The sequence below is a fragment of the Cervus elaphus genome, chromosome 29, assembly GCF_910594005.1.
Source record: "Cervus elaphus chromosome 29, mCerEla1.1, whole genome shotgun sequence".
Classification (NCBI taxonomy): Eukaryota; Metazoa; Chordata; class Mammalia; order Artiodactyla; family Cervidae; genus Cervus; species Cervus elaphus.
The window spans coordinates 8,397,027-8,539,563 of record NC_057843.1 but is presented as its reverse complement, the minus strand read 5'-3'; the positions used below and the strand labels follow the sequence as shown (position 1 = coordinate 8,539,563).

Sequence of the window (142,537 nt, the reverse complement as noted above, 5' to 3'; positions counted from 1 at the left end):
GAACCTACAACATCAACGCCATGAGCTTCACCCCCGCGGAGTTGGCCCAGGAGGTGCTCAAGCATGTGCCAGAATTCCAGGTCACCTACAGCGTGGACCCTGTCCGACAGGCCATAGGTTGGTACACTGCTGTGTCCCCCCAGAGCCAAAGCTGAGCTTCAGTCCACCCCACGAGTCCGTGAGGACGGAAACCGTGGAGGAGAAGGAGAGCCAAGTGCCTTCCCCAGGGGCCTGACACCTTCTGCAGAAGGAGCTGCTGTTGCACCAGGGCTGGCAGACGGCACAGTTTTGGGAAATGATGTCCAAATAAACAACTTGTCGGCATTTCGCCATTTGCCAGTTTAAACATCAAACAGACAGACATAGTGTGAGAGCAGCCCTGGGTTCTCAAAGGCTGTGACTGTGCCCCTGCGTGAGCGCCATCTGAGCGTGGCCGTCCCACCTTACAAGTCTGCAGGGGACTCTCCTAGTGGGTGACCACTCACAGTGCCTGGCAGTAGATACAGGCTTCTAGTCTAAGAAGGTGACTAGACTATAGTGCCCGCAATAGCTGCTCTGCTCTGCTCAAGGGAGATTTCAGAGAACGTTTCTTTCGTGGAATGTTGACCTTTAAAGTGTTCTAGACCTTTTTGCAAACCTAGAGCCTGAATAACTTAAGCTCCTTTTCCATGTCTTATCTTAGCGGATAGTTGGCCAATGAACTTTGATGATAGCAACGCTCGGAAGGACTGGGGATGGAAGCACGATATTGACCTCCCAGAGCTGGTGACGACAATGTTGAACTTCCACGGTTCTGAGAACAGAGTTGCCCAGGCTAACTGAAGGGGCCTGAGGAAGAGCTCGTGAGTCCTGGGTGGCTGTCCAGGGAAAGCCATAACAACCCTGAGGTTCCGGACCCCAAGGAATCTAGATGATGTGGGGCTGAAGGACTAATTGGATTGAATTTTCGCAGTTCATATTGAACTGCCACATGGAGAACTGACTTGGCTTTAAGCGTCTTCTCAGTGCTGTAGGTTTGGTGGTAGCCATTCTGAATCTTTGCTATTTGCCTAAACTTGTCCAAATCACAGAATGAAGACTTAAGTCACAATCATTTCTATTTCCTTAATTAAGATGAAGTGACCACTTCCAGGAAGATATGTGACATTTGTATTAAATTAAACTTAATTAAATATTACTCCTAAGACTCCATCATTCCCTTGACTAAGACCAAAGATTTCTTTTTAAAGACCATCAAAGATAATCTCCCAATTTAAAGAATTGTTTACTATCCCATCAGAGCCTAAAAAATGTCTGTGTATTAATCCCATGTTCACGAGATTTTAACCTGTCAAAAATGATCACTTCCAATTTATTTTTCTCTAAGAAGATACACTACTGGTAGGAAACTAAGAATATCAGAGATGATCTAACTGGTCAAGGGGAGCATCTCTTACTTTGATCGCCTTCCTGCTGGTGAGCTGGGGGTGGTGACAGGGACTTCGATCCCTTACCTGCCACGTCAGAATCTCCTGGAGCTTGTCGAAATGTACAGGTTTGGGGGCTCCATGCCTTCAGGTGGACTCAATTGATGGAGGTGGGAATCTCAAGAACTATGGGTCAGTCTCTTCCAGCACTGGGCCCCCAAATTGGGACCAATTCCAAGCATGATTTCCTAAAGAGGACTTCCTTGCAACAGCCTTTCTGTGCACTCTTAGATGAGCTTTCAGAAGAGCTCCACTAATCCTCTGAAGGGCTTCTCAGGGGGCTCAGTGGGAACCAGTCTACCTGCAGTGCAGGAAACGTGGGTTCAATCCCTGGGTCAATCCCTGGAAAATCCCCTGGAGAAGGAAATGGCAACCCACTCCAGTATTCTTCCTGGGAAATTCTGTCCTGGGAAATCCCATGGGCAGAGGAGCCTGGCAGGCTACAGTACATCAGGTTGTAAGAGCTGGACGTGACTTAGTGACTAAGCAACAAACACTTAAATGCAAATGGAAGATGGAAAAGGAAGGAGGCCTGTGTTCCATCATCACTCTACAGGGGCATTCACTTGCTGTTCAAAGATACTCACTTGCCCATTGTGGGGAGGGGGGGTCTATGCTCTGCCCCCTCCACGGTTCCCTAGAGCACTGAAGCCTGCCAATAGTTCTAGGTCTGCCAGCATTCATAATCCAAGGCCCTAAAGGAGACCAATCGCCTAGCAAATAGGCAGTGACACTTTAAATGTTTCCCTTCTTTCCTTGATGACACTTTTGTACTTGAACATGAGCCTGTCTGGTACACTGGAAATCCACAAGTCTTCCAAGTAAGTACAAAATGTGAAAATCTGATTTTAGAGGGGTGTTTGATTTTTAGAGGGGTGTTTGATTTGGTGTTTGATTTGCTTTGCACCTGGAGGAGAAACGCATTCTGGCCGTCGCTTTGCCTGAGGCTGTGGATCTTGACCAAGTCCCTTCCTGTCTTAAGTCTCCACTTCCTCACCTGTGAGAAATGGCGTGAGCCTGGCTGCAGCTTCCTGACTTCCAAGGCTGTGGTTTCAATCAGGGGACTAGAAACAAGACCATAGTTAAACATTTCCTGAAAAAGTAGCATTGGGTATGTTTGAAAGCAGGTCTGTAAACATGTAATTTATGGGGCATAAGAAAACCAACTGGGGGATAAGAGGAGGAGGGGTAAATTGGGAGGTTGGATTGACATATACAGACTACTATATATAAGTAGGAGCTAATAAGGACCTAATACAGCCAGGGAACCCCGCTCAATACTCTGTAATGGCCTATACGGGAAAAGAACCTGAAAAAGAGTGAGTACGTATATATGTATAACGGATTCACTTTGTTGTATACCTGAAATTAACAAACATTGTACATCATCCATACTCAACTGTATATATATATATATATATCTACTCAACTCAACTATAATCAACTATACTCACTGTAAATCAACACTGTAAAAAACACTGTGCTTTTATTATTTATAATAAAAATTATAAAAAACAGAACTGCCACAGCCCCACAGCTGCTCAGGGACCACCCATCCTCACAGGCTGCCTCCCGTCCCCACCCACACTTTGCTTCTCTTGTGTAGTTTTGACTCATCAGAGGTGAGCCTGGTAGTGTTTCCTCACTTCACTGGTGAGACCTTAAGGCTCTACTGAAAGATGAATCAATATTTCTGGTCCTTCTTCTCCTTTAAATAAACCATTATCCAAATACCTTAATGAAAAATTACTTTGCTTAAAATTATTCAGCACATTCATATTAAAGCAAAATTATCTGGTTGTCTTGCTGAGGAATACGTAAAGCTGAATTGCACGTTTCCAGTCAGTGAAAGAGGTAGAATATATATTGCAACAGTTTGACAATTTCTAGTTTCCTCCTTAAGTCACTGAGTTTGGAGGTAGGGGAAATTTTTGCTAAATATCTTCCATATGCTTTGATACTAATTTTGCAATGTTTGGAAATAAACTCTGGAAATGAACTGCTGTGCTGATGTATTTATTCAGTCTTGAAACAGATGGGATTCTGTTTGAAAGAGAGAAATGATTTTTAAGAATCTTTCTGTTTTAGTAAAAGATTTTAAAAAATGTCCCTGTTCATACTGAATTTTGTATAATTGTATGCAAACTGTTTTCAACACTTCTGTTTAAAGATGGTTTACAACTCCCTGGGAAGATTCCTTTGCGCTGAAAAATAATAATAAGAATACTCATTTTAGTGAGTGTTTCTGTTTTGCTATTTAATATCATTTTTCACAACAAATATCAGGGAACCCAGATTGACTTCATAATTAAAAACATGTATCACTTATACCTCTCTTATCCCCAGTTGAAATTTTAAAACACCAGTTTTAACATTTCTCCCCCTTTTCACTTAAAAGTTGGGTGCATATTTACTATCTTTTTTTTTTCCTGATCCAAGGTACACTTTCAGAAGTTCCTGGGTTACTGTTGTTTAGTTGCTAAGTTGTGACTCTTTTGCAACACCATGGACTGTAGCCCACCAGGCTCCTCCATCCGGTCCATGGGATTTCCCAGACAAGAATACTGGAGTGGGTTGCCATTTCCTCTTCCAGGGGAACTTCCTGACCCAGGGATGGAAACTGTGTATCCTGCACTGCAGGCAGATTTCTTTTTTACCACTGAGCCACCAAGGAAGGCCTTTCCTAGACTAATACAACCATGGAATTCTCATATGCACAAATAAAGTGAAAAGTGAAGCTTGCTCAGTCGTGTCGAAGTCTTTGCGACCCCCTAGACTATACAGTCCGTGGAATTCTCCAGGCCAGAATACTGGAGTGGGTAACCTTTCCCTGCTCCAGGGGATCTCCCAAACCAGGGATCGAACCCAAGTCTCCCACACTGCAGGTGGATTCTTTACCAGCTGAGCCACAAGGGTACTGGGGTTAATAGTCAGCCACCTGTTGCTCTGGCTAAGCCATAAGAAAATCACCATGGGAAAAGAATAAAAGCAAAATATAGCAATACAGCATAACCCAAATAAAAGCACATCAGGTTGATCTGTTGAGGTTGTCATGCCCTGCTAAGCTAAGGAAAAACATAGTGTGGACCTTGGAACGCTGGGTCAGTGCAAGTTCATAACACTGCTTGGTCACACACTAAGATGTTTTCCCAAGGTGTATGTGGGTCTATGACCTCCAGCTAGGTGATAGCCCTTGTACAAGAAAATAACAAAGATAGTTTAAAGTAATCAATAACCAGAGATCAAATTGCCAATATCTGTTGGATCATTGAGAAAGCAAGAGAGTTCCGGAAAAACATCTACTTCTGCTTTGTTGACTATGCCAAAGCCTTTGACTGTGTGGATCACAGCAAACTGTGGAAAATTCTTCAAGAGATAGGAATTCCTGACCACCTGACCTGCCTCCTAAGAAATCTGTATGCAGGTCAAGAAGCAACAGTTAGAACATGGAACAACAGACTGGTTCCAAATTGGGAAAGGAGTAGGTCAAGGCTGTATATTGTCACCCTGCTTATTTAACTTATATGCAGAGTACATCATGAGAAATGCTGGGCTGGATGAAGCATAAACTGGAATCAAGATTGCTGGGAGAAATATCAATAACCTCAGATATGCAAATGACACCACCCTTATGGCAGAAAGCAAAGAAGAACCAAAGAGCCTCTTGGTGAAAGTGAAAGAGGAAGGTGAAGATGTTGGCTTAAAACTCAACATTCAGAAAACTAAGATCATGGCATCTGGTCCCATCACTTCATTGCAAATAGATGGGGAAACAGTGGAAACAGTGACAGACTTTATTTTAGGGGGCTCCAAAGTGACTGCAGATGGTGACTGCATCCATGAAATTAGAAGACTCTTGCTCCTTGGAAGAAAAGTTATGATCAGCCTAGACAGCATATTAAAAAGCAGAGACATTACTTTGCCAGCAAAGGTCCATCTATACAAAGCTATGGTTTTTCCAGTGGTCATGTATGGACGTGAGAGTTGGACTATAAAGAAAGCTGAGTGCTGACGAATTGCTGCTTTTGAACTGTGGTGTTGGAGAAGACTCTTGAGAGTCCCTTGGACTGCAAGGAGATCCAACCAGTCCATCCTAAAGGAAATCAGTACTGGGTGTTCATTGGAAGCACTGATATTGAAGCTGAAACTCCAATACTTTGGCCACCTGATGCGAAAAACTGACTCATTGGAAAAGACCCTGATGCTGGGAGGGATTGGGGGCAGGAGGAGAAGGGGACGACAGAGGATGAGATGGTTGGATGGCATCACTGACTCAATGGACATGAGCTCGAGTAAACTCCAGGAGTTGGTGATGGACAGGGAGGCCTGGAGTGCTGCGATTCAAGGGGTCGCAAAGAGTCAGACACGACTGAGCGACTGAACTGAACTGAACTGAATCAATAAAATGGGAGATGTGATCAGGGACACAGGAGGCTGACTTCATCGTAGCGCAACAGATACTCTGCTTGCCAAGACAGAAATAAAAGTGATGTGGCTCCGAGGAACAGGGTTCTTGATCCAAGAGGTCTTGAGTCCCCTGGTCCTATCTTTAAAACTTTAATTCTGTCTCTAGTTTGTTTTTTTTTCCCCCAAACTGTGCGTCAACCACTTTTGATCCCTACCTGCTGTGCTGACTACAGCACAAGGGAAGCCCAAGAATACTGGAGTGGGTGGCCTGTCCCTTCTCCAGGGGATCTTCCTGACCCAGGAATCGAACTGGGGTCTCTTGCATTGCAGGTGGATTCTTTACCAACTGAGCTCTCAGGGAAGCCCCGCACAGATAAAAGCATTTGCTAAAAATCATGGGCTTTGGGACTTCTCTGGTGGTCCAGTGGCTAAGACTCCACATTTCCAAGGCAGGGGGTGTCCCGTTTCCATCCCTGCTCAGGGAACTAGATCCCCGATGCCTCAACTAAAGATCCCGTGTGCTGCAACTAAAACCTGGCGCAGCTAGGTTAATTAGTTAATTAAAGGGGAAAAAAGCAGTGCCTATGGCAGAGCAGGTGCCCTGTTATTAGTTCTCATGAAGTCTGGATGCTCACCTGCCTCCCCATGAAGCCAGGAGAACTCTGAGGGAAAGACCCCAGAATGGCATTTCACTTTCTCCTTTCCTGGAACCTGACACGGGCAGGATGAGAAGGACGCATTCAGAGCCCCGGAAGCTCACCCCTGCCTGAGGCCAGATGTGGCAGAGACCCGGAAACGGGATGTATTTCCTCCTGCTTTGGTGGCCGGTTGCTGGGCTCTCAGCCAAGCAGCCGTTTGGAAACCTGCCGAGCCGGTTACTGCTCACTGAGCCTTTTCACCTGTGTGCGCCTTGTTGCTCGGTTGTGTCCGACTCTTTGCGTCCCCATGGACCATAACCTACCAGGCTCCTCTGTCCCTGGGGATTCTCCAGGCAAGAACCCTGGAGTGGGTTGCCATGCCCTTCTCCAGGGGATCTTCCCAACCCAGGGACTGAACCCAGGTCTCCAGCATTGCAGGTGGATTCTTTACCATCTGAGCCACCAGGGAAGCCCGTGAACACTGGAGTGGGTAGCCTATCCCTTCTCCAGGAGATCTTCCTGACCCAGGAATTGAACCGGGGTCTCCTGCATTGCAGGCATATTCTTTACCAGCTGAGCTACAAGGAAAGCTCTGGCCTTCTGCTGATACTCTGTCCAACTCCACTGCCTGGAAACACCTGACTTACCCTTAATGCTGCAGGAATCAAGGCACCGGGATCCCTTAGAAGAGGGAAACAAACCCCCTCCCACGCCCTGTAGCAGCTGGCATAGTGCAGAGTCTGAGCTGTGGCCGCGGCCGAGGAACCCGGTGTGAAGGGGACTGTGGGTGTTAGGAGAACCTGGCCGCCAGTCTGAGGGGTCTGGGCTGGGGAGAGCCTGCAGCAGGAGGCAGGGCCGGTGGTGAAGGGCTGGGATTGGGGCACATCGGAAAGAGACGGGAGCATCCAGGAAAAGGAGAGGGGACCCAGGCGAAGTCCTCCAGGTCTGTCCCCAGAATCTGGGACCTGTACAACGGCTCACTTGGAGCCATCCAGGACGGGGAGGCCTTTAGGCAATAATCTGATGAAACACCTAAGGAGGATCAGCCAGATGGGGGAGACCCAGGAGGCGGGGTGTGGGGGGCTGCAGAGCTGTCAGGCCCTGCCTGGGGGCACCACGCCCCAGATGCTGCCTGAACCCCCTCAGTCAGGGTTTGAGTGTGAGTGTGAGTGACTAAAGGGAAAGTGTTAGTCACTCAGTCGTGTCTGACTTTGCAACCCCATGGACTGCAGCCCGCCAGGCTCCTCTGTCCATGGGATTCTTCAGGCAAGAATACTGGAGTGGGCTGCCATGCCCTCCTCCAGGGGGTCTTCCTGACCCAGGGATTGATTAAATAGGGATCAAAAAGAAAACTCTCAGCTACACATTAAATGCTACATTTTTCAGAGTAGAAGGTGCTGGCTTTCATCAGATTCCCAAAGAGTGCCTCTCCAACACAAAGGGTAAAGAACCACGATGTGAGGGATTCTCATGTATACATTTGGAGGAAAATGCAGACAACTCATGTCTGGGGGCACATCTGGGGGACTAGGCTGGCTATCTTGCCCGCACCAGGTACCCCGGGTACCAGGCCAGAGCCGGACAATCGTCCGCAGCCCCAGCTGTGGTCGGCCAGAACAAAGGACGGTAGGTCGTGTGCCCGTGCCTGGCGCAGTTCCCAGGCCCCACTTAGCTTATCAGCCGCTCTGCCCTTGCCTTGAGGCTCAGACCTCGTGAGCTGATAGCATCCTCCCCTCCTGCCAGAGTCAACATTGCCTATGAAGCTGGTGGCGCTCCCAGAGCGGGGGCTGGATGCTGTCTTGTTGCTGAGGTGCCAGGTGTGTTTGGCTTCATCTCAACAGGCCCCTTTGCCTTCTCTCCTCATCTCCCTGCTCCCGAGGTCCTGTAGTGCTTATGTGGGTCAACGGATCCAAGGATGACAATTCTTCCCTATCTAGGGTCCCCTGGGGGGGTCTGTTGTCAAGTAAGACCCACCGTTTTCAGATCTCGGCCCCTTGGACGTTTTGTCTCACTGGTGGGAACCCTGGTAGAGCCTGCACTTGCAGACACCAGAGCCGTGTGCAGGGGTACAGCATCAGTTCCCTGGGGCAGGCAGCTCTGAACCTGTGCTTAGCGAATGTCCCCAGCGTGTGATGGGACAGGCTGCACAGGTGGAGAGGAGACAGTCATCGGTCGAGTGTATGCGGGCGCAGGAACTCCACGTGCTGTCAAAGCAGCAAGGCCTCCATCTCCGGGCCAGCACCGTGTCATGCAATAGAGATTGGCAAGGATGCCACGCCAGCATTCCTGCTGTGTAACCCCGGAAGAAAGAAGCAAGTTCTGCACGTGGTTAAGACTCAGAAGGCATCTGTCGAGAAGTATGGACTGTGCCTTGGGGAAATCGCGTCAGGCTGGCTGGGCCAGTTATTACAGGAGCAGTTTATGGCAAAAATCGTAGCTAAGGAACTCAGAAACATGAAAGGCCCCGACTTCTCATTCTGTGTGCAATTAATTTCACAAGCGGGAAGGAGGGAAGCTATGCTGGTTGTTGTTGGGAAACGAGAACAAATAACCAGGTCGGAAAGCGTGGCAGCAGAACTGGGGGTGGATGCGGCAGATGCAACCCAGCAACCTCGGGTCAGACGGCACAGAGAGTGGGGGCTGCCAGCTCCTCCCTCTGATCAGGGAGCGGCCTGAACCCCGATCTAGTCTGCAAGTATGCCTGTGAACAAAAACCCCCCGGGCGGGGCATCAGCAGGAAGTGTGGGAAGGGCGCATCCTGAAAATCTCCACCCAGGGCCTTTCACTGGGCGCTGGTTCATAGACGGCCGTCTTCTCACTGTGTCCTCATGTGGCAGAGGCAAGGGGCCCCTCGCGGGGGAGTCTTTTTTACAAGGACACTAATTCCCCTCTATGACGGCTCATCCTCTTAACCTAATCACCTCCCTGAGGCCCCACCTCCTCATCCCATCACAATCTGGGTTAGGATTCAACATGAATTTTGGGGAGACACATTCTGTGCATCCAGTTTAGCTGATGCACCCTTAAACCAGGGAAACCCCAGTGACTCCCTGGGTTACATGTATGCTTGATTCTGCCTGTTCTCCTGTCTTGCTATTCAAAGTGAGGTCTACCGACTGCAGCACCATCCATGGGAGCTTGTTAGAAATGCAGACTCTGAGGTCACAGACCTGTGAGTCAGGATTAACAGGAACCCAGGCAACTCACAGGCATGTGAACACTTTGGAGAAATGCTGGTAAGCATGATCCCAGAAAAGGTGTGGCCAAGGGAGACACACCGTTGTGGTTGCAAATCCTGACTCCACCCTCCCACCCATGTGACCCACTGCAAGTTACTCACCTCCTCTGAGCCTCAGTTTCCTCACCTGCAGAATGTGGACAATCACAGCAACCAGTTTGTAGGACTGGAAGATGAATTGCATAGGCTGGTGTATGAGAAGGTCCTGGTGTGTAGTGGGTGACTGATGGATAAGAATTCTTTTTCTGGAGCTTTCCTCCTGGCAGATTCTTCAGGAATGGAGCTGAGAAAGCAGTGTGTTCCCTCAAATGGATAAATTACTCCCAGAAGAATTGATGCTTTTGAACTGAGGTGTTGGAGAAGACTCTTGAGAGTCCCTTGGACTGCAAGGAGATTAAACAAGTCAGTCCTAAAGGAAATCAACCCTGAATTGCAAGGACTGATGCTGAAGCTGAAGCTCCAATACCTTGGCCACCTGATGCGAAGAGCCTACTCATTGGAAAAGACCCTGATACTGGGAAAGATTGAGGGCAGGCGGAGAAGGGGATGACAGAGGATGAGATGGTTGGATGGCATCACCAACTCAATAGACATGAGTTTGCACAAACTCACGGAAATAGTGAAGGACAGGGAAGCCTAGCGTGCTGCAGTCCATGGGGTCACAAAGATTTGGACATGACTGAGCGACTGAACACCACCACTGGTGCAAGACATTGCCTTGGATCATTTATAGAACCTCACACCTGGGACTGTGCCCAGGGCGCACCCTTGCGCACTGGGATGAGGCTGACTAGCATTGCGCTCCCTGCCATGGGGAAGGAGATCCGTCCCCGCCCCCTGCCCGTGACCAGGCGGCCAGCAGTGGTCCAGCACCTCAGAAACCCCGTGGGTGATCAGATCTGTCCAGGCACAGCCTGACACCCACGACAGCTCAGAGAAAGGACACGGGGAGAGAGGAGCAGAGGGGCAGGATCACATCAGCCCTTTTAGGAGCTTGGCTGGAAAGGGAGCGAGACCTGTGATAGTTGAGAATCCAAAGGATTTTTAAGAAAGATGGGAACTGAAATGTTATGTGGGTAGGGGTAACTAAACTAGCATTTATTCAGCACCTGATATTGTTTCTATAGCTTTACTTTTTTAAAAAAGCTTTTTCGGGGCGGGGGGAACTGTATGGTAGAACATATCTATAGGAAAGTGCATACAATTCAAAGTACAGTTCAAGAAATAATTATAAAGCAAAGTCCTGTGTGGCCTCCAACCAGCTCAAGAGGCAGAACCATGCTGGCACCCGAAGCCAGTGTGGACCATGGCCTCCCAGCAGGAGACCACACATGTCCATGGTACTTTCTTAGTGTCCTTGTTTTAGGCAGGAGGTTTAGGAGGTTAACTACCTTCCCCAGGGTCACACAGATCGTAAGCAGTAGAGCCAGAATTCAAACCCATGCGTGTCCGACAGCAGAATGGGACTAAGGAGCAGGGCTCCTGCATGGGAATGGGGCAGGATGGGGGCCCAGGCCAAGGTGAGGTGGGCAGGGTGAGGCATGGACCCAGAGCCAGAACTCCCTGAGCAGGGGAGGGTAGAGGAGAGGTGAAGGGGGAGCCTGCCCCACAGGTGTCTGTCCTCAGGCCCCCCGACATGGTCACCCCTCAGTAAGCCTGAGGGCGGAGCATCCTTGAGTCTTCCTGAAACACAGAGAGCTTGGCAAGCAGGTCTGGCCCATCCAGATCACCAAGGAAAGAGCATCCATGGGGGTGACAGAGAGCCCAGAGGAAGGATGGACCTTCCCCCCAGAGGGAAGGGTCCCAGGGGCTTCAGGGCCCCCTGCTCTCAAGGGAGCTGGGCTGTTTCCAGAGGAAAATGCTCTCCTGGTTGGTCTGAGGTTCATGCTGGGTTTCAGGTGAGATAAGACAGATAACAAGGCACTGATCAATGGCAGGTCAAGGTAAACTCCACTAGAAAGAGTTAGCATTCATAGGCGGCCGCATGGCCATTATGCAACCTTCAAATCTGATTTTTGCTTTTCCATAAGCACCTGGGAATTTCTGAGACTTGTTTATATAAAATTAGAACCTCTTATAAGACATGTGATAAATGTCACACCCACCTTTGCCTGCCATCTGCCCAGTTCCCACCCAAGCCCTTCAAGGTAAAGTTTACTTTTAGTTTCTTACGCATCTTTTCAGAGCTTTGAAAATGCATATCCATGCAAATAAAATACTGGAGTCTTATCCCCTCCTCCCTCCACTTAACATGAGTAACCAATTATATACTGGTTTGCACCTTGCTCTTTGCCCCTAATTAAGAAAAGGTTTTGGCAAAATACACATAACATGAAATTTGCCATCTTGACTATTTTTATGTGTCCAGTTCATTGGCATCAGGTACATTCACAAAGTTGTGCAACTGTCAGCACCATTCACTTCCCAGCTTTTTTATCTTGCAAAACTGAAACTAAACTATAACCCCATTCCCCTCTCCTCCCGCCCCTGGCAACCCCCATTCTACTTTCTGTCTGCATGCATTTGACTACTCCAGGTACCTCGTAGAAGTGGAATCACACAATATTCGTCCCTTTGTGACTGGCTTGTTTTGCTTAGTATACTGTCTTCAAGGTTCATCCATATTGTAACATGTGCTAGAATTTCTATCCTTTTAAAAGGCTGAATAATATTCCATTGTATGAGAGACCACATTTTGATTATCTGTTCCTCCATCAATGGACACCTGGCTCACTTCACATGGTAGTTCTTATAAATAATGCTGAGTATACAAACATCTGTTTGAGTCCCTGCTTTAAATTCTTTTAGTTAAACACCCAGAAGTGCAATAGCTGGATCATCTGGCAGTTCTACTTTCAAATTTTTGAGGAACCTCCATACTGTCTTCCATAGCAGTTTTAACTGCTGTTACACTCCCAGAAGCAATGCATGAGTTCCAATTTTTTCCACATCCTCTCCAACACTTATCACTTCCTGTTTTTAATAATAGTTATCCTCATAAGTATGAAGTGGTGGTTCACTGCAGTTTTATGATTTGCATTTTTCTAATATTCAGTGATGTTGAGCATCTTTCCATGTGCTTATTGACCATTTGTATATCTTCTTGCAGAGAAGTTTAAGCCCTATGCTGATTTTTAAAAAGGGTTGTTGTGGGTTTTGTTATTGAGTTTCAGGAGCTCTTTTAATATTCTGGATATTAATCTCTTATCAGATATATAAATTGCAAATATTTTCTCCCATTCTCCTAGGCTCTTTCACCTGTTGATCATGTCCTTGGACTCACAAAAGTCTTTACTTTTGATGAACTTTATATTTTTTTGTTTGGTCATCTGTGCTTTTGGTGTTGTAGCCAAGAAATCATTGCCAAGTGGAAAGTCATGAACTTTAAAAAAAATTAAAATTAATACAAAAAAGAAATGTGGAAAAATGATCAAAACCTGACCCAGATGGATATTGCATGACTTAACCTTCTTCACCTCGTGTGCTTTTGGTGTTGTAGCCAAGAAATCATTGCCAAGTGGAAAGTCATGAACTTTTAAAAAAATTAAAATTAATACAAAAAAGAAATGTGGAAAAATGATCAAAACCTGACCCAGATGGATATTGCATGACTTAACCTTCTTCACCTCGTTGTGATCTCAGCCTTGTTCAGTCCTGTCTTCACTGAGAATGTTGCTATTTTCTTCATATGGAGCTTGGGGGCATTGATTTTGACCTTTAAAAATATTGTGTTAAAAATACCAATTGTCTTGATTACTGAGGTTCCTGATGCCCCTAACATTTTGTGCCCGAGCTGAGTGCCTCCCTCCCCTCACCCTGACACAGCCCTGCTCCGGACACAGCAGCTAGCCAGGCTCTCTAGTCATCTTCACGTGGGGCCAGCTCTCCTCCAAGGCTGGACACCCACCTCCTCAGAGAAGCCCTCTGCTCTGCCAGCAGCCAATGGACAAGCGTTCACCGCGCTAACTCATCCTGATCTCCATCAGGGGCGTTTTGGTCAGCGTTCAACAGCTGGCCCTTGGCAAAGCAGGGATGGGCAGGGTGAGCAGTTTTCCATGACATAGTTTCCCCCCCAGACGAAAGTTCAAGCCACAAACAAAAGATGTTGCTGAAATCAGAGCTGGGAAGAGCTGGCAAAGGGCAGATCCAAGCCATGGGAGGTATTGCAGGGAACACCCACGGCCAGGGGGAGAGGGGGCAGAGCCTCCCCACAGGATGTTATCACTGGGCTTTGAAATTGCAACACATCAGCCAAAGGTTAACTGGGATAGCAAAGGAGATATAATGCAGGAAATCGGTTCCCCAGGGGGTGGAGAGGTTCAGAATCACCCAGGGACAATGTAAGTCCAGGAGCAGAGGGAAGGCCCTCCATGCTGGGCTGAGAGAGAGGAGGAGAGATGGTAGGTACCAGAGTCAGGGGCTTGTGTGGCAGTGCTGGAACTGCAGACGAGATGGAGATGCTGCTGGACATGCTGCCAGAGGGAGGGATGAGAGAAACACCCTGGTTTCTCTTCTCCTCCTGAATTTCCATCCCCACCAGCACCTCCCATTGGGCTGAACACGGCTGACCGCGGAGAAGGGGGTTTGCAGGCTGCAGGCTGCCCCTTAGTACGCAGCACCTGGAAAGGGTGAGGAGCAGGTCCGAGGGCATCCAGGCCCAGAGGGGCACATCCAGGTGCTGGGGGCCTAGTGCTGGCCCATCCTCATAGTGCCCATTGCAAGGGTCAAGGGTACAGGTGGTCTGGCTCTGCGATTCTGAGTATTGAGTGGTGATTAGATTATCTACAGCGGGGGTGGGGGGGGTGGGGGGGTGGGGAAGGGGGGGAAGGGGGGGTGGGGGGGGTGGGGGGGGTGGGGTGGGGAAGGGGAGGGGTGAGGGGCTTAAACAGCTGAGGACTTTATATTTAAATGTGAAACTTAGATGATTCCTCTAGAGCAGGAAACTGAAATGGGAGTGATTAAATATTTGGGAAAAAAAATTTTAAATTAGAGACTTGACTTAAGTATCAATAAATAATATTCTAACAGATAAATTACAGACTTGATTCAAGTAAATAATATTCTAACATACCTCAAAACTTTGTTTTGTTTTATAAGAAAGAAGTATTTCAGTTATTAAAGCTGAAAAATTATTTTGATGAATGATAGAGTTGTTACACTTATAAACCTAAATATATAAAGTAAGAAAGAGAAGCAGAAGATAATGAGAAAAGATGAAATAACGAAAAATATAAAAGTGAAAGTCACTCAGTCTGACTCTTTGCAACCCCATGATTGAATTCTCCAGGCCAGAATACTGGAGTGGGTAGCTGTTCCCTTCTCCAGGGGATCTTCCCAACCCAGGGATCAAACCCAGATCTCACTTATTGCAAGTGGATTATTTACCAGCTGAGCCACCAGGAAAGCCCAAGAATATTGGCATGGGTAGCCTATCCCTTCTTCAGCAGATCTTTCTGACCCAGGAGTTGAACCTGGGTCTCCTACATTGCAGGCAGATTCTATACCAGCTGAGCCACTAAGTCCAGTGAAGATATAGGTCACATATAAATATGTATAAAGAAAAAAATAAAGAATATTTAAAGTAATGAAACATCAATTGTTAGAGAAAATTATTCATTTTTAAATAAACTATATATAAATGCACATTTGATGACAAAGGTAAACACTGTCATGGAAGTTCCTTCCACGTGGCTGATTGATATTCACGAAATTTCATGGGCTGCAGGTGAACATAAGTTGATAAAATAAAACCAATTCTTTAATAGGACCTTTCAATAAACATTTTTATGACTTAGTTGGTAACAGAAATATTGAATAAGAAATTCTTTAGTGAAATTCCTTAGTTCAGTGGAAGATTCAGCACACAAAATGAAACCATTGATACTAAGATGTTTACTTAGGACTAAAGTCACCTACCAAATATTAACTGAATGGGGAGCATGGTTGAGAGTTTGATATGATTCTGTAAGTCAAATTATGGTTCAGACAATTAGTTTCACCTAGCAGGTGACAGCTTGCCAGCCAAAAAAAAAGTGGCAAAAACTTTAAAAGATCAGTTACTTGAAATAGCTAAAATGATTTATTGATTTATTTTCTCAGTCATTTTATATTCCTTGATATGTCATTGTAGCAGCTCAATTAGTTTGTTTTGATATTAGATAGACTACATTTTCCTGATTTGATTTGCATTTGATTTACATGACCATTCTTGCTGCTAACTAATATTTTCAGATCACATGGGGAACTCATTTATAGAGGAGAGGCTGCAGCTGAATTTCAATTGGTAAGTTGGGAGGGGGCTTCAGCCCCTAAATATGAGCATAAACCTTGCCCATAAATATGAACAGGAACATGTGAAAGAGCCTGTGTGATGTGTGGGCTCAGTCATGTCCGACTCTTTGCGACCCCATGGACTGTAGCCCACCAGCCTCCTCTGTCCATGGAATTCTCCAGGTAGGAATACTGGAGCGAGTGCCATTTCTTTCTCCAGGGAATCATCCCAACCTAGGGATCGAACCCGCATCTCCTGCATCGGCAGGCAGATTCTTTACCACTAAGCCATCTGGGAAGCTAAAAGAGTTGATACAGGGGCTCATTTGGATAGCCAAATGTGGGCAGGGAAGGCTTACTCACTGTCATTCATTCAACAAATGAATATGCCAAAACTTTAAAAAGGATTGAGATGCACAAAACCAACGGGTCCTTCATGAGAATGCTTCTCATCACAGAAAAGAAAAATAACAGTCTTTGCTTTCTTTCCCCTGCCCTCAAAAGGCAGGACATGTGTAAATAAAAGGTATGTATCACAGAAGTGCCCCAACCTAACCTCCTTCCCAGAGAAATCTTTATAATTGGAGGTGTTTGCGATGATTTATAAAAGAGTTGTTTTAAAATTTGTGAAAAAAGGCAAAAAGGACCTGTGTTTGCTTGACTTATCAGATTTTATAATTATGTTAAAAAGCATGTCAAAACTCTAACATTACCAGTTCTCAAGCAGGCTAGGGCTGTCAGGCTGGAGGCTGACAGCCCTGTTAAAAACGGCGCTGTGTGTTCTGGATCCCGCAAGCCAGCTCTGGTTTAAATTACTCTTTCCTACTCTGGGCATCAGCGCCCTTGTACTTGTCAGGTCCTTCCTCCATTTGACTTTGGGAAATGCCATTATACTTCTTGGAAAACAAGACAGTCCAGACATGGTGCCTAACTGGTGTCCATTCTGTGAGTCGCTAGGAGCCGACGGGATGTCGGTAGGAAGTAACAGCTGGTGTGAGGACCACACACAGGAGAAAACAGTCCTGAGCTGAACAGGGTTTAACACTGGCTTTTAAGTTCCTGGAAGGCCAGGACTGTGTCTTAATCCTTTCTGAATGCCACGTTCCTAACAATGCCTCCCCACCGCAGAGTATTTGTTGAAATACTCATAAATAAAGCATTGTTAAACACAACAGCCGGTGTTATAGTCATTCTATCGTTCGAAAAGCACATGTGGACTGGTCTGATCAAGAACATGAATGTTACAGCCTAGTTCTACTTAGATCTGTTACTGTTGTTATTGATACGTTATTACTCACAGTGATTTCAATTAATTAACACAGTAGCTGAGTTACATTTCCTGGGGCACAAGAGGTGAGCGAATTCAGAAAACAAAATTCCTTGGCACTTGAACTTGAATCCCAGGTCTATCATCGTCTATGTGGTCCTAAAAAAAAAAGTCACTGATTTCTGAGCCTCAGTCAGAAATATCCAGTGTGGATATGAAAGGCTCTCTGCAATGATTGTAACGGTGTGTAGGCACAGCCAGCACTCAATTCAGAGAAATAACCAACTGAACCTACTGGGGGCAACATACGAGTGTCCTCCACATCACCAACATTTGGTGTTACTAGTCTTTTTCAGTATTTCTCATGGGTGTGAAGTGGTGTGCATGTGTGCTAAGCCGTTTCAGTCATGTCCGACTCTTTGCGACCCTATGGTTTGTAGCCAACCCCGCTCCTCTATCCGTGGGATTCTCCAGGCAAGAATACTGGAGTGGGTTGCCATTCCCTCCTCCAGGGGATCTTCCCAACACAGGGATTGAACCCACATCTCTTACGTCTCTTGCGTTGGCAGGAGGGTTCTTTACCACTAGCGCCACCTGGGAAGCCTGGGAAGTGGTGCACCACTGTGGTTTTCGTTTTCATTTCCCTGATGACAGGTGGTGTTGAGCATCTTTTCACATGCTTACTGGCCATTTGTTTTCCTGTGAAGGGTGTGTTTGAAAGTTTTTGCACATTAAAAAAAATTAAGTTGTCTTTTTATTACTGAGTTGTAAGAGCCTTTTTTTTTTTTTTAATTTTCTGGCTACAAGTTCTTTGTCAGACATATATATTGAGAATATTTTCTCCCAGTTCTTGGTTTATTTTTCCATAAGCAATCTCTTCTCAAAGATCATAAATTTTACATTTTGATAAAGTCCAATTTGTTAAAATCTTTTGGTTTGGGTTTTTATTGCGTTTTTATATAAAAAGATCTTTGCTTATCCCAAGGTCATACAGATTTCTAAAATTGACACAAAACATGAATCTCTGTTGAGATGGCATGAATAAAACCAAAGAACCATATAAACCTTCAGCTTCTAATCACCTTGCTTTCCTAAAATTGGCATATTGCCTGGCACATAGTAAATACTAAAAAGTATTGGTAGAATTTAATTTAATTGTGACAGTGTATTCCAACTAGAGATTTCAGTTTTTGAGTGGTGGAAATAGCATTTGAACTTTTGAGTTTTCCACCAAATATGGAAAGTGATGACAATCACAAATGCAAATATCAAAGTGTAAATTCTTGACGATGCTACAGTCTTTGGAAAACAAACCATGTATTAGTAGATTCCTCTGTTTCTCCAGCAGGGGGCGTTTTAGGATTTCCTTAACTCAGTAAGTGTTAGTTGCTCAGTCCTGATTGACTCTTTGCAACTCCATGGACTGTAGCCCACCAGGCTCCTCTGTCCATGGGATTCTCCAGGCAAGAATACTGGAGCGGGTTGCCATTCCCTTCTCCAGGGGATCTTCCCGACCCAGAGATCGAACCTGAATCTCCCACATTGCAGGCGGATTCTTCACCATCTGAACCACCAAACTCCATGTTAAAAATCTGAAAAAATTATTTACAGTACTGGGGGAAGAACTTCTCAGATTTGTTTTCTCAGACCTCCTTCTCTGTGTGGTTCCAGAGGCAAGGTTCTGCAGGGAAGAGAGGGTGTTGGGAAGAGCCAAGATGAGGAGTTATGAGGCCTTGGTGCATTCCCAGTTCTGCATCACCCAGACGGCGACAGTGGTCAGCCACTCCAGCTCTTGGACATGCTTCTTTGTTTGCAGGAAAGGAGAAAAAAAAGTTGTACTCAGATTGCTAAAGCCACCTGACTCTGACAGCATATGGTGTGCCCGCCCTGCAGCTCGGGGTTGATATGAATCGCTCTTCTGACATGTTATATGATTGAATTCTAGCCCCATCTCATCAGGGCATGTCTCTCTCCTCTCCCTTCTTCCTTAAGACTCATCACTCCCCAAGGCTGCCTCTTGCTCTCTGCTTTGTCCCTTGAAGCGATGCTGTCACGGCTCCTGTGTCCCACCCCTGGGATGCATGTCTCACTGCACATCTGTGAGCCTATGAAGGAGCCACACACTCGGCCTTAGAGGTCCTCTTGAAGCTGTAGAGGCGTCAAGGTCATTTTCTTCAGGAGGCCTTGTGTGGGTGCAGTTTGCCCACCCCTCCCAGGCAGCCAACAGCTCAGAGACTCCTGGCTCTCCTCCCCCAGGTGGGTGGTCAGCGAGTCCCTCTGATCCACTTTTCTGAAAGGGACCACTCAGGGAGACTCTGTGTCTCCTCTGCTAGAAATAGAAGCAGCTGGAAACTTTTAACAGAAACCTGCTTTCAGCACATCCCTTTTCACCTCCTGGGCACCATGCTACATCTTTAGGATCAAGTCTTTCCTTAGAGAGAGGTATAGACAGCTGAGCTTACAGGCCACTATGGTTGGGAGTGGGGGATATAGGAAACGACATTTTGTGTGTGGACAGTGTCGAAATTAAGACGTAGAACACCGAGTTGGTATCTGCCGAGAACCACAGAATTGATAGGGGTGGGAAACTCACACATCTTCTGTTCAGGTGGGGGGTGTTGTGTGAGTAAAAACCCAGTGCTGCGGCAGGCAGAGAGGCAGGCAGAAGGCCTGTTGAGAATCACCCACTCAGGTACTGCCAGAAGCCCAAAAGTTGCCCACTGGAATCCAGAGCAGCTCTGGGAATCACGTCTTAAAACAGCCACTTCCCTGACTCTTCCAGTGGTTCTGTAAGCCTGGATGCCCTGGGTCAGGTCCTCCCCGGCTTGGGATGCTGGGACAATTTCACTTCCCACCCACTCCGACAGGAGAGAGAGCGCCCTTGTTCTGCCTCAGTCTTGTTCCACCAGATGGAGCACCCTGACCAGGTGAGGCTTGAGGGGCAGTGGCTGGTCCCAGGTCCCCCTTGGGAGGGAGTTTCCCTGAGGGCGGCAGAGTCACTTGGGTCCTCTCTCAGACTTCAGTTGTCCCCATGTCGGGAGGAAGGGGCTGGAAGAAGCATGACTGAGGGGCTCCCCGTCTGTAAAAAGGTCTAGGAAATAAACAGCCTCCAGTCCTGCAGAGCTGAACCACGCCTTGCCAGATCACTTCGGGGAATTTCCACCCACTATCGGCGCCCGTCGCTGCCGGGTGGGAAGCGTCCCCGATAGACTTATCTCCTTGCCGTGAGTGTGGGTGACTACTGTCCAGAGAGCTCCAATGTTTGAGGTTTCTCTTCCTGAATCAACTTCCCTCGGAGACCGCCTCGCTGTCTCCACCAATGTTTGCTCTGAGCCTGTGAACAGAGTATTTAAAAATAGCCTCGTCTGAAACCTTCCATGTGTCTGAGCGGTTCCGATCAGACTCCCATCAGATAGGTCCCTGGCTGTATTTGGCCTGTGTGTCCCGGCGGGGCCACCACTGCTCCCCCAGCCCTTGTTCCCCAGCCCTCACAATCTCAGACTCGGGGCTTTGACAGGGAGCGTTAGAAAGTGGGAGATGCTCTGCTGTTGCAGAGAAGCCAAGGGGAATGCTGTCGACTGAGCACAGAGGCCCCTTTCTAAATAAGGCAGGTGAAGTCTGCACGGCGGGCTCTTGGTCTTGACCGACATCACCGATGCATGCAGCACACACTTAGCCAGAGCCAGCAGGCAGCAAATGTAGCCTCGGGCTGGGTCTCTGAAAGACAAGCCTGCACGGTCCCCGAACTGTCACTTCCACTGTCCCCACACCTGTGCAGCCTTTCTCCACCAGCCCTGTCCCTCAGGGAGTCCCAGAAGGCACCCAGACCCCCCACTGTGGACCCAGAGCTCTGACACTCCAGTCCTGAATCTCCATGTCCCCTCTTCCCTCCTCACTCAGCTGGGACTCCTTGATTCAACACTGGTTGCTCTTTTGCAAAACACTTAAACTTCTGCTTCCCCATCCTCCCATGTACCTGCCTGGCACACCCCCTCGCCGCTCTCTGCCTGCTCTGTGGCATCTAACCATTGCTGGAGGAAAAAAAAACACACACACAACCTCATTCACAGGATCTGCATCACACGGAAAGACCACAGCCTCAAATGGGGAGCCGACACCACCGGATGGTTCCACTACTCTTCCTAACAAATGAACACGCCCACTTGATGAGATAATTATTTCAAAACTTTCTCCCCAGACATTCAACATTCCACCAACTCCAAGTCACTCTATTTTACAAGGACAATAGGAAGGATCCAATGGGACTCTCCTCCTCTTCCCACCAGAGATTCCTTAAGCCACTCATCTTCAATCTTCCCTCTCATGACAATGAAAGGAGTGTCTTTGCTTCCCTCCCAGCCCGCCCCCTCCCCCCACTTACACGCTGACACTCCCTTCCTCTCCTCCTGAAGAACTTCATCGTTACAATTACTTTCCTCTCTCCTGCACCATCCATTTCTTCTTTCCTAACAGATTATTCCCATTGTCAGCACCATTATTATATTATATATTATGCCAGCACCTTTATTATACATTTTTACTATGATACACTGTTAATGCACAATTAACACTCTATTATGCATTTATTTTGTTATACACTGTTTCAAGGAAACCAAAAATTGTTTCCCTGACTTCATGACTTTGTCCAGCTCCTATTTCTCAGCTCCCTTTATAGCAAACCCACTTAGAAGAATCCATTTCTTCACTTTCCGTTTTCTCCTCAACCCACACAACTGGACTTCTGTGCTACTCCTGATCTGAAAGGACAATTGTTGTTGTAATAAAGGACAAATGGGCTCTGTTTTGCTTGAAACCACTGTTTATCTCTCTGCGTAACTTTCCTGTAATTTCTCCACAGCGGTTGATATTGACGACACTCTTTGACACATTTTCCTCTTTAAGGCTCCCATGCCTCCTTCACCTGTTTTCCCCTGTACTTTACCAGCTGGTCTTTCTAAGTCTCCTTGGACTGTTCCTTCTCTATCAGACCCCTGGATGCTGGCGTCCCTAGGGTGTTGTACTTTTGTCAACACTTTCTTCCTAGAGGAGTTTATCTGGGTGTGGTGCTTTTTAACATCACCCAAACACCCAAATCCAGGTTCCCCAACTTATGCACCCAACATTGGTCTTTTCCTGAAGACTCCTGACTTGAGCTCCCCTCAAATTTTCTCATCTCAGTAAACAGCAACCCCCATCCAGCTGCTGACCAGAGAGCCATCCTTAGTCTCCAGCTACCGGTGGGCCCTGCTGGGTTTACCTCCGAAGTATCTGAAGGGTGTCCCGTGGTAGGTCCCGAAGTAAACCAAGACATGCCTCCCCTGCCTGCTTTGTTCCTCTGAAGGTTTCTCTAAGTGTCTGGGGACCACCTGTGCTGGTCTCACGGGGGTGTTTGTTAGAAGAGATTCCTAGGCCCTGAACCAGAGCTGCACACCAGGAATCTTGAACAGAACCCAGGAATTTCCTGGGACTATGCGTTTGCATCGGCTGCTCCAGGCGATGCTTTATGCGGGTTTCCTTTTCAGGACCGCTGCTTGAGATGTTGAACGAGTTTGACACAAATTCTCCACATGGGATAGTAATGCGAGGCAACGTACTTGGATGATGGAATTGTGATTTGAAATATACATCCCGTGGGTCCACTGTCCAGCTGTGCTCTGAGTTTGACCCAAGTATGCTGAACCCAGTCACCTTTGAAGTCTTTAATGCAGGAGAGGGGCTTCCCAGGGGGCGCTAGTGGTAAAGAACCCGCCTGCCAATGCCAGAGATGCAAGAGACTTGGGTTCAAGCCCTGGGTCGGGAAGACTTCCTGGAGGAGGAAATGGCCCTCCACTCCAGGATTCTTACCTGGAGAATCTCAAAGGAGCCTAAAGGGCTTCAGTCCACGGGGTCGCAAAGAGTCAGACAGGACTGAAGCGATTTAACACAATGTAGGAGAGAGTGGGTGTGCTTTGGGTCCGGCTTTGGTCAAATTCAGGAATAATGGCTGGGTATATTAACTTCACATCTTGAGCTGGGAAGCTCCTGATGGCATCACTACCAAGCAGCCCTCGGTGAGGGAAGGCATCATGAAGGAAGGACAGTGAATCCTGTAGCTCCTCTTCTCTCCCCCATCCTCCCCACTCCCTCTTGATCTCCCTCTTTGCTTCTCTTTCTTACAATTCAGTGCTTGGCCCTGTGTGCGCTGTAACGGGAACAAGGTAAAAGGAAGCACATTTCTCCTCTTTATAAAGATGTCCTTTTGAAATATTTTAATTTCACTTTTGCTAACAGCAATATAGAAACAATCATAAAAAATAAAATTATAAATTGTCCATCGATTACATAATAGCACTTGGTATTGCTACAGGGAGGAGGCCTGGGGCAGGGGCAGGTCATCTCAAGCCTGCCTGGGCTCCCCAGGCCTCTGGGATCACTGCTGAGCCCACGAAGGTGTCAGACATTGCCCCGCGTGGCAGTGTTAATGCAGACTTCGAGTTTTACACCCAGGGGTTCTTGGGGGTGTCAGAGAGATGGGCAGATAATGAGTAAAACTGCAACAGTGTTGTATACACACAGTAGGGCTGGAAGGCTGCTCTGAGGTGAGGAAGGTTAGGCTGCGACTGACTCGGACATCTCTTGACCACACGAGGCAGGGACTTCACAGAGCTGAACTGACCTGGTTAGTTATTTGCATTCACCTTGGAAATAAGGCTGCTAACAGATGCTGCACAACAAGTAAGAAAACACACCTGTCTTTCCCCTGCGCTTCTCTTCCTGATCCCCTCCTCCTTTATCCCAAAGTAAGATTCTCTTGGGATGAACTAAACACAATAGCTCAGACAACTAACCTATTCCAAAAGGTGTGTGCCTTGATCTCAAAGAAAGGAATCATCAGGTTAACTGAGCAACTGAACTGCCCAGTTGCCTCATCCATGGACTTGATGACATTCAGCTAGATCGCTCAGCTTTGGTTGATTCCAGCTTTTTCAGTTACTGTAATGACTGGTTTCTAGAAAGAAAAATAACCAGTTTGGCACTTTTCTTCCTGAATACGGAATAGGCTTGCCCATGTGGGTTGGGTGTGTACATGTTCACGTCTCTGTAGAGTGGGTGTGAGTGTGTGCAGGCCAGCCTGATACTCCATGACCTCAAGGGTTCTTCTGGAGGAAGCCTGGCAGGCGTGCCTCTGTAGGGCTTGGCAGCATCTGTACAGAACCCCCGAGGAAAGGCATCGCTGGGGTGAGGACAGGCGTGGGGCAGCCTGGCCTTCCACCCAGGCCTTCTCCATGGACCTCAGAGTCCACTGAGTTCTGCCACTGCTCAGAGTCAGCTTGAAACAGACCTTGGCTAGGTGGTTGTAGCATCTTTGAGGGAAGCATAAACCCTCTGGCTCTTAGAAATCACAAGGAAACACCAAATCATCCTCTAACCAGGGACCAATCATTTACAAACTCCTACTCCCAGCCCACAAGAGGAAACCAACCTTGCCCCAGCATGGGTCATGGTGTGTGTGTGTGTGCAAGTATGCATGGGCTTTGATAAAACTCTACAGGAAGACGAAGCATGAAAGACAGAGCAACAGGACCCCTCACTTCGATGACGGAATGCTGACGGCAAGCAGAATTTTAACTTGGGAGGTGACAGAGTTGAGTGAGGCGGAGAGTAGAGAGGTTGGCAGTTCGTGGTTTGGCAAAGCCTTAGTACCATCTTTGGAATTCAAGTTCATTGATACATGATTGGTGTAGGCATTATTAATAATGATTATAATTAACACATCCATATTCTACAGCCACTGAGGAGCCTGGAGGGGGCTCCTCCACTAGCCTCTTTTATTCCTCTGTGAACCAGAGGGCTTGGCTAGAAGGATCAAAGACTTTGGGTCAAACACCCAGAACCCCCAGGCACAGGGCGCTCCACTAGGTTAACTTCCTAAACTGTGGAGGTCTCATCCTCACCTTGCTGACCCCCCCACCCGTCCTTAGACAGAACCTTTTAAAACCAAACCCTGAACCTCTGTCAAACTTGACCTACCACTGGTTCGCCATTTGGGCAAAAATCAAGCAGTTATAAACAAGCTGGCCATAGGTTAGTAACAGTCTGATTTAGTTAAAGTTAGGTGTTTAAATCAGGCACAGAAGCTCAGAGGCAGCTCAGGGAGAGCTTCTGCGGAGGGCACGAAGGTGCGGAGGTGACAATGTCAGAAGCCACCAGGAGGCCTCTGCTGGTCCCCCTGGGGAAGCCCACCCCTAGGCCCTACCAAGGCCAGCTTGTGGGGTGGCAGCAAAGGGGTTCTTTGGAGGTTGGGACTGGTGTGTGTAGCCAGAGCGGGCAACAGTCTTGCCTGTTCTACCCCGGCTACACTGGCAGGACCCCACATACCGGAAACAGTTTACCTGGCATCTGTGGGGCCAAGGTCCAAGACCTTGCCCAGGGCACTGGCAGCAGGTGGGGCTTGCTTTCCCAAGTGCCACCTGTTATTCTTTTTGATTTTCCTTTGCTGGTGGGTCCCTGTTGAGGTTGCTGAGTCAACCACTTAGGGTGAAGTGAGCCTCAGAGCACAATAGGCATGGCTGACGTATCTAATGCCTCCCTTCTGGGGTTCGGTGTCCTTGGGGAAGCCTTCTGCAAGAATCACAGCTTTGCCCCCACCCCCCACTTTGGGTTCCCAGGTCATAGCACCAGTGATTCCGGGAAACAGGAATCTGCGTTACCAAGTGGGGGGATGAGATGTGTGCGTGGGGTACCCAGGTCTCACTGAACATCGGATGGAGCAGCCCTTCTGCAGGACCCTGGGTATTAAACCAGGGTCAGGCATGGGGACACTGGGCTCCACAGCTGGGCTCCGAGAGCACTTGTCCTGGGGACACCCTGCCTCCAGAGAGACCCCCTGGGGTAGCTGGGCCTCAGCTCCCTTCCTACACCCCCGGCTCACCTCCCAAACCCTCGTTCTGGCTCCACCGCCCCGTCTTGGGCTTCTCAGCACAGAGAAAACCTGCGGGAGTTGATGTTCATCTTGGTGACCCCGATGAGCTTGAGTGGTGCAGAAAGACTGAAGGAGGCGGCGAGGGGAGCGTCGCAGAAGAGGTCGGACAGCTCGTCCCGCTCCTCGAGTTCGTAGGTGGCGTCGTTGAGCATCCGCCGGTGGAGGTCGCAGGTCTGCTCGATCTTCAGCTTTTGGATGTCGCTGCGCAGGCGCATGAGCTGCCGCGCCAGCTGCTGGTCCTGAAGCCGCATCTCCATCTGCAAGGAAGGGGGCAGGGGAGGCGTCAGCGCCACGCTGGAGGCGCTGGGGCGGGGCACAGACCCCGGTTAGCAGACCGGCTTGCATCATCATTTGCGGCCCACCTAGGGAGAGTAGCCAGGATTCCCTGGTGGTTCAGACGGTAAAGCATCTGCCCGCAATGCGGGAGACCCGGGTTCGATCCCTGGGTTGGGAAGGTCCCCTGGAGGAGGGCATGGCAACCCACTCCAGTATTCTTGCCTGGAGAAGCCCCATGGACAGAGAAGCCTGGCAGGCTTCAGCCCATGGGATCCCAAAGAGTCGGACACGACTGAAACGACTAAGCAGAGCACAGAGTGGGTATCCCGTTCTCAGGGCAGGGAGGTGAAAAATCAGAGAGTGAGGTGACAAACAAGGACACGCTTGCCACACAGCCCTTTGCAGTAAGCTAGATACTGAATCCAAATCCTTCTGGAAGGCGTGTGTGTCAGTCCTGGCTTGGAAGCATTTCCAGCTGTCTCATTGTTTACGAATGGAGTAAGAGTATAAAGAAATGCATGGGAATGATAAATATCAAGTTTAGGAGCATGGTTACCTCTGGGCAGGAAGGAGAGGCTGCGATTAGGGAAGGTATTTGGGGCTTCAACTCTATTGATGCTGTTTTATATTATATGCTGGGTGGTGGTATGCTGTCACCTTATTCTTTAAACATTTCAGAGTATTTGCAACACTTCTTATTTCAAAAGAGCCAAGCATAAATACATGCTAATATTTATTGGATGTTTTACTGTGAGCCAGGCACTGTTCTAAGCTTTCTGAGTAGGTATTAGTCAGCCCAGGCCGCCATACAAAATACCATAAACTGAGTGGCTTAAAACAACAGATATTTATTTCTCACGATTCTGCAGGCTGGGAAGTCCAAGTTCAAGGACTTGGTGTGCTGATTCAGTTCCCAGTGAGGACACTCTTCCTGGCTGACAGGTTCTTCCACCTTCTCACTGTGTCCGCACGTGATGCAGAGAGAGTGCTCTGGTCTCTTTTCCTCTATAAGGACAATAATCCCACCAAAAGGTTCTACTCCCATGACCGCAACGTCTGATCATCTCCAAAGGCCCTGCCTCCCAACACTGTCACATTGGGGTCTAGAGTTTCAACATATGAATTGGGGAGGGGGGGACACAAACTGGGTATGTTGATATGCAGCACTTAATCTTCACCCCAACTCTGGAAGTAATATCACCATCCTACTCACAATTTCTGCGCTTCTCAGATGTTGTTAGTGGTAGAGAACCCGCCTGCCAGTGTAGGAGAAATAAGAGACCCGGGTTCGATCCCAAGGTCGAGAAGATCACCTGGGGGACGGCATGGCAACCCACTCCAGTATTCGTGCTGGAGAATCCCATGGACAGAACAGCCTGGCGGGCTACAGTCATAGGGTCGCAAAGAGATGGACATGCCTGAAGTGACTTAACAAGCATGCATGCACTCACAATTTATAGATGAAGAGGCTGAGGCTCAGCAAAGTCAGTCCTCATGACAAGTCACAAAGCTCACCGAACTGGGATGAGGCGCTCAGAAGTTAGACTCCAGAGCCCAAACCTCTGACCTCTAAGTTCTACCTCTTCAGGTAGAGCTGGAGTGTGGGGCATGGGACCCGTTTTGCGCTCATGACCTAGGAGAAGGTTCTTGATATATTTAGTGTTTGTTTTTTTTTTTCTACTGAGGAAGAAATGGGATAATAACTCCTCACCTGGTCACACATTTACAGTTTCCAAAATTCACTTCCTGGTTAACTTTGTTGGAACCACAGCCAGCCCCAAGGTAGCAGTGTGGCAGTCTGGTTGAGTCCAGAAGAGTTTTAATGAGCTATTCAGTTTCACAGCTTTGCTCCCGGGGTCTCCTCGGCTCCTAGTGCAGTGTTTTCCATTAATGACACTTGGTCACTGAGGTCACCAGCTGCTCTTACTTGGCACGAGATCTGACTCCTTCTCACTGTTTGCTCTGCTCTACTTGCAAGAGGTTAATGTTTACGTACTGCTGTTTCTTCACACTCAGCTGTGTTGTTCAGCCAGTGCTTGGAGCCAAACTGATTTAGAAAGACCAACTGTGGGAGTCCAGAGGGACTTTCCTGCTGGTTATGCAAATCAATGCCAACATTCTCACTTTTCCCTCTTCAGGCTTAGAATCAAGTGCCTTGCAGAAAAATTAGTGACTCCACCAATAAGCATTTCATTGTTCTATTTTCTCTCTTTCATTGTTTGATGTACTTCTACAGATCTCTTTAATCCAGATTTTATAGATGAGAAAAACCAAGATAGGAAGTCTTGCATGGGGATCAGCAAAGTATTGAATGACCATCACCACCAAAGTATTTAATGGCAAGTTCATAGCATCCAGTTGATCCATTTACTTCACAATGCTTGGGCATCACAACCCAGATGCATCGTCAATCAGAATACTCTAGTAGAGCCAAATTAATGATGGCAGGCTTGCCAGAGGGTGACTGGCCATTCATTCACTTATTTGGAAGCTGGGCAAGGTGTTGCCTAAGCCCTTCTGAAGGAGATAGGGGTCCAATTTGTCTGAAAGATAGTGCCAGCTCACGTCACTGCTTTATTTAACATGGTCTTCTAGGAGTTTGGCTTGAACCACTTCTTTTTGGGGTTTCCTGTAATTTGAAGATTGATCTCTTTGAAAGCTAGGAAGCCTGTGGCTCAGACGTGAACCCAGAAACTGGCCTCAGGAATTGGATCCTCAATCTGAAAATATCCCTTTTTTTTTTTTTCTGGAAATTTTTTTTCCCTTTATTTTTTATTAGTTGGAGGCTAATTACTTTACAATATTGTAGTGGTTTTTGCCATACATTGACATGAATCAGCCATGGGTTTACATGTGTTCCCCATCCTGAACCCCCCTCCCACTTCCCTCCCCATCCCATCCCTCTGGGTCATCCCAGTGTACCAGCCCCGAGCACTTGTCTCATGCATCCAACCTGGACTGGCGATCTCTTTCACACTTGATAATATACATGTTTCAATGCTATTCTCTCAGATCATCCCACCCTCACCTTCTGAAAATATCCTTAAAGTTGGAGAATTCCAGTTTTGACCAGGTGTCTGCAAGTCTCTGTGAGATGTGGTGGGTGGAGATGCCTGATGGGAGAAAGGGGCTATTTTTCTATGGCAAATAGATCTGGCCAAGAGTCTGAGAACAATTTAGGGTTGAAAAACCAGCTGAAGGAGGGGTGATAGTAAGGCACCTGTCCAGTTTCCTTGGACAAGGCCACCTTGGTGGAGTCACCTGCCACCCACTGAGCTTGGAAGTGTTCACCTCCGCCTAGAGGGAAGGAAACGGCTTCTGGTGGGGATGGTGACCTGGTCACTCCCCGCGTGGGAGTCTCAACACTGGAAGGGGCTGGGAATTCTGTTTCCTCCACTGCCTTGGTCCTGAGGGCACATCATCATGTGAGCAGCCCATCCTAGGACTTGTTTGCAAGACATATTTTGTTATGACTCCTGAATATAAATCCACTATTTCACCTGATGCTCAAAGAAATAGTGTTTGTCCCAGGGCTCCAAGGAAAAGCAGCAGTGCTGGCCTCATTCCCACCTACTCTGCAGATCACACAGTTTTCCAAGGGGGACTCCACATCTTAAATCCTAAACTGAGTCCTTAATGAAGAGGTAACTTCACTGCAATCAAACCAAATCCATATAGAAACAAGTATTATGAGCCCCCAAAGAAACCTGAGTAAAATGTGCAGAGCTAAGAGGCTCTTTCCACCCTCCCCCTGCCCCCACTCCCCGCCACTAGGATTTTTTCAATTGTGTTAAAATACACAGAGCATAAAACCTTACCGTCTAAACCATTGTGAAGTGTGCAGTTCAGTGGTATTAAATACTTTTACATTGCTGTGTGACCATCACCACCATCTTCAGAATTCTTTCCATCTTGCAAACTTGGAGCTCCATCTCCATTAATTAATAACTCCCTATTTCCCCTCCCTTAGCCCCTGGCAACTACCATTCTGTGAATTTGACTATCTGGTTACCTCGAGTAAGTGGAATCAGTACATTATTTACTGTTTTGTCATATTTCATTCATTCAAGATTCATCCACATTGTAGCATGAGTCAGATTTCCTTTCTAAAGCTGACTTACATCCCATTGAGTGTATAGATCACATGTGCCTTATCCGCTCATCCGTGGATGAGTGGGTGTCTGGGCTGCTTCCAGTTCTTGGCTCTTGTGAATAATGCTGCTATGAACACAGGTGCACAAGGATCTGAGTCCCTGCTTTCACTTCTTTTGGGTGTAAACTAAGAAGTGGCATTGCTGGGTCATGTAGTCATTCTATGTTTAAGTTTTTGAGGAACTGCCATACTGTTCTCTGCACCATTTAACTGCAGTTCTTGTTTTTATTCCTGCCAGTCCAGAGGCAGGAGTAGTCAGTTCCTCTTTTAACTCTCCAGGAAATCACTAAAGACCCATGAGACTCGGACAAAGAGAACTCACAGCAAATCACTTACACACGCAGATTCTTCTGTTTGCTGAGTTTCCTTGGCCGGCACCCTCCTTGATTCTCCCTTTCTATTCCTGCCACCCTGGAGCCTTACTCATCACACACCCTCATCTCATCAAAGAAAACTGGGGAAATCTTCCTCCTCCTCTTGCAGTTGTTGTTATTTAGTTGCTAAGTTGTATCTGAGTCTTTTGTGACCCCTATGGATTGTAGCCCGCCAGGCTCCTCTGTCCCTTGGATTGTCCAGGCAAGAATACTGGAGTGGGTTGCCATTTCCTTCTTCAGGGGATCTTCCTGACCCAGGGATCAAACTTGAATGTCCTGCATTGGCAAGTGGATTCTTTACACCTGAGCCACCTGGGAAGCCCTTCCTCTGGCAAAGCAGCTTAATTACCACCTTTAGTTACATCTTCCCTCCCTTGGAGTTTCACCTTTCACCTTAAGAAACAACCAATCTCTCCAAATAAGATCGTCTATACTATTTTTCTAAATTCCACAAAACATATGGATACCAAGGAGGAAGGGGGGCCAGGATGAACTGGGAGACTGGGATCGACATATATATACTATTGATACTATGTATAAAATAGATAATAAGGGCCTACTACTGTATATCACAGGGAACTCTACTCAACACTCTATAATGACCTACATAGGAAAAGAATTTTAAAAAGAGTGGATATATGTAAATGTATAACTGGTTCACTTTGCTGTATATCTGAAACCAACACAACATTGTAAAACAACTCTACTCCAACAAAAATTAATTTTATAAATCACCTTTCAATCAGTTTGACTTAAGATAGATAGCCAGTGGTAGTTTCTGTTGGCTGAGACCGAGTTCTGTGACTGGTACAATAAGGTTTTTTTCCTACCCCCGAAAGAAAGAAACAGGCTCTCCTAAGAGCCATTCTTATCTGACTCAGAGAATCAAACGTGTGTTGCCTGCAGCACACCTCTTGCAACAGGGCCTGGGTCACCGGCCACCCAGCACCCCCCTCCCCACTTTGGTGCGTGCACTTCCTCACCCCGTGGGAACACAGCCTTTCACGATGCCCTAATTATAGGATTGCTGGAGCTACAGGCCACGCCTCTGAGAATCCTGTAAGTGTCTTTATCCCGCAGAGGCCACAGGCCACCCTGGGAGGGGGGACTACAAATCACATGTCCCACAGCTGAGCCTTTGCCAGGGCAAGCATTAAGCCCACATGGATGGTGGAGTCACTGGGACCAGGTTTTAGGGCCAGCATCTCTTGTCTTTTTAATAAAGGCTCAAAACTGGAAGGCCCTGCCCAATCTCCATATTCTGTACCTAGAAGGACCTAGATGGTGGAATTCTTGCCTTTATTTGACCGGCATTGCTCAGCTTATATGGCATATTACTTCTGATCTACTTGCTTCCTACAGTTCTTGGAAGGGGCATTATTCAGGCAGACAGGAAAAAAAAATCCCAAGGTGACCAAGGACATTTTGTTCAATCCCTGTTTCTAAGGCTGGTGTCTAAGCTATTCTAGCCTCAACTCAGCTTAGTCATGTCCGACTCTGTAACCTCATGGACTGTAGCCCACCAGGCTCCTCTGCCCATGGGATTCGTCAGGCAAGAATACTGGAGTGGGGTGCCATTTCCTCCTCCAGGGGATCTTCCCAACCCAGGAATCGAACCCAAGTTTCCTGCATCTCCTGCACTGGCAGGCAGATTCTTTACCACTGAGCCACCTGGGAAGCCCAGCCTAACAGCTACAATTAATCTTTGATTGATGCTGAAGAGAGGCTGGGTATAAAGTCCGAGCCATTCTCTCAGAAACATGCTCCCTTCTCTATGGGACTTAATGCTGGAAACTTGGGAACAGTTTTTGTAACCTGTCTCATGATTTAACTAAAGGTCCAGTTACTGTTTTAATCAGTGTTGTTCAGACACACACTTAGAAGCCTGGATAAAACATGACGCATTATTTGATCTTGGCCTCTTAGAAAGAGCCAGAATCACGCTGTGAGGAAAGAAAGCAAGGCTTGTCATTGAAGTGTGCTGCTGGCCGGCAATCTCAGATGCCGGGAAAAATTAAAAAAATTTTTTTCAGACACCTCAGAAACCAAACTGTGTTTGTGAATTGATTTCCAGGAGATGCTGTCAACTCGGGGAGAGGGTGGAACGTGTTTCTCAGCCTCCACTTACTCTGCAGCCCCCCGCCTTGGGACTGGGGCAGGCACTGGCTGGAAGCAGGGTCTCCTGATGTCGCTGGCCGGGGGTGGGGGTGGGGGCAGGTCCCATGGCTCCCACCCTCTGTCTGGAGGGGTTCCTCCGGGGTGCTCTCCTGCACCCCCTGGAGCCATCGTCTGCTGGGAGGGGAAGTCGGAGCAGAGCCCCGGAGCTGGACAGAGAGGAGGAGCTGCTTCAGGCCCCACCAGGGACTCTCCATCACCAGCGGTGAGTCATACTCTACATACTCTATGATAAGGCCTTTGATTTTCAAATTCGGAAGGTCCCAGGCCAAATTACCACCTACACAGGGGAGGCTAACCTTTGAGAAGAATGTGGTGATACATTCTGCAGGCCTCCAGGTCTGTACCCGGAGCCTCTGGGTTCTAGTCTGCTTTGATCTGGATCTTTGTGTCCACCTCTCCCCCAGATTCATATGTTGAAGCCCTAATGCCCAACATGTTGGTATTAGGAGGTGGGCCTTTGGGAGGTGGTGAGGTCAAGAGGGGTATGGACCCCTCATGAAGGCTTTTGTTGTTTAGTCACTCAGTCGTGTCCAACTCTTTGCAACCCCATGGATTATAGCCCACCAGGCTCCTCGGTCCAAGAGATTTCCCAGGGAAGAATAGTGGCTCGGGTTGCCATTTCCTTCTCCAGGGGATCTTCCCGACCCAGGGATCAAACTCACGTCTTTCATTGGCAGGTGGATTCTTTACCACTGAGCCTTCAGGGAAGCCCCATGATGGGTTTACTGTTCTTATCAAAGAGACCCTAGAGAGTCCCCTGGCCCCTTCCATCATGTGAGGACATGGGGAGAGGTCTTTAACTCAGAAAAGGACCCTCTCCTGACCATGCTGGGACCCTGATCCCAGACTTCTAGCCTCTGGAACTGTGATAACTGAATATCTGTGGCTTACCAATTCCACTCGCAGTGGCCAGAATAGACATAGACAGTCCCTGTCCAGCCCGTAAGGAGATGAGGGGCTCTGGCAGCTGATGTGACCCCCTCTGTGGAAAGGGGATGCTCGTCCCCTTCCTCCACCTCATAAGAGTGCACCCTGTGCACAACGGAGCCCTGGAAACCGTACGCCCAAGAAAGGAATTCTGTGCCCGAAGATAAGAGGGCAGAGAGGGGCACTGCGGCCAGGGGCAGGCGGGCATGCCCACACTCGCCTCTCACCTGCACCAGCCGCCTCTCTGCACTTAGCCCTTCAGTCAACAGGCCAGTGGTCAGGTTTCTCCCCTTCTGCAAACCCTTCAAAGGTACAACCAGCCCTCCTGGCTCCCTTGCTCTCCCCATTCTCGGCCCCTGGCCCTTTGAAGCAGCCATGCTGGGCCTGTGTCCCCTCTTTCAGAACCAACCCTTCCCACGCCAACATCCTCAGGCCCAGCTCAGCCCCTGTCCCCCAACCATGAAGGCTGAGAGAGACTCCCACGCTGGACTCCTCCTACCACAGCGCCTACGCACCGCACTGGCTATCTCCCCAGGCTCAATCACTCAGTCGTGTCCCACACTTTGGGATCCCCTGGACTGTAGCCACCAGGGTCCTCTGTCCATGGGATTCTCCAGGCAAGAATACGGGAGTAGGTAGTCATGCCCTCTTCCAGGGGATCTTCCCGACCCAGGGATCGAACCCTTGTCTCCTGCATTGCAGGCGGATTCTTTACTGCTGAGCCACCAGGGAAACACCTTTATCAATTCTTTAGTAACAACTAAAGGGCAGTATCTGGCCAGATTAACAGGACAGTCTTCCTCCTGCAGGAACAACAGGCAGAAAGCCCAGCTACATGGAGGAGCCTTGAGTAAAGGCACACTAGAGCTGGAATCCCTTGTGCATCAGACCTCATCTCAGCCAGCACCCAGCCTGGCTGGCTCTGAGCAACTAATTATTCTCATCATGCTCTGGGCATGGCTCGCCCCATCCCTGCTTTAGGGTTGTTACAAGACATTGCTAATAACAGGGGTCCCATTCTGAGATCAGCAGCATTTTACATGCAGGCTTTCCAACAACTCCTGGCCCCCCTGACTTGAACATCTGATGTGAGCACCGGTACCCAGTACACAGGAAAGAGATCTGGGTCCAGAGCCTGGAGATGCGGGTCTTGGCTTCGTCTCCCCCTTGCGTAAGATCTTGGAGAAGTTACTTAAACTCTCTGACCCTCAGGCTCATCATTGTTCTGAGCCTCAGTCTTCTCATAAAATGGGAAGAGCAAACACCTCCAATTCTTCTCACTTAGATACTGCATGTAAAAGACCATAAGATGCTTCCCAGGTGGGCAGGGTGAATGTGGGTATCACCTTCATGCCTTTCACCTCCATCCCCATCAGAAGATACTCAGTGAGCCTGAATTGTCATTTGGCCATTATCATTCAGTGGCAATGGATAACACTGGCCTCAGAGGGCAGTGTGGACACCCTAGTCACATGCTTGTCAAGCAGGCAGCACAGGCAAGAGAAGGTTAACGTGGAGAAGCTGGACTTGAGCTGTGGCCACAGAGGGGCCAGCTGGGTCCACGGCTGCAGGACTCCTGCCACAGCGGGCCTTACAGTTACTAAAACCTGCCAGGTTTCTTCTTTTCCTGACAACCATAAACACCTTTTTGATGGCAGGCTGTCTGTGGGGATCAAACAACCGCGTGAGGCTAAGAGAAAAATATCTGTTGATGCTCAGCGGTTCTTGCCACAAGACAAGCACTTAGGTAGCTGGAAATTTTTTTTTTTTTTTTTTTTTTTGGTTTTAGTTTTGGCTCTGCAGAGGCCAAGGAGACGATTTCTCCCTTTTCTTTATCCTTCAAGCTGGCAAGGGAAATGTTTTAGGATTGAAGGCAGAAGGGAGCATCTCTTTTTCTGGCCACTCTGGCAGCAGGAGCAGTCCAGATCAAGCTGAATCACAGAGGGTCAGTTCACCTGGCTCTGAGTCTCTCTTCCCAGAAAGCGAACCTGGGGAGTCAGGGGGCCGAAGCTGCCAAGTACAGAGCTGGCAGCCCTGCCTGCCATGGCTGGGTGGTGACACCTCTCCTGGACACTCGGGGAACCAAAGGTCAGGTCTTGCTGGCTGGAGAAATAGTGCCAGCAGGGTTTTTAAGTATCCCCACCTTCCTCCCACCCACAGTGAGTGACTCTGAAGGAAAACTCACTACTTGCAAGTCCCTGGGGGTGTCAGAAGTGCCTGAACTTTCCCTGCAGTCCAAGCTGAGAGGGAGGGCAGACCCTGACGGCGCTGCTAGGATCCTCTCTGGCTTTTGGAAATAAACCAACATTCAAGCAGTCACTCTACCTTTGAACTGGCCTCCTAGGAAGCAGGAGTGGACCATCCATCCTTACAGACCTGACTTCACCTGCCTCTAGGAGGGTCAGCAATGGACAACAAGCACCTCACTCATTCTCTGGGTCAGGAAGTACCCCTGGAGGAGGATAGGACAACCCACTCCAGTATTATTGCCCGGGAAATCCCATGGACAGAGGAGCCTGGCAAGCTATAGTCCACGGGGTCCCAAAGAGCTGGACATGACTCACTCACTGCATCAACTGTCCCAGGATAAGATAGAGACCTGTTCAGGGCACAAACCCACAACTGAGCCCAAACTCCCAAGCAACTGAGTTTGGCATCGTGTAGGGCAAACAGGCACATGGCTGACTGAATTGCAGATTTTTAATTGGTTTCCTTGGCCAGATCAAGAGAAAAGACATATTTGCAAGTGAGCCTGACAAATTGCCAGAGAGAGTCCTCCCAGGTAGAGAGAAAACTTGACTCTGGGCTTAAAATAAAACAAAGGTTATTGAAACCAATTTTGAAATGACTATTTTTTTAAAATCGATAATTTTTAATGACACCTTCAACAAGTTAACAGATGACAAATTAGGAAAACAATGACATAAAGTCTGATGTTTGACTGAGACTTAAAACTAGAGAATGGGCATACTGACCAAACATTCGACTCTGTTTTCAAGCCAATCAAAGGATTTTATAGGTTGCCTTTGTTAGTGTTTAATCTTAGAAGCAGGCAGAAGTGCATGTTTCAGTTGGCCTGCCCGCCCATCTGCATTTGGGCTGCTCTGGCCTCAGACTCACAGTCTTCTGAACAAACTCAGCTCGTAGAGCACTCAGTGTGGGTGGGATGTTGTAACTTTATCTCTGGAAACCCAAGCCCATAGTGTAGATGCGGCAGGGACAGGGCTTAGGGCACAAACTTGGGGATCCTGGGACTTCCCTCTGAGGTCCCGTCTTGGTTTTCTGACCCCAGTCTTGCCTGCTTTTCAGTCCTAGATTCTCAAAGTGTGGTCCATGGACCAGCAGGATAGCACTATCTTGGAGCTTGTTGGAAATTCGGAATCATGGATTCCATTCCTATAGGATCAGAATCTTCATTTTAACAAGATCAGAATCCTCCCATTAGAGTTGGAGAGTCTCTGCTTTGAGAGTTTCCCTACCTGCCACCCGAAGAGGCCTGCCCAATGACAGGGCCCTGTGGGGAGGACCCCCCTCACCCACGGTCTCTCTCCCCAAAGCTCTGCTCTCACTGGTAAAGGCTGAGTTCACCACTTACTAGTCACATCACTCTGGGCAGGTCGTCTGACTCCTACGAGCCTCAGTTTACTCATCTGTATAATGGAGACAATAATAGCAATTGCACTGGTCTGTTCTAGGATTCAAAGAGACCGCAGCGTAAGGGCTGGACCAGTTTTGTTTCTCCCCCTGCCCCACCCTACACATTCTGTTGAGTACCTGCCGACATCTCTATGAATTGACATTTTTAGGAGTCACAGAACAAAATCAACTGCCTTTGGGAGACACCACCTAGTACAGTGGTTAAGAAGAGCCAAGCGATGCAGCTTGGCACGCCCACCCCCTTCTCCTGTGCTGAGTGCCACCACTGATGAGAGTCTGCCATGACCGTGGGCAGAAAAAGGGTTGAGCTGCTGGCCGCAGCTCCCAACACATGCCCAGTGCTCACACTTACCCCACCTGGATGCCCTCTCATCCAGTGTGTCAGTCGCTCAGTCATGTCAGACTCTTTGCAACCCCACGGACTGTAGTCCACCAGCCTCCTCTGTCCGTGGAATTCTCCAGGCAAGAATACTGGAGTGGGTTGCCATTCCCTTCTCCAGGGGATCTTTTCGACCCAGAGATCGAATCCAGGTCTCCTGAAATGCATGCAGGTGGATTTTTACATTCTGAGCCACCAGGGAAGCCTTGGTTTCTTGCCAATTTCCTACTCAGTCTCTGAGGCTCAGCCCAAAGCCTTCACCCCCGCCAGGCCTGATCAGCCATGTCACCCCAGGCATCTCCCGATTCACCCCTCAATGTGCACAGAGCACTGCTAGGCTGAGCCCAAACCACACAGCCCCACTGCCCAGCACAGCGCCGCGCGGAGAGTGGCTGCCGAATAAAGGATCACACGGGCGGATGGCAGGATGACAGGGTTTCAGACAGGAAGAGGCACAGTCACTGTCCAGGAAGGAGCGAGTGAGACTCTTCTGCCAGACCCGACTTCACCTGGCTCTAGGAGGCTCAGCAATTGACAACAAGCACCTCACTCATTCCTGGAACCGCTCAGCTCTGGGACCACTCAGTGTGGAATGCTCTGGCTTTGGGGTGGCATCAGGAAGGCTGCGGACACCTTCAGAACATGGGCTCAGGCTCTCCATAAGTACCTGTGGTTGGGGGCTGATGGACCACATGGACCTACATAATAATGAGGCACCCCCTTGTCTGAATAGGAAGATGTGAAATTGGCAGGGGAAGAGACAGAGAAAGGCTTCTTTTCTGGGGCTTCCTGAAGGGACAGCCACTTACTTACCAGTTCCTTCCTGAGCCAAGCTATAGCTTCGTCGATGCTCTCAAAGCCCTCCAGCTTGCCAGTGGGCGGGGGCCCGGCGTCCTGGTTAGCCCTCCCACTAGATGGGGGACGCGGCCTGAGTGCTCTGGTTCGCAGCAGCGAGGGTTCCTCCTCCGCCGAGCCCCGCTGCTCGGCCGCCGGCCTTGGGAAGGGCCACGTCTGCTCCTCCAGCCTGGCCTGCCACTCCAGGTAGGAAGGCCTGCGGGTCTCCAGCCTCAGTTTTTCCGTGAGGGCTTTCAGGCTCCGGAGGTGGTCATCTGGAGGTGGGGTCGTTCCTGCCGGCCCTTCTTCCCCACCGGCCCCTTCTCCTACTTGGATCTGGGGCACAGACATTCTAGAACCTGCCCGGACAGCCAGACATGAGAGGTGGTGGAGGGTGCCGAGGGATTCTTGGTGGGCAGCAAGGTCGGGTCCTGCTCTGGAGGGGTCTCATCCAGTGGGGGCCAAGGCTCCCGAGGGCATCGCTAGGAAGGGCGCGGCTCCTGGAGTCCAGAGGGGGCGGAGGGGACCTACACAGCGTCCTCTGGAGCAGCTGCCGACGTTCAGGGCTTAAGAGGCTTCCTGGAGCGCTGTGGGCGCCATGCTTTGCAAGAGCAGGAACAGACAAGCATTAGCAGGAATCTTTGGGGGCAGCTTTGCCAAGAAGATCTATCAGTGCTGGAGGGGCAGGCAGATCAGACTCCAGTGGGGATGCAGGACGGACCCTGTCCCCTTCGCAGGAAGGGCAGGCGGCGGGAAGCTGCTGGCTGGTGTGGGACCTACAGGAAGGATTGGAATGACGTCAGTGCTGACCCCTCCCTTGGACGCAGCCTCAGGAGGGGACGCGGAGGCTCAGAGAGGCACAGTGCCTGAAGTCGATGCAGGAAAGAATGGACTTTGTACAGTGTCTTACCATTTAGGAAATGGTTCCACCCCTATTATCTCATTTAATCCTCCGTGTAAGTCTATAATTACTTATTTTTGTCTCCATGTTATGCATGAGGAGTCAGAGTCTCCAGAGGTTACAGGGCTCACCCAAGAGCTCCCAGTGATTAGTAAGGACGCCAGGCTCAGGTCTCTTTGAGCTAAGGCTGCCAGCCGGAGGGAAAGGCCAGAGACCCCTGACTCTGCCCCACCCTGCCCACTACAGCCCCTTCCTACGCTCTGGTTCCTCAGGGCGAGTCCTACCGCACACCCTCAGCTTCTTTCTCCAAGGACAACACCTTACCTCACCTCGTCAGAGCAGAAAGCAAAGAAACCTGCAGAGAGAAAGCAGGCTGCACTTGGGTGGATTGTTAAACAGAGCGAGGCCATGACTCACCTCCTGCAAAGATGGTTCTCACGTTCACCTAATAGGCCCACACAGCAGCAGCTCCAGGGCTGGGGCTGCAGTTCTCCGATCCGGCTTGGCCTTCCCACCCCCACGGAGGAGGTGAGAGCCAGGCCCTTGCCCCATCACAGGGAAGCAGGGAAGTAACTGAGGCACAAGCAGGCCCTGGGCTCCCAGCCTCCACGTCCCACAGGGTCTGGGCAGGTGGAGGTGGGCCATCAGAGTGGGAGAGCTTTCACTTCAGCAGAGAAGAGGAGTCCTTGGTTTTCAGGGTGAGTTTTGAAAATCTGTGGGAGGGCATGCAGTTGGGCCAAAGACTGCATGTAACTGGTATGTAACAACGTCCAAGATAAAGCTTACGTGGGGGAGAAAAAAAACAATAAGACATCTTCAGCCTGGAGAGGACACTTGGTATGGAAAAGGTAGGGAATGAAGAGATTTGTATTGACCTGGATGTGGCTAAGGAGGAAAGCTGAAACTAAGAGCTGTGATTGTGTGTCTAGGGTGATGGGAACCAGGCATGGGGCGATGGTGTGAGGGCTGGGCCGCTAGGGAGGCTGTGGGCTCATCTCGCGCCTGGGCTTGGAGTTACTCAAGAGCAGAGCCTGCTGTCTCTCTGGACGGTTCCTGCAACCCTTTCCTGAGATGGCATCTGACCAGAGGGATGTACTGCCCCTGGCTCCAGGAATGAAAAGAAATCTTCCCCCTACTGATGGCAGAGAAACCTAGTTCTCACCTCCAGTCACACAGCTGAGAATCCTCTGAGGAACCTCCACAACATGAGTCCCAGGCCTGTCCCAGGGGTCCTGGTTCAGTTCGTCTATAACCAGACTCAGGCATCAACTCAAAGCTCCCCACGTGATCTGAGAGGACCAGGGTTGAGAACCACTAGGTCTTGAGACAGAAGCACAAGACTTGGAATCAGATTGCTCAGCTGTAGGTGCTTCCAGGCTTGCTGAGCCTCAGTTTCCGCATCTGTAAAACAGAGGGTGATAATACCAACCCCCTAGGTTTGGGACACTGGCTTGTGTGGACTTTCTGTAGGTGTAGCACAGCCTGCAAATGTGGGGTATTCTCATGGGGGCCTTCCATGCAGCATCACTGTTATCCAGGCTCCTCAAGAATCTCTCCAAATCTAAAGACCCATTAGCCTCTGTCTGGGGCCCCACCCAGGCACCATCTGCCTCTTTCCTGAGGTGTCAGAGTCTGGCTGGAGTGTGCCCAGGGTGGTTTTACCCTACAGGGCATCCTCCACTGACAGAGGAGCGCTGGCAATTTCCATCGAAGCCTTTTAAGGAGACAAGCCCTGAGATCTGTGAGCAGAAGAAGCTACTGGGACGTCTGTCTGCCTCCCTTTCTGCTGGCTGCACCCTCCCTGCAGAGGGAGGACCTGTTAGGAGGCGTGCTCCTTCTGGGGGAAGCAGCTCTGACCGCTGCTGTGTAGCTGCCTCCTGGGGTCAGGGAACTGATTTTAATCAGCGGTTTCTGCATCAGTTCCAAGAAGACCTGCGAAGGCGGTGTCAGGACGACTTGGCAGTATGGGCAGGAGCGTCTGTGGGAGTCAGCCCGTGCTGATCCCCGATCGGCTGAGCGTGAGCACAGAAGGCGCCCCGTGTGTCTGTCCTCTCCCTCAAGCCCCGTGGCTGCCCTGAGGAGCAGGTGAAAAAGTGAAAGTGAAAGTCGCTCAGTCGAGTCCAACTCTTTGCAACCCCTGGGACTATACAGTCCATGGAATTTTCCAGGCCAGATACAGGAGTGGGTTGCCGTTCCGTTCTCCAGGGGACCTTCCCAACTCAGGGATTGAACCCGGGTCTCCTGCACTGCAGGCGGATTCTGTACCAGCTGAGCCACAGGGCAAGTGAGGAGCAGGTGGTGTCCCCCTATTTCAAGAATGGGAAGATGGAGCTCAGGAAGGTTGAGGGACTTGGGTCAGCCTCCTCTTACTCCAGGGGGCATAGGCCTTGGCATCAGTCCCCCAGGGGCCCAGTTCTGTAATCTTAGGCATGTGGCTTCAGACCACTCCGCGCTTCTGTGTCTTCTCCTGACAAATGGGGAGAATCAGGACTCCCTATGTAATTTGCTGGGCTTGGTGCAAAATGTAATCAGGGCACCTTGTTACAACCTAGTAAGATTGTGGGACTTCCCTGATGGTCCAGTGGTTAAGAATCCAGCTTGCAATGCAGAGAATACGGGTTCAGTCCCTGGTAAGGGCATGAAGATCCCACCTGCCGCCGAGCAGCTAAACCGGAGCCCCTACTACTGAGCCCCGAGAGCCACGACTAGAGTCCACACGCTACAATGGAAGATCCCATACGCTGCAACTAAGACCTGAGGGGCAGCAAAAGAAAAAAAAAAAGTACTAGATTTTCAAGACAGGGACAGCAGAGCATGAACCCAAGGACAGGGCCCTGTGGGGCTGCCCAGGTCTCTTGCTCGTGAAGCTGGCCCCAAGGGTAATACTATCAACTTTGTAGGTCATTATGAAAACTAGGCAAGGTGACAAATATCAAGCCCTTAACAGTGCCGGTCTACAGTAAGCCCAAGACAAAGTGACATTCGCTGGGGACTTGGCAAAGTCAGAGATCCCAGGAGTGAAGCCAGAGAATGCCGCCAGAACTAGGACCTGGGACATCCAGAAAAACAAGGCTGGACCGTAATCCCACCAGGCCTGGGCATGCCCCGCCAGGCCGCCACTGAGCTGCGAAAGAACCTGAAGTTCCTGAAGCAGAAGATCAGCCCTGGGGGCGCGTGAGCTCCTTAGTAGTGACGTGTCAGCACCTGGGACCCACACCACACACAGGGACTGCTGTTCAAACACGCTCCTGGCTCACTCTGGGCCCACGGTGGCTGCTACAAAGGATGCCCTGCCAGCCATGAGCTAATGCCCTGGCTGCTGGGGGAGTCATGTGGGTGCAGCCCAGTCATGCGGCCAACATCTCATCCCAAGATGACCTAATCTATCCTCCTGGACGACTTCCAAACCCGCTTCCTAGACGGGCTCTGAGAACAGGAAGGATGCTGAAGACCCATTCTCTCTCATCTCTCTCTCTCTCATGGGACACTTGCTCTCTCTTTTTTTAATACTTATTTTTATTTATTTGGCTGTGCCGGGTTTTACTTGCAACATGTGGGATCTAGTTCCCTGACCAGGGATTGAACCCAGGGCCCCTACATTGGGAGCATGGAGTCCTACCGCTGGACCACCAGAGAAGTATCCCACTCCCTCCCTATTGCCCTGTGTTTTTCTAAGAAAGTCTCAGTCACTCTCTCCCAGTCTGGATCCCCAGGCTCCAGTCTGCTCCTTCTGGTCTGGGGCTCTCCACGAGAAGGGACTCATTTCTTCTCCAACACTGAATCCCGGGCCCTCCCATGCCGTTGTGACTCTGCACAAGCTAGTTCCCTCAGCCCGGAACGCCCTTTGCTCCCTTCCACAGCTCATTTCTCGGGAATTTTCCCCCCTCAAGTTTTCCTCAACTTGCCCACACTGCACATGCCCCCGCAATGCCACGAGACCACATCGGGGAAACAATTATGTCATCACAGCAACATTAGGTCACATCTCCTTGGAGCAGCTCTCGCCAGGTGTTGTTCTAAGAGCTTCACGTGCACGAACATGTTCAGTCCTCACAATACCCTCATGAGGCATGTATTATCACCATCTCCATGACCCAGATGAGGAGACCAAAGCCCTGAGAGGTAGAGTAGCCAGCCCTGGGTCACAGAACCAGCTGAAAAGCTGGGAACTGAACCCCTGTGGTCTGGCTCCAGGTTGGCTCAAAACTGGGCTCAGTGGCCCTCTTAGACCACAGCACTTCTACCAGGAACTTTCTCCATGGTCTCCTCCACTGGCCTCTGAGCCTCTTGAGGGCTGACTCTTGGAAATGAGGGGGACAAACAGTTCATTTGGGGGGCCAAAGCATATAACTGAGGCCTGAGCAGTGTCATAAAATAAGATGAAGACAAGAGGACACTCTCCCCCACATTTCTATGTGTCCCTTAGATGGGGTGCCGCCACCTCAAGTTGAGGCTGGATGACTGCTGTCCACTCAAAGAAGCTTTTACTGAGTCCATCTGGAGGGACTTCCCTGGTGGTCCGTTGGCTGGAACTTTGCCCTCCCGACACAGGGGGCCCAGGTTCGATCCCTGGTCAAGGAACTAGATCCCACATGCTGCAACTAAGAGGCAGGGCAGCCAAATAAATAAATATCTAGGGGAAAAAAAAAGACTCCAGCTGCATCCATAGTTGATTGTTTCCTAATTTACAGTCTACTATGGGTAATGCTTGATGCGGATGCAATAAGAATTTTGCACATGGGTAAATTTACACTTCTGTTGCACCTTCTAGTAGAAGTGTTCTTGTGCCTCAACTGATATGCTCTGGTTTTCCCTGGGGTGATACCTGCAGCACCAGCTCTTTTGCACACGCATGTGAGGCTGGCTCTGGCCTCCAGCAGCAGAGCACTGGGTAACATACAGGAACCGGAGTGGAGAGGAACAGCCCCTTAAGGCATCCCATCCCGGCCAGGTCTGCCTTGCTGAGGAAAGTCAGATCCTGTGAGGGCCTCAGCCGCAGTGTAGCCAGTTCTTCAGTGTGGAAATGCGCCTGCAGAAGACAGACCCAGCTGCGGAGCCCTCTCCCGGGGCCGCACCTCCGGCTCTGTGTCCACTGCTGTGCCGGCCGCTGCCTCTGCTCATCTGCCTTCTACCTCTGTGGCTCTCAGACTCCTGAGTCAGGCTGGACCCATCAGTCCCTAAAGGAGAGCCTCCCTGTGGCTGTGTTTTGCGTGTGATGAGGCCTAAAATACCTACCAGAGGGACTCAGGCCCAGGGCTGACGGGCCACCTAAGCAGGACAGGAGCCGCAGCGCCCATTCTGGCTTTAGCCAGACCAGGCCTGCCGGCCACCTCCCAGCAGGGCAACACCGTCCCACCTTCCACCCACAGGTCTACCCTGAGAGCAGGTCAGAGGCTGCCGGGGCTGAAGACAGAGGGACCTCTGCTTCCTGCTGCAGATCTGTCCTCTGGGAGGGGGGATCCCTCTCCAGCAGGAGCTGTGAGACTTGGGTCTCGGCCCCTGTTTTGGAAATGAAGTAGTTGCAGTGTCTGTCTCACAGCCTCCCGCAGGGCTGAAAGGACAGAGTCGGGGAGAAAGCTCTGTGGTCCGCACTTCACAGTATGAACTTCCAAAGTGGCTGAGGCCACGACTCACACCTGAATCTTTTTCTTTCATCTTCTAAAGCAGCGAATGCCTCTTTGTTCCAGGTGAGTGACAGGTCAGTAGCTGTGGGACACGGAGGGGGAGTTGTGATGAGGCTGGCTTTATCAGTATGGGGTTTCATCATAAAACCCTGATGCTTATCTTAAATGGAGAGCCCAGGGCTGGGCCTCAGGACTGACCTCCGGTGGCTGATGGAGGCTGGAAAACCCCATCTGTGCTCTGTAGACTCGTGGGAGCCCTAACAACCGGGGCTGAGCGGCTGGGGGACACAGCCCTATGCCCCTTGGAGCGACCCACAGTCTCCAGGGCACTTCCAGGAGCTGCCAGAGAGCGCGTTTTCTCACCTCCTCCAAGGTTGCCATGGTGACCGAAGCAGGCGGGGCCACTGCTGGTTTGGCCCTGCACGGATCATCTTTCCCAGCTCATCTGTATTCCTGGTCTTGGTCAAAGCTGGTGTGGGGAGCACCTGAGGTGGGGAAGACATGGTGCAGAGACAGGACCCTGGGTACCAACTGTGGGTGCATGGTGGGGGCGAACTGCGTTGGATATCGTGTGTGAGAGTGTCTGTGTGTTTGTGTGCATGCGGATGTGTGTGTGTGGTGGGGTGGGCTTTATTGCATGTGTGCTCTGGACGTGCACAGTGGGGAATGCTGGTGAGGACAGTGGGGTGGTACTTGGGTTCTTCGCCTCCACCCACGATGTACCTCAGGGGCCACAAGCTGCCACCAGGAGAACCCTCCACTCACCACTTCCAGAAAGCCACCCTTTGGCTGCCTAGATCACTCCTGCCCCAAACCACTGTGAGACTCCAGCCACTTCCTCTTAAGACTCCGAGACTGTGCCCCCCACCCTCATGCCTTGCTCTGTCTGCTGACTTCTCCCTGATCTCACACCACCACTCAGATGCCACCTCCACAGATGCCGGCTCTGACCAGCCCACTGGGATGTCCCTGCTTCCTTTTGCTTTGTAGCTCTTCCCATTCACATAACTAGGATATTACACATTGATCACAAGTGTCACCGATGGGAATGTAGGCCTGAGCGTAGGGACTTCGTCTTGTTCACTACTGTGATCCTAGCGGTCAGAACAGTGCCTAGCACATAGTAGGTGCTCAGTAAACTTGATGAACAAGTGAAGGAGTGATAGGATGAATGAAAGAAGGAAGACTTTCTGGACAGTTGGTTTTATCCTTTTGTCCATCACTGGTCCTTGCGGAACACCCTTCTCCTCACTGGGTCTAGAGCTCTGCTTTGAAGCTCATCTGAGGGCTGGTCTCCTCTCCAAAGTCCTCTAGGAAACCCCACCTTCCAAGCCATCCTCTGAATGTTCCCAGCACTGTCACTCACACTGCACCCATGGCCTGTGTGACCTTGAACGGTGAGAGTGTCCAGGCTCCCTGGCCACCATCTAGCTCCTTGATGGGAAGAACCTTCCTTTCTCTTTTGTGTTCCGAGTTCTGCAAACAGCGGATGCTCATTAAATGCTGAGGATGGCGGTGCTGTGAACCAGTGAACAAATTCACACCTCCAGATGGTTTCCTGCCCAGTAGAAGACCCCCTGCAAGCTCAAGGTCAGAATGTTTCTAGTGAGTCTGAGTGGGGAGGGCAGGGGTGGTTTAGGAAGCTGGTCTCAACTCGATGTTTTAGCCTTTCCATGTAGCCTCCTGTTTGAATTTGACAAGTCCCTGAGCCTAGTTCAGACACCACCTCATTCTACTCTATAGTCCTCTATCCCAATGGACAGGGTGGAAGGATGCTGGGGGATGCTACATTCCTCACTCCTCACTGCCTGCTCCAGGGGTCCCAGAACTGCTGCTGGGGGAGGGGAATGGGTCCCCCATTTTGGTCAGGCCCAGCCTGGGTGGGAAAGAGGCGTCCCTGACCTGGGAGTCAGCTCCAAGGACCCCATCTCCACCCCTACCAACTCGAGCGACTGTGGTGACTCACTTCCCCTTAGGGTTTCGCTTCTCCCCTCTGAAATGCACGGTTTGGGGGCAATGGCCTTGACCCTTATTCCTTGCCAATAAGCACAGAATCTAGACCACAGCACCCCATGAGGTCGTCACCTTGTCACCAAGTCGCACTCACAGCGGGTTGGGACAGAGGAACCCACTCACCCGCGCTCTCAGGCGTTTCTCCCAGTGAAGTTTGGTTTGCAAGTCCTGTGCTAATGGCTGCACCTCAGGCTATCACTCAGAGCTCCCTTGTCCACACCTGAAATCACAGGAGCCATCACAAACACTGGGAAATCACACTGCAGTTTACAAATGTTTCCCCATACTCACTCGAAAACCTGGGGTGGAAAGACCTTCCTGAGAGTATAATAGCAAAGCCACAAACCAGAGATGTTGCAAGACTTGCCTGGGGTCACACAGCTCCGTTCGGGGAGCTGGCTGGGCTTGGGTCCACATCTTCTGGCTCCAAGTGGAGCTTCCAATGTCTAAAATATGGAGAAAGCTTGCTCTGTCTCGCTGGGACGTTGTGAGCAGGCAAGGATCTATAAAAATACTTGTCAGGACTTCTGTGCTTTCAAAGAGCTCGGGCCACACTGAATAATTGATGGGCCTGCTCCCCGCTGCAAAGAGAGGCCACGCAGGCCTCCCGCTGAGGCTGGGAATGGAGAGACCTTTCCTATCGTTTTCCCCAGTGAAAGAGGTGGCCGAGGAAACCTCCGAAAAAGACTTGTGTGTCCCCATGAGTGGGGGAGAGGTCCTGGCTCCCGGGAGCCACAGATGTAATTTACTGCCGGGCTGAAAGGAGAGGAGGGGCTGCTGGGCCATCCAGCATCCCCGCCACGGTGTCCCTTCCAAGGCTGCGAGGCCCTGGGAAAGGGCTGCTCGACTCTGACAGGCGGTAGAAAGGTGCCTGAGAATCTGAGGGTCCCTCGGGGGGAGCTGGGGGGATTAGCCATGGGAAACACAGAGTCCGAGGCAGAGGTTCTCCTCCGTGAGAACCCTGACGAGGCAGAGATGCGCAGGAGGGGTGAGGCAACCCGTCGTTGCCCGGCCGACCGCTGCATGTGACCGTGGGGCTCTTCTGGCCAAAGGCCATGGCAGCGGGGATTAGGGGGCAGAAAGCAGACACAAAGTGGCCTTTAAAGCAATTTGCAGAGATCAAAGCCGAAGGCTGTCTGAGCAGACACTCTGACTCTAAGAACAGGGAACGTTTCACAGCTGAGGATGCAGGAACTGTGCCTCCTCTCCCGTGGGGTGTGTCCACCCCACCCAAGGGTCCCCGAATTGGCATTTGTCTCGGCTCCCAGACAAGTCAGAGGTAGGACTATCTGAGTCCACAGGGTTACGAGCTTCAACTTCAAATAAGCAGAAGCAACCAGCTCACGCTCAAATGGGAAACTATTGGGATGACTGGTTTTCTGTTTCACTCTGCATCCAAAGTTCCAAAGCCTAATGGTTTGACAAGGACTTCCTAAGGAGTTTCACTAGCTTCTGCATAGTCTGGGTGCGCTGACTTCTCAGGGGGGTGAAGGGCCCTCAGAGTTTCCCTGTGTTTGGGCAAGGCCTGTACTAAGGATGTGTGGGAGCTCTATCTGCAGCTCCCCCAAAGCACAGCCCTGCACCCTCTCTGGGGCCCTGGGCAGAACAGAAAGTAGGATGTGTGACTTTGCTCCCCTTTGGTGTCAGCGTGAGCTGAGCACAGCCAGATGCTGAGCTGCCTGAATTCGCACTTCACAAAGGGCAGGAATCAGGAGTTGGAGAAAGAAATGGAGAAAGAGATGGAACAGGTTAGGGATGAGGCAGGGCTGGGTGTTGGTGGATGTGGGTTGATAGCCAAGCCCTGACACTAGTTCTCTGACCTTGGGATCATAATGGAATCAACTGCAAAGCCTTGGAAGGATCTGATGAGTATATGTGAATTCTTAATTATGCCTCTAGTAGGACAGTCCCCTCCCGCCCATGACAGTGCTTGGCTGGACTCTCCTTGGCTGCCAAACCACTGACGTTAGCTCACACGTCTGTGTGCCCCAGAATTTGCAGAATATCACTCTAGTGTCAGCCCAGAACTGTGGGTTGCACATGTGCCCTGTTCTCTTTGGCAACTCTGGTCAGACTCCGCACGCCTCGAGAACAGAGCTATTGTCTTATGCTTCCTTGGTGAGATGTCAATGATTGATCTTAAAAAACTTCACAGACATGAGATGTTCCGTGTGGTATTGCGGGGCCAGCTGCAACCAGCTGCATTCAACAAGGGACATCCCAACCCCAGCTGGGAGCCTAGTGTAGGGTTCCCCACTCGAGAAGGGACTCTGGCAAATGCTTGAGTGTCTTTCTTACTGCTCAGCACCAGACATTTAATAATTAACACAGCAAACATTAGAAATGCATTCTCGTTGGTGAAAACAGAGGTATTCAAGATATGCTGGCCAAATGAATTTTGACTCATGAAAGGGCAGGGAGAAAGAATCTGGCAAGACCTCGAGGGAGGTATGATCAGGCCTTCTAGAGAGATAGATGACTGTGAGTTGAACCAAGCTCACAGAACAGGCCGTCTGACCTCTGCTGGACCCATTTGCAAATAAACAAGTGTTCGAAAAATGTCTAGCTGGGAGGCAGAATTCCGTCTGAGGCTTATTTTCATTCATCCTGATACTGAGGTTTGCGCTCACCTCATAGTTTTCAGTGGCTGCCATCAAACAAGTAAACAAACAACAACACAGCAGAACCTGAGCGTCTGGGCCAAACCCGTGGGTCAGTAAAGCGATGTCTCTGAGTCGACACACAGGTAAATGCTCACGGGATGGGGGAGACAGCGCGGCTTTAACTTGATGATGGACAAGGATGACGAGTGCCTGAAGTGGCCTGCCCGGTCAAACATCCCGATCTAGAACCTTCCTGTGTACTCCTCACCATGTACCACCCGGCTGGCCCTTAACGGCCCAGCTCACACTCAGGCCTGGCTGGCTTCCTGGAATGAGGAAAGGCTGTTCAGCCTTCAGTGAGCCTGAGCTGTGGCTGCAGTGGAGGTCCCTGTCTGGGCCCATTATGTCCCTGGAAACCAGCTCTGAGTTGGGCCTTCCAGGTCCCAGGGGACAAGCCTGACGACAAAGCCTCTGGGAATACATAAGCAGCTCCCACATCTGAATCAGGATACCTGAGGGGCTCTCTAGCCGTCCTGGAGAGATGGCCTGGAAGAAGTGGGGCTCAGTCTGTGCCTGGGAGGAGATGAACCCCACCCCTCCCCGGGGCTGTGTGAAGGCTGCTGCCCAGGGGCCAGGAGTGAGGCGGCCCATGATGGTGGGGGGTTCACTGTCCCCCTACCCTCCTGGACGGTGTGCCCACAGGGAGAATAGCTCCTATGCTCCGCATTTCCTTCCTTAAGGAGCTTTTCATGGGCGAGTGTTGTTGTGGGTTGGGGGGGGCATGGCTGTTGGGCGGCATCGGGAGGACGAAAGATTGGTATGGGGCAGAGCACACTGCTACCTTCTCTTGACAGTTTCTCTGTCTTCCTTTCTCTTGCCTCTCCAGAGAGAAGTATGGAGGGGTAGAGGAGGGGGGCGCAGGGGAGGGGGCAGCGATGGGCTTTCCTGAACCAGGGCAGCTGTCCTAACCATGCAGAAGCTGACATTTGCAGTCTTCCTAACTCACGTTGGCAACTTGAACCCCTGGGGCAGCTTAAACTCTACAGGCTGATGACAAAGTTCCTTCTAACCACCTTGCCCACCTCCAGATCCTTCCGGGTCCACTTGCCCACTGCCCTCTGTTTGGTCCATGCACACCCCCTTGGGCTCTGCTTCAGAATTTGCCTTCCCTTTCTTTCTTCTCGCCCCGGGTCCAAATCCCAGAGTGCATGTTAAGAGTCATCCTGATTAATCCTAGAAGATTTCCATTTCGTGAGTGAGAACTCCCTTCCCGCCTAGTCAGGAAACTGAGATCAAACTGCTCCAATCATCATCCATCCTCCACCTTTGCAAACAGCTCTATGTCCCAGGCAAACAAAGAGCGACTGTTGGGGGAGGCATAGCTCCCAGAAGGTTCTGGGAATTCCAGACACTCCTGTGGGGCCAAGGGAGTTTTCCACGAGCAAAATTTACCTAGAGAGTGCCACCTGCATGCGTGAGGAGACTGACAAGCAGTTTCTTCCTCACTGGGCTGGGGCTCGGTGGATCTCTCTCAGCAATACTTAGGCACTGCCTGAATTTACTTCCCTGCCACAGTCCCTCTTGGGAAGAGGTCAAGCTGGTAGATATGGAGGTGGGACTGTTAATTTAGTGGAATCCCATGCATGTAATTAGGAGGACAAGACAGGAGCAAGAACATGAGAAGTTGGGGGTCTTCGACTGGGCAAAGAGGAAAAGGGGGTGAGGGAGGGCCCTTTTCTCTCTTGGCTTCAGGGGAGTGGGATTGAAGCCACCCAGGTGGAATGCAGAGCCTGGCTTCTCTCCTGGCTCCACAGGGCCCTTGAGATGGCCAGGGACATTCCCAGGACACAGGAGAAGCCCCGCCAGGCAGCCTGCTTTTCATCTGGTTTCTTCCCTCTCTGCTCAGATGTTCAAAGCCTTCCTTTGAGACCACTGTCTTAGGAGTCAGGCATGTGGGGCTGAATCTCTCTGCTCTTTCACCAGTCCCACGAGCTGCACCAAGTTACTGAGTCTCTTGGAGACCTGTTGGTAAAATGGGGGCATAATGTCTCCTTGAAAGGCGATCGTGAGGATAAAATGGCCAGTGTGTGTGCAGGGTTCTCAAGCCATGCCCGATTGGCAAATGCACTCAGGGAAGAAGAGCTGTCCTCACTGTGCACTCTGAGTACAGCTCCTGGCTGCTTTGCCAAGCCCCTTAAAAACCCGCCAGCAGAAGCTCCCACCCCGAAGACATGGCTAGGCAGAGGCGCCCTGGCCATCTCTGCTCTCCCAGGACTTTGCCCAGCTCAGCATCCCGCCTGGAGGGCGGTAGCACTGTCTCTGGGGATGGGAAAGGAAGCTGCTTTCGAACCACGCCTCCCTCAGGCACTCTAGGGATCTGGCTCATTCCACCTGGGATTCACTGGGGACCGCTGGGAGCTGGTGGAAACAATCTGGGACAGTGCGGCTGTGGGTTTGAGACGGTGGCCTACCAACCTGGAAACAACCCACCTTCCAAATCTTCTCAGGAGAAACAGGGAATGAGAAATGGATACAGGCAATATGGGATTTAAAAAAAAGCAGAACAGTCAACGTGACTTGGTGCACACAGACATCCGCCTCCTGGCCACAGGCTATACAGACCTGCCCGCCTTCTCTCAGTGAGCAGGAGTCAGCCACAGGGCTACTCATTCTCCCAGGCCCTCCTGGCCGTGCAGCTCTCTCTGACCACACTGACCTCGGCCCTTCAGAGCACTCTCAGCCCCAAGTGCCCTTGGGTCACTTATGAGTTAGGGACTGCATCCTTGGGACAGGAACAGCCGCATCACTGAGCCTGAAGTAGACAGAGGGAGCCGGTGGGCTTGGAGGCGACCAGCCGGCGGGAGTAGACCTGCAGAGGCTGAGTGGGGCGCCTCCCTTTCATGTCTCAAACCTCAAATCTCCACCCAGATCTGATCCCTGGAAGAGGCCCGCTGGGATGGGAGAGATGCACCCACCGTCCCACTCCCGCTGAGGGCAGCGAGCCCCCAGGAGCGGCTGAGGTAGGACCTCACCTCCTGCGGGCGCGTGCGGGGCGTCCACTCCAGGGTGCCCTGAGGTGGGTGCTCCAGCAGTTCCCGCTGCTCCCCTCTACCGCCTGATCTGGGGACCTGCGGTGCCCCGAGAGCCCCCTCCCCTGGCGGCGCCGCAGGCCACCGACAAACCAGCTCTAGACCGGCCCCCAGACCTGGGATCATCCCCACACAGCCGCGAACCCACCTTCCCGTGCGCTCCGAGGCCCCTCCCGGGGTGTCACCAGGTCCCCGCCTTCTCCTTTCGAAGTGGGCTCCCGGCTCCTCCGCAGCCTCTGGCCCCGGCTTCGGGGCTGAGTCGGCTTCTGCCGCCCTTTCTCTCGTGCTACGGCGAATTCTCAGCACTGTTCTTTTTTTAAGGGACTTTTTTTTTTTTTTTTTTGCGTTGCGTCAGGGCGGTTGCCTGGCGACAGCGGAGCTATTCCGCCGCGAGTCCTTTCAGCGGAGGTCCCCTCCAGCCTCTCATTCAAGCCTCTCCGCCCGGGGCTCCGGGGACCGGGACGCGCCGGGTCCTAAAGCCCTTCCAGCTTCTCGTTCCCGGCCAGGACCTCAACCCGAGCAGCCGAGAGGAGAAGCAAACCGCACGCGATGGCCCAAACCCTAGACGAAACCAAACCCAAATAGACTTTAAAAAAAGAAAGAAAGAAAAGAAACCAAGGCGGTTTTCCTCCAAGCGTGGCAACGTGGCTTTGCCACTGTCAGCAGTTTGCCTGCGTGGAGCGGGCAGGAGAACCCCTTTTCCGGCGGTGTCCGCAAACAGGGAGCCTCCACGCCACCCGCCAGCGGCTTGAATTCCAACCACCAGCAGCAAGGCCTGTACAGTGAGTGCGCAGCGCGTGCCACACCATCACAGCCCCTCGGCGGGTCAGCTTACAGAGGAGGAAACTGAGGCTCGGAGAGGCTAAGTAGAAGCAGGTCTTCCAGATCCGTCTCCCAGACCAGTCCGGGGACTGGGGGGCGAGGGGCGCGGGGCGCTGCCCTAGAGCTTGTGTTCCCCCCACTAACCACAGCTTGCCTCGAGGCACAGAATGCTAGGTGCCGTGCCAACCACTGGGACCACTGGAGATGGGTGCCCTTGCTCCACCAGAGCCCAGAGCTCCGGGCACCCAAGACACATACAGGTCTGCAACCAGGGCTGCTCCACCCAGGCCTTTAGATCAGTCCCGACTGCAGACAGGGTACTCCCGTCCCTGGTTCTGGCTCTGGTACTCCAGAACCTGGGGGCAGGGTTCCTCCTCTTCCTGTGATCTCCCGCCCCAGGGCTGATTACTGGAAGTTAGCCTTACCCTCAGGGGCAGCCTGGACATGGTCAGGTTCTTTTCCTAGACTCTTGACTCTTCATTGTGGGGTCCTTCAAAGTTATCTCATCTCCCATGCTCAGGACAGTACTGGAGATGCAGGGCAAGCATCTTTATTTCCAGGGTAGATGTACACACTGGGGAGCGGGGCTGCAGAATGGCTTGACCCAAGATGACTGGCCTTTTCTGTGGGACTCAGCTCCCAAGATGCTTGAGACCCTTGTGCTGCCCTCTGGTGCCCGTGACCCTCACTGCAATTCCCCATCTGAGCCCTGTTCTGCTTCCTTTCTTCCTCTTTCACTAGGACTTCCGCTAAGGATTTTGTCAAAGGAGACACCCCACTAATGGGAGCACCTCTTCATGCAAACAGGCTGATGGTGCTAAACTTGCAAGTGTTCTTGAACCGGGGCTTTCTGGAGAGTCCCTGGCATTGACCCAACCTCTTGACTCTAGCTCTTAAATATGAAAAGTGAAAGTCGATCTGTTGGGTCTGACTCTTTATGACCCCATGGACTGTAGCCTGCCATGCTCCTCTGTCCATGGAGTTCTCCAGGCAAGAACACTGCAGTGGGTAGCCATTCCCTCTTCTACCGGATCTTCCTGACCCAGAGATCGAACCTGAGTCTCCTACATTGCAGGCAGATTCTTTACCATCTGAGCCATCAGGGAAGACTTCATATGGATCCGGTCTTTCCACTTCTTTCCATCCCCTCTGCCACTCTCCTGGCCTGTGTCAGCTCAGCTGACTTACAGAACTGTAGCATAGGATCACATATAGCCATCCAAATAAAATTCTCAAAAAAACCCTGATGACACAGGAAAATGCTAATGATCTCACACTAAGCAAATAAGACTGGAACATCAAATGTTGAGGTAAATAAGACAGTATGAAACCTTTAATTCTAATATTTAATATTCAATTATTTTATACAGGTAGAAAAAAGATCTGGAGGAGGTATGCAAATATCAGCTGTGGTTTTTTTCTGGGTGGTGGAATAACAGAATTTTAAATTTCTTCTACAGACTTCCAATAAATTTCCATAGTGAATTGTTTTTGTAATTTGCAATATTGAAAAACACTGCTACAAGGAGAAGAGGGCTCTGAGCTTGGGGTATGAACCTGATGTCTCCTGCTCTGAATGCCTTTTCTATGAGGAGCTGTGAGGCTGGGCTGGAGCTCAGAGCAGCAGGGTTCCCTCGGGGCTCTTCCCCTCCAGTGGCCGTTTGGACCACGGGACATTGGGCTGGTCCAGGAAGTGCCTGTCATTCAGAGGCGTTGATGCTGGCAACGGTAATGGCTCTCTGCTGCCCTTATCTCTCAAGAGGGTTTGACTCAGGCTGAAGCACAGAAAGGAGACGAGGACCAGCTTCCCATCCTGTCGGGAGCCCAGGAGGTCAATGAGTGTTGATGGGTGGCTTGCTCTGTACCACCCGGTGCCAAGTGTCAGGTGTGGCGCCTGACACTTATTGATGTAGGGATTAATTGACAAAGAGCATGCACCTTAGAACTAGAGTTCGGGGTGGGGGGGGGGTGGTGGTGACAGAGGCCATCTAAGCCCAGATGAGGAGGATAAGGGAGTTTGCTAGGAGAGGGGATGGGAGGCCTGACAAGACCAGAGAAGGAGCCACATTTGCAAGAGTGTGTGCAGGCCAGAGGGGGCTTGACCACCACCGAGAGGAAGCATGCAAGAGCACATGATGGGCCAAAGCGAGGTCTTTGAACACGACCCTGAAGGCAGGGGATTAAGAAGGTCTCTTGTCACAGCTTTTGTGTCTTAGAAAACCTGGCTTGATGAGGGGACAAGACAGGAGGCAAACAGACCAATAAAGAGATTGTTTGCACCTTTCCAGGGGTGAGACATGTTGGGAGTTCGGGCCCCCAGCAGGGAGAGGCTCATAACATCCCAGGTGATGCTGGGCCATGGGGAGAGCAGTGTGGGGGAAGAGGCCCAGCAGGGATCTGGAGGCAGGCAGGCTCAGGTTCAAGTCCTGGCTCTTCTGTGGCTGGTGTGTGCCTGTGTAGAGTCACTCAGGTTTTCTGACTGCAGCTACTTCATCTGTAAAATGGAAATAATTTTAATAATACTAGCCTATAGATGGGCAAGAGGGCCTGCCTTGGCTATATGCTTTAGATAGCCTTCATCTGGTCCTCCTCCAGGGAAGAGGGCCATGAGGCCAGAGGACACACCCATCCAACTCCATTCCTCCCCTCTCCTGTGCTCTAAGTAGCCAGGATCTGGGAATTTCCTCCCCAGACGGCCTGCCTTCCGGCTTGTGCAGGCCTCTTTCTTGGACTGGGGTGGACTCTCAGGATTGGGTTTTCCCTGCTTCAGCACAAGGGCCCTCAGGGTAAAAATGAAAGAAGGAAGGCCATGGGTGGGGCTGAAACCTCACCTCTCTGCCCCGGTGTTCTAGGTGTCCAAGATGTGCAATTGAAACCTGCCTTTGAGGTTGTTATAAAGATATGTTTGTCCAGGCAAGAGGAAAGAACAAACATTATCTAATGATTTGTTAGCTTGGTTTACAACTCTCAAATATTTGGATACATGGCATGTGGGCCTCCATTTATGCCTTGGCTTTAGACCTCTCAAACACTGAGGGTGGGCCTGATGGTTTGTTTAAGAAGCCCAGGACATTACACATATCTGTGAACTCTCGTCACCCGGTCACTCTCCTCTCCACCATGGCATCTCCTGCAGAGTTTGCACTTTGATCTGAAGAACACTTGTAAGAATCACCATCTGAAAGATGATGCAGTGTATTTCCAGGTCAGGAGGAGAAGGGGGCAGCAGAGGATGAGATGGTTGGATGGCATCACCAACTCAATGGACATGAGTTTGAGCAAATTCCGGGAGATGGTGAAGGACAGGGAAGCCTGACGTGCTGCAGTCCATGGGGTCGCACAGAATCGGATGCTACTCAGCAACTGAACAACAACAACCAGTTCAACCTCAGCTGCAATGAGGTCTCCCTGGGCACTCCCCGCTCTGGAAGGAAAGCAGAGATGATGACACTTAATGACGGGCATGAAGCAGCCTGCTGCCAGGATACAGCCTTCTAGATTCTTCATCTGGAATATCATCTCACTGCCTCTGAACTCTGGAAAGAGCCCTGGATAGGAATTAGGAGATCCAGGCTCCAGTCCTGTCTCTGTAACTAATTAGACTTTTGTCAAATTCCTGGAATGAAGGGTTCAAGCTCTGGCACGTTTGGACCCAAGATTCCACTGTCTTCCCCACTGACGGAGTAGAATGTATCACGCTAGGCAGAAGACAGGACCAGAAACTGCCAAGTGCGAGGGTCTGACGGAATCTGCCAGTCTGGATGAGCAAGAGGTCAAGGCCAACTAGATGGGTGAAAAAGAATCCTGTGGGTTTGCTGTGAGGCTGGGTGAGACACAGTCAAGGCTGCATTCCCTATGTCCTAGGGAGAGCCTAATTGTACTCTGCCCTGCTTCAATCTGGGGTGGAAGTAGGGTGAGGTGCTCCTGGCCTGAAGACAGGATGAGAATGTCTAGGGCCTGCAGTAGAACTCTGCACCTTATGGAAGCTCCACCCGATTCTCAATCGCTTCATGATCTCAACAGTACTCCTAGTGGCTTTATTCTTTATTCTTTTCATTTCCACCAGCCAGTCCCTGATGGTACAGAGGCTAAGGATGGGTATCTGGAGGAGAAGTCGTCATGCATGGGGATAAAGTTGAACTTGATCTTTCTTTTTTTTTTAATATAGTTCCCCATGCTATACAATAAATCCTTGTTGCTTATCTATTTTACTTTGTTTATTTAAATTTTTTTTTGGCCGTGCCATGTGGCATGTGGGATCTTTGTTCCCCAACCAGGGATCAAACCTGCGTCCACTCCTGCATTGGATGCATGGAGTCTTAACCATTGGACTGCCAAGGAAGTCCTGAGCTTGATCTTTCTATCACTAAGAAAACTGAGATCATAAACATGGGCTTTAGAGGCAGAAACAGGCCAAGTCAAAAAAGAAAATGCTGTACTTATTACCCATTAGTGGGCAGGGTTTCTGGGGGAAGAAGTTCTCTGGGTCTTCATATTTGTCCCCTTTCCAAGAATTATATACCTCAAGGACAGACCTCTCTAACTTCCCTATACTAAACTGCTCAACTAAAATCAACACGAACTGATTATCCCCATGGAAGTTGAAGCAAATGGATTCACGCTTTCCCTGCCACCCAACCCTGACCAGCAAGGTGGGGATGGAGTGTACGGAATACCCAGTTCTGGTTTTGGGGACCTTGGATCTGGTTCTGGCTTTGCCACTTGTTATTGGGCTGCTTTGGGCAAATAACTAACCCTTTTGAGCTTCCATTTCCCCTTCTATACATCAGGGGTCACAATACCTATCACCATGGGTTGTTGTGAGGATTAGAATGAATGTGAATGCTTGCCTATAAAATGCCTTATGTGACGTTTGGCACAGAGTAGGCACCCAATAAAGGATTTTTTTTTTAACCATGTCTGTGCACCAACTGATCTTCAATTGTGCCCCATCTGAGAAGGGTTATGCCTGTTGCTCCTTCTAGTCTAACCCACAGCACAAGCAAATATTAAACAATCAAGCTGACAGGGTTCCAGAATGTCTTAGCTGCCTTATTTGCCTTCCTTGAACACAAGGTAGCCCTGTTAGGAACCTGACACTAGGAAAACAGGATGGAGCACAGAGCAGACCACATCCCCTGTGGTTCAGCCGCAATCCTCAGGCCAGACTCAGGGCACTTCCTGGCAGGGATGCAGCCGGGACTTGGCATGTGCGGCTGCGACTGTCCTGACTACCGTCTGATGATTTGGACTGTTTCTGGCCCACAGAGAGAACTAGAAGTGGACAGAGAAAGGAAAATAGATGCAGGCACCCAGAGATGGGCTTACTGATGCTCTCAGGGATGAGGGAGACCAAGGAAAGGGTGACAGTCGGTAAACACACAGAGCAATCACTTCTGCAGGCCGCCCTCCCGCCGGCCGCCCTGCAGAAAGTGAGTCGCCTTCAGGTTAACATTTCTTGATCAGATCAAAATGTTTAGTGAACAGAATCAGCCCTCCTTGAAAATGGTTGGTTGCAATGATACCAATAGGCTTGTGAGAAGGAGGAGGAAGAAAGTGAGGGTGGGGAGGGAGGGAGAGGGAAAGGAGAAATAAGGAGGAGAAGGAAGAGGAGGAGAAGGGGGTAGAAGGGAGGAGGAGAAGCAGAAGAAAGGTGGAAAACAGAAAGAAAATACTCAGAATAGTGCTGTGGCTTGAAACTTGTATGTTGAAGTCCTAATTCCCACTGTGATGGCATTAGGAGATGGGGCCTGGGGGAGGTGATGATGTCATGAGGGTGGAGCCCTCACTAGTGGGAATAGTGCCCTTATAAAGAGACCCTACAGAGCTTCCCTCACTCCTTCCGCCCCACGAGGACACAGCAAGAAGACACTGGCTACGAACCAGGACGTGGGCCCTCGCCAAACACCAAATCTGCTTTGATCTTGGACTGCCAGCCTCCAGAGCTGTGAGACATAAAGTTCTATTGTTTATAAACCACCCAGTCTGTGGTATTTTCTTAGAACAGTTTGAATGGACTGAGATGGTGGGAAACATTCTCCATCAGTGGCCTAGTGTGAGTGTCCGGGACTCTGCCAGGATGAGCTAACAGCCTGGCTCTGCCCCCTGCCCCCCAGGAAGGCGGCCCTTGGTCCGTGCAGGCCAGGTGGTCTAGCTGTCCCAGGAAGGGTCGGTCAGCCTGGGGCTGGGGGTCCTGCACCCCATCCCCTGCTGTGGGGCACCCCGACCTCAGGCAGACTCACCATACCATACCATCTCTCATCATACCATCTCTGTAGGATCCACTCTGTTCTCTTTGGACCCGACCTCAGTTTTCCAAGCCAGTTTCCCCTGTGGGCATTTCTGCATCCTTGCAAGTTAGGACTCATACACGGAAAAGTGTGGATTATGTTTGAAGTTTTACAAGGGGGAACATTAACCTGTTGGCAGTTGGGAGAAAGGAGTACCTCAGAGGAAGTTTAAAATCCTCCCACTGCCCCGCCTTCCACCCATGCCCGCAAAAGTGGCCTTTCTTACCCTGAAGTCCACCTATGCAAGCAGTGCAGTCTTGTGGCACTCAGAGCCTAAGAGAGATCAGACGGAGCCCAAAAGAAATCAGGCAGAGGCCAAGTTCAAAAAACAGCTAACGATCCATAGAGAACATAGAGAAATAGAGAAATGTACGGGCACCAAGGACGAAGAGGAGGAGGGGGATGAGCTGGGAGATTGGGATTGACTTATACACACTACTAGGTAAAGATAGATGATCAACAAGAGCCTACTGTGTAGCACAGGGAACTCTACCCAATGCTCTGAGATGACCTAGATAGGAAGGAAGTCCGAAAAAGGGGATATATGTATATGTCTGACTTCTCTGCTGGCTCAGTGGTAAAGAATCTGACTGCAGTGCAGGAGATGCGGGTTTGATTCCTGGGTCATGAAGATCCCCTGGAGGAAGAAATGGCAACCCACTCCGTTATTCTTGCCTAGAAAAATCCCATGGACAAAGGAGTCTGGCGGGCTACAGTCCATGGGGTCAGAGAGACTCAGATACAACTGAGCGACTGAGCACTTGATATGTGCCGTAGAAACTAACACAATATTGTAAAGCAACAATACTCAAATAAAATTAATTTTAGAAATTAATCTTAAAAATGAATTAATTTTACAAAGTTAATGACCCAAACTTTTAAAACATCTTAGTCTTTTCTACATTATGTCTTTACAAAAGACTTCTTGCCTTCAGAAGAACCATCAGCTTTCCACTCACATACAAACATGCCTATTGAAATACATCTAGGACCTGCAAAAACACTAGGCTCTGGGCTATAGATAATTACACTTGTATCATCTACTTAAGCGATGAAAGGGAGCAGAGAAAATGTTTAATAAATCTGGTCAGATGTACCTGTTTGCAGGTCCTAGAATAGATCGATTCTCTAATCTTCACTTACGTGTATTGATTCTATTTCCCCTTTCCCCAATAATCACCCCTCTAACTCAGATCGGTGCCCCTCATCTATGCTTCCCTATCATCCAAGACAAAATGTTGCTCTAACACTTCACCCTGAGGTCACCAATCTCTTGTCTGTCTCTCCTAATCCTAGTAGAGTCCAAGCCTGTGAGGTCAGAGGTGGCGTTTTATCTTACACTGGACCTAGTGCCAGTACAGGGCTGGGACACAGAGGGTGCACAATCAGTGATGCACGGGTAAGTGAACAAACCAATGAATGAACACATGTTCTCATAAACCCTGGTGCCTAGTCTCCTCTGCCAAAGAAGGCATGGAAGGAAACGAACTAAGCCAGGGGTGCCAGAGTGTCCAGGGCCACAGGTGACAGGGTGGGTGATTTGAGACCTGGGTCGTCTGTCCTAGGCATGAGTGGATATGGCTCCTTTAGTTCATCTCCACCATGGTCTGGCCACCACTGGCCTGCCTGACATTGACTTACAGAAAAATGACAGGGGATCTCTCTCTCCATTGTTATTTTTTTTTAATTAATTTTTATTTGAGTACAGTCCGTAGGGTCACAAAGAGTTAGATACGATGGAAGCGACTTAGCGCGCACATGGTTGTTCTGCAATGATCTGCAGTACAGCAAAGTGAATCAGCTAAACATGTACATACATCCCCTCGTTTTCGGATTTCCTTCCCCTTTAGGTCACCACAGAGCGCTGAGTAGAGTCTCCTGAACCATATGGTAGATTCTTATTAGTTATATATTTTATACACGGTATTAAGAGTGTATACATGTCAACCCCAATCTCTCAATTCATTCCCACCTCCGTGTTATTAATTTGTCTCTGTGATCAATCCTCTTTTCTCAGAAGCTAAAGAAAGGTAGTAGTTTATACTATCTCCTTTCTCAGGAAATCAGCAGAGGGTCAGCTTTGTTCTGGCTTTTGTGCAGGTAGAGCGGTGGATGTGAGGGTGGGCACTTCCATCAACGCCCTGCAGCTTGCATGGGAACCTGGCTGCTAGTCGGGACTTGTCATCCCCCTCCAGCCCTGAGTGTGGGAGCACTGGACTTTAAAATGTTTTCCTTGCAGTAGTTATGACTTGGGAAAATTCCACAACTTACCCCACCTTCCCCCCAGGCCCAGGCAACTGAGGTGTTTGTATCTGGGTATCTGGAATGTGTGTGAGCCTGTGGGGGAAGGGGGACAGAACCAGGAAGGTGGGCCCTGGGACACTTCTGGGCCTGAGGCAGGAGACAGATGGGCCCCAGGCTGAAAGCAGGATGATGGAGGAGGCTGAGCCCTGCGCAGATAAGAGATAAAAGATCACATATTCCCAACTCTCAAAGTCAAGGAGACCTCCTCAACTACACGTTCGCAGAAATGCTCCTGGAGGTCAAAAAGGGAGGAGACGTCAGCTACCCATGAGCCTCTCTGATAGAATCCATCTTGGCTGAGAGATGAGCGCGCATAAGTAGGAGCTTCTTGAGATTCACCAAACAAGGCCTCAGTTCAGGTCAGTTCAGTCGCTCAGTCGTGTCCGACTCTTTGCGACCCCGTGAATCACAGCACGCCAGGCCTCCCTGTCCATCACCAACTCCCGGAGTTTACTCAAACCCATGTCCTTCGAGTCAGTGATGCCATCCAGCCATCTCATCCTCTGTCATCCCCTTCTCCTCCTGCCCCCAATCCCTCCCAGCATCAGGGTCTTCTCCAATGAGTCAACTCTTTGTATCAGGTGGCCAAAGTATTGGAGTTTCAGCTTCAGCATCAGTCCTTCCAATGAACACCCAGGACTGATCTCCTTCAGGATAGACTGGTTGGATCTCCTTGCAGTCCAAGGGACTCTCAAGAGTCTTCTCCAACACCACAGTTCAAAAGCATCAATTTTTCGGCACTCAGCTTTCCTCACAGTCCAACTCTCACATCCATACATGACCACTGAAAAACCATAGCCTTGACCAGATAGACCTTTGTTGGCAAAGTAATGTCTCTGCTTTTTAATATGCTATCCAGGTTGGTCATAACTTTCCTTCCAAGGAGTAAGCGTCTTTTAATTTCATGGCTGCAATCACCATCTGCAGTGATTTTGAAGCCCCCAAAAATAAAGTCAGCCACTGTTTCCACTGTCTCCCCGTCTATTTCCCATGAGGTGATGGGACTGGATGCCATGATCTTAGTTTTCTGAATGTTAAGCTTTAAGGCAACTTTTTCCCTCTCCTCTGTCACTTTCATCAAGAGGCTCTTTAGTTCCTCTTCACTTTCTGCCATAAGGGTGGTGTCATCTGCATATCTGAGGTTATTGATATTTCTCCTGGCAATCTTGATCCCAGCTTGTGCTTCTTCCAGCCCAGCATTTCTCATGATGTACTCTGCATATAAGTTAAATGAGCAGGGTAACAACATACAGCCTTGACGTACTCCTTTTCCTATTTGGAACCAGTCTGTTGTTCAAGACCAGGCAAATCAAAGTGACTGGCTGAAGGAAACCTGAAGAAATGCCCCAAAAAAGTAATTCAATCTGCCACGAGGATGCAACTCTCTGGGCCTGCCTGTGTGTCTATCCACACGTGCGTGTGTGCTAAGTCTCTTCAATCGTGTCCTCTGTCCATGGGAGTCTCCAGGCAAGAATACTGGAGTGGGTTGCCATGCCCTCCTCCATGGGATCTTCCCGACCAGAAATCGAACCCGCGGTTCTTACACCTCCCGCGTTGGCAGGCAGGTTCTTTACTCCTAGCACCACCCGGGAAGCCCCTATCTGCACATACTGTACTCTTTCCACCCCTAATAAACACTTCACTTGTTTCACTACTTTCTGTCTCTGTGGGAGTTCTTTTCTGCAAAGCCAAGAAGCCAGGGCCTTGTCACTGACCACTGGCCTAATGGCTAGGATCTGGCGCTCTCGCTGCTGGGACCTGACCTCAATCTCTGGCCGGGAACCAATACCCTGGTTCAAGCCACTATAGGCAAAGGCCACCCGAGATCAGGCCTGGAGTTCATTCCTCCTGAGGGGTGGTCCCTCCTGATGCTGGAACAGGGGAGTGAGAATTTAAGCCCATCTGGCTGTAGCCCTCTTGTAGGCTGAAAGCTCCTGTGTGTCCTGTTTGGGAGACGGTTTTAGGCTGGAAGGCTGAGCCAGGACCCGAGTCTGTGGGAAGGAAACGGGCTAAGTGGGGGCAACTGAGGGCAGGGCAGTGGCAACCCCCTTCTTGGGAGCCTGAGAAGAGACCTGAGGTCCAAAAGGCCCAGGCAGCTTGAGCCTTCGCCCTCCTCCTCTGGGCCTTCAAGCTCCTGCTCCGGGTTCTACTGAGCCACCGAGCTCAGTCTCAGCTTCAGCTCCTGCCCTGTGTGTGGTCGGGGTCATTGCTAAGTGACCCTTGCAAGGTCAGCCCCAGCAGGGTGAGGAGGTAGAGGGCTGGCTGCTGAGGGCCCAGGTTGGACCTGGCAGTGGTGAGGCAGGCTGATATCTTAAGGGCAGGTGCAGTTGAGGGGAAGTATTTTTAGGATAGAGAAGAATAGGACACATCTGAGATTAAGGAAAAGAATCAGGGAAGAAGTCTGTATTGAAGGTGGGAAAAAAATTAAGGCAGGGGACAACCAGAAAAGTAGAAAGAAGTGAGCCCAGGTTTGGATGAAGGAAGAGGCGAAAATGGGATGGGTGTAAGAGATGGAGAGGAAGAGGAAAAGGAGAGGGAGAGGAAGGGATGGTAGAGAAGTTTACACCTTTCTTCAACAGATGAGGAGGAAAAGATGGAAGGTTAGGATCCAGGGTCTCAACTCTCAGTCCCAAAAGAGCTTGCACTGACTCAGCTGTGTCCCACCAGGGATGACTCCGGCAGGCCAGGGTGGCCCCTTAGGAGTCTGGGTCTGGGGATACACAGAGGTGCCAAGCTGCAGATGTTGCTGACCTCTTTTTAAGAAGACAGTCTGACTTGTGGCAGCTCAGCCTTCAGAATTCGATGCTCCCAGACCATCTGCTCTCAGCTCAGACAGGTCATTAGTGGGCTTGTGAGAAGGAGGTCTGGGAGGAGCTTTCTAAGAAGCTGCATGTTGGGAAAGAGAGAGGACTAGACCACGGGTCAGGAGCACTGGGATCCAGTCCTGGTGTTCCTGCTCGCCAGCTGGCAGCAAATCTCTTTCCTTCTCTGAACCCTGGAAAACAGAGACAGGAAATGGTGCCATAAGGGCCCTAGGACTGGTCCCAAACTTCCTCTGCCCTGGGGTTGTTCCCAGTTCTCAGCGTAAAATCCGTACCTGTTATCTCCTGTAGCCATAGCCTGGTTCCTACTTAGCTGACCAGCAGGAATGCAGCTGCAAACAGCGACAATATGTCGGTGACACTGGGTAACTGATTTTCTGGTAGGGCATTCTCCTCCTCTCTTTTTATGGCTGAGGGGCAAACTCAACGGCCTTATTGATGGAGTTGTTAGGTGTTTAGATTGAGGGCTGGAAATCCTCCAGTCCAGGAGCCAGCATCCTCTCTTGTCTTCTTCATTTCCCTCAGGAAAAGGAGTTATCCCCTGCCCCCCACCCTAGAAAACTCGTCACGCTAAGATCTAAGACCGCAGAGGGTTCTGAATTGCTGAAAGCCAGCCCCCAATCTAAACAACCAAGGACTCCATCAATAATGCTGCTGGGTTGGGCAGAGTCAGCTGTCATTACCATCATCACACAGCAATCGCAGGGAGGTCTCTTGCTGGTTACGCTGGCGTCCCAGACTTCTCCACGGGCCAGTCTTTATTGTTGGAGAGGTGGGTATTATGGCTTGTCAGGCTCTTCCCCGTGAGAAGGCAGCACGCTTCTTACCTGAAGAAGAGGGGAGGGAAATCTGGGGAAGCAGATGGAAAAAAATCAATGAAACAAAAACCAAAGCAAAACTAAAAACAGCTTCCATAATCTTCCACAGACTGACCCAAAATGTTTGGTCTACTGACTCATAGAGTGGTGGTCAACTTAACCTCAATAACACTTAGCCTGTGGCCATCCATGGCTGAATGTCACAGGACTCTGCATGGTTCTGTTCAGCTGCCAAAACAAAGCACAACAGAGTGACGGTTTCAACAATAGACACATATTTTCTCTTCATTTTGGAGGCTGGAAGCCCAAGATTAAGATGTTAGCAAGGGTGCTTCTTATGAGGCCTCTCTCCTTGGCTTGCAGACAGACACCTTCTCCTTGTGTCCTCATGGCCTTTCCTCTCTGCAAGTACACATCCCGTGTCTCTTTTTGTGTTTGCATTTCCACCTCTTATGAGGATGCTAGTCAGATTAGATTGGGACCCACCCTAAAGACCTTACCCTGACTTGGTCACCTCTGTAAAGGCCCCATACAAATCCAGACACAGACCCAGCAATCCCACTCCTGGGCGTACACACCGAGGAAACCAGATCTGAAAGAGACACATGCACCCCAATGTTCATCACAGCACTGTTTATAATAGCCAGGACATGGAAGCAACCTAGATGCCCATCAGCAGACGAATGGGTAAGGAAGCTATGGTACATATACACCATGGAATATTACTCAGTCATTAAAAAGAATTCATTTGAATCAGTTCTAATGAGATGGATGAAACTGGAGCCCATTATACAGAGTGAAGTAAGCCAGAAAGATAAAGACCAATACAGTATACTAACGCATATATATGGAATTTTAAAAGATGGTAATGATAACCCTATATGCAAAACAGAAAAAGAGACACAGATGTACAGAACAGACTTTTAGACTCTGTCGGAGAAGGCGAGGGTGGGATGTTCTGAGAGAACAGGATTGAAACAAGTATACTATCAGGGGTGAAACAGATCACCAGCCCAGGTTGGATGCATGAGACAAGTGCTCGGGGCTGGTGCACTGGGAAGACTCAGAGGGATGGGATGGGGAGGGAGGTGGGAGGGGGGATCAGGATGGGGAACACATGTAAATCCATGGCTGATTCGTGTCAATGTATGGCAAAAACCACTACAATATTGTAAAGTAATTAGCCTCCAACTAATAAAAATAAGTGGAAAAAAAACCCCAAAAAACAAATCCAGACACTCTCTGAGGCCCTGGATATTAAGGCTTCTACATATGAATGTTCAAGAAACACAATTCAGCCAAAACCTAACTCCATCCACAGAATTACACAGACGTTAGGAGGATTTCAGAAATCCCTGAGTCCATTCCCTGGCACTTGCAGTGACGCTCAGGGTCATGGGGCCTTTGCTGGGAGTCACAGAGTAAGTCAGTGCAGGGCAGGGGCCTGGTCTTGGGGCTGCCCTGCTCAGCGGCATGACCCAGGTGGGCACCATCCTCACTTGTAAGAAGTGGATGAGGAGTTCTCTCGTGCTGGCTGTCTGTTGAGAACTCAGAGCGCAGTTACACTCGTAAACATGCTTTGTAAACCTGCACCCTGCCACTGAACTGTACAGTCAAACATCGTTAAAATAGTATGCTTTATGTTATGCGACTTTTACCACAATAATAAAAGACATTAAAGATAAAAGAAAATAAATCCGTCCAGCTACCCTCAAGAAGTATAAAAACAATCATGGTCTCCAGCCTGGATACATAACTCTTGGGAATCTTTTTCTAAAAAATAAACCTAGCAGAAAGGAAAAAAGAAATAGAACAAGAAAGAATAAAGTGCACAGAGGAAAGGGAAGGGATAGGAATAGAACACAGTAGACTAGCTAACAGGTAAGAATAGGGAATTGGGGGTAAAACTTCGGACTTAGTTATTTACACGTGTGTCCTGGTTTGTGATGTAGGCTGTGGTTCACAAAGAGCTTCGGAAGCCAATTCTCTGGGCTTTCCAGCCCTGTGTCTGCAGGCGTCTCCTCTAGGACCCAGGAATTATGACTTTCAAAACCTTAATGATAGGTCCTGCCCCTGTCCAGTTTTGAATGGAGTTATTTCTGAAAAGTAAATGCTTTTCCTATTGGAGTTCCCAAAGATTAGGGATAAGACTGCCAATCTGGTGAACTTCTGGATGGCTGCTAAAAATCACGTTTCCTTGCTGCCTCAAGAATTTTTTCAGGGCCATACTCCCAGAATCTCCCATTGCTTCTGGGCAACATTCCACTTGTGAATACAGAAGCTCCCCTACCCACCGATAACCTGGGTCATCTGGCTCTCACCTGCCCAATACTATTTTTTAAAATCTAGTTTTTAGTGTCTCTCGGGGTCATACACGTACGCAGTTTGAAGACTCAGACAGGCTCACCATGAACAAAGGTCTCCTTTGCCTCTGCCAACTGCCTCCTCTTTTCTGCTCCCCACAATCCACACTGGGGAATTTTCAGTGGATACCTGTGACATTTACCTCCATGTCAACAAAGAGCATGTTTTGACTACTGCTTCTTGATTTTTTCAGTTTTAGACATGATCTTTTTATTTCTTATTATGAAGCAAATTTAGCTCTTTTTGGTTTCTCCAACACGCCCTTCTAATCTCACCATATCGATAGCCAGTTCAGTTCAGTTCAGTTCAGTCGCTCAGTCGTGTCCGACTCTTTGCGACCCCATGAACCACAGCACGCCAGGCCTCCCTGTCCATCACCAACTCCCGGAGTTTACTCAAACCCATGTCCATCGAGTCGGTGATGCCATCCAGCCATCTCATCCTCTGTCGCCCCCTTCTCCTCCTGCCCCCAATCCCTCCCAGCATCAGGGTATTTTCCAATGAGTCAACTCTTCGCATGAGGTGGCCAAAGTATTGGAGTTTCAGCTTCAGCATCAGTCCTTCCAATGAATACCCAGGACTGATCTCCTTTAGGATGGACTGGTTGGATGTCCTTGCAGTCCAAGAGACTCTCAAGAGTCTTCTCCAACACCACAGTTCAAAAGCATCAATTTTTCGGTGCTCCAGTAGAGTTATGTAATTGCTTTAAGTATTCAGGGTCTGTAGTATGATTATATAAATTCTACTCACAACTGACCATATAATATACTATGCTTTTTCCCCAAACACAATTTTAAGTCTTCCCTGGATAGAAATGACTCGATTTTTCATTTGCTTAATTACTTATATGTTTAGCATTAATTCTACCCTCTAAACTAGCTGTGCCTAGTTGTGTAAGTCTCCTCTGAATACCCTCGAACACACTGGGCAATGCGATAACACCACCTTCTTGAGGAAACCCCCCAGAGCCCCCCAAACCTACTTCAAAATGTGCGGGGTGTTTCCTAGGCCTGCTTCACAGTTTTTTCTTGAGAGTTCTCTTCATTATTTTCTTGGGGATCTCTCTCATCTTGGCTGTTTTCTTTCTCAGATTTCAGGTCTTTTTCTTCCTTAATTTGTTTTCTCATTTTTATGACGCACATCATGGAGTCCCTTTCTGAGAAAGGGAATGTGGAACCAATGTTTTAAGAGCTTGGATACCCCAAAATGTCTTTATTCTACTCTTCCCCTTGGCTTAAGACAGACTTCCAAGTTGGAAATAACTTTTCCTTAGACTTTCGAAGATATTGTTCTATTATTTTCTGGCTTCCAAGGTTACTTTGAGGAGTATTTTTGACAAGCTATTTTTGTCATTGATCCTCTGTCCTCTGTTTCTCTGGAAGCTTGTGCATGAATATTCTCTTTTCTTGCTCTGAAATTTTGTGATGCAGTGGGAAGCTTTATTTTATCCATCATGATGAATACTCAGTGGATATGTATAGAGGTGGTGAGGGTTGTTGGGGTCCCTGTTGGAGAAGGCTGCTTGGGTGCTGCTGTTCTCTTTATTGCCTTCAGGAAGATGCTGTGGTCAGATCCCTCTTGGTGCTGGGTTTGGGCTGAAGGCATGTGCACTACTGAGGTGACCCCAGAGTGTGAGGGGTAGTCGTGTGTGGAGTGATCATAGGGCCAGGCCCGGCACATGAACCTGTCGCCCCCAGATCCAGGGTACAAGCGTGCTTCGTGTGACAGCAATTGCTGTTCAGTTGCTCAGTCGTTTCCGACTCTTTGTGACCCCTTGGACTGCAGCATGCCAGGCTTCCCTGTCCTTCACCAGCTCTCAGACCTTGCTCAAGCGTATGGCCATTGAGTCAATGATGCCATCCAGACATCTCGCCCTCTGTCATCCCCTTCTCCTCTTACCCTCAATCTCTCCCAGCATCAGGGTCTTTTCTAATGAACCGGCTCTTCACATCAGGTGGCCAATGTATTGAAGCTTCAGCTTCAGCATCAGTCCTTCCAATGAACACTCATGACTGATCTCCTTTAGGACGGACTGGTTGGATCTCCTTGCAGTCCAAGGGACTCTCGAGAGTCTTCTCCAACACCGCAGTTCAAAAGCATCAATTCTTTGGTGCTCAGCCTTCTTCAGGTTCACCTCTCACATCCATACATGACCACTGGAAAAACCATAGCTTTGCCTAGACGGACCTTTGTCGGCAAAGTAATGACAATGATACTGGTGTCTAAGATGCAGGCACCCGTGGGGTGACCAAGGCTCTGAGGCTCAGGGCAAGCACACTTGCTATGGTGGTGGTGGCAATGTCGAGTGTATACAAAGTGGTTTCTGAGCGAGGGTCTGGAGCATGTGTGCAACTGTTTGGGGGGGAATGGAGTGGGGACATGGAAGCTCTGGCCCTGGGGGATGCAGCGGCAACTCCTCCCAAGGCAGGGAGCACAGCAACGGCTCCTTCTAAAGGAGTGGGGGACACAGTAGTGGCTTCTTCTCCAGGGAGGCACAGCAGTGTGGATCCCAAGCAGCTGGGTCTGCCGGTGTCAGGCCAGTGTCAGCAAATACTGCAGCAGTCCTCGGTGGTGAAAGCTTTGGGTGTCTCCGTGGTGACAAGGGCTGCCGTGGTCTTCTGCTCTCTTTTCCCCCCATGTGGGAAGGTCCTGCTGAGGGCATCCGTCCTGGCACGGAACTGTGCCAGGCTGGGGGGTGGGGTGATCCCGGGAAGATGCTTCCAATGCCTTTCAATGCAGTCATCCTTGGGTTTTGTGCTTCACTGAGTTGCTGCAAGTTCTTTCATTCAGAGCTCTTCCAGTGCTATGCTACTTCATCTGCTTGTAGTTCTTCGTGTGTGTGTGTGTGTGTGTGTGTGTGTGTGTGTGTGAACTTCCTAGTGCTAACTGCCTGAGATCACGTCTCCTCCTTACTTTTCACCTTTTCTTTGATTTCTTTCCTTGGTGTTTGCTCTGGTGATTACAGTGTTACTGCCGTTCGGTTGCTAAGCCGCGTCCAGCTCTTAGCGATCCCATGAACTGCAGCATGCCAAGCGCCTCTGTCCTCCTCCGTCTCTCAGAGTTTCTCAAATTCACGTCCATTGAGTCAGTGATGCTATCTAACCATCTCATTCTCTGTCAGCCTCTTCTCCTTTCACCTTCAGTCTTTCCCAGCATCAGTGATTACAATATGCCTCTTCAATTGACTGTAATCTACTTTAAATTAGTGTAGTTTTTGGTGAAAGAAAAAGGAAACTTTGCACACGTGTAGCTCCATTTCTCGCTCCCCCCTTCTCTGTGCTATTCTTGGCATATATATTTATGTGTGCTACAAACCCACAGTATGATGTTATAATTTCTGCTTGAGCAATCATATGTGTTTTTTTAAGTTAAGAGAAGAAAAGATAATATATTATTATATATTTTTAAATTCACTTACATGCTTGCCATTTCCAGTGCTTTTCACTTCTTTTTGTCAGCTGGTTAACATCTGGCATCATTTTCTTTCAGTCAGATAGAAACAAATTCTCTGTTTTACTGATCTGGAAAAGTGTTTATTTCACCTTCACTTTTTAAAGATATTTTTATTGGATAATAAATTCTTAAGTGATAGTTCTTTTTTAAATTTTTTTATTTTAGCACTTTAAATATGCCATTCCAGTGTCTTCTAGCCACCACTGTTTCTGATGAGAATTCAACCACTAATTGAGTTGCTATTGCCATAAATATGATGGATCATTTTATTCTCTTGCTGTTAGCAGGATAATCTCTTTTCTTTGGTTTTCAGTATATAACCATGATGTCTCAGTGTGGTTCTTTGTGTTTATATTATGTTGGGTTCATTCTGTTTTCTGACTGTGGTAGTCTGTTTGGGCTACTATAACAAAATATCATGAACTGAGTGGTTTATAAGCAACAGAAATTTGTTTTCCACTAATCTGAAGGCATGGAACAACAGACTGGTTCCAAATAGGAAAACGAGTACATCAAGGCCACCCTGCTTATTTAACTTATATGCAGAATACATCATGAGAAATGCTGGACTGGATGAAACACAAGCTGAAATCAAGATTGCCGGGAGAAATATCAATAATCTTGGATATGCAGATGACACCACCCTTATGGCAGAAAGTGAAGCAGAACTAAAGAACCTCTTGATGAAAGTGAAAGAGGAGAGTGAAAAAGTTGGCTTAAAGCTCAACGTTCATAAAACTAAGATCATGGCATCCAGTCCCATCACTTCATGGAAAATAGATGGGGAAACAGTGGAGACAGTGGCTGACTTTATTTTTTTGGGCTCCAAAATCACTGCAGATGGTGATTGCAGCCATGAAATTAAAATACACTTACTCCTTGGAAGGAAAGTTATGACCAACCTAGACAGAATATTAAAAAGCAGAGACATTACTTTGCCAACAAAGGTCCATCTAGTCGAGGCTATGGTTTTTCCAGTGGTCATGTATGGTTGTGAGAGTTGGACTATAAGGAAAGCTGAGCACAGAAGAATTGATGCTTTTGAACTGTGGTGTTGGAGAAGACTCTTGAGAGTCCCTTGGACTGCAAGGAGATCCAACCAGTCCATCCTAAAGGATATCAGTCCTGGGTGTTCATTGGAAGGACTGATGTTGAAGCTGAAACTCCAATATTTTGGCCACCTGATGGGAAGAGCTGACTCATTTGAAAAGGCCCTGATGTTGGGAAAGACTGAAGGCAGGAGGAGAAGGGGACGACAAAGGATGAGATGGTTAGATGGCATCACTGACCCAATGGACATGGGTTTGTGTAAACTCTGAGAGTTGGTGATGGACAGGGAGGCCTGGCGTGCTGTGGTCACAAAGAGTCAGACACGACTGAGCGACTGAACTGAACTGAACTGAACTAATCTTAAGGCTGGCAAATCCAGGATCATGGTGCCAGTAGATTTGGGGTCTGGTGAGCATCTGCTTCGCTGATGACCGACCGTCTCTTTGCTGTATACTCGCATGGTGGAAGAGAACTCTCTCTGTATAAAATTTTTAAAAGGCCTTTTTTATTTAAGTTCACTAATTCTTATTGTTTTCCAGGTAAATAAAAGTGAGGGAATTTGCTTCTATCCAACTTACATGAGGCCATGCTCTCATGGCCTAATCACTTCACAAATGTTCCACTTCGTAATTAGGTTGGGCACGCTGAGTCCAACATACGAATTTAGGGGGACGCAAACATTCAGATCATAGCATTGACCCTTTAAGCTAATGCCATTCACTAACACTGAATAATTGTCAACTATTTTTTTCTTCAAATAGTTTTTCTGTGTCTTTTCTTCTTTCTTCTTTTTTGGGACTCCTATTACATTTATATTTGAACATTACACTTCGTTTGTCAGGTCTCTAAGTCTCGTTCATTTTTCTTAACTCTTTCTGCTTTTCTTTCTTTCTTTTTTTTTGATTCATTAACTTTCATTGCTCTATCTTCAAATTCACAACATCTTTCTCCTGCCATCTCAAATCTGCTATTGAACCTATATAGTTAATTTTCAACTTCAGTCTTTGCAGTTTTCAACTCCAGAAATTCCACTTGATTCTTGTTTATAATTTCCATTTTTCTGTTGAGAGTCTCTTATTGTTGATATATTCTCCGCATAAATTCCTTTAATTCTTAAATATATATTATTTTCGTTTCTTGAACATAGCTAAAAAAGCTGCTCTGAAATCTCTGTCAGCTAAATCCAACATTTGGATCCATGTGGCATCAGAATATTGACTTTTTTCTGATCACAGTTTCCTGTTATTTTTGTGTGCCTAGTAATTTCTAGTTGAAAACTGGACATTGCTATGAATTCTATTTTATTCCTGAATTTTGTTTATTTTTCTGAAAGTTGTTTCCTGTTTCATTAACTTTTCTGCATCTGAATTGCAAAGTTGGTCTCCTCCATGGTGTGCAGCCATTGACATCACTGTGTAGTGTTTACTTTTAGTATTTTACTTTGTTTTTCAGTCTGGCTCACTAAGGGTGCTCCCTGTTTGTGCACTATTTAATGGTCAGGTCATTATTTGGATAGAAGTTCTGCTCAGAAACCTTGAATATGTGAGCCTTCTACCTTCTGCTGTCTGAGTTGTGTGTGGTTGAAGGAACAAATTCAAATCTGCAGAGTGTCCTTCGGTATCCCTTGATTTTCACTTTTTTCTGGACTCTCTCTGGTCTCCCTGACTTGTGCATATTTTAGGAGTTGGTCAGGGACATGTGGGGAGTTTATTATCTCAGCCCTTTGGGGGCTCCCTTACTTCCAGAGTTCCCCCATTGCATTTCTAGGTGATCTTTAGGCTACTCTGAACAGAAGTTATGATCTCAAGCCCAGTAAAGCTGCAGCTTTTCACTTTGATCTGAACTGATTCCATGATCTTTAACCCATAAGCAGCAGATTTTCACCTCCTCACTCCAGATCACATCTGTCACCTCCACCTGGCTGCTGGTTTTCACTAACAGCCCTCAAATAAGTTCATCATTCACACAGTAAAATTGTGGTTCTTGGGACTTCCCTGTGGTCCGGTGGCTGAGATCACACACTCCCAATGCAGGGGGCCTGGCTTCCATGCCTGGTCAGGGAACTAGATCCCACCTGCCGCAACAAGAGTTCGCCTGCCATAACTAAAGATCCCGCCTGCCACAGGGAAGATCACAGACCCCTTGAGCAGCAACTAAGACCTGGCGCAGCCAATAAGTAAAATTATATTTTAAAAAATAAGTAGTAGCATAAAAAAAAAAAGCTGTTTCTCATCGGCCAAGCTAAGGTGTATGGACGAGGCACAGAAAGTCCAAACAAGAAGACCACAGACTCACAGCCGCTCTGATGCAGGAGCAGGTTTCCAAGATTAAACACGTCTCAATCTGTCTGCCTTTCGTCAGGCTCCAGCACCTTTAAATGGTGAATTTTGATGACTTTATCTGGCTTTATGCTTGTTTTCTTCAGAGGGAATTTGCCCCACTTCTCACACCACCATTCCTAAGTGAATCTTGGACTGGATTATTTTAATGTTTCTTCCCTTCAACTATTCTACTGTCCACAGCTTTTTTTTTTTTCAGAAATGTTCTGATGTCAGAAGGCTATTGCAAACACATGGAAGGATAGCTCCGAATTTTGCATATGTCACCTCAAATGTGCAAAAATAAATGGGGCAGCCAGTGAGGTTGAACACTGAGCTGAGAAGGGGAGGATCAGAGCTGGAGTCTCATCTCAGTGCAGCCCTGGAGCCCTCTCTGAGGTTCTCCAACAAAAGTTTCTGCTGAGGACACCCCTCGCCTCACCTCCTGTGTCTGGCTGCTTCCAATCTTCTCTCCCGGCTCCTCCTCCCCTCCCCCTGCCTTTCTTATGGATGCTATGACTCTGTCGGGGTGAAAATGGCTGAAAGCAACTTTCACTTCTGCTTAAACAACTGAAACCCAAGTGTAAGGTCATTTCCTCCTTCTTTTCTGGGTGGCTGCTGGAATCCATTTTTGGGTTTTTTTCCGATCCCTGTCTGTTGGGGGTGGACAGAAAGGTGACCTTTTTTCCCCCAAAATCATACAAAAGCCAGCTTCCCTGAACTCCTTTCCCTGCACACCTCTCACATCTCCTCTCACACTAACCTTGAATAGATAAGTCATTGGAGGAAATGGATTTTCTCTTTAGAAAGGTAGACTCCCTGTTTCCCACTGTATTCTCTGTATCCTCGGGTTCAAGTATGTACAAATTCTTCACAGTTCACTTATTTAAGCCCCATAGATTAAAAAAAAATTTAGACATAATTCAGGCAGTATCACTGGACCCTTGGTAAGTAGGAAGCTCAATGCGGGCTCTGCCTCAGAGTTTGCAGGATCCTTAGTGACAAACCATGTTCAAAGCCTCCTCCTTGGTAATGTCCTCCATAGTCCACGGTGGAGTTACTGCTCCTGCCTCTGTTCTAACACGTGCCTTGTTGAGGTACCTAGGGCCTCACTTACCACACGCAGTCATTGTTGTCTATCTACCAGACCCCTTCCAGACACCTTAGACTGGCTCCCACAGAAGGCAGGCATGCTTACTTATATCTGTATCCCCAGCCTCTTGTGTGTTCTTAAAGCAAACAATCAGAAAAGTTTGTTGTGTTAGTTGAATTGAAATAACAGGACTGAATAATCTCTCCTCAATTCAGTAACTTTTCTGTATTTAAGACTTTATTTTATTTTTTTGACTTCCAAGTTTTGTTTCATTTTTAATTGGAGGATAATCGCTCACAGTGCTGTGTTGGTTTCTGCCGTACAACGATATGAATCAGCCTAAGTACACACATATATGCCCCCTCCCTCTGGGGACCCCTCCCACCGCCTTCCTCTCTCTCCTCTAGGGTGTCTCAGAGCACCAGGCTGAGCTCCTGTGTAGTTACTATAGATCGAATCAGTAACTTTTAAATCATAAGTTTAAGTGGTTTGGGAGTCTTCAAACTAGAGTGTAAATGCTTAGGTCCAACTCTCAGGTGTCAGGAAGTGAATACAAAAATAGTAACACCTACGATTCACTGAGCAGAGTCAGTTCTGGGCATGGCTCTGGGCCCTTTGCTGTCAAGGATGCAAGAAGACAGAGCAGTTTTTCTAAAAGATCAGGTTTGGCACTTGGATTAGGCATATTCACATCAGCTACCAGTTATTTGGAGTTCTCATGTGCTAAATACTGTAATAGAGGCTTTTTATACATTAATCTGTCTGTTCTCACAAAAAATCTTTTGGGGGAAATAAAACAGATTGTTTCCAAGGAGGCTTAGAACCCAAGATCTCTATGTTGCTGCTACGGTTGCCATGAACATCTGTCAAGAAACTTTCCTGCCAGAGACTCACAGCGAATTACTCTCTTAATCCTAAAATCCAAGGGAAGGGACTCCCTGAAGAAGCTGAGATTCTGAACTGTAGTCCCAGGGAAGGAGTAGAAGCCAATGTATCTAAATTCTATCCTTGTCCCCCCCATATCGAGGTTCCCAGACATAAAGGCAAGAGAGGAGATCACCCATTGGCTCCCTTTGGTCCGCAGGTCAGAAAGTAGGAGGCCAGTGGCTCACTCTGTCCGGCTGAACCAATAAGTCTCCAGAGGGCATCTCAGCAAACTTCTTGGTCCCGTTGGTCCCTCAGCTGGTGTGGTAAAGGACAGCACCTCACCACTCTAGATGTTACGGTCCCTCCCCATCACCTCCATCATTCTCTGCTCCTCTGAGTTTTTGCAGTGGAGTGACATAGCACAATTGTAAAGGCTCTGAGATCAGAGTCAAGGACTGGCTAGAGTCAAGGGAATTTCCTTACTGGAGACAAGGGAATTAAGCCACATTTTTGCCGTCACTCCATTCTATCATTTGTGCTCTTAGTATCCCATGAGCTGGGTATCATCAGGACTATTTGGAAGACAAGACAAAGCCAGTCTGGCAAGGGAGATGGCCACCTTGCTCACACAGATGGCATAAGGCAGCAGAACCCAAGCTCCTGCTTGCCTTGCAGACAACCCTGCGAGGCAGCGTGAAATACCTTGCAGGGTTAACTTGGAGGTTTACTAACTCTTCAGGCTCACTGCAGGAAAAAACATCTCCCTGTTGTTAAACCAAAGCCCCTTGGGAAAACTTTCTGACGGCAGAGGGGCACAGTGACAAACGAGGCGCAGCTCCAGAGAAAGACCAGCTGCTTGTGGTCCTTGCTCACAGGCTTTTCCTGGGCACAGAGAGCCCAGGAAGGCTTTCGAAGGGCCGGTGGGAGGGGCGGGGCTCGTGGAGGCAGCTGTGACCACAGACGGGGGTGGGGGGGTGGCCTGCCATCTCCGCAGGGTGCTTGCCATCGTCGGCAGGAAGCCACGAGCTGCTGAAGTGACTGAGACGCCTGGGATGGGCTCCTGCTTCAGGATTGTTTCTGAGTTGCTGGTTGTAGCCAGGAGGCCGCTGCCCCACAAGGCACCGGGATTTGAAGAGCTATGGTGAGCAGCCGCTGAATACTGCCAAGGTAAGACTCATCTTCCGCCTTCCTGATCATCGCATTTCCTCATACAGCGCCGGCAGTGCTTAGGGGCCCGTGGGTGGGAGAATGGGCAGGAACATTGCTATGGGTGTTACAGGGGAGAGGGAAGACTTTCTTAGGATCTGAGCCCCGGCTGTGGATAGATTGCCCCGTCTTTTGTTCATTTCTATTTTAGAGGGTTTTAATTTTTTTTTTTCATCTTATTTTTAATTGGAGGACTATTACCTGACAATATTGTGATGGTTTCTGCCCTACTTCAATATGAAACGGTCACCCAGGAGAGTTTTTTTGATTGATAAAAGTTCAGTCCATCTAGGATAGAGTCTGCTCTTCAGGCCTTCAAAGCTGGAAGAGTTGGTGAATGTGCCAGGGAAGAGAGACAGGAGGAGGCTGTGGGTGGGGTAAGGGTATGGATGGGCGCTCAGGGCTGTGTGCTCCAGGCAAGAGCCTCCCTGTGAAGGAGGGTAAAGGTTCCATGGTGCCAAGCTGATGCAGGGCTGCAGTGACGTGTGGAGGGTCTGACTCAAGGTCAGTGATTGGCTGTTGCTTTCCTTTCATTTTGGTCTTCTTTTTAAAATCAGGTTTTCCATTTTTCAGACATTTGGAGGTAGGGTGATGGAATAGGCTTGTTGCTGTTTGGTTGCTAAGTCATGTCCAACTCTTTGCGACCCCGTGGACTGTAGCCCACCAGGCTCCTCTGTCCATGGGATTCTCCAGGCAAGAATACTGGAGTGGGTTGCCGTGCCCTCCTCCAGGGGATATGCCCAACCCAGGGATTGAACCCATGTCTTCTGCGTTGGCAGGTGGATTCTTTACCACTGAGTCACTAGCGAAGCCCTGGAATAGGTTTGAAGATGGCCTGTTTGGCTAAGAGAGCTCTTTGGCCAACTATGAAAAGGAAAGAATAGTTGATATCTTGAGAGGATTTTAAAAATTCTAGGATTTTGACAACTTTTCCAGTCATTTCCTAACTGGCCAATGTGTTCACTCACCCTCAATTGCCACATGACCAAGGAACTAAAGAACTGTTATTACAGTGCTTCTGTCATTATAGATAAGAATTCCACATGATATATGTCAACGCCCTTCCCTCCTGGAAGGGAGTTTGAATCCCCTCAGCTTAAGTGAGGACTGGACTTACTAGAGAGTATGGAAAAGGAAAACCAGCAATCCTGCAGTGGAGAATCCTGGCCCCAAGGTCAAGGTTAACATCTCCAGGGATAAGTCACATTGTATTTATTGTGTAACTTTGGCTGCAAGGAGAAAAGTACTTCACCTCCATGCTATTCCTTCCTCAAACCCCTAATTCTAGTCTAGTTATGAGAAAACATCAGACAAACCCAAATTGAAGGTCTACAGACTACTTGAACTTCAAGATTTTCAAGGTCATGACAAACAAGTGAAGATAGGAAAATTGTCACTTCAGAGGAGAGTAAGGAGAAATGACAACTAAATCCAGAATTCACATATGGGTTGGATTGGATCCTGGAACAACAACAACCCCAAGGTCATTAGTGAAGAACAGGGGAACTCTAAGTAAAGTCTGGAGTTTAACAACTATCACTGATGTGCCTTTCTTGGATCCGGCAAGTGTACCATAGTTAGGAAAGACACCAACACTAAGGGAAGCTGGGTGCAGGATGCATGGCAAGTCTCTATCCTATCTTTGTAATTTTTCTGAAAACCTGAAATTATTCCAAAATAAAAAACTAAAAAATAAAGATCCATGCTCATCCTGCCTTGGAGCAGAAACAGTCAACATCTGAACACGCTTGGGAAAATTGGTGTCCATGGCCCAGGGGGCCAACCCACTCTTTGAACATTCTGGAACCCGGAAAGCCTCTTGCATTTTCTATTAGCCTCTCTCCCAGTGCCCCACCTGATTCTCAGAAAGCGCCATATTTCCCTCTCTTCGTGGTCTTCCTCATCATTCATTTATTTTTTCATTCAACACACATTTCTGAGCCCTCACTCTATGTCAGGGGGACTTAGGCCTAAGGACCGCACTTCTGTCCCCCAGCGGAGCTCACTGTGCTGGGTCAGGCTCCTGGGCCTCCAGCACCTGCCCAGCTGCCCACACCTGGCCCCTCCCCAGTGAGGAAGCAGGAGGCAGAGTGTGGAGGCCAATGAGGGCCCAGACCCGGCGTGGAATACCCGGATGGACTCTGCCATCCTGGGCTCACCCATCCCTGCAGAATCTGTGGTCAGCCAGGCGGCAGTGAACTGTGCTGCAAACACTCTTCCATGAGCAGAGCATCTCCCGAGGAATGCAGAGACAAACTGGAACTCTCAGAGCCAGCTCCTGCTTGAGTGCCGCCTGGGCGGCCTGGTCCCTGCACAGACCCTAGAATCTGCAGCATCCGGACGAGATCTCCAGGGGCAGCAGCCTTGCTTTAAGGATCAAGTGTTTGGAGAGGTACCAGGGAGACAGAGAAACCCAACCCACCTCCCTCAACACACATACACATTCACACACACACACACACACACACACACACACACACACGCTTCACAGGCCCGGCAGAGCAGGTGTGCCCTTGTTCAAAGGCGATGTCTCAACCAGATTAGAGAAAGCTTCGGAAGCAGACTTGAAAGAGGAAAGAATTATGAAGCTGTGGGGAGAGAGCGTTTACACGAAAATCACAACGCTGAGATGAAGATCTGCGCTGAAGAGCGGTGATTACCCCGGGCCTGCAGCCCCTTTCCTGTCACGTCTCCTGCCCCTCCACTGCTTCTGGAGCACAGCAGGCCCCTCCTGCGGGAGGACAGCACGCCCCTCCTGCCGGAGCACACCAGGCACCTCTTGCGGGAGCACAGTACGCCCCCCCTGCGGGAGCACAGCACGCCCCTCCTGCGGGAGCACAGCACGCCCCTCCTGCGGGAGCACACCAGACCCCCCCTGCGGGAGCACCCCAGGCCCCTCCTGCGGGAGCACACCAGGCCCCCCTGCGGGAGCACAGCATGCCCCTCCTGCGGGAGCACACCAGGCCCCCCCTGTGGGAGCACACCAGGCCCCTCCTGTGGGAGCACACCATGCCCCTCCTGCGAGAGCACACCACGCCCCCCCTGCGGGAGCACAGCACGCCCCTCCTGCGGGAGCACACCACGCCCCTCCTGCGGGAGCACAGCAGGCCCCCCTGCGGGAGCACACCAGGCCCCTCCTGCGGGAGCACAGCACGCCCCTCCTGTGGGAGCACACCACGCCCCTCCTGCGGGAGCACACCAGGCCCCTCCTGCGGGAGCACACCATGCCCCTCCTGCGGGAGCACACTAGGCCCCTCCTGCGGGAGCACAGCACACCCCCCCCTGCGGGAGCACAGCACGCCCCTCCTGCGGGAGCACTCCAGGCGCCCCCTGCGGGAGCACTCCAGGCCCCCGTGTGGGAGGCTCTGCCTGCTGCATCTCCCCTCTCACCCAGGCAAGCCGCTCCTGTCCTGGCCTCAGGATCAGTGCCCGTGTCTTCTCTCCTGTCACGTCGTGCTGTGCCATGCCAAGTCGCTCAGTCGTGTCCAACTCTTGGCGACCCCACGGACTGTCTCCCACCAGGCTCCTCTCTCCATGGGATTCTCCAGGCAAGAATACTGGAGCGGGTTGCCATGCCCTCCTCCAGGGGATCTTCCCAACCCAGGGACCGAAACTGTGTCTCTTCTGTCTCTGGCTTTGGCAGGCAGGCTCTGTACCACTGGCATCACCCGGGAAGCCTACCAGTGCCCAAACAGTCCCGGAGTCCACAAGGCCTCTGGCACATGCCTGGGGTGCTTTGTTGGCAGGCCTGCTGTCCCTCTGGATCTGGGCTCTTCCAAAACAGGGACCAGGCCCTCCCTCCAAACATTATCCAAAACAGGAGAGTGTTTTAGAAAGAACTTGAAGCATGAATGAGGGTGTTAAATAAGAATTATCTTCCTTTCTGTGTACAAAACATAGATTGGTTCTTTATTTTTTCACCAAGAGGGCCAACTTATGGTGAGATATCTAGCTGTGTTTATTATAGTTAGACAAATGACCTATGTTTCAACTGTCCATTTTTACAGTTATTCTACCTTGTATTGCTACAGAAATTCTATAAAATTATTTCACAGTAAGATTGTTTTTAGTCTTACCATTTCTAAAGTAAGTGAGACTTTTAAAAAATAAATTCTTTATTTTTAAATATTGCACTTTAAGATAGGATCAAAAGTAATAAACCATTTATGATTTTATTTGGGTGGCTTTATGGGAAAGGCTGAAGTTTCCATTTCCTAATGGAAAGGAGCCATTTCTGTTTTGTGGTGTCTGTCCCTTTGTCTCTCTGGTGGACTCCCTGGCACCTGTCAGAGCTGTCGGGGACATGTCAGGTTAAGACTGAGAACAGGGGTGTGCTGGCAAATGTTTAACCTCTGATTTTCTGGGAAACACACACACAGACACGTAAGTTAATCATCAGTTTTACTGGTATAAAGGATGAGTAACACTCATTTACAAATATTAATATATATAATACCCATTCTTATAAATACCACATAACCAACTGATTCTCCCTAGAATGCTCTTGTGAACTTTTGCCAGACTCTTGGACCCAAAGTCAAGCAACTGATGCACATGGACGTCACTGATATTTTCATTTATTCCAAGAAGTAAGATCAGAGTGAAACCACAAAGACTTGTCTGAACTGCACTTGATAGTCTGTGGGGTGACCCACTTCTTTACTAAATTGGATAACAGTATTTTATTACTTGAAAAATTTTCTCCATGTTGAGGGGTGCTATCCAAAGCTGCAAATCTTTTTAAGAGAAATCAACACTACTAACATTTTCTCCATCACCGTCTTAAGTCAGGGAAATCAAGAAAAATGCATCAACCACACATGTGTTCAGTGCAGTCTCTCAGTCATGTCTGATTCTTTGCGACCCTGTGGACTGCAGCACGCCAGGCTTCCCTGTCCTTCACCAACTCCCAGGGCTTGCTCAAACTCATGTCCATCGAGTCAGTGATGCCACCCAACCATCTCATCCTCTGTCGTCCCCTTCTCTTCCCACCTTCACTCTTTCCCAGCATCGGGGTCTTTTCAAATGAGTTAGCTCTTCACATCAGGTGGCCAAAGTATTAGAGTTTCAGCTTCAGCATCAGTCCTTCCAATGAATATTCAGGACTGATTTCCTTTAGGATTGACTGGTTGGATTTCTTTGCAGTCCAAGGGACTCTCAAGAGTCTTCTCCAGCACCACAGTTCAAAAACATCAATTCTTCGGCGCTCAACTTTCTTTATAGTCCAACTCTCACATCCATATATGACTACTGGAAAAACCATAGCTTTGACTAGATGGACCTTTGGTGGCAAAGTAATGTCTGTGTTTTTAAATATGTAGCCCTTGCCTATTCCTGTGGTATAAACACTCCTAACAGCAGATTTCAAGCTGGGAAAACATCTTGACTGAACATGAAGCTGGGAAGCCAGAAAGAGCCGGGGCGGGGGTGGGGGGGGGGGGTGTGTAGCACATGGTTACATTGTTTCCACCCAACAGATACAATGAGGTAAACAACTTCAGGATCAGAGACAACAGTAAAATATCAGGGAAGTTTCCACATATATGTGTTAACATATGGTTTTTGTTTTTCTCTTTCTAACTTACTTCACTCTGTATGACAGACTCTGGGTTCATCCACATCTCTACAAATGACCCAATTTTGTTCACTTTTTATGGCTGAGTAATATTCCATTGTGTATCTGTATCATAACTTCTTTATCCTATTGGCAGGGCAGGAAGAGGTGCAGATGTAGAGAATGGATGTGTGGACATGGGGTGGGGGTGGGATGAACTGGGAGGCTGAGATGTACCTGTACATATCATATATGTATGTACACCTCTCTCTCTGGGGGTCAGCAAGCCTCGGGGAAGGAGCTGCTGCCTGAGGGCAGGCCTGTGTGTGCTGAGTGCTTTGGGAAGGAAATGCCAGGTGTGCAAGATGGTGGCTCTTGCTGTTCATGACACCCCCGCTACAGGCTGAGGAGATAAAAGGGAGGCGGTTAGGAGCTTGCCTGAGGGACGTGAGCCAAGTCTGAGGTCAGAGTTGGGCTGCCGTGTTGCTCTTACTCAGGAGCCTCCATGCTCACGACTGGTGTGCTGACTGACCATGACCTCAAGAAGGTCAAGTCCCGACTGATGAAAATGCTGCCTTCTCACCCCTGGCAGGTGGCCCTGCAAGAAGCTCTTTGGAAATTTTCTCTTGGTGGCTGTTTTGAGAGTAGCTACCCTCCCATGACCCAGGGGAGGGGTCTGTCACCTGAGGGGGTCCTTTACTTCTGTGTGTGGGTGGCGGGGGTGGGGGGATCTAAACAGCAGAAGCTCACATGGATTTAGATATGAAATTCCTCGTGCTCTTTGCAGGAACCAGTGTCCCCTCAGCCCAGACTCAGAGGCCAAGGCCCCAAGCTGTGCATGCTCTGCCAGGAGTGAGGAGGTGCCCCCCTCTGCTCTTTCAGCCACAGGCTCAAGGCTTTGTGCTCAGTGGGGGCCTGGGGCTCTGACCGAGTCCTCTGGGGGTCTGTCTTCTCCACCTGCTCACTTAGAAAGCCTTCTAAGCAGGGCCACTTAGAAGCAGGAGATCAGCCACAGCCCTTTGGGAGAACAGGCTGATTTTGTACAGATATTTCATGTATCTCCTTTCTTTCTAACTGTAACAATCATATAATACCAAAAAAAAAAAAAACCAAACCTTTTGGAAACAGATATGAGCCATCAGTAATTTCACCTCTTATTTCTACCCAAGACTTGCTCACCTTGGTTTGTAGGATGTAGCTTTTTATCCCTGGACTCATAAGGGACCTTTGGAGTCTGTGTTTTTTCCTTGTTTTCTTTTTTCATCTTAACGTAAGTTTCTTCCCCATGGCAACATGTCTTCACAATGATCATTTTTTCTATTTTTTATTTAACTATTAAAAAATTTTTTTTACAATATTGTGTTGGTTTCTGCCATACAACAATGCAAATCAGCCATAATTCTACATATATCCTCTCCCTCCCTAGCCTCCTTCCCATCCCCCCCCCCCCATCCTTCCAGGTCGTCACAGAGGGCCAGACTGGGCTCCCTGCACTACACAGCAACTTCCCAGCAGCTATCTACCTTACACCTGGTACATATACACAGTGGAATATTACTCAGCTGTAAAAAGTAGGAATCTGAATCCGTTCTGGTGAGGTAGGTGAACCTACAGCCTGTTGTACAGTGAAGTAACTCAGGAAGAGAGAAACAAATATAGCATATTGACACATACGTATGGAATCTAGAAAAACGATATTCATGAACCTATTTGCAAGGAAGGAATGGAGATAAAGATGTAGAGAATGGGCTTGTGGACACTGGGGGATGGAGAGAGTGGGCCGAATGGAGAAAGTATTATCACAATGATCATGTTTGGAGCTGCATAATATTTCCTTATCTTAACTCTACTTCAAACTGAACATTTAGTCTCCTTTTTTTTTTTAAAAAAAAATGTCATAGAGGGCTATGATTTGGAACAAAATAACATGTAACTTGTAAAGTCCTTCTGAACTACATCACACAGCCAAAGAGTATTCTTCCCATCTTCCAAGGAACAACAATTATATAGAGAGACGAAAGGCTTGTTTGGGGTGGAGTGAGGTGGTCTTGGATTTTCATTTGGAGTCCTGGTGACCGCGGCCTGAGTTCTTGTCTTCTCATCTAGCTGCCTTGTTGTCAACAGCTATATTCATTGGCCAGGGTTCCTGATGTGGTCTTTGGCAGCAGAACAGACTTTCCTCTCTGTGAGATGAAATGACTCAGAAGGAAACAAAACCCAAGGATTTGGCCTCATTTGTCCCATAGTTTAAACCAAGATTCCTAATCAGAGGCCCATGAATTGTTGTGCGGGTTTGAGGGGAGAGGAGTCCTGAAACTGAACACAAAATTGGATGTGTCTGCACTTAAGTGTACTTGGGGGTGACGAAAGTGTCTGTAGTTTCACCAGATTCTCAAAGGAGATTGTGGTCCCTGAAAATATTTTTTTAAAAAACTGATCTATCTTTCTTTCTCTCTTCTTCCCTCCCATTCCCTTTGGTGAGTCCAGTGTTGAAATTAAAGAATTCTAAAGATCTGTGCCTACATACAGAAGTCCAGATGTGGAATGGGGACCATATTATTCCATCTGAGGAGCCTTGGATTAGAACCCAAGTCTATCGCACTGCCTGATCTGTGTGTGCGTACCCATAATGTGAGGCTTCCCAGATGGCACCAGTGGTAAAGAATCCGCCTGTCAAAGCAGGAGACATAAGAGATGCAGTTTCAATCCCTGGATCAGGAAGATCCTCTGGAGGAGGGAATGGCTATCCATTCCAGTATTCTTGCCTGGAGAATCCCATGGACCAAGGGACCTGGCAGGCTATGGTCCATAGGGTTGCAAAGAGGTGGACACAACTGAGGCAACCCAGCACACACACATGCACACACACCCATTATGCTAAAGTGCCTTATGGTTAAGAGAGTTGCTTCTCGTTTTACTTCTTTAACCAAAGCTAATTGCTAATGTGTTCAAGGTTCTGCCATGATCATGGCCATCCTTGGTTCTTCACTAAACTAAATGTTTTGATTTTTTTTTAAAGCCTTGCATTTCTCTCTAGGGAGTCAGACTGACACAGAAATATTTGTGGTTGGTTAGTTGTTCTTTCCTCCTACAGGCATTAACCATAAGAGATGAGCTGTGTTTATCAAACGGAAATGTTATCACTCAAGGCTTAAAGAGCCAAGGAAACTTTGAAGCCCAAGAGATTGAACCCAACAGTCCAACTCAACGGGTGGGAGACTTGAGCTTATGATTTACTGAATACAAATGGACCTTTTCTCTTCAGATGTGTTTATTAACAACAACCTACTTGGCACCTGTTGGTGACTTTGGCTTCCAAAATGTGTTTGATTTCCTTTCTCTCTTAGTAATCCTGTCCTGAATCTCCTTAAACTCAAGTGTTCATACCTGGAGGCAAAAAGATGGGGCAAAATTTAATCTCAAGTCTCCTTGCTTCCTCTGAAAATCTCTGCAGAGTTAACCACTTATTATTACTGAAAACTGGCAGCCTTGAAAGGGGAAAGACTTCCTGAAATATGGGAAATAATCATGCAATAGGAAAGAGTAAATTATAATTTCATCTTGGGCATCTTATATGTAATACAACATTAAATGTTATATCAGTGTGCCTTATTGGCCCTCAAGTTTTGGCCAGTGAACGATAATCAGTACATGGAATAGCACTGGTTTTGATATAAACAGCATCTTTCTACCATTGTCCTAGAAAGTTAAACTGTTAACTGTTTATGGGAGTGGAGTCTTAGGGGGACGTGGGTGAGAAGGCATTTTCTTGTATTTGTGTTTTCTCTTCAATGCAGAAGACCCAGGTTCAGTCCCTGAGTCAGGAAGATCCCCTGGGGAAGGGAATGGCTACCCACTCCAGTATTCTTGCCTGGAGAATCTCATGGACAGAGGAGCCTGGTGGGCTGCAGTCCAAGCAATTAACACTTTATAATAATATATTATCATGCCATGGTTTAAAAGTAATAACTCACATTTATTGAGTCCTTACTATGTGTTGAGGCACTCTTGTAAGTGCATTATATATTTCATCTTATTTAACACAAAATCATTCAGTAACTTGCTTTCATAAGAGCATTTTTGGCTTTTTCTGCCTTCGCCTCAACTTCTAGATGAGTCTAAATTATTCACTTTCAAGGTTTTCTGGGCAACAAAGCATGACTGTCTATCCAAAAACAGGAATTAATTATTCAAGAAAGGCTGAAGCAAAGGCCTAACAAAATTTGTTGTACTCTTGCTAGAATATTTTCATACTATCACAGTTTAATAGAACATCCATCTGTACCACCAGCTCTGGATTGAACCCAGGCAGAGTGTGCCTGGGTCCTGAGGCATGTCCACACATTGGGCCCCAAGGAGGCTGCTGCTGAGACCGTATGATGGGCTCCAGAACTGGGACCCCCAAATCTTAAAGGAAGGGTCAGCAGTTTGGGAGATGGGGATGGCAAAGTCAGAGGAACGAGGCTGAGGGCACAGAAGTGAAGATAGGTGATCTGTGGGCCGTGATAAAGGCAGAGAGGGAGTTGAGAGGGGAAGAGAAAGCAGTCTCAAAGAGATATTTGCATACTGTACTTGTTTTCATAGTGGCGTTATTTGCAATAGCCGCATGGTTGAGTGGATAAATAAATTGTTGCACGTACATGCCATGGAATATTATTCAGTCTTAAAAAAAAAAAAAAAGGAAATTCTAACACATGCTACGACATGGATGAACTGGGAGGGCATTATACTAAATGAAATGTCAGTCCCGGAAGGACAAATACAGTATGGTGTCACTTCTATGAGGTCCCCAGAGTAGTCAAATTTTAGAGACTGAAAGTAGAAAAGTGGTTGTCAGGGACTGGCAGAGGGGGAAATGGGGAGTTTTTCTTTAATGGAGATGAAGTTTCAATTTTGCAAGATGAAAAGGTTCTGGAGGTTGGGTGCCCAGCAATGTGAATATTTGTTCCATTACCGAACTGTACATTTAAAAATTAAGATGGTAAATTTTATGTCATGTGTATTTACCTAATTAAAAAATTTTTTTTGAGAAATAGAATAGAATAGACAATACTCAAATGCATTGCTTGAGTAAGGACAAATAATGTAGCGTGAGCCTTTGTTTCAAGGCGTGGGGGATGTGTGTGCACGTGTGCACCTTGGCATGTTCTATCTTGCAGGTGTACACTGTGTTCTTACTGAGAATCATACCAACCAAGAAAAAAATTTCTGATAAACACCACAGTGGACGACCTCAGACCACACAGCCCAGTAAGGCTTCTCATAACCTGTGTGGTTGAGCCATCCCTCCCCCAAGGCACAGCAGAGAGGTGGTTTCTGCTCCGTGGTTCTCACCTCCCAAGGCATCTTTCCCACTCAGAAAATGCTCATTAATTGACAAACAGATACCCTAGGAGGCCTTGCATTGATACTTCTCCATCTTCTCCCATTTCCCCAAGAACTAAACTCAGAAAACTGCATGGATGTGGGAGAGAAAGGAAATGCATGTGTGCTCAGCTGCTCAGTCATGTCCGACTCTTTGAAACCCCATGGTCTGTGTAGCCTGCCAGGCTCCTCTGTCCATGGGATTTCCCAGGCAAGAATACAGTGGCTTGCCATTTCCTCCTCCAGAGGATCTTCTCGATCCAGGGATCAAACCTGCCTCCTAAGGCTCCTGCATTGGCAGGCAAATTCTTTGCCACTGAGCCACCTAGGAAGCCCCGAGAAAGGAAATGACAAGTACTTAATTTATTCCAGAACTGCCAAGGGAGGGAGGAATGGAAGGGGAGAAGAAAAGAAGGAAGGAAGGAAGATGGCTGTGGCTTTGATTTCTGAGCCTTGCAGAGTTTAGATAAACCCTCTGTAACCTCAGGAAGCTCAGAGGCTCACCAGAAGCCTTACTAGGGCTTGGACAGGGGTCTGGGAATCAGTCCGGTTCCAGGGAAGTGGTAGGAAGAAACACTCTGTCCTTCTGGAACTTCAGGAGGGACACGGGGTCTCTGGGGAAGAAGGAACAATCAGCTGCCTCACAGGTTCACCCAGAGGGAGACATTCGTTCTCTAGGATAGTTTTGGAGGGGAGACTGTGGAAAGGGGAAGAGTGGAGTGTGTGTTTAATATAGTGGCTGCCATCAGCGCCTGGCTTGTAGCATCTATAAAGCGCTGGTCGCGTGAGCGGCTGTGAGCTCCGCATGGCAGCTCCTAGAGGAGAGGGACATTCAGCTAACAAGAGGCAGAGCTGTGACTGAAATGCGTCCCTTGTGGCTTAAAATCCCTCCTCTTCTGCTGCCTCGGGAAGGACGGGAAGTGAACAAGGCTGTGGACCAAAAGGAGAGGCTTTCATCCTGGCATATCATATAATAACCCTGAAGCCTCAAGGGCTGTGGCAGGGAGGGAATTTCACGATACGATCAACTGGCTCTGTCGATGGTAGAATGGTTGCCACGTGAGAAGAAGAGCTGTCCGTTTGCTCACCCAGACGTAACTGTGAGCTTTCCCTGAAGCACTGAGTCACATCCGTGGACAAAACAAAGGCCTCCTCTCGGGCAGGACGACAGACATCACACAAATTTGGAGATATATGTGGTGTCAGGTGGTAATAGGGGGAGAAGAGACAAGGCCTGACCTGCCTCTTCCAGCATCAGGCTGGTGGGAGGGCAGGAAGAGGAACAGAACAGCTGGGAGGCCTCTGCCAGGGCCTGGCTTTGACTTCCACTGTTGAATAGCAACAGTGGAAGAAGTGGTCCAGTCCTGGCTGCCTGTTGAGCTCACAGAACTTGGTGATGGTTTGTTTGTGGGATGTAGGAGAAAGAGCGTGAGAAACTCCAAGACGGAGTCACCGTTTAGCGAGATGGGAAAGCTTTGAGGACCCGGGTTTTGGGGAAAAAAACAAGGGGCTCCTTTTGGCCATTTCGAGTCTGAGCTGTTGACTAGAAATCCAAGTGGCAATATGATCGGTGATGTAGTCAGCTGCCTCTCTGAGCTCTACCAGCCCTTCCTCTGGCTCTTTTCCCCTGTGAGTATCACCGACCTCCTAGCCTCCAAGCACACTTGAACCTCTCAGATGCCGCCAGGCTTCCCGGAGCCTCCTGCTGTTGCAGCCTCGGCCTGGCTCCTCTGTGCCCTGCCTACTTGCTGAGTCAAGTTTGAGAGAGAGCTTTTCCTGGGCACGAGCAGCACCTTGTGGGGCAGGCGGCAGCTGCCCAGCTCTGGAAGACCGCGCTCCACGGGCTGAGCCCGCTGTGGTGAGACCCTGCTTATTCTGGTGCAGCCCCAGCTCTGTGGTCAGAGTTCTGGGCCCCATGACACGACTGGGTGCTATTCCCCAAGGCCCCACAATTGCATCCTGAGTCCAGGCCCCCCACCCTTCAGCTGAGAGCGACTTCTGGGAAGCCAAAGAGGTAGCTTTCTCCTGTAGCAGCTTCTAGAGCAGCCCAGCCCAACCATGAGCCCTTGGTTCAGGAGGGTAACCTCCAAGAGGAGGAAGCTGAGCACCCTTAGATGCTGATGACAGTGAGAGCGATGCATGCCGGCCGCTCAAAACTCACTTAACAAGGGGGGAAACCGACGCAGGGAGCAGGTGGGGGAAGACACAGTGTCCACAGCCAGTTGATGGTTGAATCCCAGTTCTCCCAGTTGCCCAGGAGCTGGCAGCCCCCACTGAGCAGCCCTCTGGCTTCACACAGGCACTAGGATCACTTTATCCTAAACAAGGCACAGACAATCTTTCAGAGCCAGGCTCCAGCCAAGGCTGTAGAGAGCAGGTACTCCTGGCAGAACTTGGCCTCGGACATCAAACACGCACTTTCATGTGTGATTACTTAGCACATTCAGTTTTTGAAGACTAATCTGTTGAGTCCCTGCTGGGAACTGGGTTCCAATTCTGAGGACAGACATCCCCAGTTTGGGGAGGGTGAGAGGTTCTGATCCACAGGAGGCGCTCGGGGCGGCTCTTTGCCCTCCGCGCACAGCCCCTCCCACAGCTAAAGGTCATCGTCACCTTGTTTGGCATCTCCCCATCTCCCCCAACATCCCTTTCTCCACTCTCTCATCCACCACCTTTCACAGAGGCCCCCTGCAGCTGCCGTGCTCTCTCGATCAGGTAAGTGGGTCCACCTGAAGCCATCTAGAGGTTCATGTGGCTTCTTGAAAGGAAGCTCGGCTCCCTCCCCTGCCCTCCTCTCTGCCCTCACCTCCTCCACCCTCCCCACTGACTCTGCTCCAGGCTGAGCCCTCCTCTCACCGCCGCAACCCAGGATCTCCCATCCTGCCATCCCCCTGCCCTTCCAACCTCAGGGAGCTGCCTCTGGTCACTCAGACCTGGGAAGTCTTTCCTCCACTGAATAACCTCGTGCGTCTGTTTCAAATCCATCACACTGCCTCTGCTCTCTGCACAAACTCACCTTTCTCAGAAGAGACTAGCCATTTTCTCTGCTTATTCGCTGTCTGGTCTCTCTTGGCTCACCTCTGCCAGCCAGCACACAGGCTCCAGAGCGCATCCCTGGTCTCTGCTCCCCACAGCATGCCCAGGACCTGTGCTCACGGGCCTCTGTCGGGAGAACAGGCTCTTCACAGGAAGTGAGGGAGGCAGGAGCAGTTGAGGGGCCACGCTGCCCCCGGGTGGGCCTGCTCCCACACAGCTGCTGGCAGACCAGGCTGTCACAGGAAAGCAGGCTGACAGTTTGGATCAGGAGTCTTGAAATAGTTCCTTGGTGTTGAAGCAACGTAATCTTCCTTCTGAAGGCCTGAACAGAAGGGGGAAATCTGAAAAACAGGCCATCTAAATACTATTGATTATAGGAATGAGCTTTACATTGCATCACGATGACATTCATTTTTTAACTGGAAATTTATACCTCTTAGAAATGCATTCTTTTTTTTTTTCTGGTTAGGACGTATCTTTCTTTTATTTGCACAGCACTGAGGGGAAAAAACAACACTGAGAATTAGACCTTGACAAGTTGCTTTCGTGATGGTGTTGATCAGTACTTCTCTTGCCTTTTAAATTTCTCTTATCCAGTCTAAGGAGTCTGGCAGTTGTCTTCATGTGCGTTGCTTCAAATCCTTTTGAACATATCTTGGTTACAGACCATAGCAAAGTTTCATTGATTTGCAAATAGTTTCCATGGTAGAAAAGAAAATCAATAATAACTGAAAATAAATGAGTTCTTTTTTAAAAAAGAAAACTACAATTTTTCTAAATGGTCAAAGGATATGAATGGGCCATCCACAGAGGGGAAAACCCACATAAATCAATAAACATCTCAAAAGTAATCAAGAAAAAAGAAATAACAAAAAGATTCCATTTATTACCCATGGGATTAGTAAAAAGCAATGTCTCATAACACTGGTTTTGGCAAGCATGTGGGGAAATGAGGATTCTTGGGTATTGCTGGGAGGAGGACAACTGGGTACCTTGGAGACAGTTTTGGGACTCCAGAGCCAAACTGAAGGATCTCACTCTATAGCCCTGTGGGTCCTCCCAGTACCCTGGAGGTACATGGGCTCCTCACCGTGGAGTCTGTCACCATGAAAAAGAGGAGACAACTCAATTGCCCTTAGCAAAAAATGACTAAAGGGACAAATAAGATATGGTTTATTCACTTAATGGAATAAGATTTTAAAAAAATAGAAGAATTAAAAAAAAAAGAAGAATTAGGGATCTGTATAGCAAAATAAATAAACTACAAGAATAAGTTTGGGTAAAAAAAAGCAAATTTCAAAAACGTTACTTGCATTATGAGGCCATTTTTGGCAAAACATACAAAAGTATATATTGCTTGTGGCTGTTTATTTGTATATCATAAATCTACAAAATCATATGTGGGAATAACACCCAGTCACTTCAATATAATGATGACTTTGGAGACAAAGAAAGGAGAAAATTATGATCAAGTTTTAGTAATATTGGTGACATAAAAAGAGAGAGGAAGAAAAAGAGAACCGAAGTAAATGTGACAAAATATTAATACGTGTTTGATGTTAGTGCTGTTACATTTGTTTCTGAGTTTTTTATGCATATAAAATATTGTGAAAAAATTAATAGTGAAAATTAATAAATATATATGTAGGTGTATACATCTATAATCTTAGGTTGGGGAAGATATTTCTGAGAGGGAACACCAAGAGCAAAGATTGGTAAGAAAGATTAGTAAACTGACAAGATAAAGATGATAATCTTTTGTGCACAGTGAATACTGTAAACAAAATTAAGAAGCAAAAGATAAAATGAGAAAAGTATTTAGAATATTTGACAAATTAATATATAAATTAAACATATCTATGAAATAAAGAGTTCCTATATGTAATTAGGAAAAATTATAAACACCTCAATGTAAAAATAAGCAGAGAATGTGGACAACCAATTCATCACATGAGAAACACAAGTGGTTGATAAATACATGATAAATATTCATAGAAAAGTAAATTAAAGCCATGTTGCTTTTCACTTAGAGGATTAGCAAAGGTTTGTAACTTGATAAAAGCTCTTGACAAAGACCAAGGGAAATGAGCTTTCTTCATTGCTGTGAGAATATAAATCCATCTTTGCAGAAATTAATTTAGTATCAGAGTTCAAGATCCTTAAAAATATGCATCTTCTTTGACTTCATAATTCCACTTATAGAAATATAGCTTTAAAAATATTGGACAAATAACTAAACATTTATCCTATAAGGATGCTTACTACAGGTTTATTTATAGTAATGAAACATTGAAAATAACTTATTTGAGCAATAGTGATTAAATAAATTAATGTTGTCTGTAGATGGCATGCAATTAATAATATTGGTTCCCAAATCATACTTATGTATATATAGTTTACACTGTACTGTTTACTGAAATAACCATGTTATTATACTGCATAAACAGTCTGGTTCCATTTTCTTAAGGGTATATGCAAATATGAAAGCTCTGGAAATTCATCACCAAAGTGTTAAAGTGTTCATAGTGTTTTTTCATACGTGGTGAGATTTTGAGTCTTTTTAATTTTTTTCTTTATATAGAGCTTAATTTTCTGATTTTCAACATGTGTATATTACTTACTTAGTCCAGGGAGTTGCAAAGAGTCAGACACGACCGAGTGACTAAACGACAGCAATGAAACAAAAAAATTAGATTAAAAAGTAAAAGAGAACTTTTTAAATAAATTAACTTAGTAAGTATAAAAAGAACAATAACCTTTTGTAGAGCAAGTACAGGGAAACACATATATCCAGTTGTGTGAAAATGCCTGAAGGACAATTTGGCAAAACATATATCAAAAGACTTAAACATATTATGCTTTTGAGCCCAGCAATCCCACTTCTAGGATTTTTAACCTCAACCAAGATTAACGGGGAACTTGAACAAGAGTAGGGTATATGAGCAAGGGACATCTTTCCAGCATTATTTCTGATACTAAAAAAATGAAAGTAGCTTGGGCATGGAAGCAGAGGAATAGGTAAAGTAAGTATGCTACCACCTTCCAATAAGAAGCCCCACAGCCCTGCATGTGATGCAACAAAGGGGATAAATGACAGGAAAATGTAGCCATGATACAGTCTTAAAAACAGGTCACAGAACCGGATGTAGATAATGATCCCAGTTTTGCGTTTTTAAAAAAATGCCAATGGAAAACAGCATACCAGAATGTTAACTAACAGTGGTTATCTCTAAATAATGGTGCTGTAAGTAAATCTTATCTTCCTCTCTACTTTCTGAATTTCCTATAACTGCAAGCAAATTACATGCGGAAAGAGGAAAGTATATTAATGTGATTCATCAGAGGAGGCCAGCTCCTCCAAGCATGGTCTGAACCCATAAAGGATAGAATTCCACACCTCTTTCATCCTTTAGAATGTTGCCCAGGGGGACCTGTCCCATTTATTTTAGGGTAATTGCCAATTCATTTTTTTTAACTTCACATTTAAAAAGCAATATTTAATGGTATTTTTGAGAAGGAAATGACAACCCACTCCAGTATTATTGCCTGGAGAATCCTGTGGACAGAGGAGCCTGGCAGGCTACAGTCCATGGGGTCACAAGAGTCGGACACGACTGAGCGACTAAACCACCACCACCACCACCATTTAATGGTATTACGTACTTAAGCATATCCTTCTATGTTTAATACCAACCGCATTAAAGTATGTAAAGTAAAAATGTAAGGTCTTTTTTGTTCGTGAATTTCACTCTCCAGAAACAGCCCTGCTGGCAGTTTTATTTATACCAAAGGGCTTTCTGGCATTTTTTTTTCATTTGCAAATATATTTTATATACTCCCCTTTTTTTCTTTCCCACAATTATCTTATACAAAGTATTCTGCAATAAACTCTTTCACCTAACAATAATGTATTCCAGGCATTTTCGGTCAGTTAAGTCGTTTATTCTTTTCCTAATTTATTTGTCTACCCATTCATTTGCTGAGTTAGATTTTATCACTATATAAGTTATCCATAAACATTATTTCTTAAAATGTGGAAAGCTCCAAAGGGTCTAAACTGAAAAATAAAAATTTGTCCCACCCCCTCCCTCTATCATCCCAGGAATAAGGGATGCTAACGGTGTTTGTTTTTAAATCTCCTTTTCGTCACCTTTGTAACTTTAAAGAAGACCAACACTTTGATTTTAAATATATCTCTGGGCTAATTATATCAAGTCCCACTATGAAAGATGCAGAAGCCCTTCCTTCCCCGCCTCCTTTCCCCGCCTCCCACCTGTACCTTCTCTTCTTTATCGAAAATTTCACTTGTGGTTAGTTCAACCTGTAAATACAAAAACTGTAAATATGAAGGGCAGACTGTGACCTTGAGAACAAGGAGGTATTTTGGCAAATGTGGGGGACTCCTGGAATCAAGTCCCCATGGATATGAAAGGGCTGTGTATGGAATCAGACAGTATATATTCTTTGTGTTTTGTTTCTTTCTCTTGGCACGGTGCTCTGGAAGTTCACCATGCTAGTATAGCTAGAGTGATCAATCACAACTGCAGTTTTGAAATCCATTTATCAGGTAATGGACCTTTGTGTTGTTTCCAGTGGGAGCTAATGAGTTAAGCTGCTAGGAGTGTATGCCCACAAGTTTTGTGTTAGATGTGTCCACTGCTGTTTGATAAATAACTAGAAATGAGATCTTGGATCAGAGAATAGAGGCTCCCAAGCTGGTTTCCCAAGTTTCTTTTCCATTTCACTTTGCTGTCGGCCTTCAGCGGTGTGTGAGAGCTGCAACTTCCCCGAAGCCCGCCCAACACTTGCTTTGGTTGGTCTTTTAGCAGCAGCCATTCTGGAGGGTATGTAGGGGTCTCTCTTGGTGATTTTAATCACCATTTTCTCTAATGATGGATAATGTTGAGTGCCTTTTCATGTGCTTGTTTGCCAATCAAGTAATATCTTCTTTGTTCAACTATTTAAGTTGAATTTTTGTCTTCTTTTATTGAGCTGAAAAAGTTATTTATATATTCTCACATCAGATACATGTTTTTCAGATATTTTCCCCAGTCTGTGGTTTACCTCTTCATTTCCTTAATGGTGTCTTTTAAAGTGCAGACATTCTTAATTTTGAAAAACTCGAATATATCAAATTTTCCTTTCATAGTTCATGCTTTTATGTTCTAAAAGATTTTTTGCCTGTCAAAGTCACAAAGATTTTCTCCTACGGTGTTTTTCTAAAAAGATAATGTATCTTTTTTTAGCAGTTTTTAGGATTTTTTCATTATCGCCAGTTTTCAGCAATTTGATCATGATATAACTTGATGTGGTTTTCTTCATCCATGAGGTTGAGTGACTTTCTTGAATCCTTGAGTTTATAGTTTTCATCAAATTTGGAATTTCCATCTTTCACTTCTTCAAATTTTTTTCTCTTCTATCCCTTTTCTGATAATCCAGTGACATGTTTTTTGACCACGTAATACTGTCTCACAGGTCACTGTGCTTGCTCTTTTTCCACTTTTATTTCTTTTTTTATTTAAAGCATCACTTTAGTTTCTTTTTTTATTGCTATGTCTACAGTTTCCAAGGTCCTCATCTTGTTCTAAAATCCTATCATAATCTACTTTTACTTGTTTATCGCTTATTACTGAATTTTCTAATCAGTTTCACATTTTTCACAGATGTCATTTTCATTACTCCAGTGTCTTATTTTCATTACTTCACATACTTTGGAACAGAGTAGAATCAGCTAGATTTCGAAGCTATAGGACTGATTTTTAAGTATCAGTCTGTGACTCACTATATGGTCTTAATCAAGTCTTTAGACATCAGTGAGCCTCAGCTTCTTCATCTATAAAATGGGAAGGAGTGTGTCTACTGTCAATACTAGACGCACTACATGTAAAGCCCATGGCAATGTGTCTGACTTTGAGCAGGAAGGAACACAGGCATTCTGTGTCAGTATTCACTCTCCCATTTGATGGGCAAACCCTACGACAAAGAGTTTTTATAAGTTAATTTTAGATCTCTTTGCCTGTCAATCCATGTCTGTCGATTATTACAGATAATTACAATAACTGTAACATTATTACAGTTAGTCCCCCAAATGTCAGGGGCCTAAAACCTTTCTTTCTTTCTTTTTTGCTGTCTTTACCTTTCTCAAATTCCTGTTTGCAAGCATAAAATAGAGCCAATTTTTTCAGTCCAAGTGTCCCTGTGGAGGTGCTTCTCTACACAAGTCTCCTTTCTGTTTACCAATTCCACTTCTGAGTTGTGCTTAATAAACATTGGAGAGGAGGCTGCCGAGGACCGATGATGGATAATGAGAAAGAAATTCAGGCTGTGAACAGATGTGCATTTGGGAACACAGCTGTGAGCCTCAGCATGAGAGAACACGGCTTCACGTCAGAGACGAGACTCAAATCCCTGTTCGGTTTCTTCTGCTTCTCCCCTCTGTCTTCAGCCTCCGGAGGATGGAGGTGAGGATTCCGCTCACAGGCTTGTTCTGAGGCTCCTGAGATACACATGTGAAAATGCTTTGCCAATTGGCAAGTATCAGAGTCATGCTGGCTGTTGTTGTAGAAAGGGAAGTTATTTCCCCCATGTCCAAAAACTATATAGAAATATATTAATATGGAAAGAATATGTGTATGGAGGACAAAAAATGTTTCTTTTCAAGACAAGAGGATCAGTGGCAGGAACACTATAAGCATTATTTATGAGAGACTGTTTTTTGATTTTACTTATTTTTTAGAACTTTTGTGTTGGGGTGTAGCTGATTAACAATGTCATGGTTTCGGGTGAAGGGACTCAGCCACACATACACATGTATCCATTCTCCCGCAAACTCCTCTCTCATCCAGACTGTCACATAACACCCAGCAGAGCTCCCTGCGCTCTACAGTAGGTTCTTGTAGGTTACCCATTTTATTTTATTTATTTTTTATTTTTTAGGTTACCCATTTTAAATACAGCAGTGTGTATGTGTCCATCCCAAACTCCCTGATTATCCCTTCCCCCTCATCTTTTCCTCCAGAAAACACGTGTTCATTCTCTAAGTCTGTGAGTCTCTTTCTGTTCTGTATGTCAAGTTATGAGGAACTCAAATGAAGGTCTGCCTGCAATCCGGGAGACCCGGGTTTGATCCTTGGGTTAGGAAGATCCCCTGGAGAAGGAAATGGCAACCCACTCCAGTATTCTTGCCTGGAAAATCCCATGGACCAAGGAGCCTGGCGGGCTACAGTCCATGGGGTCGCAGAGTCGGACACGACTGAGTGACTTCACTATGAAGGTCTGCAGGATTATCTTTAAATCCCTTTTGCAAGTAATACTCTGGAAGTGCAGCCAAATAAAAGAAAGAGTCTTCATGAAGTGGGGTAGGTGAACTTGTCTGCATCAGCATGGTCAGGGAGCTAATTAAAAATGCAGACACTTGGCCCCAGGCTGGACCTCCATGTCAGAACTGCTGGGGCTGGAACTCAGGAGTCTGCAAACTCCCAGCTGTGATCATGCAAGTTAAGCAACTACTGTGCTAAGAAATCATAGCTGACTCCATTAGGAGGTAATGAATTCATGATTTAATTTTGTAATAAAAACAATGCAAAAAAGAAAAGAAACAAAACAGAAGTAAATTAAAGTCCACAGTCCCATCAATACCAAATATACCAGTAGTTGTTTTCATTTTGACATATGGGCAGCATGTTTTACTTATCACTACTGTGTTTTTTAAACACATGTATATGGTGTCTCCAAATAAAAGAATTTTATTCCCAAGCTAGTAATTATCACAAGAATTTAAATATTATCCTGGTGCCATTTTTCCACATAATTTGCCTAACAAATTTCAAGCTTTGCTATGTCAGCAGAATCAAATGTAGGTGACACAGTAAGCATGAATCTGTATTTTAACACATTTTCACAGAAATGCTGTCTTCCTTCCTGAAGTTTTGCTCGGCACCCTTAAACGTTTCACCACTTGAAAACAGTTTCCATCAAATTTATCATTGTGGGGAGTGAATTTCCACTGTGAAAACATTTTCAGTTTACAAAATTGAAATAGCCACATGTGTGTCTACTCACCCCTGAGCCTAAGTTGGCAGTCACTTTGGCCAAGGGCACACACAAGTCCAAATCCACTGCTAGCTCGCCCAGCAGCCCTGATATATCCAGGCAGGAGTTACAATTCTAACAGTGGATTCTGTGGTAGCATTGGGCAGATATTCCACTAGTATTGAAAATATTGCACAAGGCATTCGCTGTGGTTTCTTGACTAATTCCATCACATGCTCTACAATCTAGCCAATGGAAAAGCTCTGTTTTCTGAACAAGGTTTTTGTCTCCATCTCTTTGGGAAAGCACTATTTCTCCATATGCGGATACTACTTAATCCTGGTGGAATTATTCATGGCATTTTTTTCTGATGTTCTCTCATCCTCATCCTTTACTCTCTCAACTCCCAACTAACAAGTGTGAAAGGAATGCTGGAATTAAAGCATCAGTATTCAGTGGCCTCTCATGGAACCATTAGCTGAAAATGTTGATAAGGAGCTTTTTAATGAAAGGATCAGGCTGGCATCACCTGAACCCAGATCTATCTTAGCATCTCTGAAGTGGTGCAGCTGGATATTTGAGCCTCTTGACAGATGAGCCTCCACATGACACTCCTTTTAGGCATCCCTATCAGAAAAAGATGAACCTGGGTGTAGTGAATCCTGCAGAGTTAGTTCTACGTATGAGAAACACCAACAACCTCAGACGTGTGGATGATACCACTCTACTGGCAGAAGACGAAGAGGAATGAAAGAGTCTCTTGATGAGGGTAAAGGAGGAGAGTGAAAGAGCTGGCTTAAAATTAAATATTAAAAAAATTAAGATCACGGAATCCAGTCCCATTAACTCATGGCAAATAGAGGGGCAGAAGGTGGAAGTAGTGACAGATTTTCTCTTCTTGGGCTCTAAAATCACTACGGATAGTGACTGCAGCCATGAAATCAGAAGACGTTTGTTTCTTGGCAGGAAAGGTATGACAAACCTAGACAGTGTGTTGAAAAGCAGAGATATTACTCTGCCAACAAAGGTCCGTATGGTCAAGGCTATGGTCTTCCCAGTGGTCATGTACAGTTGTAAGAGCTGAACCATAAACAAGGCAGAGAGCCAAAGAATTGATGCTTTTGAACTGTGGTGCTGGAGGAGACTCCTGAGAGTCCCTTGGACAGAAGGGAGATCAAACCAGTCAATCTTAAGGGAAGTCAACCCCGAATACTCATTGGAAGGACTGATGCTGAAGCTGAAACGCCAGTATTTTGGTCATCTGATGCGAACAGCTGACTCACTGGAAAAGTTCCTGATGCTGTGAAAGATCGAGGGCAGACGGAGAAGAGGATGAGATGGCTAGATGGCATCATCGGCTCAATGGACATGAACTTGGGCAAACTTCAGAAGATGTGAGAGACAGGGAGGCCTGGTGTGCCACAGTCCACGGGGTCGCGAAGAGTCGGACATGACTGGGTGGCTGACAACAACAGCAGCAATGAGACATAGGGAGATAGAGGAACACGTTATGAGCCATTATGAGGAAGCAAACTGCGGAAAGCAGAGCATCCCACAGAAGCACCAGTCTGGATCTGACAAGTCAACGGCATGCAGCAAGCCCACGAAGGGGCGAGGGTGGGCGGGGTGGGAGGTCGCTCCAGTGAAGGGGACCCAAGAGACTCAGCCATCCCACACAACATGCGAAGCTCGTCTGAATCCTGAATAGGACAGACCAACATCAGGAGGCCAGTTTTGAGACGACTGGGGGAAACTGATCATGGGTTGGATGTTAGATGAAACCATAGAATTACTGCTCCTTTTGTTATGTGTGATAATGGCGTTGTGATTATATGAGAAAAATGTCTCCATGTTTTAGAGATGCGTGCAGAGTATGGAGGTGGCACAGCATGTTTCAAGCCATGAGTTTCATTTCACTTTAAAGTTTAAATCCTTTGTAAAATGATTTGTCTTAAAATACTTAAAGTATTTCCATCAAGAAAATGATTTCTAGGCCTTCCCTGGTGGTCCAATGGTTAGTGCTCTGTGCTTCCAGGGCAAAGGGTGTGGTTGATTCTTGGTTGGGAAACTAAGATCCCACATGCTGGGCAGTGTAGCCAAAAAAAGGAAAAAATAAAATAAGTATTAATAATAGTATCTAAAGATAATTGGTGAATCTGGGAGATGTGTATAGAGGTGTTCGTTATACTCATGCTTTATATTTTGAATTTTTTCATTCAAAACAGTTTCAATCTAAAAAATGATATCTGAACCATCCTTTAAGGATTACCTAGTGTTTTCTCGCAGGTGGAAGTGATTTCTTCTTGCTCAGCTCAGAAGACCTCTCTTTAGAACGTCATCTGCGTACCCCACTTGTTGTGACTTGATTGTACGTCTCTCGTCTTATCGTCCCTCAAAAACAGACATCTTCCTTGTTTCATCTCTGTGTCTTGGTGTGCCTGACACAGTACGCAGTTGGCTGTGACTGAGTGAACACAAGAATATAGTTTCCAAGAGCCAGCACTGTTAGAACACTTGTGATGGTGAAACACTTGTTGTTTCACCATCACAAGTAGAGGGAATGATATGCACAAGGTGAAGTACCTTCTGATATTCAGGTTGAGTTATCCTGAACATGAGACTCAAAAAATAAGTTTCAGTTCAAGCTCTTTGGCCTCTTTTTAGTTCAGATTCATAAGCCCATCATTGTATTCTTCTCATCTAGGAAATGGGCATTGTGCTAGAGGACTCGTGGAAGGGGGCAGGACTTGGAATGCTTAGAAGTTGGCAAATACTCCATAAGGACGGAAGGAACTCACCAATGGGAGGCTGGTGTCTCACATATTTGTATATGTGGAGTAATAGTCAAGTATTTATTAAGCTCTTACCTTATGGGCCACACACTGTTCTAAGATGTGCCAGTAGCATGAAATAACTCGTCTAACCATTACAGCAATGTTAAAAAACTTTCCCAAGGACACAGAGGTTGAATGGAGCAAGACTGGGGTTCAGATCTCTGCATTCTTATCTTCGGTGTTTTGTGGTCTCTCTCAAACACGACAGTGTTTGTGGGGTGTCTGGCTCAGTATCTGGCACAGGAAGGCCACTTAACACATGAGAGTACCTGCTATTTAAAAAATCTTTTTGTTGCAAGGCCTGCGGGATCTTAGTTCCCCAACTAGGAGTCGAACCCAGATCCTCTGCGTTGGAAGCAGAGTCTTACCCACTGGGCTGCCAGGGACGTCCTGTACCTGCTCTTTAAAAGAGTAAACCAGGGCCGCAACGTTGTACTTTGTGAACCTCAGTTTTTAAAAAGTAAAAAAAGTAAACCAGCATCAAAATGATTTTTCTGTCTTGCCACCATGTGCATTCCAGGGTTGACTTCGTATAATAGAAGACATTTTCCCACTACATCAACCTCCCACCTCTCAAATAACCTGCTTCTGGAGCAGCCAGTGCAGGTGGAGGGACTCAGAGCCACCAGCACTTTTGGGGCCACGCGGCAACCTGCCATTCACATTGGCCTCTGTCCCCTCTGACCACCCGGGCCCTCAACCCAAGAGGAAAGGTTCGGAACTTCAGGGGGTCCCAGCCAGCTCAGAGCACCGTGAAGCTGTCCTCTGTCACCCAGGTCATCCTTCAGTTACGATTCACTTAGTACACTGTCTGCTCTGGTCCTTTCATCTGGTTTGGTCTGCATGACAACCGTATGACTTACGCACAGGCCCTGGGTCCCTGACCTTTATGAAACCTAGGGAGCTGCACAGTGTGGGTCAACATTCCCCAAACATTTTCCGTATATTGAATTTGGACTTGAGCACGTCAGCTGATGAATGAACTGCCACCTGCGTGCCAACGGTTCCGTCTTGTCTGGATTAGCACTTTCATCTGAGTGATAGTGTTTGCACAACTGTTTCCATGTTTTGGTGCCTTTTCCCCTAATTTTACACAAATGGACAAACAGTCACTGGAATTACACCTGTAATTGTGGGTGAGTGCATGATTAAAAGACATCTGTGAAAGGCTAAAAATAGACCAAGTTTTTCCAAATAGGCAAGACAATCGACAGGTTATCAGTATTTATTTAAAAACATACTAAAAAAAAAATGGTGTTCCACAATGCCAGGACCAGGATGAAGGGTGATGCAAGCAGAAAGTGCATTGAAACCTGGTTTAATTCTGCAGAAACAAAATTGCCTCCTCGGCCCCAAACAGGAAAGTGTATTGTTTGACTTTTTCGGCATTCATCTTTGAGTATGTTTTTTCAAAAAGTCTTTATATATGAAAATGAGGAATAGTTTCATACTTCCCCATTTTATAGGTGAGGAGACTGAGTCTAGAAGATGAGATGATTTGCCCAGGTTCACCTGGCCAGTTGGTTGCTTGCTTGGACCACCCCCTTCCCCTGGACCAGGGAGGAGGGAGATTGCTGTGCCAGGCTCTCCCTGGAATCCCACACCTCCCCTCTCCCTCAGCTCTCGGAGGGCTTCTCCTCTGGGCTGGAGGGCTTCAGAGGCAGGTGCAGTCCCCACAGAGATGAAGACGAGGTGACAGAACTCAAACTGTGAGCCCTGGTGATAGAACCCCAGGCAAGGCACCCATGCACTCTCTTTGGGCAGGGAGGTCTCCTCTAGCGCCTGACTCTGTCACCCTCAGTGTGATCTTAGCAAGTCACCTGGCCACTCCATCCTCAGCAGTGAAATGAGAATAATCATAGCCACCCTATGGATGCTATGTGCTGTGTGAAGTCACTTTAGTTGCGTCCGACTCTGCCACCCTATGGACCATAGCCTGCCAGGCTCCTCTGACCACAGGATTCTCCAGGCAAGAATACTGGAGCGGGTTGCCATGCCCTTCTCCAGGGGATCTTCCCAACCCAGGGATGGAACCTGCGTCTCTTATGTCTCCTGCATTGGCAGGCGGGCTCTTTACCACTAGCGCCACCTGGGAAACCCTATGGATGCTACATGAATATCCAATAAATCACTTCTATCAAATCCTTTCAACCTGTGAAATGCTGGCAACTGTAAATAAAAAGTTTTAAGGTTGAGGCTGTGTTTCAGACTACAAGCGTCTCCCCTGGGGCCCACGTTGATCTCCCTGCTCCGGTCAAGGTCTGCACGGGGGTCTAACCTAGTCCAGATAAACAAGCATGAGCCTCCCCCCCAACCTTCCCCTTCTCTTGCTACCCCCCACCCTCTCTGCACTACTCACACACACATAGCATATGCACGGTTGCTCTGTCACGCGCACACACACAGGTGCACATGTGTGTGCTCTCACACACACACATATACCCTTCTCCCATCCGTCCTTCACTGCTGGAAGGAGGCCAGTATCCCCCGAGTGCAGCAAAGCCCCCTGAAGCTCCTGGGACCTGCACATGTTGCCTAGGCCTTCTGCATGGACCCTGCGTTTCCTGGCTCCACCCAGCCTGAAACTGCTAAAACATCACAGCAGGGTGGCAGCCCGAGCCCGGGACAGGACTGTGCTTGTCACGAGCCCTCCTGATTACCTCGGGCTCCAGTCAGGGCCCCTGGGGCGGCGGGACCCTAGAGAACCCATGCGTTTAGAAAACCCATGGAAAACCATCTGCATGCACACTGCTGAGGAGCTGAAGGACAAGGGCGTGTAAGTAGGGGTGATTTGATCTGAGGAATTGTGTTCATACTTCCTGTCAAGTTATGTGGCTGTTCAGTTCTGTTGTTTAAGTGGACAGAAAGGTTTGCACAGAAAGTTTAAAACTGGTGGCAATAGGGTTGACCAGACAGGATTGGTCATTTGGGCAGGCACAGAACCAGATGTCCATGTAGGGAAAATTCTAGAAGCTGCTGCCCACTGACCCTTCGTTGAGCCAGGAGGCTGGAAGGAGGAGGAAAACCCTGAGACCCAGGGAGTTGTTCCCCAGTGCTGGGGCTGACCCTGGTCCAGGTCTTACACCCTCTCTGGTGCTGAGGAAGTCATTCATGTCTCTTTTCATTTTACTACTTGTACCAATAAGATATGCTTGCTGTTAGAAAATTCAAGGAATATATAAAATCATAAGAAAGCAGTTAAAAAGTCACATGAGGTCCCATTATTTGAGATAAACAATATTAACATTTTAGGAAATATCTTTTTGGAGCCCTACTTTGCATCAACACTCCTACACACTCCCACACACACATTTTTTAAAATTTGCTCTTTCTTTCTGTTGGAGGTTGGGGGTGGGGGTGTTCTACCTTCTTTTCTGTCTCTACCTTCCCCACCAATAACCAAAGTAAACAGCTTGGTGTTTACCCTCCCAAACCTAACCCTAACCCTATACTCGGGTTTCTTGTCTCATTCTTTGTTTTTTCCGAATATGGGTAAACCTCACCCGCTTCGTTGCATCCTGCCTTTCTCACCTAACAATATGTTGTAGAAATTCCTCTTAGCCTCGCTGGTAAAGATCTAGCACATTCTTTTTAATAGATGTATCATATTTTAGACACTTTTAAAGTCCGGCTTTACAGTTGGTGAGCAGCTACAAAGTTTTTTATGTTCTGTTTTTTGTTGCCCCAACTATCGCTGCAATAAAGCATGTATATCTTACACATTCCTGTATAATGATGTCTTATTGTACCATGAGAGTCTTGGAAGAGGGATTGTAAATCGAAAGGTATGTATATTTTTTTTCATTTTAATAGAACTTGAAAGATTGCTTTCTAAAAGTTTGGTAATATTTAATATTTTATTTGTTCAATAAATGTTTATTAAACACTTATTCCATGCCAGGCACTGTTTTGGTAATTTAGATTTAATGATGTATAATACAAAAATCCCAGCCTTCATAAAGCTTTCAACCTAGAAATGGAGTGAGAAAGAACAGATGAATTAACAATAATAAATACTTTTGTACCGGTAAAGTAAGAAACACAATTTCCCTTTATCATCAACAATTGGTGTTACCATTCCTTGTATTTATTTCCCAATCTTATTGATGTGATATAGTGTTTCCTTGATACTCTGATTAGCATTTTCCAATTGGGAAGTAATTTTAGCATTTCACATGCCTATTTAGTGATTCACATTTGTGTTGGATGGATTGCCTATTTATATTTTTACTAATTTTTCTATTGCGTAGATTATATGCTAATCCCATACTTCTTGTCAATTTTCATGAGCTCTGTGTATATTATAAATAGACATTTGTCTGCCATACAGTTTGCAAATCTTTCCCCCAATCTATTGCTCATCTTCTGACTTCATGATGGTTTCCTTTACTGTATAGTACCCTTAACATTTATGAATTTGCCTTTCTGTTATGAATTTGCCTTTCTATCCTTAGTTTCCAGCTACTCTATCTTGGTTCATTGTTATCTCCAGCTCTGAGTCACATGTTGTTGCTGTCATTCTTGTTGTTGTTCAGTCACTAAGTCGCATCTAATTCTTTGCAACCTCATGGACTGTAGCCTTCCAGGTTCTTCTGTCCATTGGAGTTCCCAGGCAAGAATACTGGACTGGGTTGCCATTTCCTTCTCCAGGGGATCTTCCTGACCCAGGGATCAAACCTGCATCTCCTGGGGCTCCTGCATTGGCAGGTGGATTCTTTACCACTGAGCCACCAGAGAAGCCTGGGTCATACGTTTTAGACTCCTAATTTTTCTTCCAAATTTTTAATTTTTAAAAAATTTTAAATATATTTTTTCAGTATACCTGGAACTTATTTTTAATGTGGTGTGAGATTGGGGTCCAGTTGCACTTTCTTCTAAGTAGATAGATATTTTCTCAATACCTTTTATTAAAATAAACCCTCAGCTCCCCACTGAATTAATATGCCACCATTTCTATATGTACTGGAATCTGTTTGCATGCTTATTATTATGTTTCACTGGTGATACATCTATTCCTAGTCCACTTTCATGTTATTTTGATTATACTCTCCTTTTCATAATTTTAAAGCTGGTATAAAACTTTATTTGGTCTTAGAAACTTTCAGATAATTTTATCCAATTAAAAATCATACTTTTTATTGAAAGTACTTTTAATGACTGCTGGGAACAAGAAATAAACCATAATCAAGAAAGAGAAGAAATGAAAATAATTACAAAACATTATGATGTAAACCTTCATTGCAATGAATTTGAAAAGTAAAGGAAATCAAAGATCTCTTATAAATCATATAAATTATCAAAATGGTGTAAGAAGGAGGAAAAATAGCAAGAGACAAATTCCTATAGAAGAAATTGGAAATTTATTTAAAGATCTATTATTTAAAACCCCAGGAACAGAGGACTTACCAGCTGAGTTCCTTTTAGCCTTTAAAGAACAGATAGCCCCAGTGTTATTAAATTACTCAAGATTATAGGAAAAAAGGTGAACAGCTCCCTGGTATGTTAGGAAGCCAGCATCATCTTAATGTTAATTCCTCATAGACTAATCACACTTGGGAATATAGATTTTCATTCAAAATAAAATATTAACAAATAGGATCTAACCATGTATTAAAAAGACTAATGCGCTGCAACCTAATAGCTTTTACTCCAGAATGCAATAGAAATAAATAGAATGCAATAGAAAAAAAATTTATCAACATAATTCATTACATCAACAAATTAAAGAAGAAAAATTACTATATTAATAGATATTAAATAGGCACCTGGTAAAATTCAGCAGCCCTTACAAGTACAAACCCACTATCCCTTATCCAAAATGTGGATACCTAAAGATCTCTGAGAACTGAAATGTTCACTTTGTCACTTTATTTCATTTGATGTTAAAGGTGACCTAAACTAACAAAAGAGACTACTTAAATACAAGTAAATACAGAAAAGGGGCTTTGCTGGTGGCTCAGCGGTCTATAATCTGCCTGTAATGCAGGAGACACGGGTTCAATCTCTGGGTCGGGAAGATCCCCTGAAGTAGGGCATGGCAACCCACTCCAGGACTCCTGCCTGAAGAATCCCATGAACTGGGCAGGCTGGCGGGCTACGGTCCATGGGGTCACAAAGAGTCAGACATGACGGAGGCAACTGAGCATGCACACAAATACAAGAAAAAGAGGGTCATTCTTTAAACATGTGAAGTATCAGAGCTGTTTACATTATTAGTAACTACAACTAATTAATAATTAGTTTACATTATTATTACTACTAATAATTAGTAATTAGTATAGTACTAATAAAATTAGTACTATATTACTAATATAGTTTACAAATGTTCTGTATGAGAAATATACTAAAAAAAAATACTTGTGGGTTATTTATTACAATGGTTCTCTATCCATTATTCACAATTATTATAGTCTTTTCTTTTTTCAAGATGGTTTTGAAGAGAAATAATACGAGGGGTGTGCTTTTAACTCTCTGAAAGAAATGCTTTATGGTGTTTCTTTGAGTCTAAGACACCACTGCTCGGAGGGCTAGCGTTTATGTATCACTAAGAGAGAGGGGGAAATGCTGCTAATTACCTACGAATCATCATTAACTGTAAGACACTGAGATGTGGGGGAAGGGGTGCAGCTTAGAACACGATGTGTATATCCAGTGGCAGTCATCCACACACCCTTCAGACAGGGGCCCTTTCCTCCGTACGCATCTGCCTGGTGGGGGTGGGCCGGCTGTGAGCCGGAGCGTGGTGGTGGGGTCAGCCCAGGCCCCCGGACTGGCTCTGTGTTGGTTAACTGTCCGACCAGGAGCCAGCGATTTACCATCGCAGGCCTCCCACTTGCACTCATTTTGGAGAACTGAAGGATGATATGAGATAGGTGAAGTTCTGGGTCAAGAGTAAGCACTCGCCGAACAGCTATGCCTGGAGTGAGGGTGGTGGTGACATGGTGGGGATGCTGGGGCCTTTCCCACATCTGTCACTGAAGTCTCTTTATTCAAGAAAAATCTTGATCATATTTCCTTTGCCTCTCGAGAAGTTTCCTGTATATTACTGAGAAGTTGACCTTAGGTGCCCATGCTCTCATTGTGCTGTAAATTACAGCATCTCGTCAGAAAACCTGAGCTGGAAAGGACCTCAGGATGTTCTAATGGTCCAAGAGAGGGGATGCGACCTTCCCCAGTGAAGACTGGAACCCAGACCGCCAGATGCGCCGGTCACCTCTTTCTAGATAGCAAGGCTCCCATCCCCAGGGCCTGGGATCCACCCCAGCAGGTTTCTGGCACTTTCCTCAGACCAGACCATTTCTGAGTCCTAAACCCAGGCATCTCTCCTCTCTGGGCCACCTCTTCTGGCTCTTGGAAAAAGATGCAGACAAGCTTAGCCCGCCCAAACCCCTTCTGAACCCATGTTCTGACTTTGACCTCACGCTCCCCGCTACTCCCTCTCTACCTTTGTAATCGGCCACGGGAAGGGGTTTGGGGGTTCTCTTGTGCACAGAGGTTCTGAAAACTTACATCGCTGATCTGCTGTGTGCTCTCTGACAGGATGGGAGTGGTGAGCAGCAAAAGGCAGGTCAAGGAGAAGGGCAGGAGTGGATGGAGCCCTGTGAAGACCAACGCCCCGGGCAAAGAGCCCCCGCCACTGCCGCCCCTGGTGAGTGACCTGGGGGCCCAGCTGGAGAGGGTGGGGGACGGGAGCACAGAGCCTACCTCTGCGGCTCCAGGGCTGCTGCTTGCCTCCAGCCAGGGCCAGCAACATCTCGAGATAACTCAGGGCTCTGACAAACAGGCCCCCTCCCACAGCCACCCTGGCTCAAGTCGTGGTGGTGGTATACTATAAAATTAAGCAGCCAGGTTGTTGAGCCAAAATTTATTAGCTATGTGCTTCGAAGCAGGTTACTTACCTCCCCTATGCCTCAGTGTCTGCATCTGTAAAATGGGTACAGTCAGAATGCCTTTCTGATGGGGCTGTGACCATATGCAGTGTATATACAGGTATAGAAGGCAATACCATATTGCCTTTAGTGCAGGACCAGGCCTGGTGGGCCCACCTGTTAATTCTTAGCCAGTTTTCAATGGGCAAGGGCAGCCTGGACAGAAAAGGAAATAAAAAAAATGTCAACTTGAAAAAAGGAAATTGGGGGAGTCTGGAGCATTTAGCAACATCTGCTCCCCCCACCCCTGCCCAGAAGCTCCTGGAAATCATTGTCCCCTTCATGGTTCTGGTCTGCTCACAAAGCACCATTTGACGGTACCATCCCCAAAGATGCACTTTTAGATGACTATTCATGTCTCTTCCCACCTGGCCACCTACCCCCTTTTCATTTGGGGCAGCTGGGAGTCATGCCTGGATCCCCCACTCCAGATCTCTCTACCCCCATCAGCATATCCATCTGGCCATTGCCTTATTCTGACAGTGACCTGAAGTGGTTGGGGGACAGGGGATTGCTAATCCCATTTTCTAGAGAAATCTCCATCTATGTCCCAATTTAGTGCAGGGCTTGGCAAATAACGAAATGTTTATTGAATGAACGAATGATTCACTGGGCAAACTCTGACTTAAATTGAGTTTGTTACTTGCTAATAAGTGTTAGAGTTTAGAAAGTTTTTAACTTTTTAAAAAAGTCACATAATATATATTAATTATGGAAAAAAATTATAAATACTCATTTGTCCCACTGCCCAATGATACCAGGATTTTTCACTTCAGAGCTCCTGCCTCCAGACCCCTTTCCTGTGTGCTATTTATGTGTTTATATCTTCATGGGAACCAAGCGATACATGCCATTTTGCAAAATGCTACTTCAAAATTGTGTTCAACAAATATAGAGTACAAAAAGAATTTTTGTAACACATACATCAAGTTGAAAGTAAGAACAAGATGAACACCCAGCTCAGCACCCCCTCATCCTCAGAAGCAGAGAGTGACCGGTTGAGACTGTCTGCTGCCCCGTCGATCCTGGTCACCTCGGCTCTCACTGGCCTGAGTGTTTATCATTTCTTACCTCCCTTTTCGGTGTGATCACATATGTGTGCATTTCTATACACTCTTCAGTTTGATTTTGCCCTCTGAATCAGATGGCACATATTCGTCTGAGACGTGGGATCTTTTCTTTAATGTGCATTTATTGGTTTACTGTTGGCTGTGCTGGGTCTTCGTTGCTGCTCAGGTCTTCCCTAGTTGTCGTGCACGAGCCTCTCACGGTGGTGACTCTCATTTCAGAGCACAGGTCCTAGGGCACGCGGGCTCAGTAGTTGTGGCACATGGGCTTAGTTGCTCCTCGGCATGTGGGATCTTCCCAGATCAGGGATCGAACCTGTGTCTCCTGCATTGGCAGGCCAATTCTTTACCACTTAGCCACTAGGGAAGCCCGGAGACCTGGGTTTCTGATCTCTGTTACAGATGTGGGTTTTATACACGTGAATGTGCGGGACCATAGCGGCAAACTCCTAGAGTTGTCCAGAATTTCATTGCATGACTTTCCAACCAGTTTGTCTATTTGTCTGTCTTTGGTCAAAGAGTGATTTCCACACTTCAACAATTTTTATTTAATTTTTTGGGAGGCTAGGAGCATTCCTGTATAAAACTTTCTCTACAGGGTACATATCTGGAAATACACTCGTTGAGTTTTAGCGAAATATGCTTTTTAAGTAATTTTCCTTGAGAACAAATACTCTTCTGCAACTTCATCTTTTAAAGCAGAGCCAGGCTTATAACCTGAGTGATCCCGTTCCCTGCCGCCAATTCCACAGCTGCTTCTTACGAAGTTTGGGGCATCCCCACGTACCTCTCCTCCAACCCTGTGTGTGGTCTGGCAGATGGTGGGGGGTAGTGGGGGGTGGTGCCGGCACCTGGGGAGTTTCAGCGGCTCTTGTAGAGTTTAACTGTGCAGCTCGGGCTCCCCCAGATCCTCCAACTGGCAGCCTCACCCCACAAGGCCCCACCCAGACCTCAGGGTGTGAACTAATATAGAGCGCCTGCATTTCCGCTCTAGGTTGTGTTTAACCACCTGGCTCCCCCACCTCCCGACACCACGCACCCAGATCAAGGTAAGAAGGAGCTGCAGCTGAGCGCCCCCTGGCCACGTCCTCTGGGCCCCGGCTTCGTGCAGCTGGAACAGGGCTGAGGTGGGAGCAGCTGCCTGGAGAAGAGGGTTTGAGAGAAGTCTGGAGGGAGGCTGAGTGAGGTGCCCCAGGTTTCACCTGTCAAAGGGGATCTCTCCAGGAGTCTAAGCACCAGCTCCTTCAGTATCTGAGCCTGAATCTTTGTAAAAGACCTTACAAACTATAAACAAACACCAAAAGAGTTACCGCAGATATAGCCAGCATCATCAAACCCAGGCTTTCAAAGATTCTAGCACCCAGCTTCCAAGGGTCAAGGCCGATGCTCTGCATCCTAGCCCCTGCTCTGTTCCACACGTGGAAGCATCATCTTGTTTCCCAACCCACTTTTAAAGCCCCCCCGCCAACCTTCTAACCACCCCCAGCCTCCACTTCACTCTGATGGGAGGGACTGTGGAGATGCCATAATGAATGACCTCGGCCGTCCTGCGTCAGAAGCTCAGACTTGGGCAAGGGGCTCAGGGGCTGGGGCTTCCAGCAGGGCTCCACCCCAGCATCCTCATCACCCACCTGCACCCAGCACCTGGGGTCCTCAGGCTTCATGCAGTCACACCCCTGCACCAAGCAATCAACCCAGAGCCCAGCTCTGCCCCAGGACTGCGGAGGATGCCAAACTAACTACGACACGGCCCTTCCCCTGAAGGAACTCAGGAGCCTGTCTACTCCAAACAGCTGGAGCCCAGTTAGGGGCTTCTCCTGGTGCCTTGTGTTTCTTATCCTGCTGAGGATATGATGAATTACCATTGTGGGGTGGGGGTTGTGGGTCCTTCACTTCCTGCTGGGGACTTCGTACCTCCAGGAAGAAAGCTCAGGGGAAGGAAATAAACCAACAGTCTTCAGCACATGTATTCCAGCCCCTCCTTCCTGGCAGGGGGGGGTGAATAGCCAGGCTTTGGTGACAAAGCTGAGTCATCTACTCCCAGGGAAGATAAGTGGTCTCCAGGTGATCTTTTCCTGGAGGGGTCTTGGCTCCCCCGAGCTGTGCAGAAAAGTAGTGGTCACTGGAAAAACACTAAGCAAGCTCCGGAGCCCCCTCCCCACCTCTGCTGTGGGACCACCAGCTTGTCTGGGTACTGTCAGGCTGAGCACTGTGACCAGGCCCTGGGCACAGTCACAGGTCAGTTACAGCTGCCGTGTTCTGAGACCACTGCTCCCCTTGGGACAGAGGCGGGGAGGGCGGGAGGGGCAGCTCACGGCCTCCAAGGTGCTGAGGGATCTGCTGACGCTGGTCCCAGGCTTGGGTCCACAAAGCCCATCTCCCTAGACCCTCAGGATTCTCCCGCCCCCGCCATGCCTGTCGTGGCCAGAGCAGTGGCCATGTCTAACCTGTTCCCTTTAGAGAATCACTTCGTGGTGGCCCTGTATGACTATAAGGCCATGAACGACCGGGACCTGCAGATGCTGAAGGGGGAGAAGTTGCAGATCCTGAGCGAGTAAGTGTCCAGGACACCGTCCCTGTCACTGCAGGACCCCCTGCCCTCTCCCCCACCGACACCCCACAGCTGCCTCCTGAATATCTTCTCCAGGGCCCCGCCCCCCACCCCCCAGCCCAGTCACCCAGCACTTTCCTAAACTTGACCCAATCACCTTTCCTTCATGCACTTTTTGAAAGTCTTTCTGGTGAGGTGGTTCCTATTCACTACCTCCCGCTCTGCTGTCAAAATCCTATCCTCTCTTCAAAACCCACCTCTAATGTCACCTCCTCCGTGCAGCCCTCCTGACACCCACAGGGCTTGCCTGACCACTCCATCACAGCTCTGGGTTGGAGTCAGTTGTGTCCAGATTTATCCAGGGTTTCTCCTCTGCCTCAAACGTCATGCTTGTCCTGTGGATCCTGGGAGCTGCTTTTGTTCTCGAAGTTCTGCGAGGGTCTCCATCCAAGAGCAGAACAGCTCTTGGTTCATCCTTTCTTAGCAGCCCTTCTTGTTGCTGTCTTTCCCATCCAGTGCAAACTTACTCCCTAAACTCTAAAAGTGTCCCATTGATCGAGAGGAGGCGGCTCACTAGAAGACTGGGCTGCTCTTGGGTGAATCAGGCTGTGTAGACAAACCTCCCCTGGAGGCCTCATCGTCCCCTTCTTCCCTGGAAGGAAGCTTGCAAGTTGGAAATGACCTGGACACCCCTGGCACTGAGCCCCTGGCCCCAGTCCCTTCTCTCTACCCAACTGTCTGCCTCTCAAAGTTTCTGCCTGAGATGCTGCTGTGGGCTGTGAGCTATCGAGGGAGAGGCCCGCGAGAGTCACTACCCGTTCTGTTTTTCCTTCCTTCCTAGAACTGGAGACTGGTGGTTGGCCAAGTCTCTCATCACAGGAAGAGAAGGCTACGTGCCCAGCAACTTTGTGACTCGGGTAGAGACCCTGGAAGTGGAAAAGTAGGTGAACACACAGCCCCACGGGTGTGCTGGCCGCTTCTGTTCCATGCAGGACCGAGCCAGAAAGCAGCTAAAAAGCAGAGCAGGGTGTGAATCCGGCAGGGAGGGCACAGGAGAGGGGTGGGGACTTGGAGTCGCTGGAAAAGGCTTGTCTAAAATCCCAGACAACGTCTAAGCGTCCGTGTGACGCCAAGGACACCAGGGAGCCTACGCACTCCGCCCATCTGTAAGATGAGAGCTGCCTATTTCCTGGCTAACCAGCCAGCCTCCTCCCCTGCCTCCAGGGGCAGGACTCAGGGCTCACACCTCGGGGGACTCACAGGAGAGCCTGGGCACAGTATCCTCATCACTCACAAGCACACAGCACCAGCCATGTCCTCAGTCATTAGAGCCCCGAACAACCAGAGCCAGAGCCTGGCTCTGCCCAGGGCTGGGGAGGACGCCAAACTGACTCGGACACAGCCCCTCCCCGGAAGGAGCTCAGAGTCCGTCAAACTCATGAGCTGGAGCAGGTTAGCAGCCTTGCCCAGTGATGTTCACCCTCGGGAGGGCTCCCTGCCCAGCACGCCCAGTCCTTGGACCAGAGGGAGGCTAGGGCAGGTCCACCTCAACCAGCCACGCTCAGGGAGCACTAGAGACGCGACGCAAGGAGGGCGGGCTGCAGGGGAAGGTATCGGGTGCATTTACCCAGAGCGAAATTAACAAAGGGCACCACATAGCGTTCTCACTTCTTGTCAAGGAAACACCGAGACCATTGCTGAGAGCAGAGAAAGGGGCTGAGGGAATTTCACGTAGCAAGATACGGGGGTTCAGCTCAGGGTCAAGTTGGCAACAGGAACACAGTGTATCTCAAGGGGGAAGGGACTTGGGTGAAAGATCCCCAGGAGCATGGCCGCTCTCAGCTCTGCCTGCCCTTGTGCTTTTCCCTTCCAGGTGGTTCTTTAGATCCATTTGCCGGAGAGATGCCGAGAGGCAGCTTCTGGCTCCAGTGAATAAGGCTGGTGCCTTTCTTATTAGAGAGAGCGAAACCAACAAAGGTAAGCCTGGGGCCCTGCTGCCCTCCGCATGCAGCCGGGGACCCCCACCTATGGCCGTCCTTCTGGGAGTTGTGAGGGGGCAGAGGAGGTGCCAGCCAGGAGAATCTGATAGCTTCCACCTGGGTGTCCCTGCCACATGGGCTAGCCAGGACAGCCCATGAGTATCCAGTATTTGACCTTGAGGCTGTGCACACACACAGCTCTCCCGAGACCTGGCTAGAAATGCACCCAACACGGATGGTGGATCGGAGAGGGCGTTAGAGAGCTGCTCCAGCCACTGCGGGCTGGTCTCACACGGCTTGGGTCAGCAGGAGCGCTGAAGCTGGCAGGGGCGGAAGAGGGGGGTGACCCATCTGGAATCAAAGGATTTGGGAGCTGAAAGAATCTTCAGAGATCATCTCAGTCAGAGGCTGTGACTCAGACACTTGCAAGAGCCTAGGAGGCAGCAGAAGTTTGGGGCACAGCATGGGATGAAAAAGAAGCGGGTAGTGATCATGAGAACTGGGGGGACTCCTAGACCTAAACCCACTGACCGAGTGGAATGTTTCTGCCACCGCCCTCCGGTCACTGGGTTTTCTCTTTCTCTGTCATTAGTTTTCTGCCTTTCCTTCTTAAAGTGCTTTTGGCCATCAAATATAAAACACATCTAAATATTGCATAAATTATGAACAAGAGCAGAATTATAAACATAGAGTTAGAATAAGTGAACATCTGTGTAACCACAAGAGCAAGAATATTCCAGATGCCCAGAGCCCCTCTCACTGCCCCACTGGTACCCCTTCCTGATTCACCTTCCCACCCCCAGAGAAGCCACCACTATCCTGACCTTGATGGAAGCCCTTTCTTGCCTTTCTTTATAGTTTTACCACCCATGTTTTGTCTGTTTTTCACCTTTATTATACAAGTGGGATCGAGCCATTTTCGTTTTTGTGTCTTATTCCTTTCACTCGACCTTGTAAAATTCTGTATTTGTTTGCTAGGCCTTCTGTAGTAAAGTACAGGAACTGAGAGGCTTAAATAGCAGACCTGTGCTTTCCCACAGTTCCAGAGGCCAGAGATCGACGGTTGAGGTGTCAGCAGGGCTGGTTCCCCGGGGCCTCTCTCCCCAGCTTGCAGGCGGCCGTCTTCTCTCTGTGTCCCCATGTGGCCATCCTCTGCATCTGTCTGTGTCCTCATCCCCTCTTGTAAGGACACCAGTTGCGTTGGATCAGGACCCACCTCAGTAATGTGACCGCCCCTTTAAAGACCCTATTTCCAAAGATAGTCACATCACTGGGGTACAGGACTTGAACACAGGAATTAGCAGGGATGGGGGGACACAATTCCGTCCATCACAGATGCATTTGCACGGCTGAGGCAACAGCAATAATCTGTTCACTTTGACAGCTAAACAGAATCCAGGATATGAATATTCCATAAGTTCTTTCTCCATATGGTGGAATTGGGGCTGTTTCCAGTTTGGGGCTGTTATAAAGGTACTGCTATGAACCTTGAGGCATATGCTTCCTGGTAGGTTTGCCTCTAGCCTTCCATCTTTGAGATACTGGGCCAATATTCCCATTTGAAAGATGGGGAAACTGAGGGAAGAAGTGACTCATTCGAGACCAACAGTGAACAAGCATCAGGGCCCAATCATCTGAGAGGCTCTGAACATTTTCACAAGCTCTAAAATGTGTCAAACAGACCTAACACTGGGCGGATGGAGGAGAACTTGCCAAGCAGGGTGAAGATGACTAGATGTTTTGTTTGCTGTAGAATATTTCAAACATATACACAAGTAAAGCAAATAGTAAATGGAACCCCTGTACTCAACACCCAGCTTCAACAATAATCAACCCAGCTAATCTGATTTCATGTACATCCCCACCCCCATTACTTTGAAGCAAATGCCAGACATCACGTCATTTCACCAGGAAATGATGTTTTAATGGCTGCCTGTTGCTAAGGGGCCCTCTGGAGAGAAAGCCACCCCAACCTCAGTGTGAAGGAGGAAAGGATCTCTAAAGGTGGGGTGTCTCCTCCTGTCCTTGCCCCCCCACCCCACAACTAGTCCAGGCTGGGATTGGCCAGTTGGAGCAGGGGCTAGAAGACCCCGCGCAAGTATACAGCACCTCTATACACATGCGCACACATTCCGCGGAAATCCAAAGCCTCTTCAGGCGGGAAGGAACACTGCTCCCAGAAGGCGGGCAGCGACTTCTAACCTAAGAGGTCTCCAGGACATCCCTTAGCTTCTCGAGACTAATTTTACTGGTATGTATGTTAGAACTGACTAGTTTCCCAGTTCAAGGACAGGTGGCCTTTACGAAAATCTCAGTCTCTGGGAGCCCAGCCCCGCGTCCCAGCTCATTCCAGCCGCAGGGTGGAGGCAGGACAGGGGATCCAGATGTTGTGAACAGGAAGGATTGAGATCCGCTTTAAGAAGAGGGAATGCCAAATTGTAAAAAGATATTAGGGACGGGCCCTGAGAGGAGCCCACACGGCAGAGAGGCCCTAAATAAGAGCTCCCGTGGCACTGGAGGAAGAGACTCGGGTCTCCTTGGCTGATCTGGAGCCATCACAAGCAGGGAACAGCCGCGGGAGTGGAGAAGATAGCTCTTTTCCTCACTAGGGCGGAGCGTGGATGAATGTACTCACTAGCGCCACTCTCCTGTGATACCCGGGCTTGCTGCACTCACCAGGGGCGAAGTTGGGAAGACACTTTGCAGCGTGCAGGTTGGGCTGGGGTAGGATACGAGGGGCGGGATGTCAGCGGTAAGACACGTCACAGGACGCGCGGCCTCTCCACATCCTTTTGCAGGTGGGCGATGAGACAGGCGCAATGGCCAAGGTAGGGGAGAAGGGATTTGAGATGGGGTGATAGTCTGATAAGGGAGGAAAGACGCCGGAAGACGAACAGCGCTGGGCAAAAATCAAGCGCCCACGCCCAGGACAAGAGGTGTCCGAGCCTGACACCTGGTGGCGGAGGGTGGTACTGCCCGCTGTAGGCGCGCCTTTAGTACGGTCACGGGAGCCCCCAAGCTGATCGCTGATCAGCCAAGGGCCCTGGGGCAAGCGACATCCCCCTTCGGGGCCTCAGGTTTCTCATTTAGCAAGTAAAAGTGGAAGCATGTGGCACCCAGATAGCTGAACAGAGGCGCCTTATAGAAATATCAAGTTCATGGAAAAAAATTTTCTCAGCTGGAAATTGTTGCCTCCTAAATTGCTCTTAACCCTTGGCATCTGCAACCTCTGACTGCAGGAAACATTAGCCTAGAAAACAGAATACGTAGATGTATGTATGGATGTGAACAGAAGCCCTGGGTTGTGTCTTATTATGCTCTTCCCCATGGACAGGAGTGCTTTGGGTTGTAATTTGCTATTGCATGTGGGGCAGAGTCAATCTTTCAGTGGAATGAAGGAATGAATGAGTGAGTCAATCTCTTAGTCCCTCCAAAAACTATATTTCTCAATATTCCAGGGCAAAGGGTCCTCAAGTCCCAGGTGCCCAAGTAGGAGAACAGCCTGATGGCTAAGAGAGCATTCTGCCTGCTCCAGAGTTCTGGAGCAGTTTTAGGAGGTTTGAGGAGGAATGCAAAGGACAGAGTTAGAATGAGCTGATAGGAAAGGCTTTCAGGAGGGTGGAGGGTGAGATTAAGAAAAAGGTAACTGATGATGGTCAAAATGGAAAGCAGAATTGGCGGAACTTGCCTGCAATGCAGGAGACCTGGGTTTGATCTCTGGGTCAGGAAGATCCCCTGCAGAAGGGAATGGCTACGTACTCCAGTATTCTTGCCTGAAGAATTTCATGGACAGAGGAGCCTGGAGGGCTACAATCCATGGAGTCTCAAAAGAGTCGGACACGACTGAGCGACTAACAACACTTTTCCAAGGCCTTGAAATGAAGCCCAAATCCCAATCCTGGTTTTCCCTCTTTGTGTCTTACTTCTCACGCGTGTGTCTTTGTTAACTCTCTAGGTGCCTTTTCTCTGTCTGTGAAGGATGTGACCACGCAGGGGGAGGTGATCAAACACTATAAGATCCGCTCCCTGGATGAAGGCGGCTATTACATCTCCCCCCGGAACACCTTCCCCACTCTTCAGGCTCTGGTGCAGCACTATTCTAGTAAGAGGGGGGCATCTGATAGAGGGGTGGGCTGTACCAGAGGAGCCCTCATGTCTCTCCATCACTGAGTTCTCAAGATCGCATGAATCATTGGTGCTATTTTGGCGGAGGGGTGGAGGATTATCCCAAGGCTGGACCCAAGGTGTTGATAACTGTCAACATAATGATGTCCCTGATCCTGTAGGTTGGCTGTGACCACATGGAGAATAGCAAGTATTTTCAGTCTTAGAGACAGCAGGACAATGATAGCATGCTAAGCTTATTTTATGTAAAACAAATGTAGAGAGCTGAGTGTGTGTGTGTGTGTGTGCCCTTGTGCACACTGAACTTGGGGTGGATGTGGGGCTGTCAAGGAGGAGCAGGGACACAGCTGGGAGTGATATAGCGCTCATGATCTATATGGTCTCCACACATCTGTCTATGCTTGTGACCTCCAGCTCATCTCTTCTTTCCTAATGCAGAGAAAGGGGACGGGTTGTGCCAGAGGCTGACCCAGCCCTGTGTGAGCCTGGCCCCCCAGAACCCCTGGGCCCAGGATGAGTGGGAAATCCCCCGGCAGTCTCTCAAGCTGGTCAGGAAGCTTGGGTCCGGGCAGTTTGGTGAAGTCTGGATGGGTGAGTATGTGGTACTCCGGGAGTCGCTCACCCACTGCCCTGCGTCCTAGAGCACAGAAGGCTCGGGACCTGCACAGGGCGTCGTACTTCCCACAGAGGCTTGTGGAGGGGAAGGGACTGGGGCCATATACCCACTTTACAGACGGGGTAATGCAAGCACAGAACACTGAAGTCACCTGCCCTCGGCTGTTCTAACATGGTGATGAAGCAGGGGTAGAATGCAGCTCTCCCCCTGTCCCCACCCCAGCCCATTCCCGCCTTCCTTCTTCACTACCCAAAGCTGCCTTTGCCATTGACTCCTGTGTGACCTGGAAGAGGAGCCTGGCTAGCTCGTCTTAGCTTTGTCTCACTGGGTGGAAACAGCATGTTAACCATGGGGAGAGCTGAACCAGGGGCTCCAGGACCCTGATAACAAAGTCACCACATGCAGCTGTGAGAATAGCCTGTCCCTTAACTTCCCAGCCCCTGTGGCCTCACCTTCAATTACAGTGAATGGCCGCTCTTCTGCTTACCAGCGTGTGATCAGAATATAAAAGATGCTTTATTTTATCCCTGGAAAGGTCCATGTCTCTGTGGCATGATTTCAGGTGGGGTCCTGCTGCCTCCCTGATTCCTCCGGCATCCAGGACTGATGCCTGGGGCACCCCTGGCAGGAGCTTCCCCTGGCTCCTTGCAAGTCTGAGTCCTGACTTATCTTTTCACTTCAGTGTAGACAGGGACCTAATGGACTGGGGGGGTGGGGGCGGTTAGGGGTGTGTGCAGGTGCTGTAAGGATCTGGAAATGAACATCACAAGGCACAGAGAGGGGGACGGAGGCCCCAGCCACCTCTGCCTCCTCTATGATTCTGCCACGGGCTGTGATGCTTACTGCCACACTGAAGCTATCAAGTGGTCAGAGAGACTCATTATGTAGGGATAGGCGGACAAAAGGGACACACCCCAGACTTGGTTGTAGGGACCAGGAGGTGAAACAGCCCCCTTCCCAGGCTGGGTAATTTCCATAACTGCCCGGGGTTCCTGTCTAGCAGAGGAGGCTGGGACAGGCTCGAATCCTTCTAGGTAAGCAGGCACATCCGTCACCATCAGGAGCTGTAATTCCAGCCCAGGACCACTTCTAGGGGGTGGGGCTCTGGCCTCAGTGCCCCATCTATATAGAACAGGGATGGCTCCTGGAAGCTTACATAGATTTTGGTTAAGGTTTCACCTCCCCCCACCTCCACATTCTCTGAAATCCTCTTCATCTTCTTCTGTCCCCGGGCCTCAGGTTATTATAAAAACAACATCAAGGTGGCCATCAAGACCTTGAAGGAGGGAACCATGTCTCCAGAGGCCTTCCTGGGTGAGGCCAACCTGATGAAAACTCTCCAGCATGAGAGGCTGGTCCGTCTCTACGCTGTGGTCACCAAGGAACCCATCTACATCGTGACTGAGTACATGGCCAGAGGTAGGGCCCTGCCCAGGGCTGCATCCCTCAGACAGAGGCAGGGAGGCTTGAGGGTGGGAGTCCAGGCTTGGGGTCGCCGAGAAGGATAAGGCTGATCTGCTCTGTGAGTTTGCCTGGCTGGGGGACCTCTGCAGGGGACCACTGAGGCATGAGCTGGATCAATCAGCCAACATCCTGCAGATCTAGGGTGTTCCACACGCATGGGTGGGGGCAGAGTGAAGGATGATGAGAACAAGACAGCCAAGTGGTCCTTATAGAGGAGTTTCCATAACTCAGGAGACCCTGAACCAGCATCTTTGCAGGGACCCTCCTGTGCCCAGGACTGCTTGGCACCCCCTGGGGTGGACAGAGGGCAGCAAAGTCAAAAGAATAGTAGGCTGGGCGTCCAGAGACAGTTCTAGTCCAGGAGACCTTTTACAACCCTATGAACACGGATGATGAGAGGTTGGTGAGACGGCCACTGAGGTCCAGAGTATGGCCATTCTCTACTGGGGCCTGAGGAATCCTTCTCACCCCTCCTATGACCCTGACTGCACCCTGATTCCTGTCGGATCCTAAAATGCTGTCTGTTCCTTAAAGGGTGCCATGAAGGGGTCCTACATTGAGCTGGAGGCATGTGGCTCCCTTGCTCACCTCTTAGCCACCCCTCAGGTGAGCAGTCCCCCGCTCTTAGATACCAAAGAGGCGGTCTGTCCCCTGTACCGACTCCAGGAGATAAGTCTCCGTAATTCTGGTGATTTCTTGCATCTTCGGAGGCAGAATGTCCGCCAACAAAGGGTGAGGGGTGAGGAGGGCAGAAGATGCTTTGTAATGTCATGCAGGGAATGAGCAGTTCCTTGACTGTGTGACCTTGACCCTGACCGAGACCTGATGCCCTCCGAGCAGCTGGCAGCATATCAGCGCCTCTTGGGAGCTGTGAGGGCTGAGATGAAGTTTCTGTAGAGCAGAGGCACCTGCAGCCGTGGGTGGTTTGTTCTGTGGGTACAAGAGGCCTGAAAGAGTGCCACCCACTTCCCGCCCAGATGGGCAGCAGCCCACACCCTGAGAGGCTGGCCCGGCCAGGGTCGGGTCACCCAGTGGAAGTTCAGCTACAACTTCTCTTTCCTCAGGCTGCCTGCTGGATTTCCTGAAGACAGATGAAGGTAGCCGACTGTCCCTCTCAAGGCTGATTGACATGTCGGCCCAGGTTCGTGAGCGCCAAATGCAGTGATCCAGGCCCCTGGGCCCTGTCCTCTGCCCCTGTGGCTCAGCGAGATCAACTCTTTGGAGGCTGTCGGTTAGATTTAGGCTGGGCTGTGAGAGACAGAAGGCCCAAGTCGTCATAGTTTCAATGTGTCAGCACCAGAGGCGGGCAGTCTGGGGCAGGCAGTGGAGATGCCCCTCAGAGTCACAGGGACCCAGGTTTCTTCCACCCACTGGGGTCTTAACAGATCATCTGCCCACCCAGGGACCTGCTCATGCTTTAGCATCTTGTCCTCCTCAGCCAGGAAGAAGAAGTGGGAGGGAGGGGGCAAACCGCACCCCCTCCCTTAGAGCCAACTGCTGGAAGTCACTCACTACACTTGCTCTCCCAGCCCCCTGGCCACCTGTCACCTGCCCGCACCTAGCTGCAAGGGAGCTTGGGAAATGTAGTCTGTCTCCTAGGCAGCCATGAAGGTTCTGTTGGTGAGGACCAGAGGAAGAAAGGACGGTGTGGGGAACCCAGAGAGTTCCCACGAATTCCACGTCATATGGCAGGTCAGCACTTTGTGGTGACCTCCTCCGTCCTCAGAGGGTGCCCATCAATGCCTTCTGGAGACTCAGACATCATGAGGCGAAGAGCAAAATGAAGGGGAGGGAAACGTTCCTCCCGGGGGATTTTAGCTGAGGACTCTAACTGGCAGCAAAGCACATCTGGTGGCCCTGGGTGTGTGTCTGTTAAAACTGGAACTCTCAGAAGAAAAGCTCCGGTCTGTGGTCAGCCCGTGAGACACAGAAACACACACACACATCCTGTTGGAGGGAGGCACCCTCCCCTATCCCACACCACCCCCACCCCCCTCCAAGTCGTTATCTGCTATTAGTATCAGGGCAGGAACTGAGGTCACCGTGCCTTTTTTCCACCCCCTTTTTTCCACTGAGGTGCGCACAGGCTGGGTTGAACAGGATGGTGAGGTGGTCTCGGAAAACTAAGCCTGGTAACTGGTTTCAAACCACAGCTCAGTGATAAGCCTGCCCATTCCCTTTTTTCCCTTTCTTTTCCTTTTCTCACTCTCTGGCAATGGTCTCCGTCAATCCTCTGGGAAATCTTGGGTCCCCTAGAGGCAAGCGATATGAAAAGTCACCTGAGTTATAAGTTCAGTTCAGTTCAGTCGCTCAATCGTGTCCGACTCTGCGACCCCATGGACTGCAGCACGCCAGGCTTCCCTGTCCATCACCAACTCATGGAGTTTACTCAAATTCATGTCCATCGAGACAGTGATGCCGTCCAGCCATCTCATCTTCTGTCGTCCCCTTCTCCTCCTGCCCTCAATCTTTCCCAGCATCAGGGTCTTTCCTAATGAGTTAGTTCTTTCCATCAGGTGGTCAAAGTATTGGAGTTTCAGCTTCAGCATCAGTCCTTCCAAAGAATATTCAGGACTGTTTTCCTTCAGGATGGACTGGTTGGATCTCCTTGCAGTCCAAGGGACTCTTAAGAGTCTTCTCCAACACTCAGTTCAAAAGCATCCACTCTTCGGCGCTCAGCTTTCATTATAGTCCAACCCTCATATCCATGCATGACCACTGGAAAACCATTGCTTTGACTAGATGGACCTTTCTTGGCAAAGTAATGTCTCTGCTTTTTAATATGCTGTCTAGGTTGGTCATAACTTTTCTTCCAAGGAGCAAGTGTCTTTTAATTTCATGGCTGTGGTCACCATCTGCAGCGATTTTGGAGCTCAAAATAATAAAGTCTGTCACTGTTTCCACTGTTTCCCCATCTATTTGCCATGAAGTGATGGGACCAGATGCCATGATCTTAGTTTTCTGAATGTTGAGCTTTAAGCCAACTTTTTCACTCTCCTCTTTCACTTTCATCAAGAGGCTCTTTAGTTCTTCTTCACTTTCTGCCATAAGGGTGGTGTCATCTGCATATCCAAGATTATTGATATTTCTCCCGGCAATCTTGATTCCAGCTTGTGCTTCATCCAGCCCAGCATTTCTCATGATGTACTCTGCAAATAAATAAGTTTATAAGTAGATGTGGCCAAGAATCTGAAGGTTAGGAAAGCAGAAAGTCAGAACCTTCCAGGTGAACAGCTTCTAAAACACATTCTGGTCACGCAAATGCCTCGCTCTGTGTACAAGCATTCACACACGCATGCACACTCTGCCTTCTGGGTGCTCCTTATCCTGCTCCACAGCATGAAGGGCAAAGCTCCCCTCCAGCCGCAGCCCGTGTGCCTCACTTTGCAGCCACGCGGCAGCTCCCCCGTCCTGTCACCCCGCCTGTCTCTGATGTCAGGCTCTGATGCACAGGGTGGCCTAAAGTCCTTTCTCCCCCTGCGGGAGGCTGGCCTTCACTGTGGGGCCCACTCCCTCAGATTGCAGAAGGAATGGCGTACATCGAGCAGATGAATTCAATCCACCGGGACCTGAGAGCGGCCAACATCCTGGTGTCTGAGGCCTTGTGCTGCAAAATCGGCGACTTCGGCTTGGCCCGGATCATCGACAATGAATACACCGCCCAGGAGGGTGAGCAGCACACAGCTCCCCAGCCCCCCGCGGACGTCTTGCCGTGCGAGTCTGACCTTGCTCCCGGCTAGTTCAGCATGTCCCTGACGTGCTTTGCAGAGCACAGGTGCCTCAGGAGGAGTGACTATGTGAGAGAGTAGGCTTAGAGGTACCACCCATTCTCTGAGTCCTCTCTCGGAGGTTCCCAGCCCAGAGCAGCATAGTAAAGGCACTGAGAAGGCGTGCAGCTGAGGAACAGGGCACATATGTTTCACGTTGTGTCTCCCGAAGTCATTGGAACCCCAGAAACTTCTTTCACGAAGGTTCTGTGAACCTCTCATAGAACCAGGGGTTCACAGAGCAGGCTTTAGAAAACACTACTCTAATGGCCTGCCTGCTCAGTCACTTCAGTCATGTCCAACTCTTTTTGACCCCATGGACTTGTAGCCCACCAGGCTCCTCTGTCCATGGGATTCTCCAGGCAAGAATACTGGAATGGGTTGCCATTTCCTCCTTCAGGGGATCTTCCCAGCCTGGGGATGGAACATGCATCTCTTACATCTCCTGCATTGGCAGGTGGGTTCTTTACCACTAATGCCACCTGGAAAACCCAAAGTATGAGCAGCAAAAACCTAATACCTGAATTGGGGTTGCTACAGGTGCTTTGCTTTACTTTGTAAAAACTTAGGCAAAATCCTCTTTTCAAGAGGATTTGAGGCGCTCAAAATACATTTCATTAAGCAAGTGAGTGATATTAGTGAACATATTCATCAGTTGATACGGGAAATGGATTATCTGTCCCATTCATTGAGGGAACTTCAGGCGAGAAAGCTAGGGAAGGTGCAGGTGATCAAGGGCTGGGCCATGCAGCCTGCTGTGGACGTCATCCAGGGCTGCAGGATTTGAACTCCTTCCTCACTGTGACCCTAGGAGGTACATGAGTCACGTGTCACCACTTCCCTTTTGCAGGAAAGGATTAACTAAGGCAGTAAAGTGAAAGTGTTAGTCAGTTGCACCTGACTCTTTGCAACCCCATGGACTATAGCCCACCAGCCTCCTCTGTCCATGGGATTTCCCAGGCAAGAATACTGGAGTGGGTAGCTATTCCCTTCTCCAAGGGATCTTCCTGACCCAGGGATTGAACCCAGGTCTCCTGCACTTGAGGCAGATTCTTTACTGTCTGAGCCAGCAGGGGATCCCAACTAAGGCAAGGACAAGTTAAATGATTTGCCCCAGTCATGGGTTCATGTTAGTAAACAAGGCTAATGGGAGGTGGAAACAAACTGTTCAGTCTCAGGTAAAAACACACGCTGGTCGCCCAGTGAAGCCGATTCAGGCAGACACAAAGCGGGCGAGGGGGGTGGTATTTGCCCTTTGGTGCCGTGGACCCCCAGGGTCTTCACACTCCTGGTCACATGTCCTGTGGGTCTAAATGACTCCCTGGACGCACTTCTGTCTGATATAGTGACCCAGGCATCCCCAGGCAGGGCAGGGGCTGGGGGAGAAAGAGCAAGGAGTTGCGGGGTGTGGAGGAAGTCATTCATGGCCTCACGAAGCTGCTCATGGCTTTTCTTGCAGGGGCCAAGTTCCCCATCAAGTGGACCGCCCCAGAGGCCATCCATTTTGGGGTGTTCACCATCAAAGCGGACGTGTGGTCATTTGGAATCCTCCTGATGGAAATTGTCACTTATGGGCGTGTGCCCTACCCAGGTAGGCGGCTGCGTCCTGCAGCGACCCTCCCAGCTCAGGGCCATCCAGAGGCAGCTATGATGGCAGATGTCTCACCCGCAGGGTCTGGGGCTGCCCACCTGCGTGTCAGAATAGAGCCCCACGGTTGAAACTGAAAGCCAGGTGTGCCGCTGTGGGGGCGGGGCTGCCCTCCCTGCCCTCAGCATTGCTCTTGGAAACAGGACTGTGTCCCATGCATCCAGCAGAGGTCAGTGAGCCCACAAATCTGGAATTCAGTTAAGGTCGGGGTCTGAATTCAAGTTTCTTCCAATTAGTTTGCCCTCAGTTGAGTGGCCAAGTGGTCCCTCCCTTGGCCTTACACCATGGGTACAGCCCCCAAACCTCCATCCTGAGAGCCAACCCCCAGGCCGATCTGAAGGGCTTGGGCCCTTAGCAGCCCCTGGGAGGGGCTGGGGCCTGTTCACCAAGCACCTGCTTGGTGAGTGATGGTCACCTGTGTGCCTGACAGTCCCAGGTAAGCAGGTAGCACCCCATCCAGGAGGAACTGCCCCGCACTGAGATCATCTACACTGTTCTGGAAGCAATGAAAAGTACATAGAGGGATGCGTGAAGGTGGCACCAACCGGGCTGAGAGGGCAGAGACGCCGGTGGATGCCCCGCCGGTCCTCAGCCACGTCCCTTCCACCTCCAGGGATGAGCAACCCCGAGGTCATCCGCAACCTGGAGCGCGGCTACCGCATGCCGCGCCCAGACTCGTGCCCACCTGAGCTGTACAACGGCATCATCGCCGAGTGCTGGCGCAGCCGGCCGGAGGAGCGGCCCACCTTCGAGTTCCTGCAGTCGGTGCTCGAGGACTTCCACACGGCCACCGAGGGCCAGTACGAGCTGCAGCCCTAGGCCCGCGTGCAGAGCGGTCTGGCCTCGGCCCCAGAGGCACTGGAAGGCGGGGAGATGTCCGCACGCCCATTTCTCAGACGAGGAAACTAGAGGCGGCTGGGTCGCGGCCTGGCCTTTGGAGCGGGATGCAATCGCAGCGCCACACCTGTCCGGTTGCGCGCCCCTGGGCGACTTAGCCTCGTCGTGCCTTCACCTTCACGCTGGCACAGAGGAGACGAACCACGACAGAACCTACCTCGCATGTTCCTCACGAGGATGCCCCGGTGAAAAGTTCAGGGTAGTGCCCGGCACCCTCCTCAGAGTCCGTCATCACGTCACAGAAGGCTCCCTGTGCTGGCACCGGAAACAAGAATCCACCGGCGACCCGAGTCCCGCGGCTCTCACCTGACCCGGACCGCGCTCGGCACTCTGGGACTTCTCGGAAATAAAGTCGCGAGACCTGACGTTTCCCGTGTCGTTTTTGGCGACGAGCCTGGACAGCGCACACGTGCCATTCGTGGCTGCATGGGTGGTGCCTCGAGGGACTCGCAGACGGCCCTGGGTTTCAGGAGGAAATCTAGGACCCCAGCCCCAAGACCGGGGCGCCGTCACTGCCTCTTAGGGCAGCTGGAGCAGCAGCAGCAGGTGGCGCTCTCACCTCAGACATCCTCAGCCTCCAGGTCTGAGCTGGGTGATGGGGGGAAGGGGGGTTTTGCTCAGCAATGGCGCCTGCAAGGGAGGCGAACAAGCCCTGGGCTCTGGGTCCCTGGAGCGGGAGCATAAACAGGTGACTCGGGGATGGTAACACCGAGGAACGCTCCGGGCTCCGCACGGTTCATTGAAGCTCGCCATTTGTCATGTTTTTGTTTTGCTTATGCTAGATTTTACTTCTTTACAGAAAAATAAATGAAAAGTATAGAGAATTCCTATTTAACCCCTCATCCTGCCCCACCCCAAACTTCCCCTATTGTTAACATCTTGCAGTCGTGGCTATACATTTGTAAGGACTGAGGAGCCAGTACTGACACATTATTATTAACTGAAATCCATAGTTTACCTGTGTGGCTTCTCAGGTAGCTTAGTGGTAAAGAACCTGTCTGCCAGTGCAGGAGATGTGGGAGACATGAGTTTGATCCCTGGGTTGGGAAGATACCCTAGAGGAGGGCATGGCAATCCACTCCAGTATTCTTGGACAGTGGAGCCTGGTGGGCTACAGTCCATGAGGTCGCAAAGAGTCGGACACATCTAAAGCAACTTAGCATACAGTTTTACCTTAGGATCCACTCTTTGCCCTGTGTTTTGTGGGTGGAGACCTATGTATACTCCCATGCTGTCAAGCAGTATTACAGAATAGCTTCCTTGCATTCCCTGGGCTCCACCTGTTCTTCCCTCCCACCCGCCCCAAACTTCTGGCCAACAACTCTGATCCTGTGACAGTCTGAACTGAATAGAGCTTCATAATCAATCAATATTTATTGGGTATAAAGAGAGAGGTAGACCCTATGATCCTTGTTTTAGAAATGAGGAAACTGGGGCACAGAGAGTGTAAGTAACCAACCCAAGGCCACACAGCTAGTAAATAGTGGAGTGAGGACTCACCACTCTTAACCATTCTTCCAGGAAGATTCTGTCCCGATGTCTCAGACCATGCCCCCTCGAAGCCTTGGGCCTCCGTGCTGGGCTCTCGGGAGAAGGAGGCTCACAGTAGGCTGAGCGGTTGGGAGAAAGCCCACCCACCTCAAGCACAGAAACCCCTCTTGCTTCTGGCTCACATGCTCAGTTATTTGAACAGAGTGTGACTGTTAAATTGTTTTGAAAATCGGTCATTGGGTCCAACCCTCATGCCATTCTCACCCTCTCCCGAGTGGAAACTGAGGCCTAGATGAGGACTCAGAGTCACACCAGGTCCGCAGACCGGGGCCCAGCCCTCAGCCCTAGTCCTGCCTCTGCCCACACCAACTCACCCGCTTTCCTGGAGGGCAGATTTTAGTTTATTGCAGGCTTTTTTTTAAATAAAAAACAGACATCTTTGTATTTGTGTGTGTATGCAGTCACTCAGTCGTATCCGACTTTTTGCAACCCCATGGACTGTAGCCCACCAGGCTCTTCTGTCCATGGGATTTTCCAGACAAGAATACTGAAGTGGGTTGCCATTTTCTCCTCCAGGGGATATTCCCAATCCAGGGATTGAACTCATGTCTCCTGAGGCGTCTACATTGGCAGGTGTGTTCTTTACCACTGAGCCACCTGGGAAGCCCTTCTTGTATTTGAGAATTCTCCAAATCAGATTAATTAGCTCCCTGGAAAAACCTCATTTCTTAACCATGGCAAAAGAGCTATTCATTTGATGGAACAGAGTCCAGAGCCTTTAAAACATTACTCACAGTACCTCCCTAGTGGTCCAGTGGTTAAGACTCCACGCTTCCACTGCAGGGGGCGAGGGTTCAATCCCTGGTCCAGGAACTAAGTTCCCACATGCCCTGGGGCACAGGCAAAAGAACAGGAATCCAATATTTTTTAAAAAGTTACTAATGAGAATGGGGCCCCCAGGGCGCAGCACTTGACAGTTTACAAAGGGGTCCCTGGCTCTACGAGGCCTCTGAGATGTGTGGCCGCCTGAGTGGCCGCTGGGTTCCTCCTAGTCCTGAACGGGGGGGAGGTGGCAAGGCTGACGGTGCCACTCACCATCACATCACTGCGGTGGAGGGGCCGGCGCGCTGACCCTGGCTTCACGCCCAGCACTTGAGGGATCCAGCAAATAGCACTGAGATGAAAAGCGAGGATTGGGGTGGACCCAACTCATGCAGGGCAGGCTAAGTGGCCGTGTGGGGCTATCCTCTTAATAAGGTTAAGCAAACCGCTTTGAGAGGATGACAGGAAGGTTTTGTGAGCGCCTGGTGGAAAAGCAAGGAGGAGAAACATCTGGTGCTGGTGGGGCCGCGGGCTGCATGTCTCATCCTTGAGACAGTAACTCTGGTCCCCAGAGAGGTGAGGTGGCCAGAGTCCTTGCCCATAAGATGGGGATTCTGTTGATAATTCATGGGGTGGCGGCTCCCCCTGACAGCAACCAAGAACATAAAAATAGCCATCAGGGAGTGTCCAGCAGACACCGGGGAAAATTAAAATTTCTGGGCAGGATGGTGGGTGTGTGCAAAGGTCTGACTGGCACCTGCAGGGACTTTTTGACCTTTCAGTTCCTCCTTGGCCGTGAAGGGCTCCAGCGATTAGGAAGACAAGAATCTGTTCCCAAAGGGCTCTTAAATACCTCACTCGTGGGAGTGTGCGTCTCACATCCATTGCTGTGATCCCAAGCGAGGATGCTGGAGCAGTGCTGCTCACCTTTGTTCCCTGCCCAGCGCCACGCTCCTACTTCAGCTACACACCGAGTTTATGCCACATGACAACCTCAGAACCGATTCTGTTACTAGGCCCCTTTGTAGATGAGAAAACCTCGTCTGTAAGAGGTGAAGTCACCTGCCTAGCTTGGACATCGGGGATGCAAGCCCAGGTGAGCCTCAGTGCAGAGCCCACTCCAGTGGGGAGTTCCTGGAACGAGGAGGTTAGGCTTTGCTGGAGGCAGAGCTGGCGCTGCCCCAGACCCATCCATAGGCTGGGCCCAGACCCCTATGGCCTCATTCCCTGGCCACTTGTCCATTGTGCTGTGGAAGGACAGTCTTTGCAGGAACCAGGAAGTGTTCACTCCACCTCTTGGCTCTGCCTCTTACTGGCTGCCAAATCCCCGGCCAGTCACTTAACCTCTCTTGGCCTCAGTTTCACTGTCTTTAAAATGGACACAAACTTACCAGCTCACAGGGAAGCCAAGGGTAAGCTGAGATAACGTGCATAAAGCTTCGGGTATGGGTTGTGCGTGCAGTAGGAGGTCAGCACACAATCGCTCCCTCCCCTGCCGGGGGCCCAGGCCAGACAGCATCTTCCTGGGGTCATGTGGGAGTTAGTGTGGGAGCCCAGCCTGCTCACCCCCAGCCCCTCTGCCTCCATTTCAAATCAGTTTGGCCCCTGGGCCACCAGGTTCCCATGGGTAGCAGAGGCTGACAGGGCTGATGGGAGCCAGTCCCAAGGGGTCTGAAGGCAGATTACTGAGGACTGATGAGGTGAAGGGGACAACTGCCCATGAGCTGACAGCATCGCTGTGAGGAAGGAGGGCAGGAGGGCAGGGGGGTCCCTAATCTCGGCCTGATGTCTCCTGGAAGGAGGAGGGTCCCCTCTGGGGGGTGCCTCTGCTGGAGCATTTCCTTCTAGGCCAAGGTCACTCTGTGGGCTCTTGGTTAAAATTAACCTCTTGCTCATTGCTCTGGACTGAACGGCCTTTTCCATGAGCCGCCGGGACCTGGCCTTTCATGGATGAGCTGGGCTGTGTGCCCTCTGCTCTCCAGAGAGAAATGGAATCTGTGGCCTCTGTTCTGGAGACTGGACAAGAGGGGTGGGGCGTGTGCACATGAAGCTGCTCATATGCACACGCGGGCTGGCCTGCATGCATGGTAACTAACCAGGCCAGGGCACGCGGTATGTGCTAAGTTGCTTCATTGGTGTCCAACTGTGTACGACCCTGTGGACCATAGCCCACCAGGCTGCTCTGTCCATGGGATTCTCCAGGCCAGAATACTGGAGTGGCTTGTCATGCCCTCCTCCAGGGAATCTTCCTGACCCAGGGACCGAACCTGTGTCTTTTTTTTTTTTTTTTTTTTTTCGCTGTGTGGCCCCATCCCTGGGATTCTCCAGGCAAGAACACTGGAGTGGTTTGCCATTTCCTTCTCCAGAACCTGTGTCTTTTAAGTCTCCTACATTGGCAGCCAGGTTCTTTACCACTAGTGCCACTTGGGAAACAGGGCACCTGGGGAAGAGACGTTAGTACAGAACTGTACAAGCTTCTTGCCATCGGCATTGTTTCTTGATTGTGTTGTTTCTTTCTTACTCATTTCTAGCCCCTAGATTTGAACAGTTGACCTACTGCATCCCCATGCACCACACACAAGATTAAGAAAAACAAGCAGTGCCTCTTGAATCCCAGATGACCCACGGATACTTATTAAGTGAGTGAACAAATGATAAAGCGAAATGCAGAAAGCTTTGACCAGACGGTCCCTTCTGTTGAGCCGGGCTGTGTCTTTTTCCCACTGCCTCCCCAGCCCTTGGCACAGAGCTGGAAGCATAGAAAGTCCTCAGTGGAGATTTGTCAAATCCATGAGTGAACGGGGACAAGTTGCTATTTTGCTCTTTGCCCACATCCCAGAGATAGTAACATGTTAAAGTCAAAATGATGCACCCAACTGGGGCTCAGGCAAGGATGGTTTGAGCCACATCAGAAAGGGGCTGAGGCTGGGAAGAAAAGAGCCAGTGGTCGTGGCTCTGGGGGCTGGAGTCCTGCTCAGCCAGGAGGCCTTTGCAAGTCAACTGACTCCTTGAGCCTGAGTCCTGTCTCATCAATCAGGTGCACCCACTAAGTGCTTCCTTGCCTGCAGCAGATGAGATAGTCAATACCTCTCCTGCCCCTCACGGAAAGCCTGGCACATGGCAGGCATTCAATAAGAGTAACTGTTAATACTAGTACCAGGTATCTACAAAAGAAAGGTGGGCTAAACTTCCAGAATCAAAGGATGGGGTGGGTTGCTGCTAATCCTGCAAAGGGTGGATAAGCATCCGCCTGCCAATGCAGGGAACAGGGGCTTGACCCCTGGTCTGGGAAGATTCAATATGCTGAGGAGCAACTAAGCCCATGTGCCACAATTACTGAGCCCTCAGCAAGAGCAGCCCCTACTCGCCACAACTAGAGAAAGCCCATGCGAAGCAATGAAGACCCAGGGCAGCAAAAATCAATAAAAATAAATAATTTTTGAAAAATCCTGCAAAGGACATGAAAGCCTCAGGAAGGACATGAATGAGTTAAGAGTATCGGACAAGGGGAAATTGTTGCAGTAGTTGTATAACAAAGGAAAGAAAACTTGAGTCCTTCCTATTTCTAGGGTTTCCCTGGTGGCTTGGATGGTAAAGAATCTGCCTCCAGTGCCGGAGGCCTGGTTTTGATCCCTGGGTCGGGAAGATCCCCTGGAGAAGGAAATGGCTGGTCACTCCAATGTTCTTGCCTGAAAAATTCCACGGACAGAGGAGCCTGGTGGGCTACAGTCCACGGGGTCGTAAAGACTTGGACACGACTGAGCGACTAACACTTTCCTGTTTCTAAACAACCAAAAGACAAGTGGACAAATAGTGCACATGAGTACTGGACAGAAAGACGACTACAAACAGCTAATAACATAAGCAAGGTTGCCTGGTCACAGCAATAAGTGGAAAAGTGAAAATTAAATAGGTATGCAATATTTTTGCCATCAGAATGGCAAAAATGACAATATTGCTCATTTCTAATGATGATGTAGGAAACTAGTTACCCTCATCTAGTGTTGACAAGAGTGTTGATAAAAAATGTTCTGGGGAGCATTGTTGGCAGCATCATGCAAAATCTGGGATGATTATACTCAGCGGTGGAGTAATTGCACTTCTAGAAAACAATGGTACACTAAGACACACCCTCCTTCTCAAAGATATGCGAAGGTTACCATTCATGGCCACATTCTGTCATAGCAACAGCAAACATCAAAAACAACTTGAGGGATTTCCCTAGTTGTCCAGTGGTTAAGACTCTGAGCTTCCAATGCAGGGGACGCAAATTCAATCCCTGGTTAAGGAACTAAGATCCCACAGGCCTCAGGATAATAAGCCAGAGGGCCACAATCAGAGAAACCCGCATGCTGCAACTAAGACCAAGGCAGCCAAATAAATATTTTAAAAATTAAAAAAAAAAAAAAAAAAGCAACTCGAAGGTACAGCGAAGAGGAAGATATAAGTAAATTAAGGAAATGTATTTTGTGGACTAGACTTCTGTCATTAAAATGAATGGGGCACTTCCTTATGATGTGAAAACATGCCCAAGACATGTCAAGGCTTCAGGATGGGGAAGGTGCAGAAAGACAGGTATGGCGTGAATTTACACACACAGTTTTGGTATTTCTCACACCCACTCTTACATGTATGTAAATGTGCAGCAAAGGGACCAGAGTGCCCAGCCTGACCTGGGCTGGGGGTGGGCACTCAGGGGACAGAGGCAGATAAGGGAGGGGCTCACAGTTGACTGTCCTTGGCTGGAATCTTTTAGGATGAGAATGCAGTAATGCACTTGAAGGAAAAAAGCCAGGCAGCGTCAGTGATGGATTGCACGATGCAATTGTGCCTGGTGGCAGAGAAGGGATGACGTGACCCCGGGGCTGGGTCCCGCCCTGGGGCTCCAATCAGCCTCCTGATGCCCGGCCTCATTTGCCGCCCCCCATTTCAGCCCATTTCCTCTCCAGATAGCGGCCCCCCCACCAGGTTATCAGCGGCTGCCTCTCGGGGAGGCCAGCCCTGCACCACACCTTTAATGCGCCGTCAGCAGGCTTATCATCCCTGCCCGGAGGGAGGCCAGCGGGAGGTCCAGGAACCAGCCTGGGCTGGTGGATCGGGACCAAACCCCTCCCCTCGCGCAGGCCGGCATCCTAATGGGGTGGGGGTTGGGAGCCGGACTTCCCACCACCAGCGTCTCCTCCCTCCACAGCTCCCACATCCCCGTGACAGTCTTCAAGCCTCAGGAGCCCTCTCTTTTTTTTTTTTTTTTTTGATGTAGACCTTTTTTTTTTAAGTCTTTATTGAATTTGTTACAAGATTGCTTCTGTTTTATGTTTTGGTGTTTTGGTCTCAAGGCATGTGGGATCTTAGCTCCCCGACCAGGGATCAAACCTGCACCCCTGCACTGGTAGGCGGAGTCTGAACCACTGGACCACCAGGGAAGTTCCCATCTGTTTCTATAGCAACAGTAAGGTCACCGGAATGGATTGCACACCCTCCACGGGCCTGCTGCTGTGCTGGTGGTGGGTCTGCTTTTTTGCTTCTTAATCTTTCTACCCAATAGGGAGGAAGCTCTTGAGATATTAAGTGACCAAGGTTTCTAACAAATACAAGGCAGAACCAGGATCTGAATGCAGGCCACTGAATGGACATCAGCGGGGAATGCAGGGGGTCCCAGTGGATCTCATCAGCTCCAGCCCTGGGTCTCCGCCAAGTGCCTGGAACCCTAGCAGTGGCTCCCCTTAGCTTTGTCAGCGGGAGAGGGACCCTCTCCACTGGAGGTGACTCATGTGAATGCCATTACACTTGAGCCCCGCTAACTGAGACCTGTGTCTCCTGGCTTTTTGAGGGACTGAGTGAGGTGGAAGGTGCACTTCATGGGATCACATCCCTGCCTGGCAGGCCTCTCTGAACCCCTGAGACTCCAGGCAAAACAGCACCCAGGTGGACGGCCAGAAGAGACAGAGCGGACGGGGGAGGTGGATGCAGAGAGCCTGATGGGGACACAGGTGGCAGCTGCCAATGGCTGGAGGCGCCTGCAGAGCGTTTTCCACAGTGGAGTTGGGGTGGGGGTGGTCGATGGCCAAGTGGGGCTTCATCTCTGTGAGGACTCTTTCTGAGCTGAACATTGATCTTGCTGACTCAGATTCACCCAGCACATATAGCATGAGCACTGACTGGGTGCCTGGAGCTAGGTCCTTGGCACGTATCATTCTGTCTAATGGTGAAAACACCGTAAGGAGACACAGGTGAGGAAACCGAGGCCCAAGGAAGTGGGTGACTTGCTCAGATTTCCGTGGTTTAGACTTCCAGCCCAGACCCCCTCCACTACTCCTCAGCTGGTGACATTTGCAGGACGGCAGACCCAACTGCTTGCAACACAACTGGCCCTGGATAAACTGTGCCGAGAACAGGCAGCTGGATGAGAAAGGACTTGAGCAAGAAAGGTATCAGAGTTCCAATCTGGGTTTTCCCAGCAAATTTTCTTGAGTCAGTGTGATCTTCTCAATATTAGACTGGACCATATGAAACTGCCATTTTTGTTGATCAAAATAATTGAATATTAACAATTTTGGGTGGTTTATCCTAAGAGTATTTGAGGGGGAAAAAAAATCTGGAGACAGGGGGCTGGAGGAAATGACCTTTGTCTGGCTCAGGAGGCTAAGATTTGTCCCTTGAGTTTAACTGCAAGTGTGATCAGCCTTGCTGGGACAATGGCTGTGACCTGATAGTTCCTACACTCACGAGAGGTGACAGACACGTGGTCTTGGACAAGTCCCTCCCCGCTGTGGCTGGTGATTCCTAACGCCGGTGTGCTGTGGGCTGATGCCCTCGTTCCCTGGGAGTGGGGTTGGGGTGGGACCAGTGGTGGGCAGTCTACCCACTGACACAGAAACCCTCAGCCCTCTCTTCCATCTTCTCTCTGAGTTCCTGGAGTCCCAAAAGGATTCCTGCTCCCAGGCTCATGTGAAGGCTTGGTGGGAATTCCAGTGGGCTTCAATCTAGGACTGTGGAGTAAGGCGGGGCTCTGGAGCTGACTCGCCTGGATTAACATCCCGGCCGTCGCCCCATGTGTAGCATTTACCCCTCTCTGCTCCATACCTCGGTTTCCCCAGCCACAGAATCTGGTCAGTGCCCGTGCCTGCCTCCAGGGCTGGGGGAGGGCAGCAGTATCTGTAACGTGCCTGGGAGATGCTAGCAGTACTTGCATTATTGTCCCTGCAGGCAGCGGGCTTTCATTACACACCCGGTGAAGAGCCAGAACTGGTCCAGGGGCCTGAGGCAGCCTCCCTTAGCTTTCCTCTTCACTCCACCCCGCCCTTGTCCTGGCTGCATCGTTGGTGGTCCTGGGCCCACCGCAGCACTGAATCCCTGTGATAACTCTGGGGTCACAGGGGTCAGCCTGCGGCCAGCAGCTGCTCAGGCCTCTGGATCTCTCCACGCTCCCTGCTGATTGGGGGCTGAACTGGAGGCTCGAGAATCTCTGAGAAGTTGGTGTAAACACTGAGATGGACACGACAGCATCCATAGCAAATCTGGATGAGCTGGGAAGCATCCTTCTCTCTGCTGGGGGAGCCACAGGCCTGGGGGACGGGAATCCTTCCACAAGCCTGGAAAGCATCACCTGAGCCTAGGAGGACCTGATCTAGGGACCCAGTGCTGCAGGTACCATGTGCAGATGGTAGAGTAAGGGGCAAGCCATCTCTCAGGCCTCCTTTCCTGAAACACTGCCCCTCGGGCTCACTTACTCCTGATAATCCCCATATAGGTCTTTGTAATCACGGGACCACTGTGAACTTTGGTCTCTTCCGCAAATGGAGGATAATGCCCCCTCTTGCTTGGCCTGGAATGTTTGCGAACACTAGACTGTGCAGTGCCCAGCGCAGGGCCTAGACACAGAAAAGCACTCAGGACCAGTTAGCACCTTCCCACCTTGAGCTCTCCCCTCTCCAAAAGCCCTTTCCTAAGATGCTAAGATCCCTGGGATAGAGGCAGGCTGGTCTATGACATCTGTCGGTGGAGGAACAATGAAGACAGAATTACAGAACCCTGAAGCCAAAAGGCCTCTGCCGATCTGGGCAAGCCCAGTCACAATTCCCTTAAAAAGGCTGCAGGGCTTGTGGTCAGCAGGGTCATTCGGGACCCCCATTCACCAAGTGTGCGCGCTTAGAGCAGGCTCTCAACCTCCTAAACCACAGCATCCAGGTCTTAACGTGCAGGTGATGAGGACATCTGCTCCCCTGACCCCCCATTCATAAGGTAAGATACAAGGGACTTCCCTGGCAGTCCAGTGGTTAAGACTTTGCCTCCTAAAGCAGGGAGTGCGGGTTCAAGCCCTGATCAGATAGCTAAGATCCTATATGCCTCAGGGCCAAAAAACCAAAACACAAAACTGAAACAATGTGACAAATTCAATAAAGACATTTTAAAAGATCTTTTAAAAAATGTCACTTTTTTTTTTTTAAAACAGGTGAGGTAGGAGAAAATTTCTAATTATTTGCACTGCTTTCAGAAGCTCAAGTAGCTGAGTGTTTCCCCAAGTTAGCTGGGGACCAGACTCACCTAGCCTGACCCCCATGCATCCTCCCTTCCCTGGTCCAGGGAGACAGCCAGTCCAGGGTCTAGACCTAGCAACCCGGGGCTGAAGCCAGGCTCCAGCATTGCAAGTCCTAATTCAATACTAGTAGCTGTGGAGTGCGGAGAAGGCAATGGCACCCCACTCCAGTACTCTTGCCTGGGAAATCCCATGGACGGAGGAGCCTGGTAGGCTTCAGTCCATGGGGTCGCAAAGAGTCGGATACGACTGAAGTGACTTAGCAGTAGCTGTTGAGTGGGATCTGCCCGCTGTGGGCCATGCCCTCCACATTCATCCCCAGAGTATAGAAGCCCAGAGTATAGAGGCCCCAACTTACCTTTTCAGTCTTCCCATGGGCAGCACGTGCCAGGCACGATCCAAGCTCAAGGGATATACACAGTCAGTCACGGCCCCTGCCTATGAGGGGAATATGACTAAATTATAGTCAAAACCTCAAAGTAATGGGGACTATTGTCTATTAAGTGCTTCCTATGTCCAAGTACTTACTACACCTTTGGAATTTGATTCTATTAAGTCTGTCCTTATGAAGTGGGTCCTATTCTTGTGTCCATTTTATGGATGAGAAAACTGAGGACAAATCACCAGCTGAGGCTGGATCACAACATGGGTCCTTCTGACACCAAAATTTTTGCTCTTGTTCTTACCATTCTTCCTAAATATCCTCCCCATTAGTCTTGTGGATTAAATCCCTACTCCAAGCACACCTTCCAACCTCTTGTAACTCTAAAAACTGGAGCTGGTCCATTTGGTCCCTGTAAAATACTGCCTTGTCTCCTACATGTAAGCTTTTCACCACCAATGCTGAACAGTTCTCCAGGGTAGGGCTGCCTCTATTTCCCTCTGAACAGTCCTGCCAGCTTCTGACTCAGGTGTCAGCCAGGCCCCAGGTGACCCAGATCTGAGTCACAATGGTGACACAGAAGGTCAACTTGCAGCCCTCTGGTGAGCGTCCTTCCCCTAAGGGCTGTACCTCTTCCATTTCTGGCCTTTCCCTCCAGTTCCCACTCGAAATCCATGACACCAAGTGGGGAATCCATGTCTACAGCATTGCCCTGATCTAACCAGTTAGCAATCCCATAATTAATCAGTTGATTGATTAATTAATACATGAAAGAAAAGAAAGAGAGGGAGGAAGGAAGAGGAAGATCCTGACCCATTAGGCCTGAGGGAACCCATCTTGACTGGTAGAAATTGCCAGGAGGTGTCTGGAACATCTGTAAACCACAAGAATGAGTGTAAGCTCCCTGAGAGCAGTCAGTTTGTTTCCTGCTATGTCCCTGGCCTAGAACAGGGCTTGGCATACAGTTAGTGCTCAGCATCTTAAATTATTGTTGTTCTTTCTGTTTGCTCTGGTCCCTCTGGCTCCTCTCCCCTCCCCATCACCCCATCTGGCTTCCCAGGGTCCCTCACACAGCCTCATTCTCCCCCCACCCCCATACTCAGGATCCTGGCCCCATTGCCCCAGCCTCCACCTGCCTGAGAGGGTTGGAGAGTCAGGAAGTAATTGCCTAGTGAGTGATCAATACATTGACATCTTCAGATACTTAAAACTTTGATTTCTTAGAAGTTTTTATTTTATACTGGAGTATAACCTATTAACAGTGTTGGGATAGTCTCAGGTGGACAGTGGAGAGACTCAGCCACACATATACAGGTATCCATCCTCCCTCAAATTCTCCTCCCATCCAGGCTGCCACATGACTCTGGGCAGAGTTCCCGGTACAGTAGGTCCTTGTTGGTTATCCACTTAAAATGCAGCAGTGTGTACAAGTCAATCTCAAACTCCCTAACTATCCCTTCCCCCTGATCCTTCCCCCCAACAACCACAAATTCGTTCGCTAATCTGAAAACTCATTTGATCACTTTGATTTTGATCTCCTCTCCTTGGTCAGGACTGTTCATAAGCATCTGTTTAAAGACCTACATTTACTTTTCACTCTTTTTCTCCGTACATGCCTTAAAATAAGCCAAAAACTACTTTAGATCAGCTTCCTCCTGCAGATTCTGTGGTTTCTGCAGCCCCTCCCTACCCTTCCTTTTACTCTGTAAAATTAAGTTTCCCTTCCTTATTCTCTAGATTTGCCCATGGGCCTCGATAGTTCATGCTTCCAAACTGCAATTC

General features: G+C 48.7%; 3 protein-coding genes and 1 long non-coding RNA gene across 15 annotated transcripts in view; 2 read left to right on the top strand and 2 right to left on the bottom strand.

Moving 5' to 3' along the window:
* The window catches only part of LOC122685862 (L-threonine 3-dehydrogenase, mitochondrial), an 18,036-nt gene extending 16,859 nt beyond the window's left edge, over window positions 1–1,177 (top strand). For both annotated transcript variants that reach the window (XM_043890904.1, XM_043890905.1), the window contains exons 8-9: window positions 1–117; window positions 683–1,177. The exon at window positions 1–117 is cut by the window's left edge and continues 153 nt beyond it. In XM_043890904.1, the coding sequence (XP_043746839.1) occupies window positions 1–117; window positions 683–822 (257 nt within the window). In that variant the 3' untranslated portion in view covers window positions 823–1,177. The remainder of the gene's footprint in view (window positions 118–682) is intronic.
* A 22,342-nt stretch (window positions 1,178–23,519) lies between these two features.
* FAM167A (family with sequence similarity 167 member A) lies at window positions 23,520–54,024 on the bottom strand. 8 transcript variants are annotated; one of them, XM_043891018.1, is made up of 7 exons: window positions 53,405–54,024; window positions 47,688–47,784; window positions 45,915–46,036; window positions 41,090–41,328; window positions 40,252–40,282; window positions 39,006–39,802; window positions 23,520–26,505 (listed from the first exon to the last, which is right to left on the bottom strand). In XM_043891018.1, exons 6-7 carry the CDS (start codon window positions 39,375–39,377, stop codon window positions 26,242–26,244), a joined length of 636 nt encoding a protein of 211 aa, XP_043746953.1. In that variant the 5' UTR covers window positions 39,378–39,802; window positions 40,252–40,282; window positions 41,090–41,328; window positions 45,915–46,036; window positions 47,688–47,784; window positions 53,405–54,024; the 3' UTR covers window positions 23,520–26,241. The 8 variants fall into 8 exon arrangements, with proteins under 8 accessions (XP_043746953.1, XP_043746948.1, XP_043746954.1 ...); XM_043891013.1 differs by lacking the exon at window positions 40,252–40,282; XM_043891019.1 differs by lacking the exons at window positions 40,252–40,282; window positions 41,090–41,328.
* An 11,407-nt stretch (window positions 54,025–65,431) lies between these two features.
* LOC122685967 lies at window positions 65,432–66,330 on the bottom strand. The gene is made up of 3 exons (XR_006338591.1): window positions 66,178–66,330; window positions 65,770–65,826; window positions 65,432–65,667 (listed from the first exon to the last, which is right to left on the bottom strand). It is a non-coding gene; the product is annotated as an uncharacterized LOC122685967 (long non-coding RNA).
* Window positions 66,331–78,435: 12,105 nt separating this feature from the next.
* On the top strand, window positions 78,436–129,889 carry BLK (BLK proto-oncogene, Src family tyrosine kinase). 4 transcript variants are annotated; one of them, XM_043891215.1, is made up of 13 exons: window positions 78,436–78,624; window positions 111,022–111,130; window positions 113,472–113,526; window positions 114,938–115,031; window positions 115,870–115,968; window positions 116,902–117,005; window positions 120,963–121,109; window positions 121,571–121,723; window positions 122,988–123,167; window positions 124,277–124,353; window positions 126,731–126,881; window positions 128,439–128,570; window positions 129,241–129,889. In XM_043891215.1, exons 2-13 carry the CDS (start codon window positions 111,023–111,025, stop codon window positions 129,444–129,446), a joined length of 1,506 nt encoding a protein of 501 aa, XP_043747150.1. In that variant the 5' UTR covers window positions 78,436–78,624; window position 111,022; the 3' UTR covers window positions 129,447–129,889. The 4 variants fall into 4 exon arrangements, with proteins under 4 accessions (XP_043747150.1, XP_043747152.1, XP_043747149.1 ...); XM_043891217.1 differs by lacking the exon at window positions 78,436–78,624 and adding an exon at window positions 92,275–92,296; XM_043891214.1 differs by lacking the exon at window positions 78,436–78,624 and adding an exon at window positions 106,109–106,258.
* The last annotated feature ends 12,648 nt before the right edge of the window (window positions 129,890–142,537 follow it).

Coding starts and splice junctions, on each gene's coding strand:
- FAM167A (XM_043891018.1), bottom strand. CDS start 39,377: ATGTCTGTGCCCCAGATCCAAGTAGGAGAAGGGGCCGGTGGGGAAGAA. Junction 26,506..39,005: donor CTTGGCTCAGGAAGGAACTG/GTAAGTAAGTGG, acceptor CCTTCCTTGCAG/ATGGAGATGCGGCTTCAGGA.
- BLK (XM_043891214.1), top strand. CDS start 106,191: ATGCGTTTAGAAAACCCATGGAAAACCATCTGCATGCACACTGCTGAG. Junction 115,969..116,901: donor GAGACCCTGGAAGTGGAAAA/GTAGGTGAACAC, acceptor TTTCCCTTCCAG/GTGGTTCTTTAGATCCATTT. Junction 126,882..128,438: donor TGAATACACCGCCCAGGAGG/GTGAGCAGCACA, acceptor CTTTTCTTGCAG/GGGCCAAGTTCCCCATCAAG.